The sequence below is a fragment of the Kogia breviceps genome, chromosome 2 (assembly GCF_026419965.1).
Source record: "Kogia breviceps isolate mKogBre1 chromosome 2, mKogBre1 haplotype 1, whole genome shotgun sequence".
NCBI lineage: Eukaryota > Metazoa > Chordata > Mammalia > Artiodactyla > Physeteridae > Kogia > Kogia breviceps.
Window position 1 is genome coordinate 127,901,303 of NC_081311.1, and position 144,179 is coordinate 128,045,481.

At 36.6% G+C, this 144,179-nt stretch overlaps 1 protein-coding gene across 1 annotated transcript; it reads right to left on the reverse strand.

Moving 5' to 3' along the window:
• Nucleotides 1-23,462: 23,462 nt before the first annotated feature.
• On the reverse strand, nucleotides 23,463-108,433 carry ACVR1C (activin A receptor type 1C). The gene is made up of 9 exons (XM_059052015.2): nucleotides 108,202-108,433; nucleotides 62,785-63,015; nucleotides 41,580-41,819; nucleotides 36,408-36,638; nucleotides 33,649-33,816; nucleotides 32,160-32,316; nucleotides 30,349-30,473; nucleotides 28,082-28,212; nucleotides 23,463-24,077 (listed from the first exon to the last, which is right to left on the reverse strand). The coding sequence occupies exons 1-9, from the start codon at nucleotides 108,272-108,274 to the stop codon at nucleotides 23,952-23,954; spliced, it is 1,482 nt and encodes a 493-aa protein (XP_058907998.1). The 5' UTR covers nucleotides 108,275-108,433; the 3' UTR covers nucleotides 23,463-23,951.
• Nucleotides 108,434-144,179: the final 35,746 nt, after the last annotated feature.

A 144,179-nucleotide genomic window follows, 5' to 3' on the forward strand; every position in this document is an offset into this window, starting at 1 on the left:
TGCTCACTTTCATTACTAAAAAGATTAAATTCCAGAATCAATTATTGCAATTACTCTCTTTCTTATACTCTCAACTCACTCAGATCTCTCTCAATCTGTAGAATCTCTTGGCCAAGCCACCATTATGTTAATTAAATGATGCCCTTTGACATTGTGTAAAAACAAGGCATATGGCAGGTTTCTTCTGTTTTTCCCTTAAGATCTAATCTCTTCTCCTCCCCACTCGATCCCCTGGGAAGCTGACCTGTAAGTACTATATCTACAGTGTTCTCATGCCCTCTGCTTTCAAATGTACAACCAATGGAAAGTCCTAGAAGGAAATAGAAGGGATAGAGGATAATAGAGTTCTGATTATTTATTTCACTGGTTCCATCCCTGCAATTTACCAAGTTTGTCCATGTCCCTAACTGAAGTCAGTTCACTGGCCTGTTGTAGGGAATTCACTCTTCTTCTGAATTTTGGAAATCTGGGCTTTCACCTAGGCCTTCCATCTAGAGATGTTAGTAGCTCCACTGTTAGTAGACCTGTGTTCCAGCATATCCCTGTAGTTCGACTGCACCCCACTCACAACTTTTGTTTTACATTTATTATTAAAATATAAGTGACACAGTGAAATGTACATGAGCCAGTCAACTTTGACAAACGTATACACCTAAAAATCCCACATTTGAATTAAAACATAGAACATTTCCATCACATCAGAATGTTTTCTCATGACCCTTTCCAGTTGGTACACTCTCTGCCACAGCAAGCACTGTTCTGATTTCTGTCACCATATATTTTGAACTTCTGTAAATTAAATTTTTAGTTTTTATTCTTGCTTTTTACTCTTAACATCACATCTATGAGATTCATCACATAGTTTTATCTGTGGTATGTCTCCTTTTACTGTGAATGTTATTCCATTGTATAAATATACTATTAATGATCTCTTCTTCTAGTCATAGACATTTAAGTGGTTTCCAGTTATTGGTTTTTATACATAAAGATATTATGAGTATTCCTCTACAATATTTTTGTGGGCATATGTTTTCATTTTTCTTAGATAATTAAAGAGGAGTGGAAGTGATGAGTCATAGGGAAAACCTATGTTTACTTTTATAAGAAATTGCCAAACAGTTTTTCAAAGTGATTGAATAATTTTATGTCCATAAGAAATGCATGATGGCTTCAGTTGCTCCATGTTTTCACAACATTTGGGGTTTTCTATTATCTTTATGTTTTTAGGCATTTTACTCAGTGTGTGGTAGTATCTCATTGTGGTTTTAACTTGCATTTCTAATACTGAGCACCTGCTCATGTGCTTTTTGACCATTTGTCAGTCTTCTTTTGGAAGGTCCCAGTGGGGAAGGGAGCATTTATCTTTTTATAATTGAATTATAAGAGTTCTTTTTATATTCTCAATGTAAGACTTTTTCATATACATATATTTTGAAAATATGTTCTTTCATTTGTGCCTTGCTTAATCCACATTTTCTGTAAATCAGATAATAATATTGTATCAATGTTAATTTCCTATTTTGATCATTATACTACTGTGGTTATCTAAGAGAATGCCCTTGTGTTTAGAAGATACATACTGAAGCAGGTAGAGGTAAAGAAGCATCATGTCTGCTATATATATATGGATGAAAGAGAGACAGAAAATGTTATAGCAAATATAGTAAAATGTTAACATGGAGAATCTGAGTGAAGGGTAATAAGGAAGTGTTTATACTAGCAACTTTTCTGAAAGTCTGAAATTATTTCAACATAAAATTTAAGAAAGAATTTATAATATGAAAGAAATCATAGGAAGAAAGTCTTTTAGTAAGAGGAAGGTGTTATGGACTGAATGTTTTTTGGCCATGCCACGTGACTTGCAAGGTCTTAGTTCCCTGACCAAGAATCAAACCTAGGGCCATGACAATGAAAGCACGGAGTCCTAACCACTGGACCACCAGGGAATTCCTGGACTGAATCTTTTTATGTTCCCAAAATTCATATGTTGAAGCCCTAACACCCAATGTGATGGTCTTAGGAGGTGGGGCCTTTGGGAAGGTTTAGATAAGGTCATGAGAGTAGAGCTCCAATGATGGGATCAGCACCATTATAAGAAGAGGAGGGGAAACCAGAGCTCGCTTCTCTGCCATGTGAGGATACAGCAAGAAGGCAGCCATCTACAAACCAGGACGAGTGATCTCGCCAGACACTGAATCTGCCAGCACCTTGATATTAGACTCCCCAGCATCCAGAACTGTGAAAAATACATATTTGTTTTTTAAGAAGCTACTCACTCTATGGTATTTTGTTATAGGAGTCTAAACTAAGACAGAAAGATTCATCAGACATGTACTTGTGGGAAGTCAAGTCAGATAAGGACTGAAGTACATTGAAAAGGTATGTAGAAGCTATATTGTAGCAGTTTTCAATGCCACCCTAAAGATAATTGATTATATTCCTGAGGGATACATTAACAATTATTGAACATTGGGACAATATGTGTGATGCACTATTTTAGGAAGATTAATCTGGCAAAGGCATTCTTGGGGAGACAAGAGACTAGTTGGAGGTAACAGCTAATAAATAATTGCAACAACCCAGCAAATGAAGATTTGGACTTGGGTGGTAATGAGAATGAAAAAGAAGGAACAGATGTGAAAAGCATTATGATGCAACAGCTCTGGATGGGCCTTAGAAATCTATAATTTTCAAAACTCCTCAGGAGAGTCTGATACACAGCCAGCCTTTGAGACTGGAAGAGGTACCAGCACCATATAGTGGCATTAATGGAGCAAGAGCCCTGGACAGAGGACTCCATGATCAAAGGGAACAAGATTGATGCTAAAGAAAGTGGAAGTTTACCATAATAAAATTGTGGGTTTAATTATTATAAGACAGAGCACTTGAACAAAATGAAATCTCAAAGTAATAAATCCAAAGGGAATGTAATGAAGTGGACAACTTTACATTGACTAGAAATGAAGCTAGGGATTTGGATGGGGGCTGTTCAATACTGTTTAGGACAAATTTTTTTATATCTTTCTTAAATTACAATGAATTATAAGTTTTATTTTATGTATATTGGGGAGAGTATGAATTGATAAAAATATGTATGATATAATACAAGCTCTATCTACTCTTATTCTCTTTCTTCATCTCCCTCATTGGCCTGAACTGTAAAAACCTCTCTTGCATTTTTCCTAAAGAATGAACTAAATGCCTGTTCCAAAGACCTTCTAGTTATACACTTTGTTCTCTGTAATGTCTACCTCATGAGCCTCTACAGCGTCGCATACAGTAGTGCTTTGTGCTCAGTGTCAAACAAAATGGAGTGAAGTCACCTTTCCAGCATCATAGGAACAACATAAATATCCCTTTCTCCTGCCCCCCCCCCATAGGATTCAAATAATCACTAATAATGAACATATTCTTAAGAAAATAAGGTTTGGCTAATCCAGACAGTAAATACACAAACAAACAATGGAATAAAATGAGAGCTACCTCAAGTACTTCAAGGCGGTCAATAAATGGTAGCCTCCTCCCCCAACCAACTCCATCCACTATGTGAGGAGGGTGAAAGGTAGTAAAGAAATTGTAATTTTAAAATAAAGTTCATTTGTGTTCTTACTGCCAACCTCAATTCTCTCCTCAGGCAACAAATTTATTTCTATTGGGCCCTGTTGGCAACAAATTCATTTCTATTGGGCCCTGTTGGGATATAGAGTGTTTTACAAAAGGAGAGCAGAGAGGTTACAAAGTAACTTTCAGGAATATTTTTTGCTTATTGTGGGAGGAAAGAGAGAGTAGGCCAAGAACTCTGGGAACAAAAATTGCCTCTCCCACTAATTCTACCAAGTAGAGACTCATAGTAGTTAACGAGCTGTTATTTTAAAGTGCAAAGGTCTTACAGGGTTAAGCCTCACTTGCACCTGAATGTCATTAAATAAATAATCTATTTTAGCTAAAATTCAAGGCAGAAAAGTTTGTGGTAGGGGAAGGAGATATGAAGAAACTTTCTGAGGATTAGGGGAAGTGGCAGACTTCTGATAGCTAGAGCCCCAGAGGGCAGTGAGTATCTGAAACTAGGGAAAGAGATGGCAGTGTTTCCAAAGAGAAAGGGACAATGGCCAGGTTCAGTATTGACATTTTGATCAAAGGTCAAAGAGCAGTGGATGTATGACACTCATATTCCCACAGGACTTTCAGATGACTACAGTAAGATAGTCAGACTAATAATAACAGTTTCTCTTATTTTCATACAAAAAATTATAATTCTTACAACAATTTTACAAGACAGATATTATATCATCGTTTCCTGATTGAGGAAACTTGCACACAGGGAAGTTATATAGCATGTTTGCAGTCACACAAAAACTCATAAATGTAAGAACAGAATTTGACTATAAATTTTTTGACAGCAAAATGTATCTTGTCTTCAAGGAAGGCCTCTACATTTAGCAGGCTACAAATCTCATCTTCCTTCTGCTGGGCTCAATCTTCTCAGTCTAGAGCTCAATCTAGTTCAACTCAATGTCTTTCTGGTCAACCTATGCCCATTTACAGAAGGGTTTCAAAGAGTGGAAGGAACTCAAACTGTGGATGTAGGCACCCTGGGATCCACAACTCAGCTCTTCCACTTATGTGCTATGTGGCTGTCAGAGTATTTCCTTGTCTGTAAAAATTGATGATCATACCTAGTTTACAGTATTCTTGGTGGTTATTTGAGTTATCTATTGCTGCATAACAAACCACTTCACAATTTAGTGGCTTTAAAATGTTATTTATTCTGATAATAATTCTGTGATATGATCAGAGTCTGGTAGGGGTAGCTCATCTCTGCTCTACTTAGTATCAGCTGGGGCAGCTTGAAGGCTAGGGCTAGAATCATGAAAAGGCTTAGTTACTCACAAGTCTGGCAATTGATTCTGGCTGTGGTCTGACCCCTTAGCTGGTGCAGTCAGTCAGAACACCTACATCTCCCTGTAGCTTGGGCTTCCTCACAACACAGGGTTCCAAAGATAAGCATTCCAAGAGAAAGAGCTGTTAGGTGGAAGCTCTATTTCTTTTTGTGCTCTAGCCTCAGAAGCCACACAGCATCACTTTTTATAGCAATCTATTCTTTGAGGTAGCCACTAAAGTCTGCCAGGTTTTAGGGAATGGGATAGTCCATTAATGGGAAGTGGCAATGTTCTGGAAGATCACTTGGGGTCAAAAATGGAGTAGAGGCTGCTCTTGAAAACTAAAATATGCCATGATTAACTTTCAGGCCATACCAATTCACATCTCTTCCACAAGCAAAATACACTCACTTTCTTCCCCAAGACCTCTCTCCCAAGCTCATCAAGCTTACACTTGAGGTTTAGGATCTTGTCATCTAAATTTGATCAAGTTTTTTGGGTGTGGTTCCTTGGGTTAAGCACCTGGAGTGCCATTCCTCTTGATCTGCAGATCTGTGAACTAAAGACATGATTAATCAACTCCACATACCCCTGAGATACAATGATGTGTTAAAGGAAAACCATTAAATGTACTCATAGTCAAAAAAGGTAAAATAGATGAAACACAGTAGTCACTCGTTCATAACAATTCTGAAATACAGCCAGGTGCATGTTACCAGTTCCCTGATTAGTGTTCAGTCCTACTACCAGGAATTCTCCATGACTCTTTGCTCTGCTTTTTGGGCTCTTCCCAAACACTGATTCATCTTTCTACTCCCTAAAATATAGGTTACCTTTGCAGTTCAGTGGTTTTTTAATCTGCTTCCTGTCCATAGATTTTGAGGAGTCCAAATATATCTTTTCATGTTGTACTATCTCTATCATTTTCAGTACAAGGAGATAAAATTCCTTTAAACACTTTGTGGGTTTCTTATGAATCAATTTATAATCCACCCCATTAGAGAATAGAAGTATGTCCAAATCTCACTGGGATAAGCGTTTTTCTGACTTGAGCTCTCTTTAAGGCCACCTCCTTTAAGATTCTTAAAAAGCTTATTGTTTTTATAGAATGAATCTGTGAGGCACCTACTAAGATCCCTAGAGGGCCTTTTGTCTGTTTGAAATGGTCTATAAGGCACTATCTAAAACCTTTATAAGGCTTTAACAAAAGGTTTTATATTTAGACCACATTTTCCTGACAGCACCCTGGATTTGATCTCTGCTCAGAAGCCACATCTTAATTTTAGCATCATTTGCCATCTGGAGAGGCTGGGAATGAGAAACAGTTTTCTTTTCCAACCCAGCAAGTCCTAGAGACTTTATATATAACAGTTCTTTCTTTAGCTCATCTTTCTTCCTTGCATTTTACTGCAGGCAGCTAGAAGCAGACAAGAGGCAAAGTACATTCAACCCTCTTTCAGCAATTCTTCTTAGATAGAAAATAGGTATATTTTCCACCTTATTGCAGGAGACATTGTTGCTAAACTTTCCATCACTACATAACAAGAGTATCTTTTCCTCCAGATTCCAACATTTTCCTCTTCCTTTAAGTCTTCCTGAAAGCCTTTTTAAGATCCATGAGGCTTCCTCTACTCATTTCCTTGACCCCTTTAAGATTGCATTAACACTGTCTTAAAGATGCTTCTCATTTCTGCCTGAGTCCTAGTCCTAAAGCTATTTCCACATATATTTGCTTTAGTTTTGGCTGTATGTTACTTCCTGAAACCCAAATGTGTTCCAACTGTTTACTCCTGCCTGTAAAACCACCCTAAAACTCAATGACCTAAAAGAATGACATTTATTTTGCTCAGGAATCTGCAATTAGAGAAAAACTCTGTGGGGATTGCTCATCTCTGCTCAACTCAGCCTTAGCAGGGGCAGCTTAAAGGCTGATAACTGAATTCACATTTTATCTCTGCTCCATGATGTTTGGGATGTCAGCTGGTAGGCTAAAATCTTGCAAATGATTTGTAGGCTGGGGCCTGGAATAACCTAAGGCTTGTTAACCCACATGCCTGCTGGTTGATATTGACTGTTGGCTTAAATCTTTACTGGGGCTGTTAGCCAGAACACCTACATGTAATCTTTCCATGTGTCCTGAGCTTCATTACAAGGTGGTTGGACTGCAAGAGTGAACATTTTTAGAGAAATAGTGAGCCAATAAGAAGATGTATTACCTTGTATGACACGGATGGATGTCATGGGTGTCACTTCTGCTGCATTCTTTTCATTGAGACAGTCACACAGGCCCCATAAGTTCAAGTGGAAGAGAAATAGCTTCCATAGAAGGGACAGTAACAATGTTCTGGAAGGGTACGTGAGACCAAAAAATATTATTGCCATTTTTGGAAAATACAGTCTGCCTCAAAGGAGATAAATGAAATGATTTAAATTTTAAAAGTAAATGTTCAACACATATCAGTTTTCTGTCTCAAGCAAAACATACGTTTCTCTTCTACCTTCATCCAGAATACTGCCTTAACATGAGATACATTCATGGTCTTTAAAAACATCTTGGATTGAATGCACAATCTTGTGAGTGTTTGTGTGTGTAAAAATTTTTATATGGGGAGAACACATCACATTCTTAAAATATCATTGACCAGAAACAAATACAATTAAGAACTATTGCTATGATCTGTATTATAGAGTACAATATTTTAAAATTGTATTTTGGGGAAAGGGACCTATTTCCTGTAATGCTGAAGTCAGTTTTACAGGTGTTTCATTCAGAGAAATTAACAGAAGGAAAAAGGAGCATTGGTACAAAAAAGTTAAATTTCCTATCATTTTTTTAATCTAAATGATATGTATTATATAGTCTTAAGCAAACACATATTGTCTCTTTATGTGTTAAATAAGCTCTCTCAACTGAAACCAGAATCAATTTGCAGTAATTCAGCATTACTATTTCTTTAGAGTGGGCATCAAAGAATGTACATTATGATAGTACTGAAAGTCACTGGGGACTATGTCAACCTGCCCCTAGAGTTGTTTGTTCTCAAATTTTGATAACAAGCTCTGGTTTCATGAATCTAGCCTCAAAAGACATTAAGTTAGATTCACATGGGTCATGATTCAAAGGTGACCAATCCATGTGAAGGAGAAAGTAATGAAGCAAAATTCTTTTCCCCTTCTAAACCAGTCCTCACCACTATAATTCCTATTATCTACTGCTTCTTGAGTAACTAGAGCAGGAAATGGAAAAATACACATAATCAGAAAGGAAAAGGAGAAAAAGTGGTAGTAAGAAAGAGGAATATAAATGTTATATTAGGAAGGATGTCAGGCACTTGCCACTCCAACCCCCAATTCCAGAGAAGAAAAACTTGTAACTGTCAGAAATAAGATGCAAGTGTCAAAAGTATATATAATTACCTATATTCATTTAGAATAATAATCAATGGTTTTGTTCTAGCATTCTGTAAAAACTGCAAATTTCATAGTAATCTAAAACTAAAGATCCAAGTAACATAAGCATGCTAGAAAATATTATTTTCAAGCTATTTCTACAATGAAATTGAACATTGCAGAAACAATTTTGGAAATGCTTGCCTGCTTACAAGTAGTCTGTACCTCAAAGTTATTATTCGCCACCTCCCACCATCTGTCTATACTAACTCCTCAATATGAACAAATGATTCTGAAGCCCTTGTGATCTTTCTCTCTCTCTCTCATTCCCTGTTCCTTCCCCCTTTAGTATAAACACAGCTTAATGAATTGTACCTGTCCAAAATTTTATTGTAGTTACTCTACTTGATTCAGTTTCAAAAGACCTAGTCCATAGAATAGACAAGCTTATTGATAAGTAATTCGAAAAACACATTTAGTACATCAAAAACTTAAAAAATAAAAGTAGATACTTCTGCTTCCATCCATGACAGACCATCTGGTGCTGTAATTGCCTCTCTGCCATAAAGAGTTAAAAATCTGAAATGAATGAAATATATGCACAATATATATGTGAAATAAATATGTAAATATACTTGTGTAATATACAGTTGACCCTTGAACAACACTGGTTTGAACTGTGTGGCTTCATTAGATGAGGATTTTTTTCACTAGTAAATATTGCAGGACTACACCATCTGTGGTTGGTGGAATCCCTGAATGCCAAACAGCAGATAGGGAGGAACCGCATGTATGAAGGACTGATTATAAGTTATATTCAGATTTTCAACTGCATGAAAAGTTGGCACCCCTAACCCCAACATTGCTCAAGGGTCAACTATACATGGAGTATTATATATTTTATATTATATATAATATATTTACATATATATATTTCAGACATCCAACAATAGGAAGCACAGGATTATAATTGCTAAAATGAGGGAAACACATGAAACAGGCAGCCCCACCATTGCCCAGGATCTTTTCCTAGAGGCACTTCCTGGAGGATTGTGAGGAGAGGAGGAACCAAGCTCATTAAATTGAGGAGATGGAGTTTGGAGTTTGAGAAGGCTAAGATAACTCGTATTTGCAGAACAGGAGGGAGCTCACAGAGAAATAGCTTCAAATGTCTGCAGTGAGGTACCCTTGAGTCTTTTGCCAAATACAGTTCAGTTCATGCTTAGGTGAATCTTAATGAGAAAAGGCAAAGAACAATTTTGAGAAGTTGTAAACTGAACAATTCCCAGAGCTCACACAGGACTGGGAAATGTTTGAGTACTGACCAGGCAGTGTATAGAGAGCTTACTGAAACCTGGGGCATTCAGTTGAAACCCCAGGAGGGTCACACCTTTGTAATAGTGTTAAACTAGCCCTAGACTTAGGCTACTTTAACAAAAGTAGATAGATTAACAAAACAATCTTGAAAACAAGATTTGAAAGGAAAAAACTATTCTCCAAGCCCCTTAAATGCCTTCTAAATCAAACTTCAACTCTCCTAAAAGGATGACAATAAAATCCAGACACTCACTAAATGTAGCCTTTACAATGTTCAGCTTCTAATAAGAAATTACTAGACATGCAAAGAGGAAGAAAAATATAATCTATAAACAAGAGAAAAAGCAGTTAAAAGAAATAGACCCAAAGGAAGACAAAGATTTTAAAACAGCTACCATAAATATGCTCAAGGACACATAAAAGTACACATGAAAATAGTGAGAAAAGAAAAGGTGTATAAAAGATCCAAACAATACTTCTAGAGCTGAAAAATGCATAATATCAGAAATGAAAATTTCACTAGAAAGGTATATAAGCAGATTGGAAAATGCAAAAGAAAGAGACAATAAACTTTAAGTCATAAGTAATAGAAATGAATCAAACTGATGCACAGAAAAGAAGCACCAGAAAAAAGATGATTAGAACCTCAGCTACCAATGGAACAATATCAGGTTATCTAATATAAACATACTTGAAGCCTCCAATTTGAAGAAAAAAGCAAAAAAAGATCATAATACAGAGGAAGACAAGAATTACCACTGACCTTTTTATCAGAAATAATGCAAACTAGAAGATAACACAACAACATCTTTAAAGTGCTGACAAACAAAACAAAGCAATTTAGATTTCTATGTCCAGTGAAAATATTCTTCAAAAATGAAAGATATTTTCAGATTAACAAAAGCTGAGAGAATTTGGTGGTATATAAGTAATGTTAAAGGAAAATCTTCTGACTGAAGAAAATAACCTCAGATTAAAACTAAAATCTACACAAAGAAATCAAGAGCATCAGATATAGTAAATATGATGAAAAAAATAGTGCTCATTTAAGGATTTTTAATTTATTTAAAACATAACCAACTATTTAAAGTGAAAATTAAGTCAATATATTGTGAAATTATAACATATATAGAAGTAAATTGTACAACAATAAAAACACAAAGGAGGAAGAAAATGGAAATATATTCTGTAAAATTCTTACATTATATGTAAACCGATATGACAGTATTTGAAGGTAGATTAGGATAAATTAATTAAAGTTGCATATTGTAAAACCTACAGCGATCCCTTAAAAAAAAAAGAGATGTCGCCAAGTTATAGAGGAAATAAATTGGAACAGTAAAAGTAGTGAACTAGTTCAAAATAAAATAAGAAGAAAAAAAGTAAAATAAAAGAACAGATGAGAAAACTACAAAAAAATAGCAAGGTAATAAATTAAAATTAAATATATTGATAATTATATTTAATATAAATGGTCTACACACTCCAATTTTGTAAAGTCAGAGGTTATCAGACTGGCTAAAAATGTAAGACCCAACAATATGCTGTCTACAAGAAATCCACTTTAAATACAATCTACAAGAAAGCTGCATTGGCTATAGTAATAGCACAGAAAGCATATTTCAGAATAAGAATATTATGAGATTTCACAAGAGATATCTCATAATAATAAAGGGATTCATTAACAAGAAGACATAAACTCTAAATGTGAATGCACCTAAAAGTAGCTTCAAAATACATAAACAAAAACTGACTGAGTGAAAGCAGAAACTGACAAATCCACAATTATATTTGGAGTTTTCAACATCTTTCTTTCAGTAACTGATAGAAAATAGAAATCAGATAGTTTAAAAAGACTTGAAAACTCTATCAAATAACATGTCTTTATTTACTATTATAGAACGCTATACACAAAACTACAGAATTCATATTGTTTTCAAGTGCACACAGAGTACTCACCAAGATAAACCATATTCCAGACCATAAAACAATACATTGAATAATAAGTTAAAAAGCATAGAAACCATTTGGAGTGTGGACAGCTCAGGACAAAACTATCAGTAAACTAGATTTGGGCTCAGAAGACTGATTCCAGTAGCAAGAACAACATGTCATCTGCAAAGGGGTAATACTGCCAACTTCTGGAAAGATGTTCTTTTTTCCAAGGATCTGTTGGTCAAAGTATATAGAACTTGCTTATTCCTATTTGATAAGTAGAAAGAAGGAGAATGAGATTTTGCCCCCTATTTTTTATGACTTAGAGCCATCATACTTATGTTTTAGAACTATTGCTAATGTTATCCGAAAAGGATGAACATAAAGAGTAGAAATGATCTAAAACAGTAGTGGCATAAAGATGGAAAGGAGGAATAGTCACACTAAGGAACTAGAAACAATAGGACTTGGTTACTGGGTGGAACAAGAGAATCATAGTCAAGAGCACAGGTTTGTCATGAAGAAAATGAGTTCATTTTGACAAAATACTTGTATCTAGTCTATATAAAGAACATTCACAACTCAAGAATAAGAAAACACAACCGATTTTAAAATGGGCAAAATATTTTAACATACCTCCCAATATATGAGTCAATACTCACAGAAAATGAAGCTAAATATCATTAGCCATCACAAAATTGCAATTTAAAATAACAAGGAGGGTTTCTCTTGTGGTGCAGTGGTTAAGAATCCTCCTGCCAATGCAGGGGTTAGGGGTTCAAGCCCTGGCCGGGGAAGATCCCACATGCCGCAGAACAGCTAAGCCCGTGCGCCTCTACTACTGAAGCCCGTGCGCCTAGAGCCCGTGCTCCGCAACAAGAGAAGCCACTGCAATGTGAAGCCCACGCACGGCAACGAAGAGTAGCCCCCGCTCACCGCAACTAGAGAAAGCCCGTGCCCAGCAACGAAGACCCCATGCAGCCAAAAAATAAATAAATAAAATAATTAAATTTTAAAAAACAACAAGGAGATACTACTGCATTGTCACTAGAAAGGCTAAAATGAAAAAGTTGGGAGCAACTATTACCTCATACATTGACAGTGAGAGTATAAAACGGTACAAATACTTTGGACAATGGTTTTCACTTATCATTTGATCCAGAAATTACACTACTAGGTATTTACCCAAGAGAAATGAAAATACATATCCACAATAAAACTTTTGCATGAATGTTCATAGCTGACTTATTCATAATAGCTCCAAACTGGAAAACCCAAATGCCCAAAGGTAACTGGATAAACAAACTGTGATATGTTAATACAACAGAATTGTACCCAGCAATACAAAAGAACAAGCTGCAGATACATCTAACAACATGAACGATTCTCAAATACATCATGCTAAGCAAAGGAAGTCAGATACAAAAAGGACATTTTGACATTTGAGTCAAGTAACTGTAGCACATCAGAGTGGATACATCAGGAAGTAACTAAAAATTAGGACTGGATCTTAGAAGAGAAGTCTGGAACAAACATGTAGGTTTGTTAAAGGAAAAGAGCAGATGAGATCACCAAAAGGGAATTTTTAGGCTGAAAAGAACCAAAGCCAGAATCCTGGGTAAATATTAGCATTTTAGGGATACACAGAAAAGAAACTTTGTGGAGAACACTGAAAAAGAGAAAAAGAGGTAGTCAGAAGAAAATGATATTTCAGAAAATAAGGAAAAATAATTCTGGGAGAGGACATTCTGTGTCAAAGATCCTAGAAGGACTAAGAAAGAAAAGGGTAAAGTGTTTTCTGCACTAGGCTATATACGGTCATTCCTGAGCATAGAGAAGGATATTTTAGAGGAGCAATGAGAAAAAAAGTCTATTACAGTGGACTGAGGAATGGATGAGAGGGGAGATGGGGACAGAGAATATATCCTACAGAAGTTTGTTTCAGAAGGAAAGAATAAATAAAGAAATAGCTACGTCTATGTATTTTTATGAATTTCTGTAAATGTAATCTTCCCACCTGATTATAAATTGGGGCTATTTAATAAGTAGTCTTCAGCAAATGGCTTCTCAGTAAGAGGTTCATGATATCACCCATGCATTTCTGATAAAGGAAAAGCTGACTTAGAGAAAAGCACATTTTATAAACTAGTTCACATATTATATAAAAGCAACTATCCAGATTGCCGTATAGAATTGAAAGTCTTGTTTTTTGCTCTGTGCAGAAAACTAGGCTGTATTTCCTTGTTTCTGGTTCACTTGTATCTCATGTGATTGTGTCACCTTGTGTTTCTCCATTTGAAAATAAAAGGCAAACTCAGCAGTTCCTTTTTTCCTAAACTGCTTCAGTAACCAGCAGTTGCCACATTAAAAGCTTTAGCTGGAAGATTGTAAAAATAGTCTAATGCTTCCTAGCAGGTAACTACTTTTGAACAAACTCAGGGATGTAGTGAGGTCAAATCAAATGGCCTAGGAAGGACAGGCTGTGAGAGAGAAGCGAGAGCTGGTTGAGATTCAAATGGCAAAAGTGCATTGTGTTTGGAATGTTTTGTGTAAATGTTAAACAGCGCCCACATTTAACCACCTGCTTCTTGTTTAGAAGAGTTCAAATGAACAATTTCAAGCACAATTGAGTAACACTCAAAAGAAAATCAAGTGTAATTTCCTAAGTTGCTGAAGCAAGTGTTCTTCTATGAAATCACCATTAGTATTTCTAAACCGAATTTGATTATATTTGAAATTTACTGCACACAGTTCAGTGGCACCTGGAAATTTCTTCATGCATAGATAAAATTACAAGAAAGACTTTTAGAGATGATTGTTTCTCTGTGTGTGTGTGTGTGTGTGTGTGTGTGTGTTAAAATACCCTGGATCATATTTGTGATAAAACTAAATTACTAAAGATGAAATCTTTAATTATCTTTACTAATTTTTCATTTAATTTTTCTCTTCCTTGTGAATAAAATTTGCTTTTCTTTTAAGACGCAGTAAAAAGTAGGAAAAAAGTACCATATAAAGACACCTATGTGACACCAACCATACAGCTTCTCTTGAAATTCTTCACCTGTCTGCTCTCTCTAAATATTGACCAATTAGGGAAGAAAGGTAATGGTAGGATTTTCAGGTGACTTTGATAGATCTCCTAAGAAGATAACTCTTTTACTGCCTTTATTAAATACCAACGTCACATTATCTTTGCTGCTTTAAACTTTTCAGTCTCCCTCAAAGGCCTCATCAGACCCTCCATTCTAGTTCCGTGGTTACTCACTGCCATGAGCAGTCCTGACTTTCAGGTATTTTTTCCTACCAAGGACTTCTTTGTTTATTCCACTTATACAGATCTTTCAAATCTTAGAGTATCAACTCAGTAATTTTCTTGCCTCTTCCAGCTTAACTCATACTTCATTTCTTTGTCATTGTTATCATTTGATATCTGTACCCACACTCAGCCTTAATAATTTTCTTCCTTATGACATCTCTGTATTACTAGCTTCTAAGGCTAGATAGAAATTCATGTACATGCTTTGTCTTCCTTAATAGATTATCTTCTTAAGTGCAGGAGCTTACTGGTTTCTTAGCACCACCTACAATGACTCTTATGATACTATGCAGCAGCAATATTTGATAAAGATTTGTTGACTAGTATATGAGAGGAATATAATTTTAACTTATTTTAATTATAGAAGTGATTGTAATTACAACATTGTTAGATATAGCATTAAAAAAACTATAGAAAAGTGTTTCTCATTAAATAATTTTAAAGAAACTATTCAAATTAAAGTTTTCATAACCCTTCTTAACTGAACATATATTTATTTCCTCTAAAAGTCATAAAAATCATAAATATTTCTAGAACATCTCATAAAACAGCCTGGATTTAGTAATTCCCTGATCTCCAGGAATCCATCCTAAGGGAAGGAAGGTAACTCCTCAATTGTTAAGTTCACTTATTAGGTAAATCATTTCATCAGCATGAATGTTCAACTTTTGCACCCATTAGTGCTAAAACATCAAATGCTAAAAAGTTATTACAAAATTAGAGCTGAGGATAAAATACCAACACTAGTGCTGCTGAAACTAAACCACTTGTTTTATTTATTGCATAGGTTTCACAATCTAGGCTGTTGTAAAATAAATATATTTTGCTTTTCTCCTCAACTCCAAGAAGAAGCTAATGATGAATCCAGATGAGACCCTGATTTAATGATTGTGGAGCAAGAATATTTGGCTTGTAAATCTGGCTAGTACTCACTTAATGCAAGATAACGAGGACACATCAACAAAACTGCCCCCCAAATGGAAAAAAAAATGAAGAAGCAAAAGAACTTCAGAACCCACACCAAAAATAAAACCCATGCAGGGTTCTGCTTCTCTTATGCTAAGTCCTAGAAAAATCTTTGTAGCGTTGGAAATATAAACCAAACAACCTAATTTTCTCATAATGTCAGTCTGGAACAGCCACTATGAATTTGGCTAAACTATTCTTGATTGGGTTTTATTACAGACATTTCTGGGGGCGGGGGGAGTTAATGCATTCTATACAGTATTACTCACTGTGCAAAACAATATATTAGTCTTAATGTTTTAAAACGACATCTTCAAACTTAACTGAAATTACCCCTAATTCTAGTGCTCAAGGATTTAGTCACCATGATTCTATATACTACAAGACACATAATATAATATAATGCCAGGTAATGCAGAATGCCATAAAGAAAAATAAAACAGACCAAGTGGGTAGAATGGCAAAGGGTGCTGCTCTAGAAAGGGTGGCAAGAAAGGTCTGTTTGGTGTGATGGTTTTAGAACAGAAACTTGAGCCATACCAATGTCTAGAGAAGGAACAGGCAGAGGAAAAAGAGCAAATCCCTTGGACAGGTATGTGTAGGGCAAGTTCAAGAAACAGCCAGATCAGGCGTCTCCAGAACAGCTGGTGCTGGAGATAAAGGGGATACCAGAAATAAAGGCAGAGAGGTTATCAGGGTCCATATCCCCAAGGTGCTGGTAGACCTCATGAGTGTTAGGCTTTTATTTTAAGTGTGAAGGAAGCTATTTTAGGCTTGAAAGCAGGACAACCCAGCTCAAATATTTTTCCTGTTACTCTACAGGAAAAATAAAACAAAGGCTATTGTCCTAAGTCTCATGTAGAGAAATAGCTGTTGAAGAAGCAAGTGTCACTTCCAGGAAGGAAGGAAGGAAAATTCCAGTGCCCATGGAGCCAGCATTTAAATTCCCAAAACCCCCTCCATATACTGCATGCAAATATAAATACAATTTTAAAATAATAGAACATAATTGTATAGAAACTGGAATATGACACTTTTTCTTTTTATTTAAAATAGAGCTCTATATGCTTCACAGAAACAAGTTCAAGGAGTGCTTAATTTATTATCTTTGCCACTTTACAAAACAATACATTTTTGGAAAATGCATACATAAAAATATAACATTTAGGCAGATACCTATTTACATCTGGAGGCAACTGAAAGTTATGCAATAATATTTTTAGAAGCTTTAAAATAAATACTTTTATGACTTGCTTTTGGTAAAGTTAAACATTTGGTATGAAGGCTATCACTGAGTTCATACTAAATTCTAAAATACTGTTATTTTTAAACAAAATAAGTATACTTATATTACTATAAAATGCATATTTCCACAGGCTAGAAATTAATGAAACCTCTGAATATCATTCATTTCTCTTTGGAATTTGGAATTCTCTTCAGCATCAATGATTAAATTGCAACTACTAAAATTTCCATCTACATATATTTTATACAATTTATTGCCTATTTCTCATTTTAAAACCTAATTTATTTCTTCATATCTTATATACATTCATTTGTGCCTGTCTGTTGAAAGGTAATATCTTTTTACATTCTTAAGAATCTCAGCTAGCTTACAATGTCTTTACAACAGTGATTCTTTTCACAGTAGTTCAAGAGTTCAAGGCATGTTTTGCAATGTCAAAATGCAATGGTTTTGACATTTGTAATATGTTCTTAGGTATAAGAAAAGTCACACTACCAAAAGAAAAGTATAATTAGTATTAGTACTCTGAAAGTCAATCCAAAATTACTTTTTTTGAGATCTGAATCTAATTTTCTGTTTTTAGGATATTTTAAAATCTGAAACACAGATTAAGTTTGAATAATTTTCTCCAGTCTAGGATCAGAAGAGTACAAAAGCTTAACACTAGTCATTGTAAAAATGAACTAGAATTTAGTATTTTGGCTAAAATAACCTTACTTTATATAAAGAGAAAAAAGAGTTGGATTTTTTAAAATATTTAACTACTTGTATTTAACCTACTGGAGGAAATGGAGATATTGGTAAATATCACTCTAATCCTGCATTAGTTAGACAGAATTTAGGCATGTAATTGCCTTTTTAAAGGCAAAGTCAGCGAATAGGTTTGGGCGTGGAATTAAAAACTCAATGGAGATATAAAAATTAGGGTCCATGTGTCTTGCTACCTATTGTCTGGGTTGAAAATCAATCAACAAGATAAACATGCAATCTCTTTTGCTCTCTTGGGAATGTAGGATGAAAATCTAAAGTATTTTTTTCCAAGTTCTCAATTTGCAGATATCAGGAACCATTTTGAAGTTTTAGTTCTCATTTTCTGAAGATGTGCAAGCAGGCCCGTTTCTAAAGCTATATAAGCTAATACGGTGCTTTTCTGCAAACTATAAAAATATTTCTGCAATTGCAGGTTGGAGTTCAGCCCCTACCTACCCCTCAGCTGAGAGGATTCGAGCAAAGCACACGCCCAGCTGGATCTGGTGACACTCAGTGTAATTTCCCTAATGCAGTCAGATTCTTAGTGGCTGTGCTAGTATTCAGGTTCATGTAGCCCAGAGTAAAAATCTAGCAGTTAAAACTGTTAGTTATGGAGAGAAAAACTTCTTGTAGGATAACACTGACCAATGATTAAAAAAATTAGTCATATCTGAAAATATTAAAATCTAGGATTAGATAGAGCTCATATTCTCCCAAATGTTGTATTAATCTACAACTTAATTAAGAAGTATCCTGGAAGTTATATTAAAAGAGGGACTTTTTAAATAGGGATTATTACCTAACATCAATATAATATTATATTCCAAACCATATGGCATAATGGCTTAATTTTAAAAGACAGTCAAAGCAAAACAAAACAATAGTATGAAATATAGCAGAAAGAAATTTAGCAATCACATTATGGGACATATATTTCACATTCTCTGTCCAATCCACATCTTAGGTGGAATTTATCATTAAGGCAAAAGTAGACATCCCTTGTATGCTAGGTAAAAGCTAGAATATACCTAGACTGCTTAGTCTTTTTAAAATTTAAAAGTCTTCTCTGCCGTTAACAAATACACTCTTCATAATGCCAAATGAAAAAGTACCAGAGAAGGCATGAGATGAAAGCTCTCATATGTGGATATGGGAAATTAAAATCTTGTTAAGAGGTTCAGTGTGTAACAATCTGGACAGGAGCTAGAATACTAAAAGAACAGTGATTGGAATTGATGAAATCCAGAAAAGATATTTTTTAATGCACTGAAAGAATGTGAATGCCAAGGATGAACTAATGAGAAACTAAGAAAGAAGTAAGATAATGTTCTACTACACATGGTCCCACATTCAACTACCAAATCATCTTTCACTCCCACTCCAGTGCATACAGAGAAAGAACAATCCTTATAAAAATAAGTCATGAAGCATCTCTTATCACTACTTGCACTAAGAAATTCTATATTCTCACAATTTCTAAATTTTATTTAGCACTCCAGTGGTCGCCTACCTAGCTGGACAACTATTTTACAACTCTTCCTCAGCCTATTTTAGTTTTTCTCACTGATCTCACCATGAGTGAGCAGAATATTTTAGCAGAAATAAAATGAGAAGGGGGATTTGATCATCACCATTAAATGGCATGTTAGTTTACATTCAACGTAGGTGTAGATGGATGCTAATTAGTTTTTAATTAGTAAATGTTGGATGTGGCAGGGCAGTGTGGTAGGTGTAACCACTGGCTTCTCACATTAGTTCTGCTAATAACTAGCGGTCATTTAATCTCTGATCTTCAGTTTCTTCATCTAACAAAATATGGGAATTGAATTATAAAATCTCTTACATCCTTTACAATTCCCAAATACTGGGTTTGGTTTTTGTCTGTGACACCTCTAAAATAATTTAGACCACCAAGGGATTCTCCCTTTATTAGAAGGCTAAATAGTAAAATGATTAAGGTAAATAGTAGCTAGTTGGTTTTTTTTTTTTAATTAGAGACTAAAGATAATTTGGGGAGACAGTGAGGGAATATTTTAAAAGGAGGTGAGAAAAATAATGAAGCATAAAAGAAAAGCTAGAGGGACAAAAGAAAGCCAAATATCTGAAAATTTGTATTAAAACACTGAAAAATTGTCTATACTATAGAAATTCTATTTAATATTAACATTTTAATGAGATTTTTGTATTCCAACTGACATTTTTTCTATTTAGAATAAGGCCTCAGGAGCAAAGAGATTACTGTCTTCACTAAATAATGCATCAAGTCCATGTAGGTATTAGCTTGTGGAGGGAGCTAATACAAAACGTTATCAAACATAGAAGAATATGTTTCACAAAAGAAAAAGTATTTAGAATTTCTTCAAAAACCACAATGACACCATTTTAAGATACTAATTCTTAAACATTTCCAAATAACTTAAAATGTTGTACTTTTAAATTTATTTAAAGGAACAATTATTGAAGACATCAACTGCCATCACCTTCACTCATTTGCTATTTTTACTTTCTTAATTTCCTGGCAGGAAATAAAATGTCCATACTTTAAACAAATTTTTGTAAATGAATTACATTTCTGTATTTATTTTAAATAATTAATCAGAAACTATTCCCTGCTAAGTAATTTTAAGTTGAACTTTATAAAATGGCAAACGTGAGATCCCTGCCTTCAGATGATTTGCTAAGTAGTTTCCCTGGTACTTTTGCATAAATTCTAAGATAGCCCTGAGTTTTCTCTGCCCCAATAAGTCACATGGTGGCAAAATTCCAGCATAGTATAAGTAGTTTTCTTTTGTTTTATTTAATAATTCTACTAAGGTAGAAATATTACAAATAATAAATTTTTATGGAACGTCTAACCTAGTGAATCTATTGTAGATTTTCATTTTAAAATAAAAGCTGATTTTGAAGTCTTCAGACACTGCAATCAGGTTACTATTTTCATATAATCATGGAAATTTAAAATGCAAAGTTAATTGAAGTATAAAGATGAGAAGCAAGTGCTATACCTAAAATAGTGCACGACACAGTCATGTTTCACTTAACTTTCAAGTCAGAACATAAATTAAGAGTTCTAGATGTGACATGCCAAATATTTTAGACAGACGAAAGCACACAACAGAATCTGTACCAATTACACACTTAAATGCTTAGCTTATAAGGCAACAAGTTCATGCTGAAATATTGACAACAAATGATGTTTCCCTTAGTTTAAGGAAGTGATGCTGCATATAAATCCCATCACCATTTTATACAGTACTGAAATTTCATAAATAGCATTTTCCCAAGCTTCACGTTATACCCAAAGCCAAAATATTTGAAAGGAGCAAAGAACACTGACACTTTGAGCCTAAGAAGAATATTTTTTGCTTGTAACACAATTCAAAAGAAATAAATATTACACAATGACTCCATTAAAAAGAAATAATATAAAGTTTAACAGCATAGGTTATATACAGTAAATTTGCCTAATGCTCTAAACTGTATCATATTTCTGTAAATGAGCATTTTCTATTTATAATCATTCTGAAAGTTAAGGAAAAATTAGAACTTTTAACTTTTTCTTATAATTTATGTTAACCTACCCTCTTTCTTCAAAAATGCATTTGGAAATTGAAATATAAGACTATTCATTTAGGAGTTATAGTTAACAAACACAAAAACAAGAAAAATATCTCAAAATGTACAGATTTCTCTAGTGTAGAAGTTGACTCAATAAAAATATGGAATTATATTTGGACACCTTCAAATAGATTATAAAACATAATGTCAAGGAAAATGGAGATTATCAAACACCTTCTCTCAAAAATTAAATAAGTATATTCACCCATCATATGTGAATAAAAGACAAAATATTACTCTTGTTTTTATGAAACTATAGTACAATCATAGTAAATAATAATTTCATTCTCATATATGCAGAAACAATCTATGAGAAACCAAGGTAACAAGCACAAGCAAGATTACTCCTTCACAGAAGCTCTTTTTAGAATTCCTTCCCATATGCACTTTAAAAAATTGATTACATAATTTAGATGGTCTTGAATAACCAATAAAGATACTTTCTAAATGTGTTGCAAATTGAGAGCAATTTTTGAAACCCACAGTCATATAGAATTCAAGACATCCTCACATTTGTCAATTTACTTCCCCTACACACCCACATCCCTGTTTCCATTCCCAAATTAGACTTTAAAATCCCTGAGGGCAGAGCCTATCCACCTTTTAACTTCCCTGTTGAACCCAAAATTGTGGCAAGGAAGATATGCAGTGCCCCACATTTTTTAATGAATGGATAATTGCATGAATGAGAATGAAGGTATATGTAAACCACCGCTGTCAGAGTTTTGCCTTTGATATCTCATCCTAGTCAAATGAAGATGGGTTTAGTAACACATTTCCATAGTGGAATGAAGTGTAATCACTAGATTGTGCTCTATGTGATAATACACAGGTATATCCTTTAGAACACTGTTACCCAAGTCTTGCTTTGTAGAAACTAAAATGTGGGCTAGTAAAAGGTTTCCCCTGTGTTTTATAAAAGAGTACTATTGGTCAAATAATTTGGAAAATCCAGTTTAAAGAAATTCAAGTAACATTTTTATACTGCTAGACTCCTCAAAGCACATAATATACTAATATGCGGTATCACTTTCTAAAAATCTATCAAAGAACACTTTTGGTCTTTGATCATCTCAGAAGAGCATTCTAAGAAACAGAGTTTAGGAAACAATGTTTTAGAACAATCAACGATACCATGTTAAATCTTCCTTCACCAAAGCAGAATTATAGATTTGAAGGAAATATTTAATGTTCCAAGCATGATTCAGAATGCATCACTTTTGTCTCCACAGGAAATAGAACAGAAGCAAAATTATCATGAGCCTTCTGTACCCATTGCTCATTTTGAAAGGGTAAGGGAATATCTCTTTACTGATAACCCTGACTTGGGTTTAGTTATCATATTTCACTTAAGAGTTTTCTTAATTTTTCCTCAAAATATCCCCTAGTAGCCTCTTCCTTTTCTGTTCTTCTCTTTCTAAATGTATATGTACAAAAGTAGTAGGGACCTCTGCAATACATCTTAAAAACATCTCTGACAATTTATGACCCGACGACTGATTAATGTCTGGAAGTATTCAGAGAACATTAAAACTCATCTAACAAATAGGGTGACTATGGAATTTCTATGAGGAAAATGTCAATGGATATTGTCCTGAGAGTTCATACACATCCATTATGATTCTGCAAAATATCTTAATTTGTCTTCCATTTGACTAAACCACAAATTCCATCATGAGAGATGTTGTTTCTCCATAGGGAGAAAAACTACTATAGGAATTAAAGGGAAAGTAGGAAGCTAGCTAACTACCATGTGGATTATCATAAGATTTGGACCTAGTGCCAGCTCTATCACTAGCTATGTGACTTTGGGACATCTCTCAATGTCTCAAGGTGTCAGGTGTCTCATTTGAAAATAAGAGAAAGTAACAACCGTAGTGACTTTCCAACTGTTTGCCTCAGGGGCTGCTGTGGTGGTGGATTATAAAGAGGAGAAAAGGGAAGGAGAAACCAAGGAAGTGATCTGACCTCCCTTCGATCTTCCACCTGAGCTGCACTATTTTTACGTTTTGTATCCTAAAGTTCAGAGCAATATTTAATTTTTAAAAGATCCTGTTTAAAGAGAAAACCACAGATTCTATGATCTAAAGTTTTGTTTAGATATAACATCCTCCAGTCCACATTTTTAATAAAAGTGTTTTCATCTCAGGAAAATACAATGGGCTTTTATATTTTCTTTTCTATTCATTCATGTGCTCCTGATTCAAGTAAAATAAAACCTTAATAACTTTCATTATTTCATATAGCTTATTTTACACTTTTGTAATATGTTTCTTAAATAAAAAGATGAGTTGATGTGTTGCTTTTCAAAATAAAATTAAAGACAACATGGGGAGTGGATGAAGTCAACTCCAGCCCATACTTGACTTTAGTTATTTTTTCATGGTGCCTTTGGGCACTTAAATACTGCACTGCATTATCTTTGAGGTAGAACAACAGCAACGATGACAAAACAAAGGCCAAAAAATTCACATAAAAAGGAAAAATGAGAAAGAAAGATGTGAGAGGTTTCTTTTTAACACAATTCTCATCATCAGGCTTTGCAGTCTTCTTTGACACAAAGTTGAGAAATTGTCTTCTTAATCCGAAGGGCGGTTAGGCGGGCTGCCCCATTGGCATACCAACACTCGCGCATTATTCTCCCCATGACTCGGAGTGCCTTTAAGAGAGAAAATATCAAAGTCTTTAGCACAAAACACAGTACGAGAGAAGAAAAACCACAAACACAGGAATCGATGCTAAGCTCTGATACAGAAATAGTAAACTTAAATCAATATGAGAAGGAGATCAGGGCCAAATCACTTCAAAAATCCTGTCAAGGGTGTCTCCCCTAAGACAAGGAACAGGGCATCTCCTCACAGACAAAGACCAGGGCTTCTCCCCTCTGAAAGGGACCAGGGCATCTCCACTCAGACAAGGACCAGTGCTTCTGCCCTCAGACAAGGAGCAGGGCGTTTCCAGACAAAACGGGACCAGAGCATCTCCCCTCAGATGCGGACCAGGGCATCAACCCTCAGGCAAGGACCGTGGCTTCTCCTCCCAGACAGAGACCAGGGTGACTTCTCTCAGAAAAAGGCCAGGCTCTCCCCTCAAACAGAGAAAAAAGTTTCTCCCCTCAGACAGAGACCAGGTCAACTTCTAGCATAGAAAGACCATGGCTCTCCCCTCAGACAGAGCCCAGGCTGTCTCCCCTCAAACAGAGACCAGGGCACTTCCTCTGCTAGGGAGACCAGAGTGTCTCCTCTCAGACAAGCCGAGTGTCCCCTCTCAGAAAGGGGCCAGGCGATCTCCTCTGGCTTCAGGCAGAGGCACAGGGCCCACTGATCTGCTAGATGATTTGAAGCCATCATTTGTGGACCTTGAAGGTAGCTATAGGAGACGATAGGGAGCCTTTGCTCAGTGGCATTTTGGTTTATGGAATTACACTATCATTTTTAAGGTCATGTTTGATTAGCATAATGTGAAATGATGGACCAGTTTCAGTCTTTTCTGTTTAGTGATTTGTTGTTTATTTGTCTTCCACCTACTCTGTTGAATGTAATTTTAGGAAAGAGAATATGGCCACCTTACACAACATCCTTCCAGAGTAAGTGAAATCAATTGAATAGCTTTATATTCTTGAGATGATCAATAATCTTTGAAACATAATTAATCTTTTTATGCATTTTATGTATGCATTTTATGAAAATTTTCCTCTTCCTTCAAGCTGCATGAAAATAACATGCTTTCAATTAAGAAATTATATATGTTATGTATAAAAAAGCTAACAATTTCTGCCCTTGGGTTTTCAGAATACATAAACTTTCTTTAAAATCTTTGTAGTGGAATTAAAATATTTTTTAAAATCCTGTCAAAATACAGATATTAATCCTATAGAGGGAGGCTATTAATTCTCTTTTAATTGAAAATTCTGGGAATATGGTAGAATGACTATCTTTTAAAATATTCTAAGACAGGACATGAAAGACAAAAATGGATAAGGGATGGGTTGGAAATTCCCTGTGTTGTTCTGGATGTTAAGTACATACATATACATTTTTTTTAAGTCATCAAACTATATACTAAGATTTATTCATTTTATCATATGTAAATTATGCCACAATAAAATAATGATCTAAATACTAATATCAAAAATGTTGAATTAAAAAAAAATCAGTATAAGTGAACTGGTAAATAAATAAGATAAACAGAGGGGAAAACAATGAGAATGCCTAAATCCAGAGAGGTATAAGAAATCACTGAAGCAAGACATTGCTCTGATGGCATCTGCTGATCTCACAGTCTAGAATTTCAGAATTGATGGACCATATGTGAAAGACAGGAAATACAGCCCAAAGCACACAGAAGGTGTCAGATCAAGACATTTACAAAGTCCAGACTGTAAGGATGAATTGGTCTTAGAAGGAACTTTGTGAAGAAAATTGTCTAAATCTTTGATCTTGGTAAAGAAAACATCAAACCTTAGCCTTAAAATGTTGCAGTAAGCCTGAGCTCATAGTGAAAATTCACAAGAAGATGAGGAAATAAAGTATCATAAGCAAGAGTTAGTCAAAACAACAAACAGGAAAATCAAACCTATCAAAACATTAGATGCTAGAATTAAATGATAAAAAATAGTCAAAAAATAAAGTACATTTTAAAAAGCAAAGAGAAAAGTCTAAACATAAGTAAAAAGCAAAAGTATATTTAAAACAAAACAAAACAAACAAATGGCATTTTTCACAGAATCAGAACAAAAAACAAAGAAAATTTTAAAAAGAAAACAAAAACCCCAAAACCAAAACAATAAAAAACAAAACTAATATAAAAAAAGGTGTCAAAGGTAAGACATGCAAAGTTTTAAGGGGCAAAACTATCATAACTTTCACACAACATTATACTGGAAGTCCTAGAAACTGCAATAAGAAAGGTATGAGTCCCCGGACTCATTATTTGGGGATATGATCATCTACGTAAGCACCCCAAAAGAATCTATAGTTTTATACCCTAAAGAAATAATTTTTACACACACACACACACACCACACACACACACACACACACACACACACACACACACCAGTATTGTTTAAAAAGAAACTAAAAATCACACATGTGACAATCAACAGTAGAGTGAAAAAAAGAAAGTGTGCTATATCCATACAAGGGAATACTACACAGATATGAAAATAAACAGATTATAGCCATACATATATAAGGTAAAGTAAAAAAAAATTAAGAAGAATATCTATAGTAAGTGACATTAATATATTTCACAAATAAAAGTTAGCCATATACACGTACATATATATATATATATATATATATACATATATATATGTATGGCTAAATTTTAAAGAAAAGCAAAGCAATAATAAAATGATTAGTTACAATAGTAGCCTCTCAGAGGGGTGAGGAATCTTCAAAGATATTGGAAGTGTTCTATTTTTTAAACTTGGTCATGAATTCTATTATCTTTACATATAACTTTACATATATGTTAATATCCTCTCATATGCATGAATGGTTAATATCAGAAAAAATTTTAATTTAATTTCAATTTGCTTATAAATGCCTCAAATTCTGCTTCTAAAATAAGTATATAGGTAAGCTATCTACACAAAATAGAAATAACAGGACATAAATCTTGCCTTAAATAGGAAACGAGTTGAGTGAAACATGAAGGAGAGAAAAAATGAGGAAAAAAGTAACCGTATAAGATATGACATATGACAGCGCCAAAAGTAAAAGATGTCACCTAAAAAATCGCCTCAAGCATTACATTTAAATATGGCAGAAGACAAACAATCATAATTGGGATGGGGGAGATTAAAGCATTAAAATAGCTGTGGAACTAGTTAGATGATTTATAGTCTTTCCTCCACCTTCCCTTCTACTTCCTGTGGGAGCTAGAGAAGTCTCTCTCTTCACACAGGCAGAACAAGCATTGCAATATGTCTGCTCTATGATGGTCACTACATGTGTGTTCAAGATGAGGAGATAAACGACAATGGTCTCTGCCATGGGGAAGCTTTTCTGATGGAAGAGAATAAACTCAAACTTCAGCAAGTTAGGGATTAGGAATAATTTATTGACTTTAAGGATGACTGAAATTGTAATACTCTGTGTAGCACACACATTGACTACCCACTGAATATGCCTGTGTTCCCGACATTCCCAGCTTCCTTCCAGCTGGAAGGGACTGTGTGACTCATTCTGGTCTATGAACCATGAGTGGAAATGAAATGTGTCACTTGAGCCAAAGTATTAGAGAGCCAGTGTGTGACCCTCCAGCTCCTCTCTTCTCCTGATCTAGACCTCTGGAAACTATGTGTTGAGATAGCAGCATCTCAAGATCAAAGTCACCTGGATTACTGAATCACCACAGGGAGCACAGATTCCAATGAAAGTTGCCTAACCTATAGGGGACTTGGCATAGCAAGAAATAAAGTCTTGTGTGAAGTCACTGGGATATCAAGGTTGTTCCTGCCACATAACTTAGCCTTATGATACTGACAGCTAAAGGGAATAAAATCCTTCTGAAGCTTATATGAAGACATATACCTACATACATGAAATGAATTGGATGCCTAGATAAAGAGAAGGACTATGGTCTCTGAAAATCCACCCTGATACTTACCTCAAAATTAAAATGGGAAAAATATACATAAGAACATAGCCTTACTTCACAGCTTTGCCACTGGTTCGGAATACTTGGTCGGAACTTCTGGTCACAGACAACCTTCCTCATTTCCTCTATTGAGGGATCTGAAGGCACCATGTCATAATAAGGCAACTGGTACTCCTCAACAATTCCTATAAAAAAGTTGTGTAATAAATTTCCCAGTGTGAATAATAAACAAAGATGTTTACTTCAAAATAATACCAATTAAGTTTTCTAGGCACAGTGGTACCCTGGAAAACTGGAAAATCAGGCTTATTAAAATTATGTATCATTGTAAAACCAAAGATATAAGTTTAAAGCACTAAGTTGAATAGTTATATAAGTTTATGAAATTTTATACTATGAAAATTTATATAATTTTGATAATTAAATAAGTTATATGAGACAAAAGTATATGTAATTACTGTATAAAATATATAATTTTATATAATTATACATTATACACATATAATTTTATATACAATATGTTACATTTACATAACTTAATAATTATAAATATATAATTTTATATTATGAAAATTATGTAAATTTTGATTTATATAAAATGCCATTGTGCTATACAAAATTTATAGCAACCCTCACTGATCTGTGAATGACGTATATTTCTCCATGAATGAAGTATATTTCTCCTTTTCAAAACACAATAGCTTTCTCTTTTTGAAAATTGTTAGGCAATCTTTTAAAAGCTCAGTTTTTTACATTTGGATTTTACAGCTACTACATCTGAGAATGTTCCAGAGAAATGGCCAAAGGTATTTGAAGATGAACAGTTCAACGTGAAGGTTAACATTTAAAGAGTCTCAAATAATAGACAAAGATTTGACTTTAATTATCAGAATGTTACTTGAGTTCAAGAATTTCCTTACAGAATCAATTGAATTAAACTATAGTTCTTTTAATTTAAATATTTAAGATTGGCATAATTTAGAAAACGAAATTCAAATCATGTTAACTAAATTACTATTTCAACTGTTGAAGAAAATTTAAGGACAAAAATCTAAAAGCAAATCTAGACAAATATCAGTATGAAATTAAAAAAAATAATAACATGTTTGAACCTTGCTATTTACCAAGCACCTTCCTAAGCCCTTTACATGTTTTAACTTATTATTCCTCAAAAGCACTGACTAAAGAAAGTACCATGTTATCCCATTTTTACAGAATCAGGAAACTGAGGCACAAAGAGTGTCATGAATTTTCTCAAGGTCACATAGCTAGTAAGTGGCAGATCTGGAACTCGATCCCAGGCTTGGGGATTCCAGTGTCCATGTTCTGTTTCTGCACCACTCTAAGTCTATTGCTTCTATGAATAGTTTCATCTTCCTGAATATTTTATTATCTAACCTAGGAATAAAAGGGGGAAAGCATGTTTTCTCATTCAAATATAATTTTAAACTTTTAAGCTTTTCATTTTTTAAAAAAATGAGATTGATGTAAGGCAAAATGACCTCAATACAAAATGCAAAAACTGACAGTGGTTTAATAATGACAGTTCTTTCATTGAATGTTTACTATGAGCAGGCTCTATACAAAAAGCTTCACATGAATTAATTGAATTAGTCCATTAAATCCTTAGAGCCCAAGAGGTCAGTTTTATTATCTTCATTTTACAGATGAGGAAAGTGAGACCATATAACTCACCTAAAGTCAGACATTCAGGAAGTTGCTAAATCAAGGTTTGTTTAGGACTAAGTCTGTCTCACTTGAAACTGAAAAATCTAAATCATTTTTACCAGGATTTAACTTTTCTCCACCGATGAAACAACTTCATCAGACTGCGTTTACAGGGTTTCATCTTCCCAAATTCTTCCTCTCATTATTAATCTCTAAACTGCTGGGAGCAGTAGAGTCAGGAAGTTAGTCTTTACTTACCTCTGCCCTCCACTTTAATCCCCACACATACATTATCACAGGAAAGAAATGAACAAGAAAAGCCTGAGAACCAGAAGACTTCAATTTAAGTCCTGCGGCCTTGGCAAGTCATTTAGCTTCCTTGGGTTTAATTTCTGATATAAAACAGGAATACAGCTCAAAGAAGAAAATTTTCAAGTGCTTTGCAAAGTATTATTATGGAAATCAGAATTATCAGGAGAACTAAGCCATAATCACAACCTAAAATCTCCATTCTGTTCCAAATGCTCCACTTTTGCCACTGGAAAGATACCGTCAAAAGGTAATCTCTTAAATATTTAGAAATGATTCAATATAGTGCATTGAATTAGAGCATCAAGGAAAGGCAGACACAAAGAATATTTCCAAAATCTTACCTCCAACAGAACACCTCCGGGCTATTTCCCAGTAAACCAGACCAACAGAATAGATGTCAGCTCGTTTGAAGGACTCGAAGATATTCACATTTATTGTATCATCAAGCATTTCAGGAGCCATGTACCTTCAAAAACATGCACACTTCAGATTCTGTGTATGATTTTACAGCAGTCCAGTAAAACACAATGTTAATAAATCCTGATGTACAATATGTTAAGGCAGTTTACGTCAAATTTACAGGTTGATCTGAGCCACTATAACAGACTAAAATTAAATAATACAGTTATTGAAGGATAATTTTTTAAACATTTTAAATAGAACTAGAGATCAGATCATCCTAGTGTTAAAGCCTGTAGGCCAGGAGCCAAATACTTGGAAAGCACTCAATAGGAAAGATGGAACTCAATTTCCAGTAGTTCAAGAAAGCTCCTTGAGGGCAAGGAGTATGTTCTATTCATCATGGTGGGCCCAGTACTCCAACACAGTGCTCAGCATCATTCCACAAATACCTGCTCTGAATGAACGATGTTATTATACATTGGCTCCAAGACATATATTCATATTATATATTGGCTCCAATAAAATTACAGCGTTTCTTGAATAGGACTAAATCAAAAATTCTACAGTCCCTGGGACCTGACTGAGCCTCGCTGTCTTAGGGATATTTCGAGGATTTCTCAGAATATTGAGGTGAGGATGCAACACTCTCCCCAATCTTTTAAAAGCTTTAGATTCTCTGAAGGAATCCAGCATCCCAGGCTTCCCTGACAGACAAGTTAAAACTTGCTTTTTAAAGGGAAAAAGAAGAGGTCCCTTAGGGCTGCCCAGTCGGAATAAACTGTCCTGAAGTGTTTCTGGGGCCCCATTAGAGTCTCCCAGGGAACAAAGTGAAGGACTCAGAGGGACTGGCCTGGAATCTCAAATATGGCTTGTAGGCTAACTATACCAGCTTAGAAATTCTCTACTCTCAAGGGCCTTTAACAACTCCAGGAAAGTGTTTTGGTTATTTCTGATTTCAAGGTCAAGAAACCTGGAATTATGCCAAAGTAGCACAGATCCTGAGATTCAAATGAAAGGAAACAGAAGTATGCTGGCCATATGGCCACAGTCTGGCTATAATAGGAAAACACCAGGAATCCCATTACTTAATGGGCCTGTCCTGACATACATGTGGTATGCTCTATATAAATCATGCTTGTTCTTAACTTTCAGAGATTCTGTTCCTTGAAAGTGGGAATTGTGTCCAAACTCTTATTACCTTAATACACATCAACTGGGGAGACTTAAGGATAAATACAACTATAGGTAAATATGTTACATAATATTTTTAAATATTGAGAGAATATTATATAGAGTCCCTCACCTATCTAGTTCAGTGTATTGATTCTATAACTGTTGTTAGGACCTGAATGTATAGAACTAGCCCTGAGTTTCAGTTCATTTACAAAGTATTGATACAAAGGCTTTGGAGGAGCTATACACTGCTAACATTTTTTTCCTCCTCTCTGTAGGAAAACTATTCTCAGATGTGGCACACTAAAAATAATATATCACCATCGCTTCCACCATTCCTTTCCACTGGACTCCCCACACAAATAGCTACTTTCTATAAGACCAAATGCCAACCCTTCCTGCTTTATAACCATTGTGCCACTGATTTCTCGGTGACCCAGAGAAGACTTCTTGCTTTCTTGGGCCTAATGGTTTCCCCCTTTGGATTTGCCACCCACCTCCCTATACACATATCCCAGGCATTCATGTTTATGGGGAGTCATAAGTCTCAGTATGCTACCAAAGTAAGTTATCTTACCTTTTGGTTCCTACTTTAGGATTCTGAGGTATGTCAATAGTGTTCAGTATTGAATCATGCTTCACAGCCAACCCTAAGTCTGCTATGGCACAAGTTTCACATTTTTTCACTAAGATATTCTTTGATTTTATATCTCGATGAGCAATAGCAGGTTTACCTATGAAGCATAAGGTAAACATATTCACTTTTTTCATTACTGGAGATCGAACCTCTCTGAAAGGAGTCATCTTGAAGACTTGGCTCAAATGTTATCTTCTAAGAAAGGTCTTCCCTGACCCCCATTCTACATTCCAAGTCATTCTCCATCAGACTATCCCATTTTGCCTTCTTCATAGCCCTTATCACTATCTAAATTATCTTACTCATTCATATGCATTATCTGTCCCTCCCAACTAGACTGTAGGCTACATAAGGGCAGTGGCTATGTCTTACTCATCACCATGCCTCCAATGCTTAGAACACTAGGTGACATTTAGTAACCACTAGTAAATATTTGCTGAATAAGTAGGGAAAGTATTAGCATTGCTACGTCCACATAAGAACATAGCAAATATTCTCCTAGAAAACAAGTTTCAAACTTCTACCACCCTACACCAGCAGTTCTCAAATGTGGCCCAAAGATCCCTGGGGGTCATTAAGTCTCTTTTCCAACTACATATCTGCGTGATGTCACATTTTCTTCACATACTTCAACCAAAAACAACATACTGGGACAGACTGAATGAAGAACAGGTATGAAAACCCAGATATTAAGATTTGCAAAAGTATAAAATGGCATTATTTTAGCTAGATGGGCTTTTGTACTACAAAAATTATGTAACTTTTAAAAATTATGTTATTTTAATATTTAATTGGTTAATTATTATACTTTAAGTAAATTAATAAATACTTTAAAATTTCTCAATTTTAGTTTCTAATATAGTAAATATTAATAGATATAACCCACATATACAGACTTTTGGGGCCCTCAATAATCTTTAAGAGTTTAAAGGGATCATGAATCCAAATCTGAGAAGCACTACAGTGACTTGACTCAATTTCTAGAGCCAATTCTCTATTAACTCAATAAACAGATGAGACAGTGTGTATTATTTGGAGTTCAAGTACATGATATATAAGTATTTTTTTAAGGTCAGAATAACTCTTTCTAATTATTTTCATTATCAAAGGTAAACAGTTAAATCATTTGTATTCTCTGAAGCTAGAGCATTTGCCACCAAAGCAAGATCTCTCAGGTACATATGGTAAATAGCAAAGACAGAGCCACTAGGAATAAAAATATTATTATGGATAGTATACAAAATGACAAGTATGTAGATGAGAGTTGGCTATATCATGACAAAACCTTCAGCTTTATAAAATACCTTTAGTGTTTCTTTACATTTGATAATTGTTTGTAATAAACTAAAACACAGCTGAACACTAAAATGCAACTTAGTGTTTCTATCCTCATATTCAAGGAGAAAAAAACTAGAAAGAAAATACATACCTTGTGTACCAACAATCTCCATATGAAGGTGGGCCAGACCACTAGCTATTGAAAGTGCCAGTTTGATCATTCCAGCCACTGTCACTATGTTTCTATTCAAATAGTCATACAAGGAGCCCTGTTCATGATATTCAGAGACAAGCCAAAGTTGAGTCCAAGTTCCATTATCTAACAGGAAAAAGTTATTTTGTTGCTGTAAGTTTATGTTGAGAAAGAAGCCAAAAACTTTTAACAAATGTCAGTGTTTAAAGCAAATCTCTGTTGTTAACAAAGCAAAGTTAACTCCTTCAGTGATAATACTTACAGTCCAAGTTAGTAGGGTGAAAATTCTCAACGAATTCCTATTGATATCTTAGAACCTGTTACATGTACCTACCATCGCTATAGGAAGCTGTGAGGCAGTGATTCTACCAACTGAACTACTCCTTTCTTATTCCCTCTATATCAATACCTGCTGGTAATAGCAACCACATTATGGCAGAAACTACTGAGAGATGCATTTAGGTTCAGCGTTGTGTTATAAATTATTCTTGAGCTTTTAAGAAAGATTGTACCAATAAAAACCAGAAATATAACAAATTTACACAAAGTATTATTACTATCATAAAAGCTCTAACATTCCAAGGATGTTCATATTATTCATCTTTCAAAATATGAAGTTTATGATTTCCCTCAAAGCTTAATATAAGTGCCAAACACAATTACTAGACCTTTTCAAATAATTTTCCTTATTTAACCAAAGCTAATCCAGTTTATAAAAGATTTTTAGCAGAAGAGAAATTAGCCTAAAATTTCTCTAGGTATTAGAGTCCCTAGACTTAGCTTTAGCTTTCAGAATCAAATGTCTACAATAGCCCTGGGCAGTCCTGACCAGTTTTGATCCTCAGTGAAAGGGAACTATAATTAAAGAACATTTGCTAAGGAATTTTGTACCTAGTGCTTTATATACAAGAGCTCCTGCTTATCCAAGTATTTAATTTCCAAATCCAGGTAGTGATAACGTTTCCTAGGAATGCAAAAATCAACATAACATGATAAAGTTCACTAATAAACTGACCACATATAAAACTAACACTTACACCTCTCTCCCTGCTTAACACCAGTGGCTATCTTTGCCCTCTCGTATTAATGTCTTTGTCGGACAGTTGACTAAACTAAAGAGTGAAACTGTAAATGTTGCAAAAGATATAGAAATGCATGAAAATGAAAGTGATGTTAGAGACCACTTGGAATCAAAGCCACTGACAAGTAAGCCATTGACACAGGTAGACCAGTTAAACTGAAGAAGAGACAATCAAGGGTGATTTTCTTGTGCATATTGTTTTATAATCCAATAAATGTCATGATTAAATTAGCTCTATCAGGATGATCCATATAACTGCAGTCATTACTGCTTTCATAACATTGTGAATTAAGCTAACCAGTAGATAGTTTAGCTCAATGTTAGAAGAAAAAGTAAAAGTTCTTAACAGCTTAATAAGAAATGTTTCATTTTCAATAGTATAGTTAAGAATTTGGAAAGAACCTTTTTCTTTTTTTAAGCTCAGTTTCTCCCTGGGGCTTTACTTGGCTTTATTCAGTTTCTCTCTGGCAAATCAGAAAAGACAAATCATCAGCAAACATAACTATGGCCAAAATGTATAATAACACTAAACTTCTCTTTGGCCATCTAATTAATCATAAATACTTTCATGATCAAGCTTATATTAAATAGAAATAACCATAGATTTAAAATTTTCCTAGGTAATGGTAGGTTTCTGATAGCCACAGATAATTTGTGGCTAGATAGACGTTATAATCTCCACCTCTCCAAAGTTCTTCATGAGTATTACTGATTCAAATAAAAAAATAATTGACTGGATCAAGTTTTGCTCACCTTTGTTCCCTGTTTCCCTTTAAGGGAATTGTTGCACAGCTAAATGAGTAAAAGCTATCCAAAAAGAAGAAAGAGAGCATAGGTAATCCACAAACTCTATATCTAGTCCCTGATTACTGGGCATATACACAAAATTTTATGACTATTGATTTAAATACCAAAAAGCTGATGGTCTGTCTTGTTCCACAAATCTCAAAAAGCGGTGTTATTTGGGGTTGTTAATGTTAAACCTCATGATATAAACCATACTCAAAGTACATTAATTTCACTAAAATTATCTTGCTTGCCACCATTCTAATAATGTTCATAGAAAACTAGAGTCCTGGAGTTGAGGTCTGTTGTACAGATGAAAGTATAGTCCTAAAAAAGATGAATATTCAACTATCATTCATTGGTATCTTTGTACCAGTTATCAAAATATTGAAATATTTCTGTCCTGTTTAATTAACAGCTGCTATTCAAAACGTCCAATGGTATTCCTTTGCCCTCGACACCCAAAGCAACTCCTGAACCCCCAAGATGCCTCCAGATCTTTTTATGACCCAGCAACTAAAGGGATAAAACCTAGCATGGCAGGGTTCTCCCAGGACTCTGCTCCAGTTGAAGCTTCTGTTCTGGTTGGTTAGTTCCTGTGCCATACCAGTCATCAAATATTTTAAATATCAAGCTGGCTATAGTGTCATCATGACTTTATATCACTCGTCTGCCCTGCTTTATTTTACATTTATTGCACATTTATCTGTGGAGAAGAGGAAAGCATTTTCTTTCCTCAAAAAAGAAATCAGACTTTTTCGTAGATTTTATTAAAACAAAGAGATTATTTATTCTCCTCTGATAGTAGACATAATATCTTATTTGCTGGACCCAATTAGATTGAAAATACCTTTGTTGTCAGCAGCAATGAAACCAAGGATGTTTTCATGTCTCAGCATAACGGTCTGATAAATTTCTGCCTCTCGAAACCAAGATCTTTCATCTCTAGAGGAGAATATTTTCACAGCCACATCTTCACCGCACCATCTTCCATGCCAGACCTCACCAAATCTACCTTTTCCTACTATTTCCTGAAGTACAATCGTCCTTGCAATTGTTCTTTGAACCAATAGAGGCAGACCTAACCAAAGAAAAGATGAAATTGATTATTAAAAACAAGTAATTGCCAGTAAATAACTGTCATGATGACCATTATTTTCACATAAAAAAGCAAACATTTAACCACTTTAGTAATTTTACTGATTTTGAAGAAATAAGCACCATTATACCAAACTTTAATTTAGTCAAAGCATGCTCAAACAATACTCCAAATTCTTACTATGGTTTCTCTTCTCATATTCACAAATAAAAATTTCTTGAATATAGCCTGCCACTGCAGATATCTAATTTTCCAAAATTGGTGCAAATCTCTCTGATTTGCACATTGAAGCCAGTCAGTTTACTAAATACACAAAGGTTAAATAGCATAAGTTGTTATCCTCTAAAATAAAATATATGATTCCTAGTACAACCGAGAATGCAGAGAATTCCTTATGAATTTTTTTAAAAAACAAGTTAAAATTGGAAAGTGAAGAATCGAATTCAATGATGACGTGAGGCAATCATGTTACACTAAAAGCAAGGTACAGTCATAGAAAATATCAAATGGATATTTTCTGTGGAATAAAAGAAAGTCAAAGAAAATATATTCTGAATGTATGTAAAGTGTTTAGGTTCTTTTGAATGAATAGCTTAACCTCTAGATTTCTATTCTAAAGATTTAACGAAAAATGCAGAAAAATCTATGTCAAGATATTTAATATATTATTACTTACAGAAAAAGTAAGGAAAAGTGTCTGATAATAGAAAAATGATTAAGTACAGTGCAGAGGTTGAGACCACAGATAAGAAAGGCTTGGGTTCAGATTTCATCTGTGCCACATGGTAATCATGGGCAAATTATTGAACTTCTCTGAGCTTCAGCTTCCTTGCCTGAAAACCTGTGGGCAATAATATTACCTATATCATAGGGATACTTTGAGAATTAATAAGCATGTTAAGCACCTAGCACGGTATCTGGCCTATTACATGCTCAATAATGGTTTGCCCTTAACATTATGTCTAGGGATGAATTACTTAGAGCCAAAAATAATGATGCTGTTTATGAAGAGTTATTTCTTAATGACATAGGAAAGTACTTCTGCTATAATAAAAACCATATGTCGTTAAATGAAAAAATACTTTTGTTAAAGACAAATAGCATAGCAAATTCTATCCATCTAAATAAGTGTATCTAGTTATTCAAAATATTCACGGGAAAAAGTCGGAAAAGAATATATGCTAAATGCTATGATGGGTATTTCTATTTAGTGGAATCGGGGTGAAGTAAATTGTGATATTCTCCTTTCTAATTCTTTACATTTTCTTAATGTCCACAATATTCCATAAATATTTATTACTCTTATAATTAGAAGGAAAATAGCTAAAGAGGTCACAGTATAATATATTCGGGAAAGTCATGTTTAGTTGTCATTGTACTCAGATGGCTGGGAAACCCTTATAGCAACAACCCTGTAAGCTCCTGTAGGCTTCGACCTCTACTCTTGAAATGAGCCACAGTTTATTCAGATGTTCTCATGTTCATGAGAACCACCCACCATGACTAAATACGCACAGACTATAAATTTGCTATTATGGATCTCAACAATTAGTCACAAAGCCTCACAGCCAGAAAGTTCTTCTGAGATCATCTGGTTCAACTTTATCATTTAGAGATGAGAAAATTGGGGCTGTGTGGTAGTCAAAAACTTGCCCAGGAATAAGTGGAAGTCAGACCTCCAACTAAAACACTGTTTTTCAATCCAAATTCTTATGCTCTCACCATTCAGTGGATATGACTACAGTCCTCCCCAGCTGGAAAGATTTCTAGCAGCAAACTATCCAGGATATTTTTGTAAGCTATAGTCAGTTTCACTACTTGCCACACAATGAAAGATGTACTAACAATTATTAAGCCAAAGTACAATTTCAGTCTCTCTCTCTTCCCTCCCCTCGTCTTGCACACACAAACTCACAAAAGCAACACCACGACCAATCACAACAACAATGACAATGACAACAATACCAACAATACAACAACAACAATTGGCTAGAGATCTAGATAAGCCAATGTTTTCAAACTGCAAATTGATTAGGCACATAATCAGTGCCTCAGACCGGGGACAAAGAAGGATTTCATCTAAGGTACTCAGCACAGCAATTAAGTTGAGGCAGTAAAACAATGAAAATTGCTTCAGCATCTTTCAAAGCAACCACCAAAAATAATCTGAGTAATTTTTGTGTGACACACTTAGAGATTTCCTTTGAAGACACATGGACTTTGGCTCTCCCTGCAGGTCCATGTTACTCTTTTTTACCAGGGGCTGTAGAAGCTGATGCCTGACTTATGGAAATGTCACCATCCCTCAGTAGTGTTATATCACGGCAGGAAAGCAGAAACCTACCAAGCCTCTTAGAAGCCACCTGTGACACCATGATCTCTCAAGACCATCCAGTCAAACACCAGTCCATTTTCCACTCTTGCAAACATTATATCTCTTCGAAATCTGTCACTGAGCAGGTCGGGATATGCTTCATAATTTTTGTCTCTCAACATCTGACAAAGCTGCTTCTTGCTTAAGGTCGCTGTCCAGGGAAGAGATGCAGAGGAGAAGCAGAACTCCTGATTTCCTTCCCATGGGTGAGCTTTTGTGACAGAAGCCTTGCCACACATGGACCCATTCTCCCTGATGATCAAAGGCAGTATGGCCATCCATTACTGTTAGCCAGTGGTCACTGGCAATCATATGCAGCTGGCTTTGGAGAAAAGTGTCTAGAACTATTTTAAGTTGATCTTATTTTAAGAACTATTTTAAGTTGATCATTAAAGAAATCATCCATGCTTGGGTATATTTACGGCTTTCTTTTAAGAGAGAACTTAGAATAATCTAAAGAGGAAAGGGTCCAGCAGTCAATAAGTCCAGATTTAGGTTTCAAGATACATAAAAATACCAAAAAACTTAACGTTAATTTTTGATTTTATACCCTGGCTCACAAGCGCTTTCTTAAACTAAATATCCAGTCTCCAGTTATAAAATCTCCAATACTTTTATTTGAAAGGGAAATCCTTGGTCAATCTTAAGTACAGTCAAGAAATAGCTCCAAAACACATATTTCTGCCTTACCTCTTCATACGAACTGAAAGGTTTGGTGGGGATTAAACAGATGGTTACTTAATCACTTGAACCTTTTAATAAATTGTATAAGGTTTCAAGGAACTTGGCACAAATCAGAGCTTTCTGTGCCTATATTCTGAGCTTAGAACACTGCCAGGGCTCAGGAAGTTAGGGCACAGTGGCCCCCAAAAGGTAACACTCAAGGAAGGAAAGAGTATTAAACCCTAGTAAGTTTTACTTTTGAAGAAGAAAATGCCAACTTTCTATCCAACAATTTAATCTGGATTTCAGTTTTATAAACTTCGCAGTTTGGAGATACTCTTTTCAGTATTCCTCCTTTGAAAACATGCCGCCTGATTTGTGCAATGATGTTGTAAACATTGAGGCTTTGGTCAGTGAGCAAGCGATCTTGCCCCCAGAAGCAGCCAACTATCTAGGCTTTCTGGATGACATAATTAGGCCTCTCTTTTCTGATAAATACTTCTGAGTCCAAAGCTGCTTCTTGTTAAATATGGATGCCCATATATATGCTACCAACCCTCTGTCGTCTGTCCTTGTTAATTGTGCCTGCCTGGACACTCCCAAAGGCCATGGGCAAGGGAGTTCCTCAAAATCTGTTTGGGGTAACCATCCTTAATGATCTTTCCAAAGCAAGATGGGAAGCAGGGGGGACTGAAATGACTCAGTTAGGCTTACCCTAGTTCATGTTTCTGCAACACCACATGCTGACAGGATTTCTGGAATTATACATGAAAGTTGGCAGTCCCCTGCCATTTTAGGGAGTTTGTTATTACGGGATATGGGTCAGGGGTCAACGCTCTTCTGTCACCGGAAACTCAAAAAGCCCTCAGATGCTTTGCACTATGAGAAAGGCTCATTTAAGCCATAATACAGCCTGGTATTTTGAACTGCTTCATCAGGGGTTCTGAAGTTCCATTAAAGAGGGAAGGAGTTGTCATATAACCTTAGGAGCACAAACCAGCATGGGAATGCTGTGCTGCTCCCTTTCATCTTCCGTTCCTATGCTTTAAGACCACATTCTTGATTTTAATTTCAGGTCAGCTCCTTATTAACTTCACACACACACATCCCAGGGGTTGCCTACCGATTCCAAGGACCTTTATAATCACAAGCAAAGAACGCTATTTTGCATAACTAATATGTTTTCCCCAGAACTCAACTGCTTAAGCCCCGTAACTATTTTGTGCCCATGAAACATGACCAAGACAGCAACAATGATTATTACTAACTATAATGTGGGAGAGGGCAGAGAAAAAAAAAACTCTTTCTGGCTTCAGAAATAAATTCTGAAGGCATGTGAAAATGAGAATCTGAACACCTAAAGGCACAAAAAGCAATTGAGAAGACTTCATTCTTTAGGCCAGGACAGTTTTTACTCTTCATCAAATCCTGAAAGGAGTTTCCATGCCAGAATTTACCATGTACCATATCAAGCATTTTAAACAATGGAATTAATAATATTGGGGCCCTTTTTTTGTTTAAATGGGTGTCATTATTATTTTTTTTAATTTATTTATTTATCCTTGGCTGTGTTAGGTCTTCGTTTCTGTGCGAGGGCTTTCTCCAATTGCGACGAGTGGGGGCCACTCTTCATTGTGGTGCGCGGGCCTCTCGCTCTCGAGGCCTCTCGTTGCGGAGCACAAGCTCCAGATGCGCAGGCTCAGTAGTTGTGGCTCAAGGACCCAGCTGCTCCGCGGCATGTGGGATCTTCCCAGACCAGGGCTCGAACCCACGTCCCGTGCATTGGCAAGCAGATTCTCAACCACTGCGCCACCAGGGAAGCCCCCAAATGGGTGTTATTTTTAAGTAGAGTTTTTCTTACTGAAAAATGAACAATAGGCACATACCAGAGCCAGATCCAGAGGCAGTCACATCGTAAATCAGATCTTTTAGAGTTTTCCCAGCATTGACCAGATTGCACTCAGAAAGGGGCTCCTCCACATTTGGTCTCTTTTTCTTTCTGTAGGTGCACAGTCGACCTTGGCATGCCCATACTGTCAGCAGTGAAGCTATGGACAGGAGGCAAACTGGCACAGTAATAATAATGGTTAGCTCCATGGGTCCGAGTTTTGGGGCATTTGGTGATGCTGTAATTAAAAAAAGAAAGAACATGACCATATGTTAACCCACGTTAAGTATTTTAGAAATTGGAAATGAGATCACCAAAATTTTACACCTATAATGTACAGCTACACAGTATGCATTCATGTTAGTTGGTGAAGATTCTCTATGATAAAAGCAAAGGCGGGGAAAGGGAGTTGAGGTGAGGATGCAGTTGCAGTTCTGTTTTGCTAGGTGACAATGGAAGATAGAATTAGGATCATGGAAAGCACTAGCACCTGCGATCCTTTTTAAAACCTCCAAACCATTTGACATTTTATTACTATTTTCTCCCCATTTTTCAGCAATCCACTCTTAAGGCACATTCATTCTTTTAGCCACAGATAATTACTGAGCTCTTGCAATATGCTGCCACTATTCCAGGTGATGGAGATATAGCAGTGAGTGAGAGAGCCCAAATCCTTGCTCTGTGGTGCTTATGTTCTCCTACAACCACAGATGGGTATGTAATACAAAAGCAAGAGATCATAAGTGCTATGAAGAAAAAGAAAGCAGAACAAAGAAACAAAGTGATGGTGGGACACTACTTTAGAGAGACTGGTCACAGAAGGCCACTCTGAGGAGAGGGCAGGGAGCTACAAGAGAAGTATCTCAGGGAAGCATGTTCCCAGCAGAAGGAAAGCAAGTGCAAAGTGCGCTGAGGTGGAGCCCTACTTGGAGTGTTCAGGAACAATCTTTGCCTCAAGTGCAGTAAATGAGGAGAAAGGTAGAAGGAAATGGGGTCAGGGAGGTCAAAAAGAAAAAGATCATGTGGGGTCTTGAAGGCTAAAAAGACTGTGAATTGTATTCCAAGTGGAAGCTGTCACAGGGTTCTGAACAGACAAAAGATAGGATCTAACTTATATCTTGAGTGACCACTGTGTGAACTGAAACTAGGGCCACAAAGTAAAAGCTAAGAAACCAATTACAATGTATCTGGTCTTTTCATGGTAAGCATTTTTGCCACAAACATTTTTGCTGAATAACTACTTGGCCACAAGGCAATTCTGCTGTAAAAGATAAAATAACAAAAAATAAAAGTGACATTAAAAAGGAAACAATGAAACAGTGAAAAATGAATAACAAAATTTAAAAGACTTTATAGTGAAATACAAAATATTTGAATACATCTAAAATGTGTAAGAGATTCATGGTGATACTGCATAAATAACTAATTTTATTTAATGAGTTGTACCTAAGCACTTGTCTTCCAAGTCTTTCGTTCATAGTGTTTTATACCTTTTTTTTTGCTTGTCGATTTGTCTCCTCATTCAGCATCACACCTTTTTGCTAAAATTTATTCCTTAATTAAGAGAGGTATCAGTTTCCAAATGCTAGGATGCATACTTGTAACTGAGCTTTGTATTGCTTTATGAAAGCCTCTATGCTGTTGTCTGTTCTTGGCAAATTGTCACACATCTATTGGTAGACATTCCAAAGTTGCATGAGAAATGTGGGTTCAACTCTGCACCTTCAAATCACTGAAGCATTTGCAAACCAATATGTTATCATTTTCTAGTATCGTATGCAATCTGGCTTTACATTCTCTTATTTCATACTTCCAGTAATTTATTACCATCTCTTCTATCAAGTCGATATAATTGTTATCATCCAGTATTTTAAGATTGCCACATCTACTCATCACTGTAGAGACCATTATGAGGGCTAAGATTTATCTAATATAAAAATAGGAGTACTCCATTAATGGAGAAATGAAACCAAACTGTCAACCAGTTATTTCATCTTTCATGGTAAAATTACCTTACGGTCAATTAGTTATATGGCAAAAACTGTTTGCTGCAAAAATGTTTGCGGTGAGGATGTTTACCTGGAAAATACCTACAACCCAATTAGAAGCCTGATGCAATAATCCAGGCAGAGATGATGGTTTTGGCCGACAAGTCTATCTAAAATAGTACTTCCTTCTCACTCCCCGTTTACTCTCTATACACTTGTCCTGTTTTATATAACTTCCTGGATCTTATCACCACCTGGCACATCATAGATTCACTTATTTATTATCTGATTTCTTCCAAAAAATATATGCTAGTTCTTAATGAGAGGAAGAATGAAGTCACCCCTCAGACTTCCTTCTTGGTAATGACAATCTAGGAGAGCATATTATACTAAATGTACTTGAATTTTACTTACAATATGTTAACCAGAATATGTGAACATAATTTGAAAGCAAATATTATTTAATTCTAAAGGAAAAAGAATCAAATTCCTCAAAGATATGTTCATAAAAGTTTCACTATAAGCCTAAAAATAGTAGCCTATCTATTATCAATGAGTAAAATATTTAAAACTGTTAAGCAAAATTTGGAAACAAACATATATCCTGCTCTTCTACTTTGCCAGGTGAATTTTGGCAGATCACCAACTTTCCTTCTCCTGAGTGTTGCAGGATTTCTCTGAAATCATTAGAAGTTGTACAGGTGCATATGAGGACAGCTTGGCCTTGAGTGTTCTTAGGACAAGGTGCTAAAAGAGATCTCAGACTGGACTTTGAATAAGAAATCATTAACCATGGAAGTTGCACTTCTGAAGTTTGCTGTTATAAAAAAGTTTTATAATCCACTTCATGATAATCTTTCAAATCTACATTTCAAGTTGCATCCATATCTTTATGTCCTCACAAAGGTATTCCAGGAATTCTAAGAAAGCCACAGAATGTACTTAACCATTTGCAACTTACATAAACATGTACCTAAACATGTTTTTAAAAATAAAACTCCACTATTGGATACATTTATATGGCTAAATTTTACTTTGATACATGTTATTAGGAACTATCAATATAAACATTACTGTTAAAAAGCTTATTGATTGTCTTCATTTTAGTGAAGCTCTATTAAGGAGAGCTCAGATCATCACTATGGCAACCAATAAAGAGGCGAAAGGTCAGCAAGCCTGAAAACAGAATAATATCTATAACAGTGCACTGCTCTGGTGATGGCTACTGCTCTCAGGGATGTTTATTACAGATGGGCAATGTTTCTACTTTTGTGAACAAATTTACTGAAATGAGTTAGTAAGAAAAAAAGATGACTCAGCTAGAAAAAGGCTAGCAACACCATCTAGAAAGAGCTCCTTAAGCACTGAGCAATTTTTAAGGCAAACATTTGTAAAACTCTTCTAAACCAAATGTTGATTGTAATCTCTACAGGAGACAAATGAAGAAAACTGGTCTACACCCAATGAGTCATGGTAGAAAAAGACAGTAGTGCAGTTAAGAATACACTTTAATAAGTTATCTCAGATGAAAATATTAATTTTCCTAACAGATTTTACATTCTTGATCACAGGAGAACATTTTTTGTTTTTGTTTTTTGCTTTTCAAAATATTTTTTCCATTTCTATAATTTTATTTTATTTATTTATTTTTGTCTGCATTGGGTCTTCATTGTTGTGTACGGGCTTTCTCTAGCTGCAGCAAGCGGGGGCTACTCTTCGTTGTGGTGTGCGGGCTTCTCATTGCAGTGGCTACTCTTGTTGCAGAGCAGGGCTCTAGGCACGCTGGCTTCGGTAGTTGCAGCATGTGGGCCCAGTAGTTGTGGCTCGCAGGCTCTAGAGCACAGGCTCAGTAGTTTGTGGCGCACGAGCTTAGTTGCTCCGTGGCATGTGGGATCTTCCCGGACCAGCGATCAAACCCGTGTCCCTACATTGGCAGGCGGATTCTTAACCATTGCACTGCCAGGGAAGTCCCAGGAGAACTTTTATTATTTGATAATTTCCAATTTTTGAGACCATGTCAACTGAGGTGATTTCTCCATGGAATAAGCAGCTCCATGGTGGCATACGTTAATGCCAAAAGTGAGGTCTGGCAGTGCTGCATTGCTAAGTCTAGTTATTTCACTCTCTAGTAAATTAAATAGAAGACATTGGGGAAAAAGAGACAAGCACTAGCCCACATGGATGAGAGTCTAGCTTACAAAAGTCTCCCCTATATAAGTTCTGCAGTCCATTAAACCAAGATGACACAGGGGAAGGAGGTATTAAAAAGCCAGGAAGAAGGGAATGTATGAGGTGGAAGATTCTGTGCAGCTGGAGGGAATCATACAAAAGGCAAAAGATTGTAAGAAGGTAAGAACAAAAAAAGGGAGAGGAAAAAAGAAGGAAGGAAGGAGGGAGGGAGGAAGGAAGAAAAAAGGAAAGAAAGGAAAAAAAATTTTTAACTATTTTTGTGAATTTGCAACTTTCCCTAGAGACAGGAGTGGAACTGGTGATTGTGAAAGCAGTGGTGGTTACTACTGCCCAAATAAAGTTCAGAACCAGTTTAGATGCCTCAGCTTCTCCCAGGACAGCTCCTTTTACCTCCTCTCCACCTCCTATTTCTGGCTTGAGGGAGGCAAACTTCTCAAGATGAAAAGAAAAAGATGAGAAAATGTGGGCATGATCTCCATGTTTCTTCCCCTGCTGACCTTTTCTCTTTCTTTATTAAAAGTATGAAAAATTATTGATGTTTATGAGATTTATATGACCTTCATATTAATTAATTTGTATTTCTTTAGTATATGCTAATAGGAGGAGTTGCCTTAGAACTGAGGAGAGATGTGGACTTGATCAGTGGCTTCAAATAACTCATATTGACCTTTCGCACAAAAATCCCGTAATATATTTGTGTTCAACTTAAAGGTATATTTCTTCACTGTATTTGAATGGCATTCAACTGACTAGAAACTGATATATTACAATGGAGCGATGTACAGAAAATGAGGATATAGTGACTGAAAAGATATATACTGGCTGGACAGCTGTTTAAAAACAAATTTGAGCAAAGAAAACAGAGGTCTTCATCCAGACGAAGTGAATTTTTATGAACAATTTCAGGGTTAGTGCTTCCTTCCCAAAAGTTGATATAGCAAGTAGCTACATAAATTTAAGAGGGTCCAAAGCACCCCTAAAGAAACCACAAACTAATTTAGCATTGAACCACTCCTATTCCTTTTATTTAAAGTTTTCCCCAAGTGAAAAGAAGCTATTATTGCAAGGTTGAATCCATGAATGTATAAATATCAAGTCTTCAACTGCCTCCCTACCACCCGCCCGCCCCCTGCTCACCCCAGGAAAAGGAAAGCATTTGTTTCTCCAGCTTGTGGTTTTGAAATGTTCTCAGAATAAAGCAACCAAAAAGACAGCGTTGCTCGAGATGCTTTCTGATAGGTCTGTTTCTGTCCTGGCACCAGAAGAAATGCCACTAGGAACAACTGAATGACATGGTCATGTACAGTCCATCTACCTACCCTATAAACTTCTATGACCTCTGACTTCAGTTAAAGAGCTTTTTGTTTAGTTTACAGGTTTCTGGGGGGAAAGTGTGGAAATAATAAGTGCAGCTGAAACAGAAAAAAGAAATACATTACCTCTAAGATATTCAAAGCTACCTTGCTAATTAGCTCAACAGGAATGACTTCTTTTGTCAAAAACAGAGTGACATGTTAAGCAATGAGAAATCTCCCAAATCTTCTCCTTCACCTGCCATTTCAAAGCACCCAGAAATATGGGTACCATTATCTCAAACATTTGCCTGATGGTAATGAAAATACATTTCTAATTGATTTCTTGTTGCTTTACTAAATTGATTCAAAACCTGGAAGCAAACAGATTGGTGTGTATAATATTGCACTGAGAACAACTCTCTGGGATGGGGAGCAGAGAGTGGGGAACAGTGCACATCTTTGTGGAATTTAAAATCTGCTAAGGAATACATGACCCATCTAGGGTACAATTCCAAAGCAATTTGGCTGGTAAAAATACGGAGAAAACTTTATGTAGGAGCAAGAGATGTGGCAGATAAGAAAAAGATCATGATGAAGAGTTCCATTCATGATGAATCAGTCTAGTATAAAGCATATGTAACTAAAACTTTACATGTGTGAAGCACACACATGCGAAGCAGAACGGGTCCAAGGAGTTAAGTCACAAATGCAGTTTTATTTGTCTAACACTTCCATGTAATTCTATACTCCTGATTACAGGGAGCCCTCCAACACCATCCACGAGAGCTCATCCTAGCCTCCTATTTCTTCACAGTGACCCTTACATTTATAAATGTCACCAGGAAAAATGCAGTTAGAAGTTAATTGGGTTAAGTCCCTCCAACATGCTTCACTATAGGGGGAAGCAAATGGTCCCCCTTCTTCACAGAGTGAGAATTATCATGTCAAACAGGTTGTTTTTGATCAACATGAACCTCAAGTACTGAACAGTGGCAGAATATTTTCTAATCTGGAGATTCAACTGAGCCATGACAGTGACAGAAATAACATGAGAATTACTTCTGCCTTTTAACCGTATCAGATGAGGTATTGATGGGCCATTCCATCATCCAGTGCTCAATCTATAAATGGCTACAAGTATACGAGGTCTACATCTGGCCTGATTTCATGCGTGTGTAACAGGCAGAGAGCACCACACATCAAAATATTTTCTGGCTAGTTCCCCTTGTGCTGCCAGTTTTCTGGGAGGAACACTGAGAAGCCTCAAATCTTTTGTCCACCAGCACCTGAATTTAAAAATAACAATGATTTTATATATTAAGGAAATAAGAATGTTAGATTGAAGAGTATAATCTTTGGCATAAGGGGTAGGAAGAACTCTGACTCAAGCAGAGGGGAGAGTAATACAATGTAGGACGAATTCAAATCGGCTTCACAGTTTTTCTTAATTTTAGGGCATGCACCAGAGATCAGTTTCTTAATCTGTCATCAAAACACAGATTCTTTTTTTTTACTTATTTAATTTTTTATTTTATATTGGAGTAGAGTTGATTTACCATGTTGTGTTAGTTTCAGGTGTACAGCAAAGTGATTTAATTATACATACTCATATATCTATTCTTTTTCAGATTCTTTCCCCATACAGGTTATTACAGAGTATTGAGTAGAGTTCCCTGTGCTATACAGTAGGTCCTTGTCGATTACCTATTTTATATATAGCAGTGTGTATTCTTGAATGATACGTATCTATAAAGAAATTAGATAGTAATTTCTCAAAGAATATTTTAATATTTTTAAGCCAAACTTTTACTTAAGAAAAATGAAAGTTCTTTGGAAGAAGCACCCTGTCTCATAGCTGAGGGTGTTGTTCAAAGAAGGCACTTAAACATATTGATGACAAAGGAAAGTTACACTTCTCTGTCCTAAAGTTCACACTAATAGAATTTCTCCCTCAGCTAACACATTCACACAAGCAGCTTGTCCATTTGGAAAAGAATGACATGAGATAATGATATTTTGACCCAGTTCAACATCCTGTATACGATAATCACCTGAAAAATATTTGAGTAAACAGGTAATAGTATTTATGTAACTGAGGAGAGTAGGGCTTACATAGTGTAAAATCCTCAATTTAGAATTGGTTATAAACTTTACTTTCAATTTCCTATTAATCCCTATGAACAAAATTTCATAATTAAAATCAGTGTACTTGTTCCTTGAGACAAGAAATGCTTCCTACATTAAACATTGAAAGTACAAGTTTGACTTTTTGTATGCTTATATTTCATAGACTTTTCAAAATGTAAAAATCATAGCATCTTTCAGCTTATGGGGAAAAAAAAATCCCTGTCTGGCACACCTGTCAGGTGTGTGGGGAATCCCCAGAGAATGAGCTACAAATGGATTTGTTCATGTGGTGGCAGAACAATTCCACAAGGGGTCCCATGAGTATTTCTCAGCATGTTGATGTCACCTTACACTGCCTAGAGCAATGAATTTACATTGAAAATAGAAAACCATAAAAGTTGAGACAACAGTGGATTTTTTTTAAGGGATTAAGATAGCAAGACTTTTCAGCTCCCCAAAGAATAATATTCACTACCTGAGTCTGCAAATGTTTATAATTATAGCACGCTTTAAAATGATTAATTTTGATAAATTCAATTCTAATGTTTTCACATTTTATCTTCGTTGAAATGTAATCCTTCGGTTTGGCTTAAAGTCTAATTTCGACATGTGCCTAACAATATGCATTGTTCATCTACACTAGCTGATATAAATAATAAACTGTTCTTTTTTTCTTTACACAATTGAGAACAGGAAGGTGAAAATTGTACTGAGGTTAATTAGGAAAGTACCCTCATTTTAATGTTGCGCATGTATTTTCTTTATTGAAACTAATTATTTGAGTTAGTCAAAAATACAATAGTATTAAAATAGTGTATTGAACTCCAAAAGGAAAAATCAGAAATTATTATTACACTTGCCCTTTCAAGAACTGTATGTTTTGGTAGCAAAATCGGAACACAGATAACCAGAACTTGAATGTTTTTGTTGAATACTCTATTTCAGTTTTCAGTGCATGCATAAACTAAATAGAAGTTCCTATAAAAATTAACCCTATAAATAAGAGGCTTCTCTAGCCCAGGTTTCCTGACCTTATCCTCGATGAATTTTCATAGACAATTTTAGAATGCTCTTGATGCTATTTGACATCACCACTATTTCTCTGAGCATGTCTCTGATGTCACCTAGAGTCACCAGAAATCATTTCTGTTACAAATCACAATGCAACCCACTATGAAAGAAACAAGCAACAAAATGTGATTCCTTCACATAGGAAAGACATGTTTTAATAATAAGAAAGGAAAGTCAGACATAAAATTATATTAAACAGAATAACTCAACTATATTAAAATAGAAAATATACTAAACTACTGATAGTAGGAACTCTAGGCCAGTGGATATAAGTTCAATAGGTATTGAACGAGTGAATGAATGAAGAAAGCTCATGCCCAATAAGGAAATCAGTCACTTCTGCTTCAGCCAACTGATAACAAGAGGGAGACTTTAAGAATGCCACATCTTCTGATTTTTTCAAGATAAGCCAGATGCCTGGATTTTTATACTGACTCAATGTTTAACATTATAAAGAAACTCACTTTTTTCCCCCAGAAACTATGTAGATCAAATGAAACCTGTCTGTGGGTCAGGTACAACCAACAAGCAGGTAGAACTCTCAATGACTTGTTTTGCTGTTTCTATGTTCATTAGAATGAGATTTAGCTACTAATATCAGAGGAAACTATATAGAAGTTTCCTTTCCTCTTTCATGTAAAAGAAATTTGAAGATGGATAGTCCAATGTTAGCAGGTTGGCTCCACATAGTTTTTGGTCAGGGTCCTTTCATCTCCCTTGTTTCCATCCCTATCATGTAGTCATTATCCTCATGGTCCAAGGGAGCTGCTAACTCCATCCTTTACATCCAGGCAGCATGATGGAGGATGGCATATAAGGTGCCAGTTCTGTTTTAAATGAGTCTTCTCAGAAGTTCTCCAAAACACTGCCAGTCAACTCATTAGCCACAACTTATGCCACACCTACCAGTAAGAGTAGCTGAAAATACTGTCATTTGGAGGGACAGCCATACACCCAGCTAAGTCTAGGTTCTGCTACTAAATGGGTATTGGAGGAAACTAGATGTCTTTGAAACATTTATAGTCTTATCAAACTTTGATCCATTAGATTTTTTCATTAGAAAAAGAACACATTTGCAACAAAACAAACTGTATAAAAATTTCTAAGGAAAGAATGAAATAATGTCCTCAGCCGGTTAGCTCTCCAATATCAACTCCGGATTTTAAGAGAATGTGTAATTTTCATAAATTTACCCATGCTCAACAGATACTTTGGGACTTCCCTGGTGGCCCAGCGGTTAAGACTCTGTGCTTCCAATGCCGGGGGTGTGGGTTCAATCCTTGGTCAGGGAGCTAAGATCCCTCGTGCCGCGTGGTGTGGCCAAAAAAAATTACTTTGAAACTTGATGTTTTGTTTTCCTTTTGTTGTGAAATATAATAAATATACAGAAAAGTGCATACAACATATACACTGAGCATAAAAATAATTATAAATCCCCATGGATCACCAGCCTCCTTGCTCCCTACCTGTTCCCCCACTCGGAGATACCCCACATGATCATATCCTTTCCCAACCTCCAGGGTAATCATTATCCTGATTTGGCAAATAATCATTTCTCTGTCCTTGTACTGTGCTTCCCAGAATCCCTTTTCCTGTATTGTTACAGGTTAAAGTTGGGATATTTACATATATGCTCATAAATGAGAATGGCTTGTAATTTCTTTTTTACATACTGTCTTTGTTGGGTTTTGATATCAAGGTTATGCATAAAATAGGTTAAGGAGTGTTTCCTCTTTGTCCATGTTTCGGAAGAGTTTGTGTAACAGTTACACAGTTATCTGTTCCTAGAAATTTAGCAGAATTTTGTGGTAGAACGTCTTGGGCTTTGAAATTTTCCTTACAGATATGTCATAAGACTTATAATTTACACTATAATTTTCTAAAAATTAGTTTGCTCATAAATCATGTTGTTTCAACCTTATGTAGTCTCACTAGTTTTTAAAAAAAATCTACTTATTCTATCAATTACCAAGACAGTGGTGAATCGCCTTCTGAGATCATGGACTTCTTTATTTCTCCTTATAGATCTGTAAATATTTTCTTTATTTTTGAGGCCATATTCTTTTTTTTTTGGCTGCATTGGGTCTTCGTTGCTGCACACGGGCTTTCTCTAGTTGCGGAGAGTGGGGACTACTCTTCCTTGCGGTGCGCAGGCTTCTTACTGGTTTCTCTTCTTGCAGAGCATGGGCTCTAGGCACATGGGCTTCAGTAGTTGCAGCATGCAGTCTCAGTAGTTGTGGCAGGCGGGCCCTAGATCATGCGGGCTTCAGTAGTTGTGGCGCATGGGCTCAGTAGTTGTGGCTCACAGGCTCTAGAGTGCAGGTTCAGTAGCTGTGGTGCACGGGCTTAGTTGCTCCGCGGCATGTGGGGTCTTCCTGGACCAGGGATCAAACCTGTGTCCCCTGCATTGGCAAGTGTATTTTTAACCACTGTGCCCCCAGGAAAGTCTGAGACCATATTCTTAAGTACACAGAAATTTAAATTTATTAAGAATCCCTGGTAGGGACTCTCCGTGGTGGTCCAGTGGTAAAGAATCTGCCTTGCAATGCAGGGGACACAGGTTTGATCCCTGGTAAGGGAACTAAGATCCCACATGCTGCAGGGCAACTAAGCTCACGTGCCACAACTACTGAGCTCGCGCACCTCAACTAGAGAGTCTGCGTGCCGCAAACTACAGCGCCCACACACTCTGGAACCCTTGCACCACAGAGCACATGTGCCACAACTAGAGAAGAGAAAACCCGCATGCCACCACTAGAGAGAAGCCTGTGTGCCACAGTGAGGAGCCCACGCACCACAACGAAAGATCCTGTATGCCTTAGCGAAGATCCTGCATACCGCAACTAAGACCTGATGCAGCCAAAAATAAATTAAAAATAAATTTAAAAAAAAAAAGAATCCCTGGTAAATTGAAACTTTAATCATTAAAAAGTGAACTTTTTAACTCTAGTAATTTTTTTTCATTGAAGTTAATTTTGTCTGCTAGTAATATGTCAACATTTTTATTAGTGTAATATATGCATGGTATATGTAAAAGCACATATCAAACCTTCTTATACTTTCCTCTATTTGTCACCCTCTCTTCCATATTTTCCATTATGTATTTTCTTTATTACTGAATACAAAATAGTTTCTTCAGACCCGTATTTCAGATCTTCAGTTGTTGTTAAACCTATACATTGTTTCTAATTTTTGTTATTATATCTTTTTTTTTTTTTTTTTTTTTTTTTTTGTGGTACGCGGGCCTCTCACTGTTGTGGCCTCTCCCGTTGCGGAGCACAGGCTCCAGACACGCAGGCTCAGTGGCCATGGCTCACGGGCTCAGCCACTCCACGGCATGTGGGATCTTCCCAGACCGGGGCACGAACCCGTGTCCCCTGCATTGGCAGGCGGGTTCTCAACCACTGCGCCACCAGGGAAGCCCTATATCTTTAATTTTAAAAAGTTTTCTTCAATATTGTTCAAATCTGCTAGGTCATTTTTTTATAATTTCCTATTCTCTAACAAATTTTTTCAAATTTGCCTCTTTTGTTTCTTTAAACATAGAATAGTTACTCTATAATTATTGTCTGATAATTCCAATATATGAAACTTTGTGCTCTCTTCTATTGGCTCATGCTCATGCTGTTTTGAAACCCTGTAAGCTTGGAGTGCTTGTTCTTCATTATGTACTTCTCATGTCCTTGAAAAAGTGTTGTGTCTCTTTGAGACCTAATATTAAAGTGCCTTTCTCCAGAGAGTTTGAACTTTCTTCTGGCAGGCAACTGGGGACACTGTTAGTCTGGGTATACTTTAAAAAAGTTTTTCTTCTGGAGAGTACCACTCAGGTACTCTCAGGTTTAAACTCAGGTTTAAAATCCATGTGATGGCTATGCTATGTCCACAGCTTCTCAAGAATAAGGTTTTTGGTTTGTTTTAAAGTTGTTGCTTTTCATTATTTCTTTTTTTCCCCTGCTCTGCTTAGTAATAAACCCAAGCCTCCTTCCTGGGGTTTGAAGGAGATGTATTTACGTCTGATTTAAACTTGCAATAAGGAAAGAGACCTTTGATAATTCTGCTAAACATGGCGGTTTCTATTAGACGACCCAATTTGAGCAAATCATGTTTTTTTACTTTTGTCTTCCCTGAATCTTGATATTGTTAATAGCAAAACCCAACATTTCCCTTGTTAGAAAAAGCAGATACACATGAGGAAAAAAATGTACCAGATAAGAGTATCAGAAAGTTAGATAATAATGTCTTAAACAATAATGGTGTTCACCAATTCACATAAAAAGAAAACTGGAAGTAGGCTGTTGACACTGTTGAGTCTCTTTGTTAACAAATCATAGAAAGAACCGACTTCCAGATTTCTTGTCATGCTGAGGCTGTGAACTCCCTCACTGGTTCAGATATTATCTAAGTTTCTGATACTTTTAGTTGAAAACATGCTCCTTTACCTTTTACCAATCCAGTGGGTGGAAAAAATAGTATGTTGTTTTAATTTGCATCTTGACCACTTTGAAGATTCTCTTCTGTAAAATTTCCATGTGTGTTTTATGCCCATTTTTTCATTTAGCACCCCCTCTCCTTCTCTCTCTTTCCACTCTCTCTCTTGCCATGTACACAGGCATGTGCACATGCACACACACACATACACAGAGGCTCTTTATCTTTTAAGTAGTTATTTTTTTCAGTCTTATACGCTACAAATATTTCTATCTCATATTTCATTTGTCTTGGTTTTATTTATGTTATCTTTTATTATTCGTTTTTATTTTAGTTTGCATGTAGTCAATTATATCTGTCTTTTCCTTTTACAGCAATTGGATTTCCTGTCTTACTTAAAAACAGCTTCCATACTGTAAAGTCACAAAAACCCTTTTTTTCCCTAAATTTTCCTCTGACATTTAAATTGTTTTATGTTTCACAATTAGATATTTAATCAAGCTGTAATTTATTTTTGTATATGGTATGACACTGTGGTACAGCCCTGTTTTCTTCCAGATGGATAGATAATTATGCCAGCATCATTTCAAAAATAAACCATCCTGGAGTTTCCACTTCTGCCAAGTTACACTTTAGATGTCCACAGAGCCCTTCTTAGTACAGCACACACAAAAATGCTGAATAAAATATAAATGAAAAACTTTTTTTTATTATATGATTAACCTGGTAGGAAAATAAATGAATAGCTCAGCAGCCAAAAATAAAATGCAAATCCAAGGAGGTATCTGAGCACTGGGACTGCCATTTACCCTGGAGGCATCTGCCAGTTCTTGGTAGTTAAGTGCTTAGTTTATCAGATTGTATCACAAGATCAGGAAATAAAACATGGTTCCTGAAATTGTGAAAGGTCAGATCAGAGATCCTGGTATAAATCAGTCAAATATGAATGGCATTACATTGAAAATAAAACAAAATAGAAAATTTCTGCAGAGAGAGACAGGGTATATATTTATCTATTTGTCTGTCTCAACCTTGACTTTGGGTAGAGCAAAAAAAAAAAAAAAAAAAATCTCTCTGAGAGGTCCTCACCATAAGTGTGCATCCATATAGGCAGGCTTAGAGCCAGAATTCATGCTATATGTTGGCAAAAAAAACCTAATCAAAACACTGAATGTGTTGGAGTTGGTAGCACTTCCAGATACCTGGCAGTAGCTAATATAAATCTCCTCTGGAGGAACATATTTTAAATACAGGCATCAGAAGTTTCCTCCAGATATGATTCTCAAAACATGAACTCACAATCAAAAATTACAAAACATGCAAGGAAAGTAGCCACCCAGAATATGAGTCAGCAGATTAAAACTCATAGAAGCTGTAGATATTACTAATTAATTATCAGAGACTCAAATATTAGAAAATATAGGGAAAACAGTTTAAGAAGCTTGAAGAATAGATACAGAAGGCCCAACTTACACAAAATCAGTAAAGAAACTGTGAGAACTTATTAGAGGGCTCACAGACAGAACCCATTATAGGGACACACACCCCAAACATCTTTTGGAACATTTTCCAAAAGAATGGAACTTTTTCACTTATTATTTGTTTGTTTACCCTGAAAACAATCCCCCTCCACATCCTCCACCCCAAAAGTATGCACTAATTTGGGTAAATAATTCCTTTTTTTATTGAAATGGAAATGCTCTTGAAGAGCTAAGAATACATCTTTTTGTGTGTGTGTGTGTGGTACATGGGCCTCTCCCTGCTGTGGCCTCTCCCGTTGCAGAGCACAGGCTCTGGACGTGCAGGCTCAGTGGTCATGGCTCACGGGCCTAGCCACTCTGCAGCATGTGGGATCTTCCTGGACCGGGGCACAAACCCGTGTCCCCTGCATCGGCAGGCGGACTCTCAACCACTGCGCCACCAGGGAAGCCCCATCATTTATTTTTGAGGTGAATTTTTCCCACCAAAGTGGCTTCTCTCCTAATTTCAGAGGAAGCTATGAGTGGTCAATCTACACGAGTTACTGTGCAGGAAATTTACTGAAGCCTAAGAGTACTAGATCTAAAGTCACTGGAGTCAGGGCAAGACAAGTAGAATCCAGAAAGGTGGGCAGATATTTTTGGAGTTTAAAAGAGCTGTTTTTATCTGGTCTAAAAATAAACAGTAATAAGAAATTAGGTTACACTACATAAAATATATATGTTTCTCTTGCTTAACTGATTTGTATAGCCTATATTTAATTGTAATATTTAAATATTCAGTATGTTCGTATAATGAAAATAACAACATATTTACTATTAGAGACATGAGCTCCAAGCACTAGTCAAACACATGCCTGTTTTTGGAAATGGTTGTTGCCTTTCAAGTTTACTTAGAAAAAAACCCTTTAAATATTTATGATAATAGTTGAACTTGGAAGGTCACTCCAGTGACATCAAAGATATCTACTACAATAAGCTTCAGGGAAACGAGCAATTTTTCTAATGTTATATTTCTACTAAACTATAAAATTACTTCTATCAAAAACATTAACTCCTGAAAATTAAACCCACATGCAATGTGAAACGAGGAAGTACTTTTTTTAAGGGCAAGTGATCAAATTTAATGTGATCTAAATCAAATCTTGCTTACAATTATCTGAATTAATTCAACTTTAATCCAATTTAGTATTATAAATGAATGGGTAAGAAGGTTTTAAAAGGCCATTTAAAAGAAAAACATTGTAAATTAAAATAGTAACCAGATTCTTAATAGTTTGTTGAACTAGTTAATTTAAAAAATAAATGTCCTTGCTGCATTTAAAATTACCACATTTTAAATATCAACTAAAGCAGTCTCTCTTAAACTGTAAATATGTAAACAACTTATGGGGCCTGATCAGCATTTTTACTTAATGAAAGAGCACAGAGTACTTATACATTTTATGGGTAAGAATATTTTGTGAAATTCTTGTTTCAGATGTGTGTGCATGTGGGTTGGGGGAAATTATATAAAATGTGTTTCTTTCTGTGTGCCACAATGGAAAGCTGTATGAAAGCCACTAGTCTAAGGTTTTAAAAATTAGAATCAAACACTTAAGAGGATTTTTAGGAGGGCAAGAGTTTGTGCCTACAGATCTCCAGTTGTTGAGTTACTAGGACACCATCAGGGAGAGGAAGAGGGGAGAAAAAAGTCACGAGATGTATTCAAGGTAGGAAGTTTATCAAAAAGAAACAAAGCAAGAGCCCAATCATCACAAACAGGACCTAAGGACAGAAAAGAGCCAGCTGAAACATGACAAGAGTGGGTTACTGTACCTACATGAAGTCACTTAGCCAGAAATGACACCACAGTCTGGGGTGATGAATGAAAGAGCCAAGAGGCAAGGATCCACTTAGTTTTCAGCTGGAACTGAAAAGGGAAGTCCCAAAGTTTCTCCAACCTGTTCTGGTCACCTCTCAACCTTTTCTTCTACCATTTTACCCATGAATGTGATGCAGAGTATTAAGTACTGTGGAAATATCACACTGTCTACTTTTCAGAGTGCTTTTATATATTTCATATACATGTGATCACATTTGAAATTGATAAATTCCTACTAGGCAGAGCAGGTGATATCAATCACAGTCACCTGATGACACAAAAACAGCAGAGTTCTTGGCACTGGCTGTATCACAGCTCAGCCTAGAGGTTCCCAACCCCTCTCCAACAGCTGCTGTTCCAAACACAGCAATTAACCATTCAGTGCTGCCTCACAGAGAGAACAACCTAACACAAGATGACTGCACATGCAATCCTACTCAATTCAATGTCAATTTACCAAACCCATGTCACTAAAAGAAACAAATTTTTAGTTTATGTAAAGAAATTTGATATCAATTAAATGTCACATAGCATTTTTTGTAGACATATTAACTGGCTAGATAATACATACCTTCCCTGTAATAAGTAATCTTTGAAAGCCAATTAAGATAATCCATCATATCAGTAGACTAAACAAGAAAAGTCATGTTATAATCTGAATAAATCCATGAAAATACTTGAAAAATGTTAATATTCATTCATGATTTTTAAAAAGACTTTCCCAAAACTAGCAATAAAAACAAATTTCCTCAGTTGATAACAGGGATCTACAAAAAAACCTTCATACTTAACAGTAAAAGAGTGAGTGCACTCCTCCTAGAACCAGGAAAAAGGCAAGGATCTTTAACCACACCTACTCATCATCATATTAGTGATCCTAGCCATTGCAAAAAAAAACAAGAAAAAGAAATAAAATGCATAGAGATCAGAATGGAAGATGTAAAACTGTCTGTACTCACAGATAAGATTATTCTGTATGTAGAAAATGCCAAAGAATTTTTTAAAAAGCTATTAGAATTAATATGTTATTTTCACAAGCTTACAGAATATAAGGTCAATATACAAAATTAATTTTATTTTCATATACTGGCAGTTAACATTTAGAAATAGATATATTAAAAATACCATTTATAGTAGCATCTAAAAACATGCAATACTTAGGGATAAATTCAAGGAAGTATGTATAAGACCTGTTTTCTGATAGCTACAATACACTAAGAGTATCTGAAGAAAAACTAAATAAATGGAAAAACATACTATGTTCATGGATCAAAAGAGTTAATATTATTAACATGACTATTTTCTCCAAATAATCCATATTCAACTCAATCTAATAAAAATTTCATCATCATATTTTTGTGAAAATTGTCAAACTGATTCCAAAATTTAAATGGAAATTCAAAGGACTTAGAATAGCCAAATCAATTTCGAAAAAGAACAAAGTTGGAAGGGTCATATGACCTGATTTTAATACTTACTATAAGGCTACAATAATCAAGAAAGTTTGATAGTGACATAAGTATAGACATATAGAGGCCAGAAATATACCCACATATACATGGTCACTTTATTTTCATTCAAAGGGTCAAAGTAATTGAAAGGATAGATTTTTCCACAAATGATGCTGGGAACAACTTCATATACATGCAGAAAAAATAAAACTCCACCTAACCTCACATAATAACAAAAATTAAATTTAAGTTGAACATAGACCTAAATGTAAAAGCTGAAATGTTAAAATTTCTACAAGAAAACATGAACCATTAATAATTTTTAAAAAGATAAAATATATTTCTTCAAATTTTGATCTTCTACTCTGCAAAAGATACCTTCAAGGAAACAAAATGTCAATCCACAGAATGAGAGAAATAGTCATAATATACATATCTGATAAAGGACTTGTATTCAGAATATATAAAGAACTCTTAAATTCAACCATAAGACGATAACCCAATTTTTATAATATGCAAAATATTTGACACTTTATAAAGAAAGAAACACAAATGTCCAATGTGCGCAAGAAAAAAATAATTTATCATCATTAGTCATTAGGGAAATGCAAATTAAAACCACAATGAAATACCACTATACAATCACTTGAATGGCCAAAATTAAAAAGACTGATTATACCAAGTGCTGGCAAAAATATGGATCAAATGGAACTATCATACATTTCTGTTGGGGATATAAAATTGTATAAGCAGTGTGAAAACTATTTGGGAGATTAGATTTATAAATTAAACATATAGTTATTATTTGACCATTCAATTCCACTCTTAGGTATTTTCTCAAGAGAAAGGTAACATATCTCCAAAGACTTGTACTCAATTGTTCATCGCAGCTTTGTTAATAACAGCCCCAAAATGAAAACAACCTGAATACCCATTGTGGATGAAAGCGTAAAAAGAACAAAATATACAGTGGGATATTACCCAGCAGTAAAATGGAAACAAGCTGCTGATATACCCAACTTCATGAATAAATCTCAAAAACATGTTGAGTGAAAGAAGCCAACTGCAAAATTATATCTTCCATAGGACTCCTTTTATGTGAAACTCCAGTAAAAATTAATCTACAGCTTTTAGAAAATAGATCAGTTTCCTGGCCCTGGTGAAAGTGGCGATTGACTGAGAACATTTTGAGGTAATGGAAATGTTGTGGCAGTTACATAAAGGTATGTGTCAAGACACATCAAACTGTACACTTAAGATGTCTGCATTTCATTATATCTAAATTATACCTCAATAAAATTGATTTTTTAAAAAGAAAGTCTGGTTCCCAAGTGGACTTGAAGGTAGAACACAGGCATCTCAGTAGTTAGGCAGAGTTTAGAGTTGGTTTGGGAAGGACCCACATCCTAGCTGCCCTAAGCACCTTTAATTTGCCCAGCTGCATGTGAACCATTTTGTCCTCCAAGACCTTTTGTTGCAGTCAAAGTACTTGTCTTGTACCCATACTGACTGGCAGAACATGGTCTTATGGATAATTCTTTATTGAGAAGACACATTAAAGAGGTCATTGCCACAACCTAATATGGAGACTTCCTTCCCCTCCTTAATCTTTTGGATCTTGGTCATGGGAAGACCAGCAGCAAATATAGGGGACCTTCATTTTAGGGTTCTCTGGTTCACCAAAACCAGGGGAGAAGATATAAGGAAAGAAAAATTCTGGTATCAGAATAGATACCAGATCACTATCAAACCAAGGAAGTCTATGGAATCTGAGACAAAATAACTGTGGTCTAAAATCTAAGACTCCTAGTAGCTTTGGGGGATGAAATATGCCAAGTATGACTTCTGAGGTTGTAACACATAGGATAATACTTCAGAGTAGTGTTTCCCAAAGAATGGGACAAGTATTAGGGGTGGTTCGTGAAATGATTTTTAAGGGTTCTTGAGATTAATTGGAGTGGTAAACCAACATGATACTAAATAACATTGAATCACACAAGAATTTCTCCTCTAGTTCTCTTAGTTTTTCTGATTATGTATCAAAAGGACTCATTTCATGTTAGTATGTCTTTAACACCACTGTCTTCTCTTTTAAACAAAAAGAAAATACAAAATACCTAACTGTAATGCAGTCAGTACATTTGTTTGTTTATTTACTTAGTTACCTTTTATTTATGGCAAGTAAACTGGTTTTTCATCTGTAGAAGTAATATCAAGTTTTTGCATAAAGTAAATGTTCTCCAGTAAAAAAGGGAGAGAGCAGTTAATTTATTAAAAATAATAATAATAATAGGTGAAAAATACTATATTAGAATATGGTGATATATGAATATCTGAGATTGGATAACAGTAAATGTTCATTTGTGAGGAAGAATATGTATTTGTGTATAGATATTAATGTACTAAAGAAAATCTACAAGCAGGATATTTTCATGTCATAAATTAGTTTTTAATTTAAATTACTTGTCTCTTACTAGCCCCCAAAATTTCAGACTCCAGATTATTGATAAAAGGCCAGATTAAGATTTTTATACCTTGTAAATTAGGATAAAACTCCATGAAATTGGGCGAAATGCAAGAATATATTTGCACAATAATGAAGGGCCAAATCCCATTCTATCTGTCTTTCTGTTAATGAGTGCTCTCACTTGAGTGTGGGCAAAGAAGATATGCAGAAGTTACCCATGAAAAAAAGATTCTGTCTTGGCCTTCCCTGGTGGCGCAGTGGTTGAGAATCCGCCTGCCGATGCAGGGGACACGGGTTCGTGCCCCGGTCCGGGAAGATCCCGCATGCCGCGGAGCAGCTGGGCCCATGAGCCATGGCCGCTGGGCCTGCACGTCCGGAGCCTGTACTCCGCAACGGGAGAGGCCACAACAGTGAGAGGCCGGCGTACCACAAAAAAAAAATTCTGTCTCCATAAAAGTCGGCAATCTACTATTTTTGTTTTGCTCTTTTTTCTCTTCTTGTTTCTTGGTATACATTTTAATTTCTTTCCTTTAAGAGAATCCATAAAAATTTATATTTTACTTTAGGTTCATTAATCACTTCAAAAAATACAACCCATGTGTACAGATTTCTTCAAAATTGTTATGCTGTTGTCAATGTTTTGACAGTCTTGTGCAATTTTTAAAAAATCAACCTCAACTACGGTCTAGAGAATTTTACCAAAAAAAAAAAAGGGAGGGGGGGAGAGAAGTGTAAAACAGATTTTCTTATTTAAAGAAACATAAAACAGTTTGATTTCTATCATGTGTATATAACTTTCCAAGAGTACAATTAAATTTGGCATGAACAAAGATAAACCCTTTACCTGTTGGAAGGTGCAGAGTTATGTTGTTGCAAAAATCTGTGAAGCAGCATTCCGTTTTGGTAACATTGTTGGAACTATGACAGAAGACTTGCGCATTTAATTCTGGGAGAGAGACACAGGACTTGATCACCTGTTCCTTTCCGTTGGTTAACATAACGGAAGCCCAACATGCTCCTTCTGTTTGGCAGGTAAAGTTTGAAGAGTCACACAAAAGACAAACACACTTCAAACCTGGAAAAAGTAAGGCAAAAAGCTTTAGGAAGCTATAATGCAAATTTATTTCATAATACTTGAATAGAGAAATTCAATCTTTATGAAGATTGAAAGAGGGTTTAAATAGTACTTGATAGACACACATGCTAAAGCTGTTATTCCCTCTCGGCAATGTGTTTTATCAAAAGGGTTGCCCAATCATCACTTACTATTGCTTATATTTTTACAAGCAATTTCTTCAGTTGCTACTATATTTTGAAACAATTTTCTCATCCATGGTGTAAATCCCTCCTTTGTAAGCTCAACCAGCTCATTCCTAAATCAATAGCTCCTATGAAATGCTAGGATACAGTAACACAACAACCTAGGGGCGCTGTGCAGCATCACTTGTAGAACATAAGTGTTGTTACAGGAGCTGAGTAACTGAACAGTCCAGTGTATTCTGTTCATTTACAATTTATCCTTTAAACTGTTAAGTGAATGTGCTAAACACAAACCTAACCATAGATATTTACAGCTTTAAAAAATAGTGTGACTCTTCACATTTATATTCTGTGATTCTTTAACATTATTGTATTGTCACAGTTACCTTTATGGCATTGATGAGCCATTATACTTCCCCCTCTTCACTAAAGAATACATCTCAGAATGAGAGTCATTTGAACATAGACCATGACCTTCAGGCAGTTTTCTTTAATGAACACATTTTTCAGTAGAGCAAAACACATCAATTGTAGAATTTAATATATTCGCATCAATAAAACTGTCAAAAATTAGACTTTGCTAAATTAATCTGCTTCCTTCTCAAGTTTTCTCAACATTCCCTACTTAATAAACACACACACACATATACACACACACACCCCACGTTAACTCACATGTTCAAAGTGGTAGAGTACTTCTGTTCTGACGTTAAATATCTGTCATCACGTCAACCACTGGAATAGTCCAGTGGTTGTGAGTAATTTATTCAAATTTTATTTAAATTATTTTAAAATAATAATTTAAAATAAATTAATAAGCCTTTTGTATCATTACTTTAATGAAGGTTTTGTTAAATCGTAACAACATCCTGCAATTTCTGAATGTCCAACGTTTTTCCATACAATCATTTTTTTCTCAAATTAAAGTCTTTAAATTGCTAATTATTCAAATTGGAGCTGATTTTATACCTGTAAAATATTTGAGACAGAAATGGCCATTTTTATACTCAACTTCAAATATCAATGTAAGCAATATAGATAATATTCCTATATAACTTCATGTGTAAGAAAGAACAAACCACATATTGATCAATATAAATTATCTCTTCTTTTGATAATTGTTCTTGAACAGTAAAATACCATCCCTACAAACATTTTTATTACTACATGCTAAGGAACTTACAATCATGAAATAAAATACCATTTTTTTCTCAACATTGGATCAAGCAAAATAGCTTACTCTTCTATTTATTCTAGTGGTTATCAATATAAAGTAATATGATCTTTTGTTGATATTAATGTGCTATGGTAGAATCTAATAATGTAGACTGATTGGGATTCAGTAGAGCTAGAGATATAAAATCTAGATGATTTGGAAATGTTTTAAGTCACTCTCCTTGCATAAAAGAGAGCTCATATAATAAAGATCCATCCACACAGGCATCTTCTGACAGTGGAATCTCCCTCTCTCTAGCATCCTCTGATTCAAATCTGACAAAAGCCTTCAAATCCTGGTAATAATCTTGGCTATTACTTGGCTCCTCCGTGCTTCCACACCCTTATATGAAAGGTGAGATATTCCTCCTCACGGTGTCATTATAGAGAATAAAATAGTTAATCTACATAAAGTCCTAAGAATAATGCCTGGTTCATAGGAATTACTATGTAAATATTAGTGACTCTGTCTTCTTTTATTGGAGGAGTTAAAGCTGGTGGTCCTATGAAATAATCAAAATACATTTGTAATCCATAAAGAAAGACTGAATGAACTAATGCGCACAGACCATTTAAAAAGCATAACAAAGAGTGTTTTTCCTATGTTTTCCTCTAAGAGTTTTACAGTGTCCAGTCTTAAATTTAGGTCTTTAATCCATTTTGAGCTTATTTTTGTGTATGGTATTAGCTAGTGTTATAATTTCATTTTTTACATGCAGCTGTCCATTTTTCCCAGCGCCACTTATTGAAGAGGCTGTCCTTTCTCCATTGTGTATTCTTGCTTCCTTTGTCATAAATTAGGTGACCATATGAGTATGGGTTTATCTCTGGGCTTAAAACTCTTAGAGGAAAACATAGGAAAAACACTCTTTGACATAAACCACAGCAAGATCTTTTTTGACCCACCTCCTAGAGTAATGAAAATAGAAACAAAAATAAACAAATGGGACCTAATGAAACTGAAAAGCTTTTGCACAGCAAAGAAAACCATAAACAAGATGAAAAGACAACCATCAGAATGGGAGACAATATTTGCAAATGAAGCAATGGACAAAGGATTAATCTCCAAAATATACAAACAGCTCATGGAGCTCAATATCATAAAACCAAACAACCCAGTTAAAAAATGGGCGGAAGACCTAAATAGACATTTCACCAAAGAAGACATACAGTTGGCCAAGAGACACATGCTCAGTATCACTAATTGTTAGAGAAATGCAAATCAAAACTACAATAAGGTATCACCTCACATGGGTCAGAATGGCCATCATCAAAAAATCTACAAACAATAAATGCTGGAGAGGGTGTGGAGAAAAGGGAACCCTTTTGCACTGTTAGTGGGAATGTAAATTGATACAGCCACTATGGAGAACAGTATGGAGGTTCCTTAAAAAACTAAAAATAGAACTACCATATGACTCAGCAATCCCACTACTGGGCATATATCCTGAGAAAACCATAATTCAAAAGGACACATGTACCCAATGTTCATTGCAGCACTATTTACAATAGCCAGGACATGGAAACAACCTAAATGTCCAATGACAGATGAATAGATAAAGAAGATGTGGTACATATATACAATGGAATAAAACTCAACCATAAGAAGGAACGAAATTGGGTCATTTGTAGAGATGTGGATGGACCTAGAGTCTGTCATACAATGAGGTAAGCCAGAAAGAGAAAAACAAATACCAGATATTAATGCATATATGTGGAATCTAGAAAAAATGGTATAGATGAACCTATTTGCAGGGCAGGAATAGATACGTAGACGTAGAGAATGGACATGTGGACACAGTGGGGGAAGGGGAGGGTGGGATGAATTGGGAGATTAGGATTGACATATATACACTACCATACATAAAACAGATAGCTAACAGGAACATGCTATAAAGAACAGGAAGCTCAGCTTGGTGCTCTGTGACAACCTAGATGGGTGGGATGGGGGAGATGGTGGGAGGGAGGTCCAAGAGAGGGGATATAGGTATACAAATAGCTGATTCACTTCATTGTACAGCAGAAACTGACACAACATTGTAAAGCAATTATACTCCAATAAAGAATAAAAATAAAAAATAAAAAGCATAACAAAGAAATGCATCTCTTTCTGCACGGCTGAGTGAGTTGAATGCTCTTATTCTTTTAATGGTCCAGGCTAGATCCCCAGTGGTCACAAAGAAGGGTGGTCTTGTGATAGTACAGATAAAGATTTCAGGAAAAGACCAAGTTTCCAGTCCTGGCTCTGTCACTCACTTGTTGATTGGCTTTGGAGAAGATATTTAACTTTATAGGGCTTCAGTGCCTTCCTCTGAATAATGGGAAATTAACCAGGGGAGGGGCAGTGGGTCTAGAAATCCTGAAGTCCCATAGAGTGACAACATTTTACAATTTTATGAATTTACAACTTATGGAAACTTACAATTACAAAATATGGAAAACTCTTTTACAATTAAAAAACCTACCTCACTGTGGTTATTCTTCAATCTCATATTTTAAGGGGCTGAAGTTGGGAAGAATAACTCTCCTGACACATAGTCTCAAACCATTTGTTACTAGACTCTTCATCAGAGTCTCCTTGAATTTTCTATTTCCATGAGAAGCCTAGCCTGGAAATCAAGGCAAGTAACTAAGGGATATGGGTCCAATGAGTGGAGACAACCATAAAATACTCAATAACTAAACATATGTTAGTTTCACGTGTGCTTATCGTTGCGTGTAATTCCCAGTGCAACCATGGGAATTAGTTGCCACTCTCTCCATTTTACAGATAATGAAATGAGGCTCAAAAAGATCAAGTGACTGAATTTATGTGGCAGTCATCAGACTACTCAAACAATGTTGTCTCTATCCTACCAAAGCTGATATTAAAAAAAAAAAAAAAGATGGGTATAGAAACCATCCTCCCACCTCACCAGTTTCTAGCAATGGTGAATAAAATATAACTTATTACAGAATTTATATTTTATATATAAGAAAATACTTTATTTTTAGAATAAAATTTGATTCTAATACAGCAAAAAGAAATTAATAGTTACTTAACAATGGACAATTGATATTTTGATCTTTATTGTCCTAATTATCTTTTTAAACAAATTCTACCTACATATTTTCTGAGGAGACAAGTGGTCAAATAAAAGTCAATATCCTGTGCCTTACATCTAGTATAAATAACCTTACCTTTCAGTTTGTTTAAGTTTTGTATTAAGTGTAAGTTTCTAAGTACATAATCTGATACTTTCTCTTGGAAGCATTACTAGCTCCTTATAAAATTGATTACATAATAGTTCTTATCAAGGAATAATGTGGATTCTAACTGAATGTTTAACAGGCTATAAGAATCTCCTTCAATTTAAAGTAAAAGGTACCAATCAGAAGAATAATACAGACCAAAGTGATACAGTTAAGACATAGTAAGTAACACATTTACTTTAAATCTTGCATGATGGAAAACAATGACAAAACTGAGAACTTGTTGATGATAATGGCTTCAAACAATTGCTAAATGTCCTCATTTATTCCAAGTCAATTGGCTGTACTGTAGCACTGACAGAGAGCAAACTAAAACGAACCTAAGATGTATATCTAATACACAACCTACATATTCAGTCTTGCACATAGTGGGTTGGTGGGAAATGAAAAATGCAAGACTGAACATAGATCTCTAGTGTTACCAATTAAAACATAGGTTGCCATTAGAGATGAGACATGCATCCATATTTTTTTTTTTAAATTATGTTATTGAGTCAATTACACTAGAATATTCTATGACAGGATAAAACTGGTTGTTAGCAGACAACAGGTCAGACTTACATTTCTTTATTTTATACTTTCCCATTATACTGTACTTGAGCCATATGGAAAGGGATAGCAAATGAAGTTGAAGAAGGAGGTAATTACCCGTAATAAGGAGGTCTATTAGATTTTCCCCACAAGGAAGATTGCACTTTTCTTGTGTCTCCTCCTACCCTTTTAATTATCCGCTTCTTCCCCCTTTTTGCCAATTAGTCTATAAAAGCCAAGACATCTGTTACCCACAAGACATCTGTTACCCACATGAAACCAAAGGATGTGCATATTTCTAATCAACCAGAAAATAAATGTTCATCCATATTTACATGTGGTGGCAAGCACACCCTGGTGTCTAGAAATGTAAAGACCATAATACTACAAAAAAGAACCAAATGTATCACTTGTGTTTGTGTGCTATTCTTACTAATATTTGGTTGGGAAACATTAGTTGTTTTGAATTAGATACTATTTTCAATAAACTAGTTTCCTACATTTGGGGGTTATATGCTAAAACATTTATTGGCCAGTACCTTACATAAATTTCTGACACATACCTTTTCCTCTTTTACAGAAGTTAGGTGATTCAATTTCCCTAATTTGGGAGCGGGACATAAAATGCAAAATATTTTTTAAATTCAGAAAACTGTCTCAGGTTTGACCTGCTGCCTTTCATCATTTGCAGACTTCTGAGTTAAAAAAGAACAACTCAAGCTCATCAGTGTGCTGAATATAAAAAGGACAGCAAAAGGAAAGGAGCCAGGATGACTGGCACTACTGTCTGTGAAGTAAAGCTAGACAGGGCAATGGAAACTCTTTGACCCTTTCTATTCCTTTTCAAAATTTTATTTTCTTGTCATATGGTCATTTCAAAACATTTTCCTTTCTTAATGGTAAGGAAAAATAGAATAGAAAAAGAAAGTAGCTTTAATAAAATATGGGCAGAGGACCTTCAAGATGGCAGAGGAGTAAGATGCGGAGATCACCTTCCTCCCCAAAAATACATCAAAAATACATCTACATGTGGAACAACTCTTAGAGAACACTTACTGAATGCTGGCAGAAGACCTCAGACCTCCCCAAAGGCAAGAAACTCCCCACATACCTGGGTAGGGCAAAAGAAAAAAAGGAAAAACCGAGACAAAAGAATAGGGACGGGACCTGCACCTCTGGGTGGGAGCTGTGAAGGAGGAAAAGTTTCCACACACTAGGAAGCCCCTTCACTGGTGGAGATGGGCGGGGGCAGGATGGGAGGAACCTTCAGAGCAATGGAGGAGAGCTCAGCAACAGGGGTGCCGAGGGCAAAGCAGAGAGATTCCCTCACAGAGGATCAGTGCCAACCAGTACTCATCAGCCTGAGACGCTTGTCTGCTCACCCACCGGGGAGGGTGGGGGCTGGGAGCTGAGGTTCGGGCTTTGGAGGTCAGATCCCAAGGAGAGGTTGGGATCTCTGGGGTTGGCTATGTGAACACAACCTGAAGGGGGCTAGTGCGCCACAGCTAGCTGGGAGGGAGTCAGGGAAAAAGTCTGGAACTGCCTAAGAGTCAAGAGACCATTGTTTCGGAGGGCGTGAGGAGAAGGGATTCAGAGCACCACCTAAAAGAGCTCCAGAGATAGGCATGAGCTGTGGCCATCAGTGTGGACATCAGAGATGGGCATAAAACGCTAAGGCTGCTGCTGCAGCCACCAAGAATCCTGTGTGCAAGCACAGGTCACTATCCACACCTCCCCTCCCAGGAGCCTGTGCAGCCCACCACTGCCAGGGTCCCGGGATCCAGGGAGAACTTCCCCGGAAGAACACACAGCGTGCCTCAGGCTGTTGCAAGGTCACGCTGGCCTCTGCCACTGCAGTCTTGTGCCACATTCCATACCTCCTCCTCCCCCCAGCCTGAGTGAGCCAGAGACCCCGAATCAGACACTTCTTTTTTTTTTTTTTTTTTTTTTTTTTTTTTTTTTTTTTTTTTTTTTTTGCGGTATGCGGGCCTCTCACTGTCGTGGCTTCTCCCATTGCGGAGCACAGGCTCCGGACGCACAGGCCCAGCGGCCATGGCTCACGGGCTCAGTCGCTCCGCGGCATGTGGGATCTTCCCGGACCAGGGCACGAACCCGTGTCTCCTGCATCGGCAGGCGGATTCTCAACCACTGCGCCACCGGGGAAGCCCCCAGACACTTCTTTAACCCCCTCTTGTCTGGGCAAAGAACAGATGCCATCAGGCAACCTACATGCAGAGGCGGGGCCAAATCCAAAGCTGAACCCTGGGAGCTGTGTGAACAAAAAGAAACGGAAATCTCTCCCAGCAGCCTCAGGAGCAGTGGATTAAATCTCCACAATTGACTTGTTGTACCCTGCATCTGTGGAATATCTGAATAGACAATGAATCATCCCAAAATTGAGGTGGTGGACTTTGGGATCAACTGTAAACTTGGGGTTTGCTTTCTGCATCTAATTTGTTTCTGGTTTTATGTTTATCTTAGTTAAGTATTTAGAGCTTATTATCATTGATAGATTTGTTTATTGATTTGGTTGCTCTCTTCCTTTCTTTTTTTACATATATATTTTTTTCTTTTCCTTTTTCTCTTTTTCTGACTGTGTATATGTATGCTTCTTTATGTCATTTTGCCTGTATATGGTTGCTTTTACCATTTGTCCTAGGGTTCTGTCAGTCTGTTTTCCTTTTTAGTATAGTTTTTAGCACTTGTTATCATTGGTGGATTTGTTTATTGGTTTGGTTGCTCTCTTCTTTTTCTTTAATTAATTTTTTTATTTTAATAATTTTTTTTTAATTTTAATAACTTTATTTATTTTTCTTTCTTTTTTTTCTACCTTTTATTCTGAGCCATGTGGCTGACAGGGGTCTTCATGCTCCAGCCAGGTGTCAGGACTGAGCCCCTGAGGTAAGAGAGCCGAGTTCAGGACATTGGTCCACCAGAGACCTACGGACCCCATGTTATACCAATTGGCGAGAGCTCTCCCAGAGATCCCCGTCTCAACACTAAGACCCAGCTCCACTCAATGACCAGCAAGCTACAGTGCTGGACATGCCATGACGAACAACTAGCAAGACACAAACACAACCCCACCCATTAGCAGAGAGGCTGCCTAAAATCATAGTAAGTTCACAGACATCCCAAAACACACCATCAGGTGCAGCCCTGCCCACCAGAAACACAAGATCTGGCCTCATCCACCAGAACACAGGTACCAGTACCCTCCACCAGGAAGCCTACACAAACCACTAAACCAAACTTAGCCACTGGGGGCAGACACCAAAAACAATGGGAACTGTGAACCTGCAGCCTGCGAAAAGGAGACCCCAAACACAGTAAGTTAAGGAAAATGAGAAGACAGAGAAATACACAATACATGAAGGAGCAAGGGGTAAACTCACCAGACCAAACAAATGAAGAGGAAATAGGCTATCTACCTGAAAAAGAATTCAGAGTACTGATAGTAAAGATGATCCAAAATCTTGGAAATAGAATGCAGAAAATACAAGACATGTTTAACAAGGACCTAGAAGAATGAAAGAGCAAACAAACAATTATGAACAACACAATAAATGAAATTAAAAATTTTTTAGAAGAAACCAATAGCAGAATAACTGAGGCAGAAGAACAGATAAGTGACCTAGAAGATAAAATAGTGGAAATAACTACCAAAGAGAAGAATAAAGAAAAAAGAAGGAAAAGAATTGAGGACAGCCTCAGAGACCTCTGGGACAACATTAAACTCACCAATATTCGAATTATAGGCATCCCAGAAGAGAAAGAGAAAAAGAAAGAGTCTGAGAAAATATTTGAGGAGATTATACTTGAAAACTTCCCTAATATGGGAAAGGAAATGGTCAATCAAGTCCAGGCAGGGCAGAGAGTCCCCTATAGGATAAATACAAGGGGAAACATGCCAAGACACATATTAATCAAACTATCAAAAATTAGATACAAAGAAAAAATATTAAAAGCAGCAAGGGAAAAGGAACAAATAACATACAAGGAAATCTCCATAAGGTTAACAACTGATCTTTCAGCAGAAACTCTGCAAACCAGAAGGGACTGGCAGGACATATTTAAAATGATGAAGGGGAAAAACATACAGCCAAGATTACCCTACCCAGCAAGGATATCATTTAGATTCGACAGAGAAATTAAAACCTTTACAGACAAGCAAAAGCTAAGAGAATTCAGCACTAACAAACCAGCTTTACAACAAATGCTGAAGGAACTTCTCTAGGCAGGAAACACAAGAGACTTACAAAAACAAACCCAAAGGGGCTTCCCTGGTGGCACAGTGGTTGAGAGTCCGCCTGCCGATGCAGGGGACATGGGTTCGTGCCCCGGTCTGGGAAGATCCCACATGCGGCTGGGCCCGTGAGCCATGGCCGTTGAGCCTGCGCCTCCGGAGCCTGTGCTCCACAACGGGAGAGGCCACAACAGTGAGAGGCCCGTGTACCAAAAAAAAAAAAAAAAAAAAAAAAAACAAACCCAAACCAATTTAAAAAATGGTAATAGGACCACACATATTGATAATTACCTTAAATGTAAATGGAATAAATGCTCCAACCAAAAGACATAGACTGGCTGAATGGATACAAAAACAAGACCCATATATATGCTATCTACAAGAGACACAGTTCAGACCTAAGGACACATACAGACTAAAAGTGAGGGGATGGAAATGAAAATCAAAAGAAAGCTGGAGTAGCAATTCTCATATCAGACAAAATAGACTTTAAAATAAAGACTATTATAGGAGATGAAGAAGGACACTGCATAATGATCAAGGGATCAATCCAAGAAGAACATATAACAATTATAAATATTTATGCACCCAACAAAGAGCACCTCAATACATAAGGCAAATGCTAACAGCGATAAAAGGGGAAATTGACCACAACAAAATCATAGTAGGGGACTTTAACACCCCACTTTCACCAATGGACAGATTGTCCAAATTGAAAATAAATAAGGAAACACAAGCTTTAAATGACACATTAAACAAGAAGGACTTAATTCATATTTATAGGACAGTCCATCTAAGAAAAACAGAATACACATTCTTCTCAAGTGCTCATGGAACATTCTCCAGGAGAGACCATATCTTGGGTCACAAATCAAGCCTTGGTTATTTTAAGAAAATTGAAATCATATCAAGTATCTCTTCTGACCACAATGCTATGAGACTAGATATCAATTACAGGAAAAATACCTGCAAAAAATACAAACACATGGAGGCTAAACAGTACACTACTTAATAACCAAGAGATCACTCAAGAAATAGAAGAGGAAATCAAAAAATACCTAGAAACAAATGACAATGAAAACACGACAACCCAAAACCTATGGGATGCAGCAAAAACAGTTCTAAGAGGGAAGTTTATAGAAATACAATCTTACCTCAAAAAATAAGAAACATATCAAATAAACAACCTAACCTTACACCTAAAGCAATTAGAGAAAGAACAACAACAACAAAAAAAAAAACCCAAAGTTAGCAGAAGGAACGAAATCATAAAGATCAGATCAGAAATAAATGAAAAAGAAATGAGGGAAACAATAGCAAAGATCAATAAAACTAAAAGCTGGTTCTTTGAGAAGATAAACAAAATTGATAAACCATTAGCCAGACTCATCAAGAAAAAAAGGGAGAACACTCAAATTAATAGAACTAGAAATGAAAAAGGAGAAGTAACAACTGACACTGCAGAAATACAAAGGATCATGAGAGATTACTACAAGCAACTCTATACCAATAAAATAGACAACCTGGAAGAAATGGACAAATTCTTAGAAAGCACAACCTTCCAAGGCTGAACCAGGAAGAAATGGAAAATATAAACAGACCAATCACAAGCACTGAAATTGAGACTGTGATTAAAAATCTTCCAACAAACAAAAGCTCAGGACCAGATGGCTTCACAGGCAAATTCTATCAAACAGTTAGAGAAGAGCTAACACCTATCCTTCTCAAACTCTTCTAAAATATAGCAGAGGGAGGAACACTCCCAAACTCATTCTACGAGGCCACCATCACCCTGATACCAAAACCAGAAAAAGATGTCACAAAAAAGAAAACTAAAGGCCAATATCACTGATGAACATAGATGCAAAAATCCTCGACAAAATGCTAGCAAACAGAATCCAACAGCACATTAAAAGGATCATACACCATGATCAAGTGGGGTTTATCCCAGGAATGCAAAGATTTTTCAATATATGCAAATCAGTCAATGTGATACACCATATTAACAAATTGAAGGAGACAAACCACATGATCATCTCAATAGATGCAGAAAAAGATTTTGACAAAATTCAACACCCATTTATGATAAAAACCCTCTGGAAAGGGGGTTTACCTCAACATAATAAAGACCATGTTGACAAACCCACAGCCAACATCATTCTCAATGATGAAAAACTGAAACCATTTCCACTATGATCAGGAACAAGACAAGGTTGTCCACTCTCACCACTCTTATTCAACATAGTTTTGCAACTTTTAGCCACAGTAATCAGAGAAGAAAAAAATAAAAGGAATCCAAATTGTAAATGAAGAGGTAAAACTGTCACTGTTTGCAGATGACATGATACTATACAAAGAGAATCCTAAAGATGCTACCAGAAAACCATTAGAGCTAAACAATGAATTTGGTAAAGTAGTAGGATACAAAATTAATGCACAGAAATCTCAGGCATTCCTATACACTAATGATGGAAAATCTGAGAGTGAAATTAAGAAAACACTCCCATTTACCATTGCAACAAAAAGAATAAAATATCTAGGAATAAACCTACCTAAGGAGACAAAAGACCAGTATGCAGAAAATTATAAGACACTGATGAAAGAAATTAAAGATGAGACAAATAGATGGAGAGATATACCATGTTCCTGGATTGGAAGAATCAACAGTGTGAAAATGACTCTACTACCCAAAGCAATCTATGGATTGAATGCAATCCCTATCAAACAACCACTGGCATTTTTTACAGAACTAGAACAAAAAATTTCACAATTTGTATGGAAACACAAAAGACCCCGAATAGCCAAAGCAATCTTGAGAATGAAAAATGGAGCTGGAGGAGTCAGGCTCCCTGACTTCATACTATACTACAAAGCTACAGTAATCAAGACAGTATGGTACTGGCACAAAAACAGAAATATAGATCAATGGAACAGGATAGAAAGCCCAGAGATAAACCCATGCACATATGGTCACCTTATCTTTGATAAAGGAGGCAGGAATGTATAGTGGAGAAAAGACAGCCTCTTCAATAAGTGGTGCTGGGAAAACTGGACAGGTACATGTAAAAGTATGAGATTAGAACACTCCCTAACACCATACACAAAAATAAGCTCAAAATGGATTAAAGACCTAAATATAAGGTCTGATAATATCAAACTCTTAGAGGAAAACATAGGCAAAACACTCTATGACATAAATCACAGCAAGATCCTTTTTGACCCACCTTCTAGAGAAATGGAGATAAAAACAAAAATAAACAAATGGGACCTAATGAAACTTAAAAGCTTTTGCACAGCAAAGGAAACCATAAACAAGACCAAAAGACAACCCTCAGAATGGGAGAAAATATTTGCAAATGAAGCAACTGACAAAGGATTAATCTCTAAAATTTACAAGCAGCTCATGCAGCTCAATAACCAAAAAACAATCAACTCTATCCAACAATGGGCAGAAGACCTAAATAGACATTTCTCCAAAGAAGATATACAGGTTGCCAACAAACACATGAAAGAATGCTCACCATCATTAATCAGAGAAATGCAAATGAAAACTACAATGAGATATCATCTCACACCGGTCAGAATGGCCATCATCAAAACAATCTCCCAACAATAAATGCTGGAGAGGGTGTGGAGAAAAGGGAACACTCTTGCACTGCTGGTGGGAATGTGAATTGGTACAGCCACTATGGAGATAAGTATGGAGGTTCCTTAAAAAACTACAAATAGAACTACCATATGACCCAGCAATCCTACTACTGGGCATATACCCTGAGGAAACCGTAATTCAAAGAGTCATGTACCACAATGTTCATTGCAGCACTATTTACAATAGCCAGGATGTGGAAGCAACCTAAGTGTCCATCGACTAATGAATGGATAAAGAAGATATGGCACATATATACAATGGAATATTACTCAGCCACAAAATGAAATGAAACTAAGTTATTTGTATTGAGGTGGATGGACCTAGAGTCTGTCATACAGAGTGAAGTAAGTCAGAAAGAGAAAAACAAATACCATATGCTAACACATATATATGGAATCTAAAAAAAAAAAAAAAAAAAAAGGTTCTGATGAACCTAGGGGCAAGACAGGAATAAAGATGCAGACATAGAGAATGGACTTGAGGACACGGGGAGGGGGAACGGTAAGCTGGGATAAAGTGAGAGAGTGGCATTGACATATATACATTACCAAATGTAAAATAGATAGCTAGTGGGAAGCAGCTGCATAGCTCAGGGAGATCAGCTCACTGCTTTGTGACCACCTAGAGGGGTGGGATAGGGAGGGTGGGAGGGAGATGCAAGAGGGAGGGGTTATGGGGATATATGAATACATATAGCTGATTCACTTTGTTATACAGCAGAAACTAACAACAGCCTTGTAAAGCAATTATACTACAATAAAGATGCTAAATAAATAAATAAAATATGGGCAATATAAAAGCAAACTTTTTGGCTAAATGAGCTTTAAGCAGAAATTCAACTTCTAGACATTATATTTGCCCAGCTATATCCAAAGAAATTCATAACTCCTAAAATACAGGAATGTATACCCAGCACAACGGAAAACCATTCCTTTGTGCAAGTGGCAATTATATTCCCTGTTCCAGGAGGCCTCATTCTCATGGCTGAGAAGGAGCAGAACCACCCTAACAGGAGGGATGCTAGGTGAACCGCTTTCACCTCCAGTTGTAGAGCTCAATTTAGGAAAAGTCCAGCACATCTTGAATTCTAATAACAGCCATTCTGAATGTCCTCAATCCAAAAGCAGCAGTAAAGGGACTTCCCTGGTGGTCCAGTGGTAAAGAATCCGCCTTCCAATGCAAGGGATGCAGATTCAATCTCTGGTCGCGGAACTAAGATCCCACATGCCAAGGGGCAACTAAGCCCACATGCCACAACTACCGAGCTCACGCGCCTCAGTGAGAGAGCCGCAAACTACAGAGACCACGCACCCTGGAGCCCGCGTGCCACAATGAAGAGCCCACGCCGCAGTGAAAGATCCCGCACGCTTCAGCAAAGACTCTGTGTGCTGCAAGTAAGACCCGATGCAGCCAAAATAAATAAATAAGTAAATAAAATAGAATAAAATAAATATTAAAAAATAAAGCAGGGATTCCCTGGTGGCGCAGTGATTGAGAATCCCCCTGCCGATGCAGGGGACACGGGTTCGTGCCCCGGTCCGGGAAGATCCCACATGCCGCGGAGTGGCTGGGCCCGTGAGCCATGACCGCTGAGCCTGCGCGTCCGGAGCCTGTGCTCCACAACGGGAGAGGCCACAACAGTGAGAGGCCCGCGTACCACAAAATAAATAAATGAATAAATAAATAAAGCAGCACTAAATGAAACCTGAGGTTTCAGCCCACCTTTACCATAAACCACCTAAGACTTCAGACAAATTTCTCAACCTCTCCGCATCTTAGACTCCTCATCCGATATATCATAAAGTCAGGAAGTAGATTAGATTTCTAAAGATCCTTCCGATTTTATAGACCTCTTCTGCTCTGAGCTCAGGTCACAATTCTCAATAAAAGTAATTTTTGGGTTACCCTATCTATCATAGATAGAAAGCTGGGGTTAGAAATATGAGCACCCAGTGAAGGACAGGTTTGTACCTCCAAATCCACACATATTTCAGTGGGTGAGTGGATCCTACTGGTTTGTAATCCAACAAAACTTCTCCAGTCAATATTAAATATGATTTATCTTGCTCTATATTTATCATATGAGAATGTAATGTTCTTTTCGATGTCAGCATGATATGTTGGGGAAGTAGAGGAAAGTTCAAAGCCTCTCTGAATTGATCTTGACATCCAGACTCTTGACTAATTCCTAAATCACAGTATATACACGATTACAACTTTAGATCTTGACTGTAGTCATGTAAGGAAGAAAAGGACTGACTCTGTTTGGGGTCTCCCATCTCAAAGCATCATGTCAAAGAAAAGGCTGTTCCTAATCACAGGACACATGTCTTCTGCTACCCTCCCATATACTTCTTACTGAATTTGAGAAGTTTTCTTACATTGGCAGCCTAAGTGGTTCCTTATCAAACGGTTCCTTCAAGTCTTGAGATTTTGTATTGTCTTCTGCCTAGGAGAAGAGTAACTCTCAATTCATTCCAATTACATTTAGGATAAAACAAAATCCACAATCATTATTATGACCTATGAGCCTAGTAAGTCTGGATTCTTCTCAATCCTTGAACCTCATTTCTTATAACTAAGCCTCCTGGACACACCAGTCTCCTCATGTTATAGCTCTAAATAACAAGTTCTTTCCCACATCATTGTCTTTGCTCAGACTGGTCCCTTTGCCTGTCATGCTCTTTCTTTCCTTCTAATTCTTCAGATCTCAGCTCGAACATCACCACCTCAGAGAAATCTTCACAGACTCCTCTTGCCAGACCATCTGCTCTCCATCCTTTCTGGTACTTAACTGCAATCTGTAATTAGCTTATTTATATCAGCCTCACTAGAATGAAAACTTCATGAGGACAGGGATCTTTTCCTGCCTTATCTACCATCATATTCCCCAACAACTAGAAGAGGGTATGGCGTATTATAAAAACCCATTTAACAAGTATTAAATTAAAAATTGTAAAAAACTGCAAAGTACAGAAGGATATAAGATAGCTAAATTCATAACACAACTCAAAACCCTATAATATTCTCATTGTGGTATATTTTCTTCTAGTTTTTTCTGTAAGAGTTTTTCACAGTTGAATTCTACCTACAAACACAATTTTAAGTGCTGCTTTTTAAGTCTGTCAGCATTATATCATGAGCTTTATAATATCTTTTTTATGGTTATTCGATGGTATTGATAGACCTAATATTAATGTAAATGGATGGCATATAGCATTTCCTTACTTTTAGGTGTTTCGTTGTTTCTAATTTTTGCAATTAAATAACACTGTTGAACATCTTTATGGATTAATTTTTAACCAAATTTAATTTCCTAATCTAGAGCCCCAAAAATTACAACATCTGACATTCTTGATAGAATTGTCAGCCTTCCAAAAGTTGTACTTATTAAGATTTCCATTGGCCCTTATGAAAGTACCTATTTCACAATACATTTTTCAGCATTAGATATTCTCACTAAAAACTTAATGACAGATGGAAGTTGCATCTCATTTTAATCTGCTTTTCCCTCCTAATGGGGTTGAAATTTTTTTTAGTATTTCCTCTGGATTTTCTCTTAGGTGAATTTTTCGTCCATGCCATTTATCTCTTGGATAAATCTTAAAACTTCTCAGTTTGAAAGAGCTGTCTATAAAGATAGAAGTCCTTTGTCATATTTGTCACATATAACCTTTCCCACTTTCATTTTATTTGCTTTTTTCCTAATGTACCATCTTCATTGTTTTGAAATATATATATATTTCTTTTGGATTACCAGTCTTTTACTTGGCACTTTACTCCTTTGCCTTCAAGCTTGAAAAATCTCCCATCCAGATGTTTTCTAAATGTTCAATATTTTATTCCACCTAATGATTTTTTATACACTAACCATTAAATTCATGTGGAATTTGATTGTGGTATGAAAAACTACATAAATCTTTTTTTTAAATTAATTTATTTATTTCTTTTTGACTGCATTGGGTCTTCGTTGCTGCATGCAGGTTTTCTCTAGCAGTGGCGAGCAGGAGCTACTCTTCATTGCAGTGCACAGGCTTCTCATTGCAGTGGCTTCTCTTGTTGTGGAGCATGGGCTCTAGGCATGCGGGCTTCAGTAGTTGTGGCATGTGGGCTCAGTAGTTGTGGCTCACAGGCTCTAGAGCACAGGCTTGGTAGTTGTAGCGCATGGGCTTAGTTGCAGCACGTCATGTGGGATCTTCCTGGATCAGGGCTCAAACCCATGTCCCCTGCATTGGCAGGCAGATTCTTAACCACTGTGCCACCAGGAAAGGTGATAAGTGAATTATTTTATGCCAAGTTCCCAGATGTTAAAAATGTTTTTTAAATCATTATTAAAAGAATGTTGCAATTTTAAAGAATTTGTATCAGGGAAGTGCAATCAAAACCGCAAGAAGATATCATCTTATACCTGTTAGAATGGCTATTATCAAAAAAAAAGAAAAAGAAAGAAGGAAAGAACAAACAAGTGAGGTGGTGAGAATGTGCAGAAAAGGGAAACCTTGTACACTGTTCATGGGGATATAAATTGGTGCAGCCACTCTGGAAAACAGTATGGAGGTCCCTAAAAAAATTTTAAATAGAACTATATTATAATCAGCAATTCCACTTCTGGATATTTATTCACAGAAAACAAAAACGCAAACTTGAAAAGGTATATGAACATTATATATGTAAAGAATGTTCACTGCAACATTATTTACTATTGCCAAGATATGGAACCTATGTCCATCAACAGATGAATGGATAAAGAAAATATGGTACACACACACACACACACACACACACACACACACACACACAGAGGAATATTATTCAGCCATAAAAAGGGATGAAGTCTTGCCATTTGTTACAACATGTCTGGACCTTGAGGGCATTATGCCAAGTGAAGTAAGTCAGACAGAGAAAGACAAACATCATATGATTTCACTTATATGTAGAATCTGAAAATTAAAATTTTGTGATAGTATATGGTGATAAATGTAAACTAGACTTTAACAAAAAGGATATTGTATGAGTTAGGGTTTTCCAGAGATACAGAACCAGTAGGATATGTGCACACACACGCGCGCGTATGTGTGTATATATATATATATATATATATATATATATATATATATATATATATACATCTGTACCTATATCTACAGAGAGAAAGAGAAATTTATTCTAAGGAATTGGTCACTGGATTGTAGAGGTTAACAATTCCAAATCTGCAGGATAGGCCAGGAGAATGGAGACTTAGGGAAGAGATGATGTCTCAACTCAAGTCTAAAAATGGTTTGGAGGCAGAATTCCTTCTTCTGGGACCTTAGTTTTCCTCAAAAGGTCTTTAACTGATATGATGAGGCCCACCCAATTATGGAGGGTAATCTGCTTTACTCTAAGACTATTGATTTAAATGTTAATCTCATCTTAAAAATAACTTCACAACAAAATCCACACTGTTGATCAAAACCTGGGTACCATGGCCTCGTCTAGTTGACTCGTAAAATTAACCATCACAAGTATTTATTATGTGTCAAACACCATGGTAAGAGCTAAGGAAAGGAGGTAGGGAGGAAAGCAAAAAGGTCATTCCCTAAAGAAATTGCAGTGTTAAAGGACAGTACTATAATGTAGAAAACGGAGCCAGAGATGTGTACACAGTGTATTAGGACACAGAGGCTGAGCGCTGCTTAATTCAGCTGGGGAGGGGGCAGGGGTGGATAGGGAAGGCTACTTTGAGGTGAGTATTGAGAAGCACAATTGCTCTTCACCATCCCCAGTCTCCTCCCCTCCCCCGTTCAGAGTAACAGTCCCGCCCCACACTCTCAGCAGTCCTCAAAACCCTCCAGCCAGCCCCACCAGCCTGGGGGAAGCATGGCAGTCCTCACCCACTGGACAGTGGGGAAATAGCACCTGTTATGGGGCTGAAATATATGGGCACTAACTTGTCCCCATTTTGCCAATATATTCTTGTCACACCCATTCCCCAGATGGAACTACATTCCCAGTCTAAGCATCTCAGTGTCCCAGGCACCACCCTCCCAAGGGCCCCTCAACTCTTCTAGCACTGACTGGGAAGGTTCAGTCACCTTCCCTGGAGTTGCAGGTTGGGACTCAGAGCACTCCCCCAGTACAGGGCCTGGGGATTTCCACCTACTCTTCACCTGAACGGTTTGCAGGTCCTCCCTCAGGTTGCCTGGATCCCCAGGATGTCAGCCAGGCTTTGGTATGAGTAAATTCCAGACCCAGTCAGCTCCAGCTGGCTTCACCCCTTGCCTGCCCAGAGAGAGTCTCACTCCAGAGATGCCTTCCCAGTGATCCTGGGTACCATCTAGTGGCAGCATAGAGAGGACGTGGGCTACTTTTTACAGAATAACCTCCACTCCCGAGTAGCATTTCTCAAGCATTTTTTAAAATAAATTTATTTATTTTTGGCTGCGTTGGGTCTTTGTTGCTGCACACAGGCTTTCTCTCGTTGTGGTGAGCGGGGGCTACTCTTTGTTGCGGTATGCAGGCTTCTCATTGTGGTGGCTTCTCTTGCTACAGAGCACAGGCTCTAGGTGCACGGGCTTCAGTAGTTGTGGCACACGGTCTCTAGAGCGCAGGCTCAGTAGCTGTGGCACGTGGACTTAGTTGCTCCACAGCATGTGGGATCTTCCTCGACCAGGGCTTGAACCCGTGTCCCCTGCACTGGCAGGCGGATTCTCAACCACTGCGCCACCAGAGAAGTCCCTCTCAAGCATTTTTAAAACCCATATTTCTTTTAACTAAACATAAAAATCTGACACCCTTAGTTTTCTATTATTTGACATTGGAAATAAAATGAATAAAAGAAAAACAGATAATTAAGCCTTTAATACTTATTGTTATTTGTGTATTCATTTAGATCCCATTGCCCATAGAGCTGTTATGTTGATGTTCACATAAAATCACACTTGATAGTAGTGGTTACCAGATTTGGGGATATCACCCACCCGTAAAATCTCAAAAATAATTTTGGGACTCAATCAAGTGTTGAACTAAATAATCAAGGGTTGAAATAAATTTTTGCTTTCCCAAGGAAGAACATTAAAAAAAAAAAAGAAAACACACACTCTATTACCATCATTTCCAAAAAGAAAGGGAATTATAATACCAATGAAGTAAGGAAGGACATAAATCACAGGTTTAAGGACAGACCTTAATAAGATCAAGGATATCTTTTTAAATTTTCAAATGTTGAAAAACATAATTGTATTTTATCATGTTACATTTATTTTGTCATTTTCTGATACAGATTGTTCATCTGGGGATGAACTGTGCATCAGAACGTGGAACTTGAGTGTTCAACCTGTTCCTGTACTTTGTTTTGTTCATGATCAATGGCCACAATCCACATAGGAATGTTCTCTTAAATGCAAGAAGCAACCATCCATAGTGCTATTTTTATTCAATATGAAATGTTCCAAAAAACTGAATAATAAAAGCCATGCAGGCCAAGCTACAAAGAAAGCTAATAGTGGAAAACAGCACAGTGTTTGACTAACAAGGGACTTCTTTGTTCAGAAAACAGACTGCTGGGCCTTCTGGGCTCAACTCAATGAGCTCAGTCTAGGCAAATGCTCACCTGCCAAAGATTCACTTTGCAAATGCTTCCACCAGTATTGGGGCACAGATATTAACACTTTATTTAATCAACCTGTACTTTTAGGTCTATTTTATTGAACTTGGAAGAAGGTATTTTTTAAATTATTACAGACCTGCGTTCAATATACTGCTTCTCAAATCTGTGATTTACTTGATGAGCTCTTAATTAGGAACACACCATATAATTTTAATATTGTTTCCATGAGAAATTATTACCAATTATAACCACCTCCTGAAGGATATGATTTCCAGCAATATCTTATAGTGATGAGTACAGATTGCTACTCTGTTGCACGGAGAAATGAACCTATGTAAAGAAAAGAATGGCCCAGGAGTTCTGATTCAGTTCAGTTTATTTTGGAGGCAGGGTGTTAATCCTAGTTCTAGTAACATGGCCTTTGAGTCTTCTGTGACCTCAACTGATCCATCCAAGAAAGAATTCAATTAGATGACCTCTAATGTCCTTCCCAGTTCTAAAGATCTATGACTCCAAGAGGTGAATGCATAGATAGCCACCATGCAGTATGAGATAGAGCAATGTGAGCGATTGCATACCCAGAGAACAAAGAAGTCATTGTCCTAGAATCTTAGTTCTCGAAGAAACCTGTTCAGGAGAATATTGCATCATTCTGCTGAAGATTGAAGTATATAATCAGAGTTCATACTTTGGAAGTCCACTGAGTCATAGAAAGCTAGTGTGGTCTTTTCAATCTCTATGAAGTGGAGAAGATAGAAATCAAGTGGGAGAGGATCACAGAGAATTTGGTGATGAAAGGAGAACAGGAACATGTGAAATATTTCATCTATTTATAAAAAATGGAATAAAATACAGAAAGTTGATACAAAGATAAACTTTTTAAAGCTAAGGAAGTTCTGACTTATTTAAAGGAGGCAATTAAAATAATCAATAAAGAAAAATGGAACTAATAATTAATAGTCAAACAACAGGACTAAAAGAATATGCAGAGAGAAAAAGAGACGTAATGGTCTCAAGTTTAGAATGAAAGTGGCAAATAAAATTGAAAAGTTAAAGTCTTCAGCATTCTTAAGGGCTCACTTGTCAGAAATTTTTATCACAATCCACAGTTCTTCATTTCTATGATCAGATATGGTAAGGAATAGATAATTCTCAATCTAGAAATAAAAGGAAACTATACAAAGTAAGGAGCTGCTCTAACTAAAAATAGAGTGGCAAGTGAAGAGTTGAAAGGGGAAGAGGAGGGCAAGTGATTTAAAAGGAAAGTTTTCTCTAAGGCTGATCCCACCGGGCCTCTTTGCAACACTGACCCCAAAACTCAAAGGTTTAGCTTGGATACTGTGAAGAACTTATATTGTACAAGCATGAAATGGGCAGCATTACCTTCTTCTATTCAAAGAAGGGTAGGAGTGGGAGCTGATGAGTGGGAGATGACATTTTTAAATTCATAATTTTAAAAATATATGTAATTCTCAGACTTCTAGGGATTATCATAGCTGCTATAGAAGGTGGGTTACATGGCTTTCCCTGGAATTATGTTTTCCTTTTGCTTATCAAAGCTTTTTTTTTTTTTTTTTTTTTTTTTTGGCGCTACACGGGCCTCTCACTGTTGTGGCCTCTCTTGTTTTGGAGAACAGGCTCCGGACGCGCAGGCTCAGCGGCCATGGCTCACGGGCCCAGCTGCTCCGCGGCATGTGGGATCCTCCCAGACCGGGGCACGAACCCATGTCCCCTGAATATGCAGGCGGACTCTCAACCACTGCGCCACCAGGGAAGCCCAAGGCATTATTAAACAAAATAACTGCTTGCTTTTTTCAGTTACACAAATATATTTCAAGACATAAAAGTGGAGAAATATAAGAAATTAGAGGACCTAAGAAGCCTCAAAGAATTCCTATTAAGCCAAAAGAAAAGGAAAATCTAGAGCAGGTCGTCCTGAGTTTTGCTGCTATTGTCGTGATAAGCCAGTATAAAACAGTACAAAACAAAAAACTATAGCAAAATAATAAAAACAACCCTTATCTTTCTAGCTCTGTTCATTTGAGTTTAACATTGTGGGAATTCAGCAAGGTGCAGGGAAAGCATCCTGTGCTTCAGAAGCCTCCACATCTGTAGCTGAAATCCTGAGCCACTGCTAGACCAGCTGCATGGCCCGGGAAGTTTCTTCACCTCTCTAAATGTGACTATGCACTGGGGAAGCAGGGATAATAATTCCAATCTCACAAGGTTTTTGTGATTAAAAGAGATATTTTATATAAAACATTTGACACACAGATGTTAAAACAAAAAACCTAAAAATTAAGTTCCTGCTGTTATAAGTTATAAGCTGTTCAGAGCTCAACATTCAAAGCCCAAACCATACTCCTTGAATATAACTGTGAGTGTTTCTGACAACTCTTTCTGGCTTTGATTAATTTTTTCTTTGGTAGTGAAACTGCAGCACTAAGGTGATAAAATCAGCAGCTGTAACTAGAAATAGACTTTTTTTGCCTTAAGAAAACCCCAAAACTTTGACATCTGAGCATGATCAAAGAGTAGAAGTATCTAGAATGTTAACTCTCATATTGGTTGCTACACTAATTTTTTTCCCACATATCAATCAATGATTTCTTGAGTTTGACAAATAAATTTGAAAATGACAAATATGTCAATAGAAAAATGAACAAAGAAGATGAACAGAGAAAGAAAAACTGTCAATAAACATGAAAAGCTTTAATCTCATTAATAATCAAAACAGGAAATTAATACAAAGACAAAATTTTTACTTAAAATTATTTTGTAAATTATAACAACCAGAAATGACAAGAGGGGATCAATTAATTTCACCTTTATACTCAGTTGATGGAGTATAATTTGGTACAAACTTTTGGGAGTACAATCGAACATATTTGTCTCAAGAGTCCTAAAAATGTTTATAATCTTTGCGGTTGTATTTCCACTTCCTCTATGTGAAATAAAAAAACAAAATTTTATTTAATATTTCCATTGTGGAATCATTATTCACAAAAGTGAAGAATGGAAATAACCTAAATATCCTGAAATCAAAATGTTTAAATAAATTTTGATAATTCATATGACAGCATAGTACTCTCTTTTTAATAATATTTAATTACAGTACCTCACTATAGATATTAAATGAAAAGTAGAGTCATAAAACATCTAGGATATGATCTTAATTTACATAGAAATAAAGATTAGGAGGAAATAAAACAAAATATTAATAGTGGTTATCTCTGAGGTATCAAACGAAAGATGATTTTTACATTTTTCAACACTTTTCCCTAATTTCCTATAATGAACACATATTAATGCTATAATCAGAAACTAACAAAAAGATTTTGTTAAAATCACTTTTTGCTCTGTTAAGATATTTAGTTCATAGGGAGTCCCTGAGGATATCATAGGTATATCTTCAGTCAGCTCTTCTGCCTATGCCTTTAAAATAACACTGATGGCAAAGTCTGGTATTCACCCATATGTGTGCTGCCATGTTACCCCATTGCTTACAGCAACTCTATTTTCAAGTCCAAAACTTATAATTTGTGCTCTGAAAATAGGCTAGCATATTTGAAAGCAGGGCTATCCCTGAAAATTCAGATATATGAATATCACATAATGACTCCCACTCTACACTGGAATCTTACCTGATCTCAGGGACATAAACCAACAGACTACCGTAGCCTGATGGTCATTCTATAACATTTCCTCTCATCTTTTAATGTCTTAGAAGAGGGTCAAAACTGGCATGGTGACTTTCTCTGACTGTGTAGAAGACAATCAAGAAAATGCTGACTGCCCACTATGTGCACAACACTGTATTAAACAAGGGGTGCCTCTAACCTGACTCAGCAAAATAAGGTTTGTTAGTGCATTAATGGGTCTGTGTATAGACTGCAGATGTAAGCAAAATTCTCCATAAGCAAGCTTAATGCTATAGTAAGCCAACAAAAAGCGCCAAAGCAGCCCATAAGTGCTCTCTTGTAGGTGATAAATGACCTTTCAAGTTGAACCAAATGCTTTCACCTAAAAAGCAGGTGAGCAATGCCACATTTACAACAGACTTTAACTGTGTATGGATAACATCCCTCAGTTGCAATTTCCTTTGCTAAGAGAAGAAATCACTACTCCCTGCTAATGAATGAAACACAGCCTTATGTACCCTAATTTGATTTCATTTCTGTCTACCTTATGCCATTTTACAGACTGAAGATGATACACAGAAAAAACATTTTAATATGTACAGACATCCCTTACTTACATGGAAGTTATATAACAAAAGTAAATCAATTACTTGTAATTTTTAATTTTTTGTTTGTTTAATCAATGTTATAAATGCACATGATTAAAAAAAGGTAGTATAGGAAGAATTAAAATGAAAAGGATCTGTCCAGTCTCACTTCCCAGAGGCACCCATTTTTAACTATTTTTGTTCTTGTTTTTAGGATACTATCTTAGGGCATTAACTCTAAAAATAGAGTGCTGTTCTTGATTAACCAATTTGAACAACTATCTGCTGACTTCCTGATTTATATAAGACTTCCTAGTTCATACACATGCATTGCAATTTGGGAAGTAGGGTCCAGTTTATTGAGGTGTAATTTACATGTGGTAACATTCATCCTTTTTAGTATATAGTTTTATGAGTTTTGACAACTTCAGTTCAAATTTCCCCCCAAATTTCCTATACAGCTTGTTAGACAACTCCTCCTGCTACCCCAGCCCATAGCAAACAATGTTTTCTGTTATACATTTGCCTTCTCTAGAATGTCAAATGAATGTTGCCTTTTGATTCTGGCTTCTGCCATTTGCCTGAAGGCATTTGAGATTCATCCATGTTGTTGCATACAACAAAAGTTCATTGAATGAGGATGGACCTAGAGATTATCATACTAAGTGAAGTAAGGCAGAGACAGAAAGACAAATATCATGTGATATCGCTTATATGCAGAATCAAAAAAATATGATACAAATGAACTTATTTACAGAATAGAAATTGAGTCACAGATGTAGAAAACAAACTTATGGTTACCGGGGGGGAAGAGGGTGGGAGGGATAAATTAGGAGATTGGGATTGACATATACACACTACTATATATAAAATAGATAACTAATAAGAACCTCCTGTATAGCACAGGGAACACTACTCAATACTCTGTATGTAATGACCTATGTGGGAAAAGGATCTAAAACTGTATGTATAACTGATTCACTTTGCTGTACAGCAGAAACTAACACAACATTGTAAATCAACTATACTCCAATAAAAATTTTTTTTTAATTTTTTAAAGTTCATTGAATGAATGCTCAAGAGTTTGTTGATCCATTCACTAGTTAAAGGACATATTTCCCAAGTTTTTGCTGATTAGGAACAAGTCTGTAATAAACATTAATATACAGATACTTTTATATGAAATGTTTCATTTCTCTTCTCTAGTTATCTAGGAGTGGGATTACTACATTTTACAGAAAGTGTATGTTTAACTTTATAGACCAGTGTTTTTCAAAGTTGGCTGTACATTTATATTCCCACCAGTAATGTATGAGAGGAGTTCTAGGTATTTAGCCTTCCTGACAGCACTTGGTATTTTCATCTTGTTTTTTGTTTATTGTTTTGTTTTATTTTGTTTTTTTCACCACTGGAACAGGTGTGTGGCGGCATGTCGTGGTTTTAATAAGCGTTTCCTCATTTTTCGGTGTGTTCATTTCCATTCAGATATCTTCCTTATACCTGTTCAGGTCTTTTGCCCACTTCTTATTGGGTTCTTTGTTTTCTTGTTATTGAGTCCTGAGACTTCTTCATATATTATGATTCAAGTGCTTTATCAAATATGTGTCTTGCAAATATTATCTCCCGGCTTTCAGCTTGTCTTTTCATTCTCTTAGCAGCACCTTTCAAGGAATAAAAGTTTTAAATTTTGATAAAGCCCAATTTATCAATATATTCTTTTATGAATCATGTTTTTGGTGCTCTCATCTAAAAAATGTTGCCTAACCCAAGATCACAAGATTTCCTTCTATGTTTTCTATTAGAAGTTTTTGTTATTTTTATATTTATTACCCATTCTGACTTAACAATTATAACCATGTCAGTCATTTTTTGAGGTTCTTTTTTCTTTTTTTGCCTATTTTTCCAGCATCATTTGTTGAAAAGATTGTCCTTTCTCTATTGAATTGCCTTTATACTTTTTTAAAAATCAATTGATCATAATGTGTGGATCTATTTCTCATTTCTTTATTCTATTCCATTAATCAATATTCCTCTCTCCTTTTGCCAGTAATGCACTGTCTTAATTATTGTACATTTATAAGCCTTGAATCAGGCATTGTGAGATTCCAACTTTGTTCTTCTTTTTCAAAACTGATTGGTTCTTTTAGCTCATTTGCCTTTCCATATTAGTAATTTTTTTTTAATTTAGTGAATTCTGCAAAAATCCCTCCTGGAATTTTGATTGGGATGTTGACTGTGATTACACTGAATCTATAGACTTATTTGTAGCTAGCTGACTTATTAACAACATTGAGCCTTCAATTCTGTGAATATAGTATATCATTCCATTTATTTAGATCTCTGAATCTTTCAACTGTCTTTTACAGTTTCCAAAATACAGATTTTCCACATATTTTGTTAGATTGATACCTAAGTATTTCATGGATTTTTAGACGCTACTGTAAATGGTTCCTTTTTTCCAATTTCTAATTTTTCATTGCTACTATATAAAAAGACAATTGATTTTTTTATACTAACTGTGTATCATGCAACCTTGAACTTGAACAAGAACTTATTGGTTCTAATAATTTTTTGGAGAGTCTTTAGTATTTTCTACATATAAAATCAAATCATCTGTGAAGAAAGAAATTTTTGTTTATTCCTGTCTAATCCATATTACTTTTATACAGTTTTCTTATCTTAATGCATTGGCTAGGACTTTACATTTGATATTTATTAGAAGTAGTAAGAACAGACATCCTTGCCTTGTTCCCACACTTAGTGAGATGCATCCAGTCTTTCACAGATAAGTACAATGTTGGCTGTAAGTTTTCTGAAAAAGCTCTTTCTCATGTTAAGGAAGTTCACCTTCTATTCTTAGTTTGGTGAGAGTTTTTATTATAGACGTGAGTGTTGCTATCTGGGTATTGTGCATCTATTGATATTGTCATTTTTTTTTTCCTTTGGGCTACTAAAATGGTGAATTGTAATATCAGATTTCTGAATGTTGAAACCCTTGTATACTCAGGTAAAACCCCACTTGATCATGATGTATTACCCTGTTATTATATTGTTGGATTCAATTTGATATTTTGTTGAAGTTTTTGCATCTCTATGAGAGATACCGGTCTGTCGGTTTTTTTTATTGAGATGTCTTTACCTAGTTTTGGTCTCAGTGTAATGCTGGTCTTATAAAACGAGCTGAAAAGTGTTCACTCTACTTCCATATTCTGAAAGAACTTGTGGAAATAGACATTATTCTTCTTAAAATGTTTTACAGAATTCACCAGTGAAGCCATCTGGGACTGGATACTTCTTTGATAAAAGTTTTCGAGCTTTGAGCTATGAAATAAATCCCTCTGACTATTCAGTTACTTCTTGAGTAACCTTGGTAGTCTGTACTTTTTAAGAAATGTGTTCATAACCCTCCTACACTGTTGGTGGGAATGCAAGTTGGTACAGCCACTATGGAGAACAGTATGGAGATTCCTTAAAAAAACTATCAATAAAAATAGAGATATTATCATATGATCCAGCTGGATCCATATGATCCAGAAATCTCACTCCTGGGCATATAACCAGAGAAAACCATAATTCAAAGGGATACGCACCTCAGTGTTCATTGCAGCACTATTTACAATAGCCAGGACATGGAAGCAACCTAAACGTCCATTGATGGAGGAATGGATAAAGAAGATGTGGTACATATATATACAATGGAATATTACTCAGCCATAAAAAAGAATGAAATAATGCCATTTGTAGTGAGGTGGATGGACCTAGAGTCTGTCATACTGAGTGAAGTCAGTCAGACAGAGAAAGACAAATATCATATGATATCACTTATATGTGGAATCAAAAAAGAGTACAAATGAACCTATTTCCAAAGCAGAAATTGAGTCATGGATGTAGAAAACAAACTTATGGTTACCAAGGGGGAAAAGGGGGAAGGGATAGATTGGAAGATTGGAACTGGCATATACAGACTAGTACCTATAAAACAGATAACTAATAAAAACCTAGTGTACAGCACAGGGAGCTCTACTCAATACTCTGTAATGACCTATATGGGAAAAAAATCTTAAAAAGAATGGATATATACATATGTATAACTAATTCACTTTGCTGTACAGCAGAAACTAACACAACATTATAAATCAACTATACTCCAATAAAAAATTAATTTTTAAAAAAAGAAATGGGTTCATTTATCTAAATATTCTAATTGTCAGCACAAAAATGTTTGAAATAGGGCTTCCCTGGTGGCGCAGTGGCTGGGAGTCCACCTGCTGATGCAGGGGACACGGGTTCGTGCCCCATTCCGGGAGGATTCCCACATACCGCGGAGTGGCTAGGCCCATAGGCCATGGCCACTGAGCCTGCACGTCTGGAGCCTGTGCTCCACAACGGGAGAGGCCACAGCGGTGAGAGGCCCGCGTACAGCAAAAAAAAAAAAAAAAAAAAAAAATGTTTGAAATATTCCCTTATTTTTATGTATGTAGGGTCTATAATGATGTTGTCTTTCACTTCTGACATTGGTAATTTGTGTATTGCCCTTTTCCTTGGTAAATCTAGATAGAGGTAAACCAATTTTATTGATTTTTAAAAACAAAAAAAGTTTTTGGTTTCCTTGATTTTCTTTAATTTTTTTTCTATTTTCAACTTCCTTGGCTTCTCTTCTTACCTTTATTTCCTTCCTTCTGTTTGCTTTATTTGCTGTTCCTATAAATTTCACTCTAATCACTGCTTTGGGTATAGCCCACAGTTTTTGATATGTTGTGTTTTCATTTCCTTCCATTAAAAATATTATCTAATTTTTCTTTTGACTTCTACTTTGATCCATGAGTATTCAGAAGTTTATTGCTTAATTTCCAAATATTTGGGGATTTTCCAGATAGGCTCCTGTTGTTGATTTCTAGTTTACTTCCATTATGTTCAAAGAAAATACTCTGTATATTTTAAGTTCTTTTAAATTTATTAGGTTTGTTCTATGACCCACAATATGATCTATGTGGATTAACATTCTATGTGCCCTTTAAAATGATGTATATTCTGTTGTTGATAGGAATGTTACACAAATGTCAATTAAGTCAAGTTGGTTAAAAGTATTTTTCAGATCTTATATATTCCTACTAATTTTTGGTCTGCTTATTTTATCAATTATGAGAGAGGAGTGTTGAAGACTCAAAATTTAATTATGGATTTGTCTTTTCTCCTTTCAGTTCTATCAATTGTTGTTACATGAATTTTGAAGCTCTGTATTTAGGTGGATACACATTTAAAATTATCATATCTTCTTGGTTAGTTATCTCCTTTATCATTATGGAAATCCCTTTCAACATTCCATTTTCTGAAGTCAATTTTGTTATTAAGGTAGTCACTCCAGTTTTCTTATGATTATTGTTTGCATGGTACCACTTTTCTCATTCTTTTACATTTAACCTATTTGTGTCTTTATAGTTAAAGTGCATTTCTCTTATCGAAAGTGAGTTTTTTATAGCCAGCATATAGTTAGTTCTTGTTTGTTTTTTCAATTTGTTTTTTCATCTTTTTAATTACTGTATTTAAACCACTTACATTTAATGTAATTATTGATATGGTTGAATTAAAATCTACCATCTTGCTAGTGTCTTTCTATTTGTTCCATCTGTGTTTTGTGCCTTTGCCATTTTGTCATCATGTTTTGGGATTTAAAATTTTTTATTTTATTTTATGTGCATTATTGGTTTCTTATTTATACCTTAATATTTTAATTTACACTTTACTATTTTAGGCATTGCCCTTGATTGTAAAATATACATCTTTAATTAATTATAGTATAACTTCAAATAATATTATATAACCCTTCACATATAAGAAACTTAACAATTGTATATTCCCATTTCCTCCTTCCCATCCTTTGAGCTGAAGCTGTCATACATTTTATCCATACATATGCTATAAACTCACAGAGAATTGCTACTATTTTTGGTTCAGAGGGTCAATCATCTTTTAGAGTGATTAAAGTTAAGGAAAAATTTATTTTATATTTATCTTCATTTTAGCCATTTCCAGAGATCTTTACTTCTCTCCATGGATACAAGTCTCTGATGTTGTATTCATTCTGTCTGAAAAAGTTGCTTTAACATTTCTTGTAGTGCAGGTCTTGTGGTAATAATTCTCAGTTTTTATTTGTCTGGAAATGTCTGTTTCTCCTTCATTTAAAAGGATAACTTTATGTGGTATGGAATACTGAGTTGACAGTTTTATACTGTACTTTAAAGTTGTCACTTTATTGTTTTCTGATTTGCATAGCTTCTGATGAGACATCTGCTTTAATTCTTAACTTTGTTCCTTTGTATGTTATAGGTCTACTTTATTTGGGCTTCCTTCAAGATTTACTCTCTATCTTTGAATCTGATCAATTTGTATATGATATGTCTAATAGTGTGGGGTTTGGAAGGAGAGATATTTATCCTGCTTGGGCTTCTTTGAGTCTCTGTGATTGATGATTTGATGTCTTTCATTATATTTGGAAAATTATTCATCAATCTCTTCAAATATTTCTTCTATCCCATTCTCTTTTCCACCTGATTCCATTTACACATATGTTATGCCACTTGATATTGTATTACAACTCTTGGATGCCCTGTTTTTGTTCTTTTCATTCTTCCCTCTTTACCTCCTGACACCTTCCACTTTTGTGTAATGACTTTATAATAGTAAAATTACATAATTATAAGGTAATTTCTATTGTCCCATCTTCAAGTTCATGATTCTTTCTTTGGCTGTGTTAAGTCTACTGATAAGCACATCAAGAACATTATTCCTCTCATGTTTCATATCTAGCATTTCCATTTGACATTTTCTTACACTTATCTTTCTGCTAAAATGCCATGTCTATTCATGCATATTTTTTTTCTCATCAGGCATACCCTAACATGGTGCTTTATTTCTACTAAACATAAAATCAGGAAACAGAAGCAAACAAATGAAATAAACCACCTAATCAGTTTTAAAACATAAAAATGGGCTCCAGGGTAGAGTAGAATCTAGGACAACAGTATTTTAGAAAATAAAATTGAAAAAAATAAATAATGCCAAAAGCACACAGTAAATGAAGCCTGTTTCAAAGCAAAAAGACTAAATTAAAAATAAAAACTTTCAGGCACTTCAGGGAGCATAAGAAGCATGTATTAAGCTGAGCAAGTTGTGAATAGTGAGGAATTCAACACCTGTTTGGGAAGCCTTTTCCATTTAGGACTCATAAACCAAGCTCTGTCATTTAAGCTTTAATCCTTTGAAAAAACAAGCCTTTATCAATAAAGGTGCCTCACTCTGTCAATTTTCTTTCACCTGGGATGGCACTCAGAGTGCAAATGATGTTCATGCATATTTTTCACCTTTTCCACACAGCTTTTAAACACAATTATTTTTAATTCCCTGTATGATAGTTCCAACACCTGCATTATATCTAAACCAGGTTCTACTGAGTGCCCTGTCTCTGGACAGTAAGGTTTTTTCCTTGATTATTTGTGTTTCTAATAATTTTTGGTTGATGTCAAATATAATCATACTATTGGTAAATGTAATCATATTATTATATGGTCTTTACATTAAAGTAGGAGATGTAATGGGATAAAGAGGGGAGTAAAGTAGGAAGAATGAAGTGTCAGGTATAAAGAGTGAGGTATGAAATAGTATAATAATGACTCAAGTTAAGAAAGAATACTGTTAGGTCTAGAGTAACCTAATTTATTATTATTAATTTTAGGTTACTCTATATACACTAAAAATAACAATAATTAAAACAGAGTATAAATAAATCCATAAAGGAAATAAAAGGAATATGCCCCAAAAATGATCAAACAAAAAGAAGGCAAGGGCTTCCCTGGTGGCGCAGTGGTTGAGAATCCGCCTGCCGATGCAGGGGACAAGGGTTCGTGCCCCGGTCCAAGAAGATCCCACATGCTGCAGAGCGGCCGGGCCCGTGAGCCATGGTCGCTGAGCCTGCGCGTCCGGAGCCTGAGCTCCGCAATGGGAGAGGCCACACAGTGAGAGGCCCGCGTACCACAAAAAAAAAAAAAAAAAGGCAAAAGAGAAGAAACAGAGGAACAATAGAGAGACAAATAGCAAGATGGTAGGCTTAAATTCATATCAATAATTACACTAAATGTTAATGGGCTAGCCATTTAATTTGATGCAATATCTGCAACAAATTAAATGCCTATATTGTCATATCATTAAAGGATAAAAATCAAAAACCAACTGAACATTATACACAAAGGGTGCACTTCAAATATAAAGACACAGATGGGTTGTAAGTAGAAGGATAGGGAAAATATACATGCAAATATGAAGCATGGTTATAATAATATCAGAGAATAGACTCAAAACAAGGAGTTTTACTGAGATGAAGAGAGATTTTATAGTAATTAAATAGTCATTGCATCAGGTAGACAGACAACTCTAAATGTGTATGTGTCTAATAAGAGAGTTTCAAAACACATGAAATAAAAACCGACAGAACTAAAGGAAGAGAGAGACAAACCCATAAGTACAGTAGGAGATTTTTAACACTCCCCTCTCAGTAAAAATGTGATGATGTGAACAACACTATCAACAAGCTTTACCTAATTGGCATTTACAAAGCAACACACTCAGCAGCCAAAACTAATCTACTGTGAAAAAAATAAGAACAGCAGATGCCTTTGAGAGTATGGCATTGAGAAATGACTGGATAAGGACGTGAGTAAACTCGTTGTGGTGATGTTTAACATTAACATCTCGAAGAAGATTAAGCGACTGCATTTCTCAACACCAAGAATGCACACATAAGACTTGTGAATGTCATTATATGTAAATGTTTCATCAAAAGAGAATAGTGTTGTGTTTGCAAGTGTTTGCAAATATTGAATTTGTGTAATAACATGCATGCTGAAGTATTTAGAGAATAGTGTATTGCTATTTGTAATTTACTTTTAAATGCATCAAAAATAATATTTATTAATGAATAGAGAGATAAATGGATGCATATGGACAAAGCAAGTATAATTGAGTTGGTGAATGTATCAGTAGTAACTATAAAATTCTTTCAATTCTGGCGTATGAAAAGCTTAATAATAAAATTTTGAGAAAAATGAAAATAAAAGCTTTTCCAGAAAACAAAAATAGATTAGAAATGGATAAAAAAGATGTGGTACACATATACAATGGAATATTACTCAGCCATAAAAAGGAACAAAATAATTTTGCAGCAACATGGATGGATCTAGAGATTGCCATACTAAGTGAAGTAAGTCAGACAAAGACAAATATCATATGATATCACTTATATGTGTAATCTAAAAAAAGTGGTACAAATGAACTTATTTACAAAACAGAAGTTGAGTCACAGATGTAGAAAACAAACTTATAGTTACCAGAGGGGAAAAGGGGGGGAGGGACAAACTGAGAGATTGGGATTGACTTATACACACTACTATATATAAAATAGATAACTAGTAAGGACCTACTGTATAGCACAGGGAACTCTACTCAATACTCTGTCATGACCTATATGGGAAAAGAATCTAAAAAGAGTGGATATATACATATGTATAACTAATTCACTTTGCTGTAGAGCAGAAACTAACACGTTATTATCTACTCCAATAAAATTTTAAAAAATAATGTATTGTCATCAGAACTGAGCTACAAGAAATGTTAAAATAAGTTCTTCAGGCTGAAAGAAAGTGACACCAGTTGTAAATTCAGATCCACACAAAATAATGAAGAGCAATAAATGGAAATGATAAATAGGTGGGTAAATGCAAAATACCACATTCATTGTTTTCTTCTATTTTTTTGGGCTGCATTGGGTCTTCGTTGCTGCATGTGGACTTTCTCTAGTTGTGGCAAGCAGGGGCTACTCTTCATTGTGGTGTGCAGGCTTCTCATTGCTTCTCTTGTTGCGGAGCACAGGCTCTAGGCACACGGGCTTCAGTAGTTGTAGCACGTGGGTTCAGTAGTTGCAGCATGCGGGCTCTAAGGCACCCAGGCTACAGTAGTTGTGGTGTGAGGGCTCAGTAGTTGTAGTTCTCAGGCTCAGTAGTTTTGATGCATGGGCTTAGTTGCTCCGTGGCATATGGGATCTTCCTGGACCAGGAATCGAAACTGTGTCCCCTGCATTGGCAGGCAGATTCTTAACCACTGCACCACGAGGGAAGTCCCCACATTCGTTTTTTAATTCACTTAAAGGTAATTACACCAACTATACTTCAATGTAAAAGTTAATAAAACTAAAAACAAATAAATTAATTAATTAAATTAAATATTTAAAGCCAAAATAATAACTTGTCCCAACATTTATAAAATATTTAGAAGTAAAATATATGAGATTAATAGCACAAAGGACAAGAAGACAGAAATGGAAGAATATGATAATAATGTTCTTAGATTAAACTATGATAATTTAAAGATGGATGTTATAAATCTTGCAGTAATCACTAAAAACAAAGAGAGGTAGCTCATAAACTAGTATTAGAAATAATATAGGGGCTTCCCTGGTGGCGCAGTAGTTGAGAGTCTGCCTGCCAACGCAGGGGATGCTGGTTCAAGCCCTGGTCTGGGAAGATGCCACATGCCATGGAGCAACTGGGCCCGTGAGCCACAATTACTGAGCCTGCGCGTCTGGAGCCTGTGCTCCACAACAAGAGAGGCCGCGATAGTGAGAGGCCTGCACACCACGATGAAGAGTGGCCCTCGCTTGCCACAACTAGAGAAAGCCCTCACACAGAAACAAAGACCCAACGCAGCCATAAATAAATAAATTTTTTTATAAAAAGAAATAATATAGAATACTAACATTTAGTCAATTAAATGAAGGCAAGAAAAGGAAGAAAGAGGAGAGATATAAACATAATAAGATGACAGATTTAAACATAACCACATTGATAAATGCATTAAATGTATATGGTCTAAACACTACATTTAAAAGACAAGTATGGAAGACTGGATGAAAAACAATACCTAACCATTCGCTCTCTTCAAGTAACCATCTATACACATACACAAACACACACATACATATATACATATGTATACATATGTATATGTACATGTATATATGTAAGCATGTATACATATGTACACATAAAGTTAAGAATATGAGGATGGGAAATCTATAACATGCAGACATTCAGCACAAGATAGCTGGAATAGCTATATTAATAGTAAAAAAAGGATATACAAATATTAAGCATAGCTGGGATGTCTATATTAATTTTGACAGAGTAGACTTTAAAGCAAAGAATATTGCCAGTGATAAAGAAAGATACATACATGTGTATGTACCCATTAACAAACTTTTCAAATACATGAAGCAAAAATTGGAAAAACGAAAAAGAAGAATAGCTGAATTCAAATGTAAGTTGAAGATGTCAACAATCCTCTCAGTGATTGATAAAATAAGACAGAGAATCAGTAAAGATATAGACAACTTGAATAACATGTTAAGCAACTTGACCTGAATAACATTTATAGAACACTCCACCCTACAACAACAGAATACATATTATTTTCAAGTGCACGTGGTACATTCACCAGGTCAGATACATGCTAGGTTCTGAAACAAATAAAAATGAAATTTAAAAAACTGAAATCATACAGCTGATGTACTTTCATCCCCAATGGATTTAAATTAGAAGTCAATAATAAAATGATCTGGAAATTCCCAAAATATTTGGAAATTAAACAACAGATATCTAAATAACCCACAGGTCCCAGAAAAATCACAAAAACTAGAAAATATTTTGAACTCAATGAAAACAAAAACACAGTACAGCACAATTTATGGATGAGGTGAAGCAGTTGCTGAGAAGGAAATTTAGAGCTTTAAATGCTTATAGCAGAAAAGAAGGAAGGTCTTAAGTGAATGACTGAAGAGTCAGCAAACTATGGCCCACTGGCTGTCCCACTTGTAAATAAAATTTTATTGAAACACAGCAACACCTATTTATGTATTGTCTATGCCTGCTTTTATACTACAATGGCAGAATTAAGTAGCTGCAGCAGAGACTGTAGGGTCCATAAGACTAAAATATGTACTATTTGACCCTTTAAGAAAAGGTTTGTCAACTCTTGATCTAAGGTACCAACTTAAGAAGATAGAATAAAAAAGAATAAATTAAATTCGAAGTAAGTAGAGAAAAGAAATAGTAATGATAAGAGCAGAAAACAATTGAAGGAAAAAAACAACAAAGAAAATCAATAAAACCAGAAGTTTTTTATTTGAAAGAAATCAATAAAATCGATAACCTCCAGCTAGACTGATCAAGAGAAAAAGAAAGAATATTAAAATTCTCAATGTCAAGAATATAAGAAGGGACAACACTACAAATACTATAGGTATTAAAAAGGTAATAAGGAAATATTATGAAAAACTATGATAAAGACAATATCCAAAGAAGAGTTCAGGAAAATTAATTCTAAAGGAGCATCTCATCTTGATTTGTCACAGTAACTCAATCCTTTTAAAGAGGTCCAGCTGTTTTAACAAAGTCAACTTTCTTCTATGTGCAAAAAAGCAATGCTTTTTAATATAATATAACTAATATAATATATCTAGAGAACATCTGTATCTAGAGAACAGCTATAAAAGGGAGAGAGGTTCATTCAACTATGCATTTATTATTCTGTAAGGAATCTTCTGCTAATCATATAATCATTCTTTTTTCAGTGTTTCAAATTTAGAGTGTATTGTCTATTTCCTGGAAATATACACTCTTGATTCCAAGTGGAATTTGACTGAGAATGCAGTCTCACTATGATTTTAGAGAGGCAAAGGATCAGTGTAGATCTTTACTCTTGAAGAGAAATAATGGGAATGGAAAGAAGGAAAATACACATTTCTAGGGGATCAGGCCAGAAAAATGTCATCAGATAAAGTTATGAGATGTGATGAGTTAATATTCTTTAATATATTTTGGCTCTGTTTGAAAACAATCTGGCTCCTGAAAGCTGTGTTAATCTGGATTACCACCCTCTGAGTTAACTTCTCTAAGGTAAGCATGCATTTATGAAACTAAACATTTTGCATTAAAATGAAGATTGTCCGGATCCTGATGGATTAGATTTTTTTCTAATCTGCTTTTTGACCAAAGTATTAATTCAATCATGGCATTGAATGAAAAATTTATACGAAATGCATACAGAGATGTAGCATCTATCTCTGTCATTTTACCTTAGCATGAGACAAGAATGATAAAACAAATTAGAAGAAAATATATGTGTTTCACTTTCAAAATTAGAGAACCTAATCATTTTCTTGATATGAAAAGTTTAATGAAAAAGTAGACTGATCTAATTTGGGATGCTTAAGTCACTGGAAAATTTAAATTGTTTTAAAAAAACTAATAAGCCAGGCTCTTGAATCATACGGAATGATTCACCCTTGAATTCTTGAGGGGATTAATTTAAAACAGTTCCGAAGAAACAGCATCTTCACATACCTACTCTAAAAAAACAGAAGAGAACAACAGAAAAGGGAAATTATTCTAGAGGAGAAAAAGGGAAGCATCAGGACAGAATAGAACCTTGTTAGCCTGGCTGGCCAATCAGAGCAGATGAATTCAAGAGCCACATGATAAGGCAAAAGAGTGAAAAATAATGGAGTATTGGCTGCTATGAAAATAAAGTCTTCCTTGTCTCTTTCACACTCCTACTCACCTCCTCCCTCTCTTTTACTTTTTGCTGGATCCCTAAGTGAGAGGAGTAGTGATTTGTATTGTTCAGGTTCCAGGGAACCGAGAGACCCACGCGCTTCAGGGATCCAGCTTTCAAAGAACATGAAAGGCACATGGCTCATGGTCATGACTCTGTCTCCTACTTCTTTTCATAGCAAGCGTGGGAAGGGCAGGACCTGCTTCCTCATAGAAGAGAACCAGCCACCTACCTCCACAGACTCTCCACCTTACCCCACTTAGCAGTCACCCCTGAGATTATGACAGGAACTCCTGTCAGGGCTGCTATGAAGGTTGAACTACCATGAGCTACTGGAGATAGAGGTCTCCTGCTTTGTCACTCTGGCTTCATCCATGCATTGCAAGACCTTTTGTTGGTAGCGTAGTGTCAGAATCCAGGATTCTGACTTATCACAACCCCCCTTTCTTTATCCTAGGCTATTTAGTTGTTAAAAGTTTAGAAAAAGGGAGAATATTAGAGTTCTGCCATGCAATTTGCGGCCAAAGTACCAGGCAACAACAGAAAAAAATTACTTTGCCTTATTTTCCCTCCCTTTTCTAGATGCCCCCCTTAGTAAGCCATCTTAGACTGGAGGAGAGGCACAGCTGAACCAAGACAGTATTTAGGTATTCCTAGGTCCCTTAACAAAAGAGTAATTTCTTTTTTTATTATTATTATTATATTTACTTTTTAACAGCTTTATTGAGATAAAACAATATACCATACAATTTGTCAAAGTATGTAATTTGATGGCTTTAGTACATTCATATAGTTGTGCATCTATCTGGAATTTCTATATCATTTATGAACATATCCCAATATTATCCCAATTTTTAAAAAATAAATTTATTTATTTATTTTTGGCTGGGTTGGGTCTTTGTTGCTGCATGCAGGCTTTCTCTAGTTGCAGAGAGCGGGGGCTACTTTTCGTTGTGGTGTGCGGGCTTCTCATTGTGGTGGCTTCTCTTGTTGCGGAGCACAGGCTCTAGGCACACAGGCTTCAGTAGTTGTGGCACACAGGCTCAGTAGTTGTGGCGCCCGGGCTTAGTTGCTCCGCGGCATGTGGGATCTTCCCAGAGCAGGGCTCGAATCTGTGATCCCTGCATTGGCAGGAGGATTCTTAACCACTGTGCCACCAGGGAAGTCCTATCCCAATTTCTTAAACAATGTAAAGATAAACCTTGAGATTTTTACTATTTGCTGTGAAAAATTTTAAACATGAAATCCCAATCAATAAAAAATCCAGAAAAAGATATAAAAGATAAGGAATGATAGATAATACACACTCTGTGCTTAGAACTTTTCCTTTTTTCCTATTTAGTTCTGTTTTCCATTTATATTTAAAAATTAATCCTATTGTTTATTTATTAAAATAAACTCTGTATATTCATGTGAACATATCTGTTTGAGTTTTTAATGATCCATGCCTACAGTTCACTTATAGGACAATTTTCCCCTGCAAACCTGAAAATGAAGCCAATGCTAATTATTTGGTAGCAGGTCAAGACTTAGCTATAGCAGTAACTAAACATCCTCTGGCTGATATTTATGTATCCCTGTCCCTCTCCTGAAGGACTCAAGATCATTCTTTTAGGAAGATGCTCTGGAACCATAAACTGTCAGATTATCAGGTCCTGTGTGACTCTAGTCGTTCTCCTCTCTTCTAACCTTTTCTTATTTACAATAAGAGATGCAAGTTCTGCCAAGAAAAATACAACAAACTGGATCTCAGCTGCTTCCTAGAAGTTTTTTAAAGAGAAACACATGAATGTTTATTCAAAAGGAAAATACAGTTGGCCCTCTGTAGCCACAGGTTCCGCATCTGCAGATAAAACCAACCAACTCCAGAGAGTTCCAAAAAAGCAAAAGTTGAATTTGCCATGCACTGGTAACTCTTTACATAGGTTTTACATTATACTTACAACTATTTACATAGTGTTTACACTGTATTAAGTATTATAAGTAATCTAGATGATTTAAAGTACAATACATGGGAGGATGTACGTATATTATATGTAAATACCACACCGTTTTACATAAGGGACTTGAACATCCTCAAGTTTCTAATTTCAGTATCCAGGAGGTCCTGGAACCAGTCCCCTGGTGCTCTAAAAATGCATTTGAAAGCAACAATCACATTGAAAAGACCATAACTTTGGGCAAAACCAACTGCTTTCACATAACAATAAATCATTTGCAGAGAGTCTAGAGAGTATTGTTTCTTTTTCACACATCCTTTTATGTTAAGGTACTCATGTAAGATTAGGAAAGGCTGGGTATCCCCCTCTGTTGACTCAGAAGGACATTCAGTGCCAAGACTTGGAAGTGATCTATGCAGAGATACACATGGGGATAGCAGCAAAGCTAGAACAGAAGTTTTAAGAGATGAGGACTAGAAAATAAGTGTATTTCTAATGCAAGAGCTGGGAATACATATATCTGAAGCAGTCCATCTCACCACAATATTTATTTAATGTTGGGTTGCCAGAAAAAAGTACAGAATACCCAGTTAAACTAGAATTAAACAGCAATTAATTTTTAATATATGTATGCCCCATGTCATATTTGTAACATACTTATACTAAAAAATTATTTGTTGTTTATCTGAAATTCAATTTAACTGGGCATGCTGTGATTCACTAAATCTGTGACTCTATTTAATGTGTCTTTTAAAATTATCTAATGGGACTTCCCCAGTGGTGAAGTGGTTAAGAATCCGCCTGCCAATGCAGGGGACATGGGTTTGATCCCTGGTCCAGGAAGATCCCACATGCCACAAAGCAACTAAGCCTGTGCACCACAACTACTGAACCTGTGCTCTAGAGCCCGTGAGCTACAACTACTGAGCCCGTGAACCACAAATACTGAAGCCCACGCGCCCAGAGCCCGTGCTCTGCAACAAGAGAAGCCACCACAATGAGAAGCCCGTGCACCACAACAAAGAGTAGCCCCTGCTCAGTGCAACTAGAGAAAGCCCACGCCCAGCAATGAAGACCCAATGCAGTCAAATACATAAATTATATAAATAAATAAATAAAATTATCTGTAAATGCCCTTGGCTTTAGATTTTTAATCTTCAGGTCAGACTTATCCCCTGAACTCCAGACTCATAAAACCAATTGCTCACATGACATCTCCACCCCAGTACCTACGAGACATTTAACACTCAACATACCCAAAACTGAGCTCCAGCTCTCCTCCACCATGCCCCACATTTCCCCAGGCCTGCTCCTCCTGCAGTCAGCCTCACCTTACTTAATGATCTATTCTTCTATTGCTTGGGTCAAAATTTGGTGTCATCCTTTGCTCCTCTCTTACTCTCACACCACAAATCCTGTATTTTTAAGTCATTGTAGAAAATCGGAGGAACTCTCTATTTTATACTTCTGTAAGTTTGAGGCTAGAAAACAGGTTCAGGCAGTACAATCAATGAAGAAATATGCTCCCAAAGACTTCTGCACAGAGTTTCTCCTAGTCCAAAGAAGTCTCTTTTTTGGAACCAGGGAGCCTCTTGCTACACTTGTGTCAATCAACCAATAAATGACCATGCTTAAAGAAGGGCAAAGGTGACATCTTTTGCATTATAAACTCAGTCCAAGGCTTTCACTTTTACTTCCAGCACAGTTTAAAATGTATAGTAGGAACTGCTAACTGCTGTTAAGTGGGAAAAAAAAAAAAACAACTCACTACCTGAAACCCCTACCCCACTCTGGTTATTAGATGAAACAGTTATTTTTTCACCTTTAGAGTAACAGCATCTAGCTTTCTGGACTCTTAATAATCCTTTCCATCCAGAAGACAAAGGAGTGTCATGAAATTAGTAGAAAATATACAATGTGTAAATCTGTATAGTGTACAAGTCCAGCTTTAAATTTGAGAACTCCAGGGCATTTTCTGGCAATTCTTTGTTTAATACACATGATAAATGTTGTGAGGTCATGTCAGGTCTTTCTTATCAACATCAAGGAATCCAGAAACTAGATAATTAGAGCAACACAGAGCAGCCTAATGTTTTTAGCCAGTCCAGACCAATAAATAGTTTCTCTAAGTTTCCACCAGACCAGCGGTTACCCTCTGAGATTCTCACCAAGGAGCAATGATTTCTATTCTGCTGTCAAGGCTTGACATGCCTAAGGTGCTAGAGATGCTGGGGAAGAACAGCCAAAGCAAAAAGGGTCCATTGGTTCATCAATATCTTCAGATATTTAAGGTCCTAGGCTTGGTGCTCAACAAAGCCAAATTGGAAAGTAGTGTTTTCTTGTCATGTGGTTTTGCTATGTCACTGTCAATAGCAACTTCTCATATAACATGTCAACAATGGCATGTACATCTCCAAAACATGGTAAATATGATTAACAATGCACTTTGTAAAAGTGACCAGGTCAAAAATAATGAAGATAGCCACATGAGAAAAACAATTTAAAAGATTAAATAAATAAATAAATTACCTCAAATCCCTCTATCAAATAATTAAAGATTTATATTAAAAAATAAGAATCAGGGCTTCCCTGGTGGGGCAGTGGTTGAGAGTCCGCCTGCCGATGCAGGGGACACGGGTTCGTGCCCCGGTCCGGGAAGATCCCACACGCCGCGGAGCGGCTGGGACCGTGAGCCGTGGCCACTGAGCCTGCGTGTCCGGAGCCTGTGCTCCGCAAAGGGAGAGGCCGCAACAGTGAGAGGCCCGCGTACCGCAAAAAAAAAAAATAATAAGAAGAAGAATCAAAAATGTAGATTGCAATATACTTTTTTCTTCCTGTGGGACACAAAGAGGAGTAAAATTTCTTGAACAGGTTTCAGAATGATTGCATTCTACATAGAAAAGTTCATTGTTAAAGTTCAATTTTGATAAGTACTTCTCTACTGTATTGCCACATTATCTCCGTATCAGGCATTTTTCTTAGCCTTCAGATTTTAAGGAAACAATCAAATTTGAATGGATGATCTATTTTTTTTCTTTTTTGCACATTTCAATGTCAAAAGTTTCCATGCCTTTTTAAGAACATAGGCAGGGCATGTGTTTCCTATGTTGCTGTGCCCAGGGTCTCTGAAATCTTCTAAAGATTCTGTCATATAACAAAATATACCTTTCAAGCTAGATAAAAAATAATTGAGTCTATTTTTTTAAATGTCTGCAACAAAGCTATTAGCTCCCTGAAATAAAAAGGGTTTGTACAGATAGCCTTCAGAGGCAACTTCACAGGTGTCCAGTTAAAACTGTGATCTCCAGAAGACTTCGTGTGTGTAAATTCTATTAAGTCATCAAGAGCACTTTGAGTATTCCAAGTTAGTGGAGTTTCTGCCCATTTCTCATAAAGACCTTCCCATAGTCATTTTTCTTCCCAGTGATGAATTTACTAACTCTGAATGCAAATACTTCCCTTTATCCCATCATCTTCCTGACAAGTCTCTGGGTAACTGCTTCCTAAAAGGCTGTGCCTTTTCAAAGATAACTGAAATGTTTTCATCCTAATATTGTATCAACTGATCACTTCCAACAATCAAATTTTCATTTTAATATTGTATTTGGTGAGTCTCAGACCATCTGAAACACTGAATCTGCACGTGACAGCAATCATACTATTCAAAACATTCTCCTGCACACGTCACTAAGAGGAAAACTACCTACCCTGGAGTATAGCTGTTAATGTCAAACAGACTGTCATCAGAGAAAACAAAAATGCATCAAAATCAGCTTCAGACAAAGTACAGCCCTACGGAAAAACACCAGGTTTTTATGTGCAAATGTCTTAAATGTCTGATTGACATGTTTAAAGAACGAGTTAGCAAGGAATCTGCTCCTGGTCTCTCTCCATAACCCAGAATAATGTGATAATGAAAAGAATTTTAGAGTTAAACGGTTTTTCATCATAGCACACTATACGCATTTGCCCCAGTTTCTAGTAAACATTATGAAGAAATGTTTAATTTCTAGCTTGGGCCGAGGGCTCTATTTAGCCTATCAAAGCACAGACCTGTCATAAACGCTGGGACTCTTGCCAGAAATTTTTTTTCCTGCAACTCTTAGTAAAGATCATACCTCGAAAGCATTGTGCCTTGCAAACCACGCAGACTTAAGCTCCCACTCCCGCCTACAGAGCTTGGCACCAGCAGCTTTTGAGGTATCCCTCATCTCCTAAAACTTAGACTGAATCGCCACCACCACTCCCCACTCTCCCACCAGCACCCTGTCGTCATCCTTGCTCAGCTCTCCGGAGCTCAGCACGGAGTCCCCCAAACCCCTGCAGAGTGAACTCACGGTGCCACCCAACTCCCAGCCCTGCACACACCCACAAACACTCTCCTACTCCCTCCGCTACAATCTGTCCCCAAATGTGTCACCCACCTCACCCTTAATCCCATACCCCAACGTCCCTGGAGCTCTTCCCCCCTCCTGGTGGCTTCATCCCCAACACACCTGTGTACCCCTCTGGCCGACTTCAGGTGCCCACGCTGCGCCCTATCCCGAGCCCCCTCAGTCTAACTGGCGCTTCGCACTCCGCCCCGAGGAAGGTCAGTTCGCTCAGAGCACCTTCTTTCCCCACCCCTTGCCCACCCGCAGACAGCCCCCGACGCCCACCCTCGCGGGCGCGGAGAAAGGGACGCCTGTAGTACCTGCCGAGAGCGCGGCGGCCGTGGCGAGCAGCAGGAGAGCCTGGCGAAGCGCGGCGCGGAACGCTCGGGTCATGGCCACCAGGAGCCTCGCCCGGGCTGCGAGGCCCTGGAGCGGAGCGCGACGGCCGGGGCAGCGCGGGCCGCTTTGAAGTTCCCGGGGCGCAGGAGGGAAACACTGCCCGACACCCTTTTGAAGTGTGCGGTTGGCTCTAATCAGCGCGGGCGCCCCCCCTCCCCTGCCTCCCCCATCCCCCGCCCCCGCCGCTGGCGGTGCGCGGCGCTCCAGCCACTGGCCCCGGCAGCCCGGCTGGCAGCGGGGCGGGGGGGCGACAGAGCCCGCCCCTGCCGCGCCTCCGCCCCCTGGGCCCTCCGGCAGCCGCACGGGGCCTGCTGCTGCCCGGCTGGCGGGCAAGGGCGGCCCGCTGGAGAAACAGTGAGATCGCAGAGAGGTGGGGGCGGGGGGGCGCAGGGGGAGGCAAAGAAAGCAGGTGGGGTGGCGCGGAGTCCCCAAGACTGGATACGCTGAGAAGGACGTCGGGACAGGAGGGAAAGCCCTACTGAGACTTCAGGAAGACTTAAAACCCTGCAGCAGTTGCTTCCTGTTGCTCCGCTCTATAGTCTCCTACAGAAGATCCACGCGTCCAGGTCTCCACCCTCATTTGTCGTCCAGTGTCCTAAAGGTTTTCTAACTAGACTGAGCCCTGAAACATCCTGGGTATTCCTCCTGGCTCCTCACTCCGCCACGTCCGGGTTGTGCGCGCGTCTGTGGAAGGGCGCCCTCTCTGTCCAGCCCTGGAAATAACCAGTTGCCCCACTGTCTAGTTTACCTATAGTTTTGGTTTAACAAACTTCATCTCTAATCTGATGCCTTCAAGTGACCTCCCCCACTATGAATGGCGACCGAAGCTTGACTACCTGCACCAGGTGATGTGGTCGTCTGCAATGTGTAATCCAGGTTTAGAAGGAAGTAGAGGACCTGTCCTGTGCAAAATACTTAGCAACTACAATTTTAGCCGTTGAAAAACTGAGGGGCGGGTTGGAATCATACACAGGCTGTAAAGGGAGGTGAAGAATAATTGAAAGTACTGCATTAGACACTTTGAGTATTGTTTAAATCCCTGGGGCTTATCAAATGCGTGTGCTTCCCATGTGGATTGCGTTTGAAAATATAAGGGCAGCATTACCAATTAATAGAAATTAGCCTAAATTCAATCCAGGTATGTAGCTTGTACATTAAAGTGAATGGAATTATTTTTTTAATTTTTATTGGAGTATAGTTGATTTACAATGTTGTGTTAGTTTCAGGTGTACAGCAAAGTGAATCAGTTGTACATATACATGTATCCACTCTTCTTTAGATTCTTTTCCCATATAAGCCATTACAGAGTATTCAGTAGAGTTTCCTGTGCTATACAGTAGGTCCTTATTAGTTATCTATTTTATATATAGTAGTGTGTATATGTCAATCTGAATGGGATTATTTTTAACTGAACAACACAAAAAGCCAAGAATCCAGTGCTGGTGTTATTGCAACTGTTAGGGGCCTCTTTGAAAAGTGATTGTCATATAAATTAATTGCTTTAGAGTAAGAGATATTACTTGCTTCTTCACCTACTTTAGCTCTAAATAGCACATCTATGGAAGACCTATGGTGAAATGCTGTATGTAATTGACTTAATCAAAGAGTCACGGTATTGGGGGTGGGATATTTGTCGACTTTGATGCATGGTAGTGACAGTCTTGAGGATCTCACCCCCACCACCACCACCTTGTATGAATCAAAACATTCCTAAGCATAAAAAGACTTTGTTCTCATTTTCATTCTGGATCCAAGCAAACAAATAAATCAAAAAAAAATGGAGATCTGGGACAAGGCTGAGCCCTTCCAGACACCCACAAAACAGATGCTTTTTTTAAAAAAAGAAAAGAAAATGCTAGAACACATTATATTTTGGCTGACTTGGCTTGCTCATTATTTGGTAACTATACCCTAGATTGTGATCTACCATTGGATTATGAGACTTGGAGCCTAAAGATCAGGGCCTGCTTCCTCAAAAGTAAGTGGAACTTCGTTCCTCCCTATTTCTCAGAACCACAACAGGATTAAAAAGGGTAGTGAGTGTGAACATACTGTCAAACCAAGGCATTATGCTAATGTCAGGTATTTACCCTCCACATATTTATTTTGTCTCTTGAATACAGTAAGCAATTTCCCTGCAAATTGGAAAGCTCTCATCTCCTCAGAAAGCAAGGTTATTATCCCAAGAAGTCTGATATTGAATAACTTCAATACTCTAAATATATTCAACACTTTCCTCTTAGTCTAATGGTGCATTGTCTGCTATGTTATCCACCAGCCACATGTGAGTAGTGAGCACTTGAACTGTGTCGAGTCCAAACTGACATGTGCTGTAAGTATAAAATGCATGGTGGATTTCAAAGACTTACTACAGTAGTGGAATTGCTGGGCATATACCCTGAGAAAACCGTAATTCAAAAAGAGTCATGTACCAAAATGTTCATTGCAGCTCTATTTACGATAGCCAGGACATGGAAGCAACCTAAGTGTCCATCAACAGATGAATGGATAAAGAAGATGTGGCACATATATACAATGGAATATTACTCAGCCATAAAAAGAAATGAAACTGAGTTATTTGTAATGAGCTGGATAGACCTGGAGTCTGTCATACAGAGTGAAGTAAGTCAGAAGGAGAAAAACAAATACCATATGCTAACACATATATATGGACTCTAAGAAAAAAAAATGTCATGAAGAGATTAGTGGTAGGTCGGGAATAAAACACAGACCTACTAGAGCATGGACTTAAGGATATGGGGAGGGGGAAGGGTAAGCTGTGATGAAGTGAGAGAGAGACAGGGACATATATACACTACCAAATGTAAATTAGATAGATAGTGGGAAGCTGCCAAATAGCACAGGGCTTTGTGACCACCTAGAGGGGTGGGATAGGGAGGGTGGGAGAGAGGGTGATGCAAGAGGGAAAAGATATGGGAACATATGTATATGTATAACTGATTCACTTTGTTGTAAAGGAGAAACTAACACACTATTGTAAAACAGTTATACTCCAATAAAGATGTTAAAAAAAAGACACTACAAAATAAGAATGTAAAATATATCATTAATAATTTTATATTGCTTACATGTTGAAATGATAATATTTTGGATACATTGGGTCAAATAAAATATATTACTAAAATTAATTTCACCTATTCCTTTTTACTTTTTAATATAGCTACTAGAAAATTTTAAATTATATGTGTGGCTCACATTCTATCTCTATTGGACAGTGCTGGTCTAATGAATCCTCCTCAAATGGCAAAAGATCATTACCTTTATCTTAAGCACAGTATAAAAAAGCCAAGTGTTGTTAAGTACCTTGCCAGTCAACATGTGGCCAGCCAATGAAGGAAGCAGCAACTCTTGATATCTTGGTGCAAAGTTCTGTGATACAACAAAAAAAGGTTAATATGTCAAAATCTAAATACTTAACTTGTAGGATTATATTAAACTACATCTCCAAATACCATTTCCCTCTGTCCTAAACTCATTTTCTTCTTCCAACATCAGTTCTATGGCAGCTTTGAAATAACAAGTTAACCACTCAGCATGTATTGAGTTCCAATGGCTGGCAAAGTATATTCTTAGGCAACTATAAATATTTCTGATAGGCTTGAAGAAAAGAGCTTCACCCTTATAATGTGTCCCAATTTTTACTTAAAAGAGTATACTTTATTTGTACATGCACACATAAACACACCTATGGAAATGAATCCAGTTTTAATCCAATATCTTTAAAAATGAACTATTATTAAGAAAATACTCCTTGGAGCATAGTGAGTGACTCCTGTTACTTAATATAAGCAGCACAAATGCATTGTTCAAGATACGATATAATATAGTACATCTTTCATACTTTTGTACATAACAGAAAAAAATTTACATGTGAAATTTTTTAAAATTTCACAGGAAAGAAATTTACATGCAAATATGTTTCTAAAAATTTAAGGTTCCCCCCACCCTTAATCATCTATTTGTACATATTCATTACCATAGCAACATTACATCATGACTCCTGGATTCTCATCATCAAAGGAAAACAAAAACAACAAATAATTGAGGAGTTCATAACCCATCAGCAAAACAGACTTTGGGTGAGTAAATCTTACATAACCAAGGAAACAGGTATAAATTGTAAAGATCTGATACATTTGCAGAATAACATTCCAAATAAATAAGGCAAGTAAATGTGTAATAACTGAACTTTGAAAATGACTATTGGTTGGGTGTGGTTGTTTATGAATTTTTTTATCATACAGGTTTCTTTTATTATTATCCTTTCCAGAATCATGAATGCCATGCATCTTAATTTCTCATTTCATCTTGGAACATGAACTTGTCATGGAACAAGCATATGGTGAGGAGGCATACTATGATAATTTGCTATATACTGTCAAGGTCTAATCTTTTCTCATTTTACTGCGTTTTTCCTTCCCTAAACTCACATTCTCTCTAAAGAAGTGCATGACATACTCATCTCTACTCATCTCATCTCTTAATCCCAGAAAGTTTTACATTGGGAAATTTTAGTTTCACTTCGGTTCTTCTTCTTCCCTTGTCTATTGTTAATTCTATCCCATGAAAATAGTCATGTGTTTTAGGAACTTTGTTGAGATTCTACAATATATACCTTCAAAGTGTCTACCTCATGAGACAGCTGAGGTCTCATAAAAAAGAAAAATAATGACCCCACTCTGTGGACATGGATAATGGGGGGATATCAAACAGTTTCTTAGCTCAACTGCCTCTGCTAAAAGCTTAATATCTTTGTAAAGTATTCACACTATGTGTTTCACCACCTTCTAAAATGACTGCACCTCTTCACTGATTTTTGTATGCTTTTAATACTATTAAAATCGCCTTTCAACAAACTCAAACCTTGTCTGTTTTCTCTTCCACTGGCTAATGTCAGTGGGCTAAGCTGATTAGCTGCATTCAATACAGACTCTATCTATAAAAGGCAGGTCAGAGATTCAGTTCCAAGAAAGCAAGCCTCCACCACTTGGATCATTTCCTTAAAATGGGCCTGTAATTATACTCTACCAGAGTGAGGTTACAAGGAGGTAAGAGAGTTAGATGACTCAGTACAAATCCATCCCTTCCTGAGTAAATCACTCAAAAAGGACAGTTATTTTTAACCCCAGACAAATACCCTGTTTCTTCCCCCCTTATCACTTCCCTCTGTCTCATCTTTTACATCCAGCTAATCAGCAGTTTCTATGGATTCTAACTTTTATAAAAAATCTCTCAAATTTTTTCACTTCTTTCCATCTCACTGCGACCATCCTACCACAAATCATCATCTTCTTTTACTTGAAATGTCAAAAATGCCTCCTAACTGGTCCCCCTTCCTTGAGATTCACTCCTCTCCCATCTATTCTCATGGACTCTTCAGCCAGAAGGATCTTTTTATAGCACAAGTGTGTTCATGTAACAGAATGCTACCTAAGATGTATTGCTAGCTCTAACACTGGCCGTTCTGACATTGGCAACTGAAATTAACTTGGCACATAATAAGCACCCAGGGGGACTGGCCTTTGAAGTGCTCTGCCCTGTCCCCCAATGGACAGAGACAGTGCATCTGACACCATCAACACCCTGAGGCCGGACAGTGGATGATTCTGCTAGGATCTCTCCTGCTGCTGCCTCTGAACACTAGCTGTGGCTTTCTTCACCCTAACTGTAGCTTCAAGGACGGCTTGGGAACGGAGCATCAGGTTTTTAAAAATATTTATTATTTTATTTATTTATTTATTTGCTTTGGGCTGTAAAAGATAAAATGCACAAAGTAAAAAAGATTGCCAATGACAAAAGCCCAAAAATAGTTATCAGAAGTACTCACTTTCTATCCCCTAAGAGTGAGACTCTTGTTCCTAAACTGAGAAGTCAGGGATTTTTCTCTAACCCAACAGGACAAGAAAGAGCAATGATAGAAAGCATTACTGCCCAAAGTTCCAGAGGAGTAAATTTGAGAGTGATGCGAAGGATGCTGGGAGATCTCAAAAATAATCCAAACTCAATTACTTCCTGTTGGATTGTCTATGTGACCCAGTAGCTTTTACTAACCTGCTGCCAAGTAGGGTGCTTATCTTGTGATAGGACCCCACATGTGTCCTGCTCTTAGACGCTCATAATAAGTCATTATCAACCCACTCATTTCCTTTAAGGTGACTCCTACATTAGGATTATCAAACATACAGCAAACCATTACATTTTGGAAGATGGGGTACATTACTTTCTTGGTGTGCCCCTTCTCCTTATCTATTGTATAGAGATGTAAACTACATTGATACTTCTATTTATGAATTCTCTGGAAACCAGATTCTTAAGAAACTGCTGTGGTTGAGGGAAAAAGTCACCCAATCACTGAAAACCAAGTTGGCTCATAGCTTATCTCTTCCCACTCTGGGCAAAAAGACTCCACCAGTTGAAAGTAAATTAGCCTCACTCTAAGAAAAGAGGCAAAGTAAGCCCAGCTGGTCTTTGCTATTTCTAGCCTCTCTTATTCCTCTTTTTCCCCCTCTGTCCTACACAAAGGGCTCCTACTCTCCCACCCTTTCCTCCCATTCAAACAAGAGACGTTCTGAAATTGTATGGTTATTGGTTGATAAATTATATTTCAGAATGAACAAATTCTATCAGGCTAGTATATAGCTGTATATTTGTATATTGTGCCTTTAAGGGTATCTTTTTTTCTGAAGAAAAATTTTTTCTTTTTGTTTCAGGAAACAGCAATGATTAGGGGGAAATCTGAGGGCTATGGAGAAACTTACTAGAAAGAAGAATCTAAAGATATTCCTCTAAAGAGCCCAGACTCTTGCTCAATAACTCAAGTCTAATACCTTCTGAGGTTTCAATGGAGAGAATATTGTCATGTAGGGAAGAGGTTGATGGATAAACAACTGAGTAATCAACTCTGCCACCACCATGTGGGCCCAGAGAGTGGGGACATGGGGACATAAATAGAAGAACGTGTAATACTACAGCTTGATGTGGAACACAACTGCTGTCTAAATTCCTAGTCCTGGAGTTGATGCAAGGCTGGAGGAGTGAAACAAACTCCACTTGAAGCTCAGATATAATAACAAGGGAAACCAAACCAGATAGGAACATACGACCAGGCAACATAGTTCATAAAGTATTGTTTGTTCATGTTCTTTCCTGTGGTCTCCTAGAGAGGCGTTTCCCCCCCTCAGCTCCAGACTCATTTCCCTGTGGCCTGTTCGGCAGAAGCCATCTTATTTAGGGGGAGGCTGACCCCAGAGAGCAACAGACATTCCCTCTTGCCTTTCTAAAGCCCACCTTTTAAATGTTCATTCTTTTCTGAGAATCCTCCTCTTCACCACATCATTGACTCCAGGAATATCTAACTCTTTAAAGTGAGAACACTTACTCTCCTCCCACCCACATAGGTGTGACCTTACCACTTCACAGGAGAACCATATCAGAATCCAAAGCACCAAAAGCACCAAAAGAGAAACACATTCAGGTACACACACATGTACACACACACAGAGTAACAAAGACCCAATTCACTGCAGCACCAGACGTATCTCTTTGTGGATGACTGACAGTCAAGTCTGCAATCAAAAGCACCAAATATGAATTTTGTTCCTCTGAAGAGGGTGGCCTGTCCCTTACCCTGCTGCAGCTATCTGTCAAGAGATCAAGCCCAGACTATACCATAGAGGCAGAGAACTGGACAACTGGTTGTCATCTGTTTCTTCAAGGTCCTCGAAGACCTTGAAGCCGTGATGTCCTTAGGATAAACAAACTGGAGAACAGGATTTTGTCATACTCTTTCATAAATCTCAAAGGTCAAAGTATCTGATAGCATATGCCATAGAAGCAGATGGAAAACTTACTATGTTGTATCTTGATTTAATTTAGATGGCTCCTATAAAGCCCCAAAGTTTCACTTTAGTTTTAAGTTTTATGGGCAATTAATACATCTTCAGCATGTATATCAAAGCACTACTGCTAAGAGCCGTTTCTTCATTCATTCCATAGGTGGAGTGACCGTTATGTGATGGAAATGGTTTCTTGACACTTGAGTCAAATACACGTAGATCCCAGCATCTCCTTTGTTAACAAGTGTTAATACACCAGAAGATACATTTGGTCCTGTTATTTCCAAAGAGTGGACTTATTTGGTTGAAACCTTTGAATTATTGCCACCTCTGCCATTTGATAACTGTGTAACTATGGTCAAGTTATCCTTTGGGTCTCTGTTCTTTTCTCATGAATTCTCACTGGGCAATTGTGAGAATTACACTATAATTAGTATCGCTTGATGATCTAAAGCCGTTCTACATTGTAAGCACTCAGTCAATGTAAATGTCCGTCCTCTTCTTTCCTAGTTTTTACTAAAAATTGTGTTTAAAATTGACTTCTTCTCAAAGGAAATAGGAATAGTTAGTAGCATTAATGTTTAATAATTTCCACAAGGTAAAAATCATATAACTATTTAGAGTGGCATTTTGTACCTAACTCACAAGGTGGTTCACCAGTTGTTACTTAATTCACCCAATACCTGCTTTGTGCAAGGCACTAATTTCAGACACTGGGTATATAGTGTAAAAATATATATATCATCTACTTTTTTGAAATTTATGTCAAACAAAAGAAAAAGATCTTAAAAACTAGTTACAGAATTAATTAAATTGTATTAGATAAGTATTAGAAAGGGCAAATATTGGGTACTCTAAAAATTACAATGGGTTGAATCTGACAGAAGTAGCAAGGAAAGTTTTTGTTAGGATGTGTGTTGAGCAGAGTTTGAAAGTAGAATAGAAATTAGTTAGGGGTTGAGTGCTTACGTGTGTGTGTGTGTGTGTGTGTGTGTGTGTGTGTGTGTGTGTGTGTGTGTGTGTGTGTGTAGGAAAGACTCAAGGCAAGTAGGCACTTGGTTTTAGAGAAATCTGAATGCTAGAGATGAGTCTGAAGATGTATTCTCAGATCAGGTGGGCACCTTTCAGGCAACATTAAGGATTTGGATCCTAATTTTTAAAGTAATGGGAAGTCACTGGAATTTTTCAATAAAGGGAATGGCATGATCAGATTGAAATGTTAAAATACCACTCCAGCTTCTAATGCGGAGAATGCGCTGTGCCTAGGCAAGAGTGAAATCTAGGTCACTAGCCAGGAGGGTTGCTCAGTCATCTGGCTGAAAAAAGACTCTTGGCAGGAACAAATTTTGACAAAGAAAATAGAAAAAAGAGCAGTTTGCTGAAAGAGGAGGGGGAAACAGGAAAGGAGAGGAATGATTCAAGGTATCCCTCAGTGTTCTGATGCCTGCCCTGGGTGGGCCATTCACTCAGAGAGGGAACACTGAGAAGAGGCAGGTTGGATTTACATATATACACTACCACATATTAAATAGATAACCAACAAGAACCCACTGTATAGCACAGGGACTATACTCAATATTTTGTAATAACCTATAAGGGAAAAGAATCTGAAAAAGTATGTATATATATATATATATATATATATATAAAATAACTGAATCACTTTGTTGTACATCTAAAACTAACACAACATTGTAAATCAACTATACTTAAAAAAAAGAGTCAAGTTGGATGTGTATGAATTCCACTTCGATACTGAGTTCGAAATGATGAGACATGCATTAGAGCTGAGGAACCAGTAGTGAGATACGTAAGTGTAGGGTTTATAAGATTGATCTTGGTGAGAAGCAAAAATTTGAGAGTTCTCTTGGTATGCAAGGCAGTGGAAAAGATTTTCTATATACATTTTTTTTCAGAACGGACACCCACTGTAGCTGTCTTAAAGTTTTTGCTGATTTTTTACAGTCTCCCAGCAGAGTTCATAATTGGTTCAACCTGACCTAAAATGTTTTCAAGAATCATGCTCTATGGCACCAAGGTTTAGACTCTTAACCAATTACTTGTTTTAACTGATTAAGAAAATTCAAAGTTCTTTCCTGAGCAAAATGTTAACTCTATGCATAAATACCAGCATATTAGCTAACTCCTGAGCTGGTGTGTTGATCTTTTCACTGGGCTAGACTTCACATTCAGGTACTCAAGTATACACAACCGGAAGAGAACTTTGCCCCTTCAAATCTGGATTTAAACCACGTGCCTTCATTAGATTCACAACACAAAATAGCTACAGTAGAGCTACTTCTCAGAAAATCCAGTCGTGAATGAAAGAAATCCATTTTCGCCTGAGAAAATATTTGCAGGGGAGGAGGGACGCAAGATATGGTCCTCTGCTAAGTTAATCAGTAAGAAAAGTGCTTGTCATTGAAGGGCTTTGTATTATTTTAATCTGCTATTTTGCTCTAACTGGGGATCATTTCCTTGAAATGATCTTTGATGGTTAAGGCATTAAAGAACAAATATTTGCAAGGTCTTAAAACTCTGCCTCTTTTTAGGCATGAAGTGATAGAAAAGGAAGAAGGAGGAAAAGTTAAATTTATAATTTATATTCCTCAGTGTTCCATAAAGAATTTCAGATGCTTTACAAGAATTCATGGAAAGGAGACACTGCTTTAGGAAAGATCCCTTGTGTTCTCCCTACTTGCTGCAAGTAATAAATCCTTCTCCCACCAAAAACAAAAATTCATGGAATGAAATATATATATTTATTTACACAAAAAAAAAAAAAAAAGGGAAAATACAATCAGAGTAGATGACTATAACTGAAGGTGAGGGAAATTCAAGTATGCAAGCCAAAGACACCTCCAGAAGTAATAAAGTTGGATTGCAGATTCGAGTCTGAAATTTTGGCTTTTGCATAAAGGGATACATCATTACTTTCTTTATTATGCATAAGGAAGGTATATTCTCTCTTCTAAAAGTAATTTGTTGGTTGAGGTTTTGTTTAGAAGACACTGGAGATATTTTTAAACATTTTAATATTTGAGTATATTTAAAATATACTCAAAAATATTCCTAAAGCAAATGCAGTCGTAGATTTTATACATCTATTTCTGGCAGTATTCTTCAATTCAAGACTAAGGCATTATTCCAAAAACAATAACAGCAATTCTGTGCGATGAAAGAAGCTGAGGGAAGACGGTCAGTGTGGCCCAAATATGTGGCTCTATGATGGCCTAACTTAATCCACAGCTAAAATCTGACAGAGCTAGATGACTGACTCTTTACTGTTTTAGATGAGGTATCCTAAGGGAATCTGCTTAAAGCTATCGATCTCCAGAAAAACAAACATTGCACACACACGCACACAATGCATCAATTCAGAAGGTTCACTAACCTTTTAGAGCCCAGGTTGGAATATGGAATCTTAAGTGCCTATAAAAAAATTCTATTAAAAAAATTAGAGGTATTATGAAGGAGTGTTTAAGATTATATGCACTGGCACCACACAGACATCAGTTTGTTTCCAGGCTCTGCCACTTGCTAGCTGTAGAGCTTTAAGCAAGCTATTTAAGTTCTCTAAGCCTCAGTTTTCTCATCTATAAAACGAGATCCATAATATTATTTAATTCATAGGGTCATGGTGAGGATTAAATGAGATAATGCATATAAAGGGCTTAGCACAATGTCCTTACCATAGTAAGGACTTAATTAATAGTAACTATTTCCGGAGCCTGTGCTCCGCAACGGGAGAGGCCACAACAGTGAGAGGCCCGCGTACTGCAAAAAAAAAAAAAAAAAAAAATAGTAACTATTAGTTATTATTAGCTTAATTAATAATTGAAGGTATTACTACTTGTTACATTGTTTATATTTCCCTAGACGACCAAGAACATTAGAGAAGTGGTGATCAAACAACAAAAAACTATGCTTATATGTAAATGTAAACAATTTCTCTAAGAAGGGTATATAAAATCTTTTGTCAGATTTTCAGTGAAGTCCATGGGTGGAAAATGTAAAGACCACGGCAAAAAAGCAAACAAGTGTTGGCTCTGTTCTCTGTGAAAGTACTGACTCACAGCCATGGTTCCGCACTCAACATTTTGAGGGGACACTCACCAGCTCAGGGCAAATATTTATCTCATATGTTGATTCTCTAAGAGACAATAGTGGCCTCATGGGTCACTAAATGTCACTAAGCTCTTTTAGTGATCTGATTCTATTTTGGGACACTCCATCGTTGACCCTGACTCTCCTGACCCATCTCTTAGATCCTTGGATGGATCAAAGATACATTAACCTAAGAAGCAAGAGAAAACCCCCAAGTAAGTTACTGAGCTATGCAAAATTACTTTAAAATCTCTCCCAAAATGCCAGCAGTCATCACTGCTTCCCTGTTTTTGGCTGTTCCCTCCTTTTCCATTTTCTCAGTTATTTCAGCCAATGCCACAACTGTTCTTTTTTTTTTTTGCCTAACCCAGACCCCCCATTTTTATCCTTTTTAAAGCTAACGTTTCTAATAAGAATATTCTTCTTTTTTGGTTCACCAAACAATCAGGGTACATCTCTAAATCTTAACTCTTCTCCACAGTGTTTATTGCATCTTGCTCAAAGATTTGTTTGTTGCTAGACATAAAACATGATTTATATTATCCTTTTCCCAATTCAGAACCATTCTGAACACTTGTGTCTCCTTTCACACAACCAAGAATTCACTATATTGACATGAAAATTTTAAAGATTGAAGAATTGGGAACCTTCCAAAAGCCTTGCAAAATTAAGGTTAAAGATGAGACTTGTGCATCTGGGGAGCAATGAGCTTTGTTTTCTGAAGCTCTGCCCTGATAATATGTTTATACATTATGTGACTCAAATGAAAGCCATCTGCAGCTCTTGCCTTTGCTATTTTATCTTAGTTTTAGTATCACGATTTCTGTTTTCTGAATTTTTTATCTCAAGTAATTATTTAATATCAGGACAATATCCTCACTGCAAACAAACCAGGCCCCTTATGAGTACCTACAATAAAGAAAAGATGCATATAGTGTTTACTATATGCTAGGGGCATGCTCTGAGCCTGTCATACATTATCTCATATTATTTTTACCACACTCTTGTGAGGATAGCTACCTTTCGCATTCTATAGGTGAGAGGGACTAAGACTCACAGAGTTTAAATGACTTACCGTTGCTCATTGAATGTAAAGTTTTGATTTTTAACTCAAGTTTGTCTGACTCTAAAGCCCTTGTTTCTCTGACTAATCAAGAGGGATCCAGTTAATTTCATCAGAAACAACAAAAGGACTTTATGAAATTACGAAATTATGTATATTTGAGCCCCTGAAGCTTCTAATTCAGTAGATCTAGGTAGAACTTGGAAAACTGGTAAGGACTTGATCAATTGTATCTGTTGTTAGTTATTAGTTATGCTGTTTCGGTTTTTCTAATAAGACCAAGAACATTAGAGAACGGGGTATTAATATTCAAAGCATTGTGTGAATATGTAAATGTGCATCTCCCTGAGAAGTGTTCCATAACCTTGATCAGATTCTCAATGAGGCCCTTGAACCAAGAAAGTTAAGAACAACTGGATAGAGGCAAGCACAAGCGAGTTTGCTCCATTTTTTTAAATGAAGGTTTCTATTCACACCTGAGTACATTTTATTCACCTTTTAAGAATACCAGCGTGCTCAGGGAAGGTGTGTTTATTTCATACAGTGTTACTCTAAACTCTATAGGTCACAAAGTATCTCACAGCTTTTTTATTGCTCAAATTACAAATACCTTGGACCATTCCACCTTTCATACTAACACCTCCTCATCTATCCCACAAGTCCTTGGAATTTCTCAAGTCCATGTGATTCAGATTCATAGCCAGGTTTGGGAACAACTATTATTTACTGAAACTCTTGGTGTAACACTAATCCTATTTATTAACTAAAACCTCTTTATTAACTAGCACCAGTTGGTGGCCTGAAATAATAAAAGTTTCCCTAAATATGTATCATATTTGCATAGATACTAGAGCAGTTTTTAAATGGTATGTATCTTACCACCACAGCTAAATTCATGATAGTTATTACTTGTGCACACCTTTATCCTCCAAGCTGTTTATGAACATGAATGCCTGATCATTAGGAATGCCATCGTGGTGTGAGATAACGCTCATCATCCTAGCACTAGGATCTATTCTTCGAATTGCTTTCTAGAGGTGATGCCGCACATACCTTTGGTTACTGCCCCATTACTCAACATCCTCTTCCTTCTGATTTGTTGGTTGCAATGTGTCCAGCCCTGTGGAATAAATTATCATTGGTCTAAGTCACTCCCCTTTGTCCTGTGGTAGGAATATGACACAGTTCTTACTCATTAAGAAAAGAATTGGTGGGCTTCCCTGGTGGCGCAGTGGTTCAGAGTCCGCCTGCCGATGCAGGAGACACGGGTTCGTGCCCTGGTCCGGGAAGATCCCACATGCCGCGGAGCAGCTAGGCCTGTGAGCCATGGCCGCTGGGCCTGCGCGTCCGGAGCCTGTGCTCCGCAACGGGAGAGGCCACAACAGTGAGAGGCCCGCATACCGCAAAAAAAAAAAAAAGAAAAGAATTGGAGGTGGGCAGTCTCAGCATTGGTTTGGTAGATCACATTGTCATAAAGAACCAAGGCACCGTGCCAGCCTCAACTCTGCTCAGATAACATATACCTCTTTTTTAAAAGGATTTAGATTCCTACGATATATTCATCTAAATCTATAGTTAAGCATTATTGTTTTCAATAAAAACACAATGATTTCTGTCAACTTCAATATTGGAATTATCAAAAAACTTTTGATGCTATATATTAAAACAGATTAATTTTAAAATAATATATATTAAAAATATATCCATTGAAACCATCTATTAAAAACTGATTATTTGATTACATATATGATCAAACTAATCAGTTTCCAGTGAGCACGGCTAACATTAAATAATGTCTTGAAGCCTTGATAGAGGATATTGTAGGCAAGGCAAGGAAATGGATGCCAGACATCACATTGAATAGAACATTCTATACAAAGCTGAATTGATGAGTAATTGGTTGTCCCACTGCAATGGTAAAATATTTTTGGTTTCCTTAGATTAGTGAGAATCCTGTAGAATTGATTTAAAAACAAGAACTTGAACATTATGTAATGCTACAGACAATGTTTAAAAGAATAATTTATTGACACTATTCACTATGATTATGGCTCAAATGATTGTCATGATTTTAACAAGGACTCCCAAATGGTGGCCATTTTACAAGCACATTGTCATTGAGAGGACACAGCCAGGACATGTTTCCCTTCAACTCACCTTGGATGATTTTTTTTTAAACCACCAAAGCAAACTTGACTTGAAATGTATTCAGTGGTTTATGTAAATGTTTTGCATAATATATTACATGTGAGAAAAAGAATTTGTCTATTCATCTAGTCCAAATTTCTGTCATTGTTCTCATTTTGTTTTGTTTTTGCTTAAGAATGCTTTCCCTTTACCTCGCACTTACTTTTAAAGGCTCCAGCAAAAAGCCCTCATTGCTAAGCCCTCTTGCTAAGTATTAGGTGTTTGGGGGGCAAGGCCAGTGGCAAAACTGGGAAACATGTAGTCTGCCATAGTAGAGGATTAATTAAACTGTTAACATAACTGGAATGAAAGTCAGAAAACTTGGGTTCTTCTTCTGGTTCTTTCACTAACTACTATGTATTTTAGGGGCAAACTACAACAAGTAACATGTAGTTAGTCCTTGCAACATGATAAGAATTTTACCAAGCATAAAAAAGGGGTTTTCTCATTGAAACAACATATTATCCCTCTTAGGGACTTAATATTATTGGACTCATCCTCACATCAAAAAAAGTGAAGCTCAGAATTTACAGTTAAGTTCCCATAGCTAGGAAGTGGTGAACCAGGATTTGAACTTTGACAGTACGATTCCAGAAACTAAGCTTAACCACATAGGCTTCTCTCCTCTCCTAACTTCATTTTCCTCTTGTGTATAATTACAAGAGAAATATATTAATAAGATAATTTCTAAGGCGCTTCTACGCTTCAACATTTTTTAACATCTATGTTTCCGGGTACTTTGCCCTTAAGCAAGATAAGATTCAGCAAGAAAGATAAGTCTCCAATACAAATATATATAATATAAGGCTATCCATAGTAAAAATGGCTAAGTTCAATTTAATAAACATTAATTCAGCACTACAGATATATAAGATGTAGTTTAGTTATGTAATTGATGATACATTGTGTGTTTATACTTATATGAATAAAATATTCAAGATGGGAAATCTTCAAGTTTGGGAAAGAAATGTCAAGTGTAAGCTGATGGTTTTAATAATATGAAACAAATACCATGATGGAGATATTCTTAGGACACTCATATGAGGAAGCACAAGGCACTTAATCCATCCTGAAATAAAGGGGGAGGGAGAAGAAGTCAGAAAAATCCTCCTCTGGAAGAAGATGTCCAAGCTGAGGCCTACCCAGGGAGTAGAGTCAGCCAGAAAGGGAGGGAATAAAGGATGGAAAGTGCAGGAGCAAAGCCACAGAGCAGTGAAACAGAACAACACATGTGGGAAGCAACAAATACTTTGTTACTGGAGATTCACATATGAGGCAGGATATAGTAGATGATGAGACTAGAGAAGAAGGTGAGGCCACATCATGGAGCTATTTAAATATTATTTTTAAAAGCATAGATCCTAACCAATTGGTCATGGTCAGCAAAGAAACTGCACATGTACCACATTTCTCCCTGTCTATGCCCAAGGTAGACATCACTAACAGATCATCAATCTCCCCACTGAACCTCGTCACAGTCAGACAGTCCTCCTCAAATCAGTGCCCTGGGCAACTACCATTAATGGATTGCAATTTGCATTCAAGATGGATTTCATCTGCTATTCCAATTGTAGCTGATAGGCAGCTATCCAAAAGCTCTTGTTGGGCAAGCTGTATACAGTCAATAGAAGAACTTGTTAAAAATGTAATTACAAGTTTAGTACACTGAATGGGGCCTGATAGTCTGGATTTTTAATAACTTCCACAGAGAATCCTTTTGCACTGCCATGTTTGGGAACCTATGATGCAGAGCATTCAGGACGAAAAGAATGACATGAATCCAGAGTTGCAAAGTGGTGGCCCACAAGCTAAATTTGGCTTTCATGTTTTACAGGGCTGGCTAAGTGATTTTTACACATTTTATTTTGTATTTATAGTTTATATTTCCCAATATTTAATAACCACATAAATGCATAATTTTTTTTTGGCTTCTCCTTAAAAATTAGAAAATCTGCAGCACTGGACTTCCATTCCAACATGATAAGAACCAGCTGGAACTGAACGAAGCTGCCTCTTTGGATGGGGCGTGCACTTAGTATTTTGTCACAGCCCTCTTCATTCCCTGCTACTACAGATGAATATCACGGCTGTTTACCATGGTGTCTTCACTCTTGCTTTGCTTATGCAGATAGTGTGTACAAACAAGAGGAAAGTGAAATATTTTTTGGACCCCTGTCTTTGTCAAAAGCAGGAAAACAAATGACAGACCAAAAAGCTCATTCTTAGAGGCAGAAAATTCATGAATATTAGGGCATCAAGCCTTTTCTCATGAAATTTCAAGAAAAATTATGTTCTTATGCAATGGCTTTGCCAAACATCTGTAAGTCAGTTTCACAATTTTAATGATACCAGGGAAGTTTCATTCTGTCACTGTTTTTCTTATATGTTAAAGAGCAAAAGTTCAGTAGGATTGCGGCAGAGAAAGAAAGCCCATCCCAGAATGTGACACTACTTGCTGCAGTGCAGAATTTAGTATGATGGGGCTGGGTGCAGTTTGTCAGCAAAATCACCTCATTATAACTGGCACCAGCTCTAACAAGGACTTCGGCGTTATCTTAAAACATGAGCTTCTGGCAAACAAGTCCTAAATTTAGTGGTTTGTGAGCAATCCTGCTATACACCCTGATTATTTGTGATCTCATAATTGGTTTTCCAACTGTATTCTGAAAATATAAATCATCTTAAATGAGATTTTAGAAGTAACTATTCCATTAAACTTTGCAGCAAGCAGTACTGTGCAAGGATAACCATGATGTCATTTTTGTTAAGTTTCAGATACACAAGTACTTGAATACATTCTAGTCATAAACCTTTAAACCACAGAGAGATATAGAGAATAAAAAGTGAAAATCTCCCACACTCTCTCCCCTACCTCTCCACCTCCCTCTCCTCAGAGGATCCCACTTTTCTTATCAGAAGCACTCTAAACTAACATTTAGGTATGACTTTTCCAGACATTCTTCTACATAGCTATATACACTATATATACTTTTGTCTGGAGGATGTCTTATCAATTCTGGAATCACATTATACATTTTGTTCTGCAACTTGAATTTTCATACAGCAGTATGTTTGGGAAACCGTTCCTTATTAGAATTTACCACATGATTTTTAACCATTGTACAGCATTCCATATCAACCATTCTTCTATTTATGGATATTTAGATTGTTTCTATATTTTTTTATGATGTGGAAATTAATTCTCTTAATCCTATATCTTAGTGCACACATGTATGTACAAAAGATGTCTAGAAGTAGCATTTGCCAATTCAAAGTGAATGTATAATTTCTTAGGTACTCTCAAACTATATTCTACCTGCAATGTACCTATATGTTCTTGGCTATTACAAATATTTTAAGTGTTTGTCTATCTAAGGGCAAAAATATACCTGTTTGAATTTGCATTTGAACATTTTTCACATGTTTATTAATCATTTGTAATTTCTTGAATTTCTATTAGGTTGTTTTTTCCCATCTTAATTGGCATGAAATTTTTAGATATTAAAGCTGATATCATTTTATTTCCATATGTTGCAAAAAATTTTTGTCAGGTTGACAATTGTCTTTTGACTTTAATTTTGACATCTATTGCACAGAAATTCTGAACTTTTAAATATTAAAATCAGTTGATGCTTTCCTTTATAACTTCTGAATGTTGTGAATCCCAGGAAAGTTTTACCTCTTTCAGGGTTATAAATATACTATTCTTCTCTATTTTCTCTCTTTTTTTTTTTTTTTGGTTGCCCTGGGTCTTCCTTGTCATGTGCGAGCTTCTGTCTAGTTTAAGCATGAGGGCTTCTCTAGTTGTGGTGAACGGGCTCAGTAGTTGTGGAGTGTGGGCTTCTCTCTAGTTGCAGTGTGCAGCCTTAGTTGTGCCGCTGCATGTGGGATCTTAGTTCCCTGACCAGGAGTCAAACCCATGTCCCCTGCACTGGAGGGCAGATTCTTAACCACTGGACCAGCAGGGAAGTCCCTCTTCTCTATTTTCTATACCAGTTACTCACCAGGCCTACTGGCCTGGGTTTGAATCTCATAATTAGATGAATGTGGGTGTTCAGCCTTCTTGAAAAGCTTGGTGGGCAAGCCAGGTTCTTCAGGGCCCATGTGGCAATGTGCAGTCAACAATTAGGAGACTTACTTTTCCATATAATCCAGCTCTAAAATCATGTGGCTCTGGGAGTGTGGCATGTTTAGAGACAGTACCTTTAACAATGACATTCCCACTATGTTTACCTTTGGCATCACTTGGGCTCTCTCTAGATCAGCATAGGAAGCTATCTCAATTGGGGTTCTACCCAGCAAACTAACTTTAATGATAATAACAATAATAACATTATTATTAATTATTAATAATCACATTAATATGTTGATGATGATAATCATGCCAAATATTGCAATTAGGTGTATCAGGATGACATGTATCATCTCATTAAATATTCCCAGTAATCTCATGATGTAAGCCTTATTACCGCTATGACCTTCAGCAACTACTCACATTTTCTGAAGATGTCACAGCTAGTAAATAGCAGAACCAGATTTCAAATCAAAATCTGTCTGATTCCAGAAGCTATAATTATAGCCAAGAAATTATCCTGCCTCATATCAGATGGTTCATGAAATAACCCCGGACATAAAATCTAAATGTGAAAAAATATTAATCTGTAGAAGTGCTAAAAAGATCAAGTGATTTTGTTAAACAACTTGGAAGATGACATGAATTTTCTAATTATCAAACAAAACTCAGGCTGTCGCTGTGCAGCCTCTCGGGCCATAGGGTCTGGAACATGTCTCCACCCTGGCTGACCAAAGACAGACAACGGGAGTGGCTGGGAAGTCTAAGATCAAGGTGCTGGCAGATGGCAGATTCAGTGTCTGGCCGTGCCATGAAGCATGCGGGATCATAATTCCCCAACCAGGGATTGAATCCATGCCCCGTGCACTGGGAGCACCCAGTCTTAACCACTGGACTGCCAGGGAAGTCCCTATTTTAGCTTATTAAAAAATATATCTTGGATGCAGCACCAGCTCACCAGACGTGCGAACTTTGAATTTCGGCGAGCCGTGCTGACAGCCGTAGGTGAAGGGCCATATGCCTGTTACGCTGGAACTATGCTACAGGATTTGTGGACTTCTACAAAGGCACTCTCATCCTTCGGTCTAACTCTGTGTTCTCCAGGGACTCCCAGACCACGCTGAAGAAGGAGAGCTAATTTAAGAGGCACTGCAGGGTCCACAGCCAGGACCAAGGACAGAAAAGTTGGAGAAAAGAAAGATTCCCAAAGCTATCCATCCTCTGTGGCCTCTGTTAGTTCTGAGATATGTTCCTTTCAATCGACACCAGTGTAGATGTATCTTGTCACTATAGCAACCATCTGCTTTCAGATCTTAGTTCCCTAACGGGGGATTGAACCTGGACTATGGCAGTGAAAGAGCTGAGTCTTGACCACTGGACTAACAGGAAATTCCCAAGCTGTGTGGCTGATAGGGTCTTGGTGCTCTGGGCAGGTGTCACGCCAGCGCCTCTGAGGTGGGAGAGCCAAGTTCAGGATGTTGGTCCAAAAGAGACCTCCCGGCTCCACATAATATCAAACAGCAAAAGCTCTCCCAGAGATCTCCATCTTAACACTAAGACCCAGCTCCACTCAATGACCAACAAGCTACAGTGCTGGATATCCTATGCTAAACAACTAGCAAAACAGGAACACAGCCTCACCCATTAGCAGAGAGACTGCCTAAAATCATAATAAGGTCACAGACACCCCAAAACACACCACAGGACCCAGTCCTGACCACCAGAAAAACAAGATCCAACCTCATCCACCAGAACACAGGCACTAGTCCCCTCCACCAGGAAGCCTACACAATCCACTGAACCAACCTTAGCCACTGGAGACAGACACCAAAAACAATGGGAACTATGAACCTGCAGCCTGCAAAAAGGAGACCCCCAAACACAGTAAGTTAAGAAAAGTGAGAAGACAGAGAAACACACAGTACCTGAAGGAGCAAGGTAAAAACCCACCAGACCAAACAAATGAAGAGGAAATAGGCAGTCTACCTGAAAAAGAATTCAGAGTAATGTTAGTAAAGATGATCCAAAATCTTGGAAATAGAATAGAGAAAATACAAGAAATGTTTAACAAGGACCTAGAAGAATGAAAGAGCAAACAAACAATGATGAACAACACAGTAAATGACATTAAGAATTCTCTACAAGGAATCAATAGCAGAATAACTGAGGAAGAAGAACAGATAAGTGACTTGGAAGATAAAATAATAGAAATAACTACTACAGAGCAGAATAAAGAAAAAAGAATGAAAAGAATTGAGGACAGTCTCAGAGACCTCTGGGACAACATTAAATGCCCAAACATTCGAATTATAGGGGTCCCAGAAGAGGAAGAGAAAAAAAAGGGAGAAAGAAAATATTTGAAGAGATTATACTTGAAAATTCCCTAATATGGAAAAGGAAACAGTTAATTAACTCCAGGAAGCACAGACAGTCCCATACAGGATAAATCCAAGGAGAAACACACCAAGACACATATTAATCAAACTACAAAAAATTAAATACAAAGAAAAAATATTAAAAGCAGCAACAGAAAAACAACAATTAACACACAGGGGAATCCCCATAAGGTTAACAGTTGATCTTTCAGCAGAAACTCTGCAAGCCAGAAGGAAGTGGCAGGACATATTTAAAGTGATGAAAGGGAAAAACCTACAACCAAGATTACTCTACCCAAGGATCTCATTCAGATTCAATGGAGAAATTAAAACCTTTACAGACAAGCAAAAGCTAAAAGAATTCAGCACCACCAAACCAGCTTTACAACAAATGCTAAAGGAACTTCTCTAGGCAGGAAACATGAGATGGAAAAGACCTACAATAACAAACCGAAAACAATTAAGAAAATGGTAATAGGAACATACATATCAATAACTATCTTAAATATAAATAGATTAAATGCTCCAACCAAAAGACAGACTGGCTGAATGGACATAAAAACAAGACCTGTATATATGCTGTCTACAAGACAGCCACTTGGGACCTAGGGAAACATGCAGACTGAAAGTGAGGGGATGGAAAAAGATATTCCATGCAAATGGAAATCAGAAAAAAGCTGGAGTAGCAATTCTTATATCAGATAAAATAGACTTTAAAATAAAGACTATTATAAGAGACAAAGAAGGACACTACATAATGATCAAGAGATCAATCCAAGAGGAAGATATAACAATTGTAAATATTTATGCACACAACATAGGAGCACCTCAGTACATAAAGCAAATGCTAACAGCCATAAGACGGGAAATTGACAGTAACACAGCATAGTAAGGGACTTTAAAACCCCACTATCACCCAAGGACAGATCATCCAAAATGAAAATAGATCATCCAAAATGAAAATAAATAAGGAAACACAAGCTTTAAATGATACATTAAACAAGATGGACTTAATTGATATTTATAGGACATTCCAACAAAAACAACAGAATACACTTTCTTCTCAAGTGCTCATGGAACATTCTCCAGGATAAATCATATCTACCAAATCAATCCTTGGTAAATTTAAGAAGATTGAAATCATATCAAGTATCTTTTCTGAACACAACACTATGAGACTAGATATCAATACAGGAAAAAATCTGTAAAAAACACAAACACATGGAAGCTAAACAATACACTACTAAAAAATGAAGAGATCACTGAAGAAATCAAAAAGGAAATAAAAAAATACCTAGAAACAAATGACAATGAAAACACACGACCCAAAACCTATAGGATGCAGCAAAAGCAGTTCTAAGAGGGAAGTTTATAGCAATACAATCTTACCTCAAGAAACAACAAACATCTCAAATAAACATCCTAACCTTACACCTAAAGCAATTAGAGAAAGAAGAACAACAAAACCCAAAGTTAGCAGAAGGAACGAAATCATAAATATCAGATGAGAAATAAATGAAAAAGAAATGAAGGAAACAATAGCAAAGGTCAATAAAACTAAAAGCTGGTTCTTTGAGAAGACAAACAAAATTGATAAACCATTAGCCAGACTCATCAAGAAAAAAAGGGAGAAGACTCAAATCAACAGAATTAGAAATGAAAACGGAAAAGTAACAACTGGCACTGCAGAAATACAAAGGATCATGAGAGATTATTACCAGCAACTATATGCCAATAAAATGGACAACCTGGAAGAAATGGAAAAATTCTTAGAAATGCACAACCTTCTGACACTGAACCAGGAAGAAATAGAAAGTAAGAACACACCAATCACAAGCACTGAAATGGAAACTGTGATTAAAAATCTTCCAACAAACAAAAGCTCAGGACCAGATGGCTTCACAGGCGAATTCTATCAAACATTTAAAGAAGAGCTAGCACCTATCCTTCTCAAACTCTTCCAAAATATAGCAGAGGAAGTAACACTCCCAAACTCATTTTATGTGGCCACCATCACCCTGATACCAAAACCAGACAAAGACGTCACAAAGAAAGAAACTACAGGCCAATATCACTTATGAACATAGATGTAAAAATCCTCAACAAAATACTAGTTAACGGAATCTAACAACACATCAAAAGGATCATACACCATGATCAAGTGGGGTTTATCCCAGGAATGCAAGGATTCTTCAACATATGCAGATCAATCAATTTGATACACCAAATTAACAAACTGAAGGAAAAAAAACATATGATCATCTCAATAGATGTAGAAAAAGCTTTCAACAAAATTCAACACTGATTTATGATAAAAACCCTCCAAAAGTAAGCATAAAGGGAACTTACCTCAATATAATAAAGGCCATATATGACAAACCCACAGCCAACATCGTTCTCAATGGTGAAAAACTGAAAACATTTCCACTATGATCAGGAACAAGACAAGGTTGCCCACTCTCATCACTATTATTCAACATAGTTTTGGAATTTTTAACCACAGCAATCAGAGAAGAAAAAGAAATAAAAGGAATTCAAATCAGAAAAGAAGAAGTAAAGCTGTCACTGTTTGCAGATGACATGATACTCTACATAGACAATCCTAAAGACTCTTACCAGAAAACTACTAGAGCTAATCAATGAATTTGGTAAAGTAGCAGGATACAAAATTAATGTACAGAAATCTCTTGCATTCTTATACACTAATGGTGAAAAACCTGAAAGAGAAATTAAGGAAACACTCCCATTTACCACTGCAACTAAAAGAATAAAATACCTAGGAATAAACCTACCTAAAGACACAAAAGACCTGTATGCAGAAAACTATAAGTCACTGATGAAAGAAATGAAAGATGATACAAACAGATGGAGAGATATACCACATTCTTGGACTGGAAGAATCAACATTGTGAAAATGACTATACTACCCAAAGCAATCTACAGATTCAGTGCAATCCCTATCAAACTACCAATGACATTTTTCACAGAACTAGAACAAAAAGTTTCACAATTTGTATGGAAGCACAAAATACCCCAAATAGCCAAAGCCATCTTGAGAAAGAAAAACGGAGCTGGAAGAATCAGGCTCCCTGACTTCATACTATACTACAAACCTATAGTAATCAAGACAGTATGGTACTGGCACAAAAACAGAAATATAGATCAATGGAACAGGATAGAAAGCCCAGAGATAAACCCATGCACATATGGTCACCTTATCCTTGATAAAGGAAGCAAGAATATACAATGTAGAAGAGATAGCCTCTTCAATAAGTGGTGCTGGGAAAACTGGATAGCTACATGTCAAAGAATGAAAATAGAACATTCCCTAACACCATACACAAAAATAAACTCAAAACAGATTGAAGACCTAAATTTTAGGCCAGACACTATAAAACTCTTAGCGGAAAACATAGGCAGAACACTCCATGACATAAATCACAGCAAGATCCTTTTTGACCCACCTCCTAAGAAATGGAAATAAGAACAAAAATAAACAAATGGGGCTTCCCTGGTGGCGCAGTGGTTGAGAATCTGCCTGCTAATGCAGGGGACATGGGTTCGAGCCCTGGTCTGGGAAGATCCCACATGCCGCGGAGCAACTAGGCCCGTGAGCCAAAACTACTGAGCCTGCACGTCTGGAGCCTGTGCTCTGCAACAAGAGAGGCCACGATAGTGAGAGGCCCGCGCACCGCGATGAAGAGTGGCCCCCGCTTGTCACAGCTAGAGAAAGCCCTCGCACAGAAATGAAGACCCAACACAGCAAAAATAATTAAATAACCTACCCCAACATCTTCAAAAAAAACAAAAAACAAAAAAAACCCCCAAAATAAACAAATTGGACCTAATAAAACTTAAAAGCTTTGCACAGCAAATGAAACAATAAACTATACTCCAATAAAAAATTTTTTTAAAAGCAAGGTATAGAAGAGTATATAGATTATGACAGCATATATGGAGGAAAATTTTGTATACACACACACACACACACACACACACACACACACACAGAAAATCTCTGGAAGGATACACAAGAAAAGGAAGGAAACTGAGTAGTTGGGAAATAGTAGTAGGAGAGAGATTGATTTTTCATCATATACTCATGTGTACCTTTTGAACTTTGAATCAAGAATAAATTTTACTTATTAAAATTGTAATGATTAATGTTATTGGGACATTTACAAGGATATCTTCAATGGGAAGCTTTTTTATAGAAAAAATGTTGAAGGCAACCTCAATATCTATCAACAAGGAAATAATTTTTTAAAAGGCAATGCATGGAATAATGCTCTGCTGTTAAAAAACTTAAATTAATCTTTATACATGGTTGTTCACTTTTAAGTTTAAAAAACATTACCATACAATAAGTCCCAGTGTCTATAAAACAAAGACTACATATGTGTATGTATATGCACACATCTAGATGTGTTTGTGAAGGAGAGCCTCGAATTTTACACTCTATAAATACTTGTAAAACGGAGGCTAGTGGTAGGTAGTCACTCTCATTTTTTATTCATCTCTGTTGTTTGAATTGTACAAGGTCATGTGTCACATTTATCATAAATATATACTCTTTACATTTAGATAATTAAACAATTATCCATATAATTAAAGTCATTGCGACCTTATTTGTATTTAGAAAATGGAGAAGTCAGGGACCTGGTGGTTATATATATATTATTATTTTATAATATATATTATTGTTTTATTATTTTAATTTTATTATTACTTCATTATTTTTCTGGGTTTCCTGGACATGCATATTTTCTCCTTTTTTGTCAATTTTTCATTTTTAGACAATTTTTTAAATGCCATGCATATTTTTTACTTAATATATGCAATATACTCAAACCTTAGGAAGTGTATGTAAAATAAATATTTACTTGTTTACCATGTATTAAGGCTTATATGCTGAAATTAACCTACAGTCAACATTTAGACCTCAATGAAAAGGAAAAGTACTTGATTAGGTTAAAAACAGCAACAACTGGGATTTCACATTAAGAAAACAGCCTCAATTCTCTCTGAATTTTTTACTGTTTATTTATTCTTTTGAAGCTCTGTGTCAGGCCAGTTTACAGATGGTCTGGTGAGCCATAGGAAAATAACCCCGCTTAGCTTATGAATCATAAACAGTTACTGCAAATAGTTATTAATGCAGCTTCTGAAGGCATCTGCTTTACCCCAAGGGAATAGTCTACCCATAAGTTTGAGTCTTGCTCAAAAGCAAAATAGATAGATTGATGCCCTCCTTATAAGTGAAGCTGCCTCATAATGAAGTCCTTTGGGTACTTCATAATCCAAATTTCTTACCACAAAGAAGGTTTAAAATTAATTTAATTTCATACAGAAATCTGTTCTGTAATTAATACAGTTTATAAGAAGAATCATGTTCTATAGTTTTCATAATTAAATACAATTGAGTACCCCAAAATACTAGAAGACCTTCACTTTCAGATTTTTTAGAATGCTAGCTATTAATTGGCAGAAAGCATGTTTTCCATTTGTTCTTCAGTGTATCTGAATCTTTAGTTGTATTTAACAGGTATTAACCAACAATGAGTTTTGCATTTTCAAAAGAAGTCACTTATCGTGCATATGCCTAAAGAACTACTCCTGGATAGTTATGAACTTCTCCAGGGACAGAAGAAGGCAAATCAAATCCCGTTCAATCTTACTCAAGTATTGTTCAACTTTATTCTGGGGATGTGGTTATTTAACTTAATTGTTTTAGATATGAGAAATGTATACTATGTGTTTTTACAATATAACCCAACGTGACTCATTTGTGAATGATTTTACAGAGAATGGGTATAAGAAAACTGGACTTTACAACCCTTCATAATTAAGGACACTGGTAATAAAAATTGCTTCCCTAAAAGGTTAAAGATGGTTAATATTCTATGCCTTCCATGAAATATCCAGGTTAACAGGACCTTACAGGTAGCAATGAGTATAAAAATATTCCAAGAATCCTATTTTAATCAATAGACTAAGTCTCCATTCCTACCAAACATTTTATTTATGGAAGAGCAAAGTGCTTTTGTTTCTATATTTTTCCCCTTATGAAGTGAACATTATGGTGAAGATTGTAGCACCTCGAAGATAAGGACAAAGTACAATATTAGAAAGATCGCTGTACCAGAAATCAGGAAATGTGAGTACTAATCAAAGCTCTGCTGAGAATTGACCAAAGGAAAGTCAGTTCACAGTGGTCCTTAGCTTCTCATTTTGCAAAATAAGGGGCTAAATTAAATTTTCCCTAAGGTCTCACTAGGCCTAAAGCATTATAGAATAATGCTTAAAAGACTGTCCTCAATGATATATACTAGTTGTATAAATTTGGGCCAATTACTTTTTGTGCCTTGGTTTCCTCATCAGGAAAATCAGGATAGTAATAATATCTACTTCATTGGACTATTGGGAGATATCAATGAGGTAATATGTGTCAAGAGCTTAACATCTTCTCAATAATAATAAGGGCAGTGATGAAGATGCTGATGGTGGTGGTGGTGGTGATGATGATTTTATGAACTGAACATTATGAAAGAAAAAGGTAAGGTAAAAATATTTGGATCATCTGTAAACAGTATAAAATTCTAGAAAATACAAATGTGATTATACAGAGTGGTCAAAGAGAAATTCAGCTGAGGAACTTTGTAATGTAAGTCTCATCTATGTTTATCACTTTTAAGGCCACTTGTGCCTTATACACTTAATCACTGGATAAATAAACCCCCAATTCTGTTAATTGTTTTAAATACAAAATTACATTAAATTTAAACATCTGATTTCAAGAAGAAGCACTGAAAAAGAATCAAATATAAGTTTTTTCATTAGACATAGAGATTCTTTGAGAGTGATACCAAGTCTATTATTCCTTGCCTTGTTCTTATCTAGTGGTATGCCTCATACTGTGCTTCTCTTACCATCCTGACTCAGAGACAGATGTTTCTCAGTCATTTGGTCATAAAATGTTAACCTTTAAAGAGTGGGCAACTTATCAAAACGAGTTATAAAAACATGAGACTAGCCTATAGAACATGTAAACACGAGTCAAGAGATCTGCGTTGTATTTCTGGCTCTCCCCATTTTTGTCTTACTCTGCTACCCTTGGTCAAGATTCTGCATTACTCTGTGTCCACCTACGTAATTCTTGAAAGAACACTACACATCCCTTTCCTACACTATTCAAAGAAAAACAAGAATTTATATTTGATATCTCACCTTCAGTTTCAAAGATCCACTTTTCCTTAGGTAACTAACATATTATAATTCTTCAAAATGACAAAATGAAGTCCTCCTGGTACCCTTTTTCACTTCTTCTTTTTCCCTCTCAAGAACACAGCCATTATCGGATACTATTTATAAATCCACTCAGAAATATTTAGCCACATACTCAAAAAAAAAAAAAAAAAAGACTTCACAAGTCAACAAAGTAACCCATGTACCACCTGGAAATGGAAGTTCTTAAGCCAAGATCCATAATCACACTGCCAAGATGGCTAGCAATTTTGTCCCTGAGTGCAGTGTGGCCATTGGTTTCCTTTTGCCTCGTAGGGCCTCCTTTCTATTAGAGTTAGCTCTTCCCTGGAGAAGCCTAGTCTAATGACTGACAACATGAAGCAACTTAGGCAAGACTCCAGGAAATACTGTTTTGCCAAAAGATGGTGAAACTCTAGCTTGATGTTTTCCACTTCAAGTTCATGGGAAACTGTGAGAGTGTGTAAGATTAAAAGCCTCTCTCATTGAGTTTGCAGAAACTCGGCAGTTAATGATTGACTGGGGCTATCAACATGCAAGAGCCATGCACACCAACCAAAGAGAAATGAGAGGGAATGGAGCAAAAGGTTAAGGATGCAGTTACTCTCAATAAAAGGTATGGTGGTTTTGAAAACAGACAAACTCAGTCATGCGCTTCATGGGAAAGCCAAATCAAATGTGTTTGGTTTAAACTCTTTTAAATACATTTTCTGCACTATCTCCCAGTTCCAGTGGATAAAATTAGCCTTCAGCAAAATTATTAATAAGTTTTTTGGGGTAATCTAATCTCTTCTTTTGTTCAGCCAATGCCCAAAGATAAACAAGTTTCTTTTTTAATGTACTATAAGCTGCAAGCAGATATCCAATTGTGTTAAAATTCTGTGTGAGATAAGAATAAACTGGTTGAAAGTGAGGGCCTGAATTGTTTTCCTGCAAATAAAGCACATGAGCTTCAGTAAGTAGACTCAGTGGCTTCTATTTTGGACACTCAAAGGTTTATTTTTACTTATTGGATAAATGTTATTTTTCAAAATTTGAGATTCTTCAGTTAGCTGTCATTGCTAATGAGCACATTTGTCATTGCCTTACAGTTGTACAGTCATCTCCATGTCTATTATATATGTCATGAAATGTAAACATTCAGGGCAAAGGCTCTGCCTAAGCCAATTCATACAGGTCCTACTCAGCACAAGCCATATATCAAGTACACTCTTAAAGCCAAGCAAAAGCAATAAAAGAGATTCAAAACAACAAAAACAACAACTCAAATTTGTTGAAAAATGAAATCCATATCTTCTCATTTGGTATGGGTCTCCTTGAGGGCAAAAACAGTGACTCACTTACCTTTGTATCGCCAACACTGCGTACAGTGCCTAGCACATTGTATATTAGTTACCTTAGTCATTACTTATGGACAATGAATTAATAAAGGAGGACTTTTTACCCACTTATAACCCAATGCAGCATGGTGTAGTGGCTAGGATACTCACCCTGAGGCTCTGTTTCCTCATCAGTAAATGGAGTAAATATATTTAATCCCACAAGGTAATTGTAAGGAGTAACTGAAAAAACATGTGCTGACATAGGACCTGGCCCAGAGCAGGTACCATTTGCTGAACTAGAATCTTAGAAACTTTTAAAATCAATTAATAAACAAGGAAAGACATGAATTCTACTTATTCAAAGAGTTTATTTGGATCAGAACAGCCTGTCTCAAGAGGCGGCGGGCTTTCCCTTGACATGGGGAATATTTAGTCCTCATTCCCTAGATATGGAGACTGCATTTATAACAGTAAAGGATTTGATGAGAAGAACTTGCCATAGTTCAGAATCTTAAATCCATTTATATGGTCTCTGGGCTCCAGGGTCACTGAGTCATTCAAGGGTACTGGAAGCACAACTGACATTTAAGTCTGTAAACCCTCTTGGAACAGCATCCTCAACCCTACCCAGCTGAAAGCCTGCTTAAATGAATCTATACAACCAGCAATATTGGAGTATCCAAATCTCTTCTGTTTCTCTTTTTTTCCTTTTAGACACAATTTTTATTTTAACTGACTCATTTGAATCTGCATCAGGGAAATGGTAAAGTCAGATAAGGAAAACAATATCAAAATCAATCAAATTTATTAATGACTAGCTATTGAAATGAGTGCAGTAAGGTCAGAAATAGATGTCGTTAAAAGCACGGTTTCTAACCCAACCCTGTCCCATGCTACAGTGCTGAATTGGGAGTGATTAGGACTATTCTTCTCAGATTCCAAAATATACAAAGTGTACTTTTTCCAAATTAATAAGCTAATAAATTTAGGGTGTTCTTTTCTCTTCGACCAAAGGATCTGAATCCAAGGTTAGTGAAACAAAAATCTTGGGCAAAGCAACAGCAACAAAAACAGGCAGACCAAACAAACTTCTTGTGTGTTCCTCACTGTGACAAAATGTTACAGTGATGAAGTTGACAAGGAGATTTATTAAATTTCCCACGTTGACACACTAGAACCGCCCAGTTACCACAACAAAAGAGCACTCTCTGTCCGTAACTCCAGATTTTATTTTGAATTGTTTGGGGAGGGAAAACACATTTTCTGCTCTAAAGAGGAACACCACGTGCTATTGGAGACATTCATTGCCTTGCCACTAAATAACTTACAGAATATTCTACAGCTTTCACTGGTATTCACAAAAAAGCATTGTTTGATAGCAATCAACCTATTTCTTTTGTTGGAACAGGCACTGCCACGATGTCTCACAGCTCAATATGATTCTTACAGGGTTCCAGGAATTATCCCCAGCGTGATGTCCCAAGAGCAATAGAAAAATAGTCATTTTTCACGTGACATTTTTTTCATTTTAGAGCCACCAAAACACATTTTGGATAACAAATAACTTAAAAAATAATTCACCTTGCCTCTCTCCCTCAAACCTATTAGTACCAACTACAGACACGGGGGAAAAGAAATCAGAAACATTGAGATAGACATAGAGAGAGTGGGTATTTTTGTCATTGCAATAAATGAGCACTGAGGTGTGTAATAAAACAGCAACTGCTTCTCACCAGCACCACTAATCCCCCAGAGCCGTTCTTGGATTCAAAGAATGCTCAGGTTTGGCCTCCTTCAAAGTCAAAATATGTGGCTACTGAATAGTGTGATTTGAGGAGTGTTTGGAGTTTCTCTGGCTCCAAAATATTCACCTTATCAGTTTCCATAGTTTTAAGATTCCATTGTTGAGGTTTTATTCTTTGAGGTTCTGAAGTATGGCATGTTAACATAAGGATACTCCTGAAACCTGTAAACGTTAGACCACCATCTAAACTTTCTGCATATCTTAGAGGCAATGTCTTCTCAAGAGTGAGTTCTTTGAGGGTTCTCCTCAGTCTCCAGAGGAACCTAGATAAGTGCTCTCCAAATTTGATGTACACATAAATCACCTGGAAATCATGTTAAAGTACAGTTTCTGATTCAATGGGTCTGGGGTTGGGCCCAAGATTTCTATATTCATAGTACGTTTTTGGATGCAATTGTCTCTGATTCAATTCCTCTGATCCAAGACTACACTTGGAAGTAGTAAGCTTCTAGATTCTTCCCATGGTGTCCCAGATTGGGGTAAAAGGCCAGGGGTCAGCAAGGTTTTATTGTAAAGGGCCAAATTGTAAATATTTTAAGTTTTGTGGGCTACAGGGTCTTTGTTGGAACCATTCAAGTCTGCCGTCATAGCAAGAAAGTATCCAAAGACAGAATTTAAGTGAATAGGCATGACTGTGTTCCAATAAAACTTTATTTACAAAAACAGGCAGCAGGCCAGATTTGGCCTACTGGCCATGGTTTCCAGACCCCTGCTCTACCCATGCTTAATCAAGGAAAAGAAAAATGTGTTCAGAATACAACCAAGAGAGCAACCAGTTAGCAAAACTCTGAATATCCTCATGGAAAATTTAGAATCCCTTTCAGAAGCTTAGCCTGGCACCCTAGATGGACAGGACCTGAGAAGCGGATGTGCAAGAACACCAAGTCACCTACCACTTTACAATTGTACATAAAACATGCGTTGTGCTCATTTTGAGTCTTTCCTAGCAGAATAAGGGACCTAGGTGTGGAAAAGGAGCAAGGCAAGCTTATATCCTGTGAGCTCAGGCCTCAACCATCAGTCTTTTGTTGATACAGGTGAAATCACACTCAAAAAAGGGTTTTTTTGGCAGCAAGAAAGAGAAAAAATATTCCCGAAGGATACTGTGAAGTCCATTGTACCTCACTTCACAGCAACACAGATGGCCCTGACCCTTGTTTTGCTGACTGTTAAACCCCTTATACATCCCCACTCCACACTTGAGAGCCTAGATGTGTTGATACTCTCCTAGGCATTTTCATATATCCAAATTCACTCATTTACTCATCAAATATTTACAAAGCATCTATTTTGTAAATGGGATAGCTGTAACACCTGGGGAAAACATGAACAAAACAGACATGATTCCCACCACAGAGTTTATGGTATAGTGGTGGTTTCGGACACATATATACATAATTGAGCTTCAATGTGCTAAGGACCATGAGGGCAAGAATACTGGTGCTCCGAGTGATGGCAAGACAGACATGCAACTGAACTAAGCTGCAACCTAAAGAATGAACAGTGTTGAAAGAAGATGAAAAGTGGCCCAGGAGAAGTATGGACAATAGTCTGGTAGATAAAGAAAGAGTGTGTGTCAGGAGAATGGAAAGGCATTTAATGAGACAGACAGAGAATTTAAGGAGGAAATGGTGAGAGATAAGACTAGAGATATATGCAAAACCCAAATAATGAAAAGTCTTATAAATAGGATGAACTTACAATCTATCAACCAACCAGGACACATTTGTGAGTGAAAGACTGTTAATAATTATGCTGAAATAGCAAGCAAAAACTGAAGCTATTCCAGGAAAGTGGGTCATATGATCAGCCTACTTATAAACCATATGAAGGAGATAAGTGTGTATACAGAAGGCAATGAGAAGCTGTTAAATATTTAGGGCAAGTGGTGATATGACCAGATTTGTGTCTCACAACAATCGTTCTGGCTGCATTATAGCAAGGAGAGTGGAGCCTGACACTGAAAGTGATTGGATTAATTTTAATGCACCCTTGTGTTAGGAGAACATTCTAAGATTCCAGAATCTCAGTCCTGACTAAGAGAGAGCTACTACTTTGTAAAGATCAGTCCTGACACTCAGATACAGGAGTCTCCAACAGACTTGTATTTTAGTCCCATTTTTGCTAATTACTAACTATGGTATGGTTCCTCAATTACATTCAGATGTGTGGGGGTTTTTTCCCCATCACCAAGCAATTCCAAACACCAACCAGCTGGGTGTCCTACAATTCAACTCAATTCTGACACTATCTACTGGAGATAGCATCAGATCCCACAGGTTAAGGGCTCAGTCCTACAAGACTGCCACCCCCCCTTCAAATGTCAATCCTAAATCCAGGTTGTCACCTGTGCTTCTGACCCACTGGCTGTAGATTGGTGGTTCCAATGATCCCTTCCTTGGGTTTGATTAATTTGCTAGAATGGCTCACAGAACTCAGAAAAACATTTTACTCAGTAGATTACTGGCTTATTATAAAAGGATATACATCAGGACAGCCATATGGAAGACAAGGTACAAGGAAAAGGTGTAGAGATTCCATGCTCTCTCTGGGCCTGCATCTTCATGTCTTCCCCCACTCAGAAGCTCTCCAAACCTGTACTTTGGGGTTTTTATGGAAGCTTCACTACATAGGCATGATTGATTAGATCATTGTACATTGGTGATTGAACTCAATCTCCAGCACCTCTCTCCTTCCAGGTGACAGAACGTGTGTGGGCAGGTGGGAGGTGGACTGAAATTTTCAAACTTCTAACCACATGGTTAACTCCACTGGCAACCTGCCCCGTCCTCAGGTGCTTTCCAAAAGTCACCACTTTCAGATAACAAGTCACTTTTATTGCTCTCATCACAGGAAATTCGAAAGATTTTAGGAGCTCTGTATCAGGAATGGGGATGAAGACCAAATATATATTTCTTATTGTAAATCACAATATAGCACTGTATGTGACCTCAAGAAAGTTGATTAACTTAATTGTGTCATTTGTTAAATGGGTATAATAGGACCCATCTTCTAGGATTGTGTGAACATTAGAAATTGTTCATATAAAGTGCTTAACACAAAGACACACTATACGATGGTAACAGTAGTTGTAGGAGTAGTAATACTTGTTGTAGTGGTACTTGTAGTGTACTGTAGTGGTTACTGCTAATGGTAGTAGTCGTAGCAGAAATAGAAATAGTGAAGCATTAGAAAGGAGCACCAGAGTAACAGAGAATACTGGCATCTGTGGGAGCTCCATAAGGGAAAAGCAATACTGGAATGAGGGAGCAAGGTAGCTGAACACAAACTCTACTTATTTGTCAGTGGTGTCAAAGATTTGGTTGATTGACAACTCCTTGAAGGTGGTATGGCCTTGTCCCATTTGTATATATATCTACCCTTTTCATGGTGCTTAGCTCAGACCCTTGCATACGGTGAATGCTTGGTAAATGTGCCTGTTGAATTCAATTGAACTATATTTGCCCTTGGAAAACCACAATTTGACTTCTACACCAGCACTTTTGGAAATGGAGTGAAGGAAGGGCAGCTAGACTATCATGGGCTTTCTGATGCAGACTTCTGTCCTACAGTTCAGGGAAGAATGGCAAGCCAGCAGGCATAGGCTGATGGTTCACAGATATGTCTTATTTGGTTGTCAACGTGAAAAGAATGAACTCGTATTTAAAAATTGAAAGGCTTTACATAAAAATACAAATTTCCAACTTTGCTTGAAAAATTGGAAGATGTGGCATCACTGAACCATCACATGGTTACGTACTTGGGAAAAAGTAGCAGCTGCCTCATTTTACGGGATCTTTACATCCCTCACCGCAGGGCTCTAGGCTCCGGGCCAGCCGTTTGCAAACTG

Excerpts from the sequence above, each read along its gene's own strand:
- ACVR1C (XM_059052015.2), bottom strand. The coding sequence starts at position 108,274 with ATGACCCGAGCGTTCCGCGCCGCGCTTCGCCAGGCTCTCCTGCTGCTC. Across the intron at positions 63,016-108,201 it reads GGCCGCCGCGCTCTCGGCAG|GTTTGAAGTGTGTTTGTCTT; the intron begins GTACTACAGGCG and ends TACTTTTTCCAG. Across the intron at positions 24,078-28,081 it reads ACCAGTGGCAAAGCTGTGAA|GCACTCCGAGTCATGGGGAG; the intron begins GTAAGGCTATGT and ends TCTCTCTTAAAG.